General features: G+C 38.5%; 1 protein-coding gene and 1 pseudogene across 2 annotated transcripts; one reads left to right on the top strand and one right to left on the bottom strand.

The window, feature by feature from the left end:
* The first annotated feature begins 52,549 nt into the window (after nt 1-52,549).
* Dnajc5b (DnaJ heat shock protein family (Hsp40) member C5 beta) lies at nt 52,550-142,380 on the top strand. 2 transcript variants are annotated; one of them, XM_074066938.1, is made up of 6 exons: nt 52,550-52,667; nt 75,472-75,591; nt 93,001-93,128; nt 123,650-123,863; nt 127,679-127,850; nt 141,248-142,380. In XM_074066938.1, exons 3-6 carry the CDS (start codon nt 93,010-93,012, stop codon nt 141,340-141,342), a joined length of 600 nt encoding a protein of 199 aa, XP_073923039.1. In that variant the 5' UTR covers nt 52,550-52,667; nt 75,472-75,591; nt 93,001-93,009; the 3' UTR covers nt 141,343-142,380. The 2 variants fall into 2 exon arrangements, with proteins under 2 accessions (XP_073923039.1, XP_020042394.1); XM_020186805.2 differs by lacking the exon at nt 52,550-52,667 and adding an exon at nt 67,713-67,829.
* Nucleotides 137,658-138,131, bottom strand: LOC109701313 (S-phase kinase-associated protein 1 pseudogene; annotated as a pseudogene).
* Nucleotides 142,381-144,179: the final 1,799 nt, after the last annotated feature.

Below are 144,179 nucleotides of genomic sequence, written 5' to 3'. Positions count from 1 at the left end.
GCATTTTTCAAAGACCTACAATGTGCCAAGCACTAAACTAGTAATACTTTTGTGAAAACATGACCCCTGTGTTGAACACCTTCTGTGAGCCATCCCTGGTTCTCTGGGTCCCCCAGGCCTCCTGTCCCTTGCTTCTTCCCAGCAGTCAGCTCTCTCTTAGTCTCATGATCTACTGCCTGAAGCCAGTGTCATCTTCAGCACTTCCCACTACTTCCTCATATGCCCTTGGGTGAAACACTACGTCACAGGTTAGGAAAATGTGGCCTCATATCCTGAAGGGACCTGGAAACGTCACAGTTTAGAGCAAAAATGAAGGAGTGGAGATGGTAGGTTAATTTCTTCTCCGCCTCGCCCTACAATAGACTGCTCTGGAGTTTGAAGTTCCAGTACAGCTTGTCTAGAGATGTCTCTTTATTGAAGAGGCCCTTTAAGTCTCATCCTGAAAGAAGAGACTCTCATCCTTCCAATCTTACTTCCTTTCCCCCTCATTTTTGCTGCTCTATGAGTCCCCTCCCAAGGAAGCATTAGCCATTAATTTCTGCCCTAGACTCCAGTTTCTAGGGAACCTGAGTTTTAAGCCTTGATCATAGACTGTTCCCTCAATAATCCCACTTACCAACCCTTTTGCTCATTGTAGCATGGGTCTGCACCTGCCCCTTTCTTTCCACAAGAGTGACAATGTTACTCAACTCAGAATCACAACTCTCTTGATTACATTTCTGCTTTGGCTCCAAGTATTCCACACCCAGCTTGGTTTATCTTATGTTTGCTCTTCCATGCCACCCATTTCTCTTTCATACCCCTAGACACAGCAATCGATTTGGAGGTAGACATGTGATTGAATCAGTCCAAACAGTCTTGAGATCTCTGTTACATTATTGAGAAATAAAGTCTTTCTCTCTCTTTAAACCTTTATTTAAAAATATTTTCCCATTAGTTTTTTATTAGGATATATTCATTGTACAGGGAGAGTCATTGTGACAATTCCAAATAGGCTTATACTGTACATTGGTTAGATCACCCTCTCCCCCTCAGCCCCTCCCCACCCCACTTAAAACTATTGCAAGAAGTTTCTTTCTTCTGTTTTGTATATGTCTATGAAGTTCAACAACCATATTCCCTCACCTTAATCTTTGTTCATCCTCCCCCTCCCACAAATACCCCCCCATACACTGTATCATTTTTATAGTTCTGTCTTTCATTATTAATATCTAAGTTGATGTTCAAAGGGGTTTCTTGATGTATCCCCACTGTGAGTATACTTTACTTTGGTCTGTTCAATCCCTTTCATTACTTTACTCCTTTACCACCCACCCCCAAGTCTTTCTCTCTTAGAGAAAACAAGTGAACCTGCCTGAGGACAAAGCTAGACCCTGAAGGAGGGAGAAAGGTTAGCCTGGCATGAGGAGGTTTGAGTCACTAAATGCATTCTTACCTTAAGTTTTCTACCCTCAAACTGAAAGGTTTTGAGGGTTTTTTTTTTTTTTGAGTGAATAAATTATATTTTTGGCTTTCTGATCTGTAAAAGAAGATGCACTGATATCTTCCCCCACCTCTGTCCTGGAAATTAATACAAAAACCTTGGTACCCAGTGGGAGCTCCCCAGAGACCTATGATCCCTCTACCTTTCCACCCCAGTGTTCCAGGATGAGTGTCCATGAGTCATTTGATGGAGATGAGGCTTGGGTTGCTGCCCCGAGGGCAGACACTCCACACCTAGTGCTCAAGTAGCCATTGCACAGTCCTGTCTGTCTTGTCACATCTTGCCTCCCTTTTCCTCCTGACCTGCTTCTGTCTGGGTGGATTGCCAACAATTCTGATGCAACTTCTCAAATTCTTCGTACTGCAGAAAATTTTATGGCTATTCGAATACACTCTTCTTAAGCACAGCAGAGCAGATGGAGTTTCTGGCACCCTACCAATTGAAGAGAATGGAGGTCTCAGTTTTGCTGTGGGGTGTGGGGGCAGCTTTCAGAGGGACTTTCCAGTCTGACCACCCTACGCCTCCCCAGGTTAGCACTTGCTTATTATTTCTTCTTGACTCATGTTCCCGTCTCTCCCACCTCTCCTTCTATCACAGTTTTACTTCTATATGTTGGCTCCAAACTCTTTTATACTGCCTTGGTAATGTCTCTTCAGTCTCACTTCACCCTTTAGAACCTCCTTCCTTTAAGTTTAACTGTGGCTCACGCCTCTAATCTCAGTTACTTGGGAGGTGGAGACTGAGAGGATCGTAGTTCAAGGCCTGTCAGGGCAACAAATTAGAGAGACCTGTTTCAACTAATTAGCTGGGCCTGATCATCCCAGCTACAAGGGAAGCATAAAATAAGATTATGGTCAAGGCTGATCTAGGCAAAAACATGAGATCCTATTTAAAAAGTAAGTAAAGCAAAATAAAAGTGTAGCTCAACCTAGCAAGCATACCTACCTAGCAAGTATGAGGCCCTGAGTTTAAACCCCCAGCACAACCAAAATAACTACTTACTAACTAATTAACTAACTAAATAAATAAATAAATAGAATGAAAAGGTAGGTCTTACTGGTTCCGTTCTAACCTGATACATGGACTTGGACACTGGTGAGGTCTAATTACAGTACTGCATCACTGAACAACAGGAGACATCTCCAATAACCACACAGTTAGGCAACTGTCATTGTGTGAACTCACAGAGTGTAATGACACAGACCTGGAGGGTTTAGGTCAATCACTCCCTGTGGTGTCTTTTTTTTTTTTTTTTGTGGTACTTGTGTTTGAACTCAGGGCCTCACACTTGCTAGACAGGTACTCTACTACTTGAGCCACTCCACCAGCCTCCTGTGGTTCTTGATGCAAACAAGAGACACTGAAACATAAGATGTGTGGGGCTGCTGCTGGCAGAACATGGCATACTAGTTTACAGTAAACTTTTTTTGTTTTGGTGGTCCTGGGGTTTGAATTCAGAACCTTGCACTTGCTGGACAAATGCTCTGCCACTTGAGCCATGCCCCCAGCCCTTTTTGCTTTAGTTTCTTTTCAGATAGGGTTTCACACTTTTCTCCAGGCTAGCCTCAGACTGAGACCCTCCTATTTCCAGCTTCTGCATAGTTTGGGTTACAGGGGGCATCACCATGCCAAACCTGTGAACTTTTTTCTATGTGAGTAGAAGCACACTCTAAAATAATGATTAAAAAGTATAGTGCAGTAAATACACAAATTAGTGACGGTAACCACCAGGCATAGTAGTTCACACCTATAATCCCAGTTCTCAGAAGGCTGAGGCAGGAGGATTATGAGTTTGAGGTTAGCCTGGGCTGTATAGTAAAACTCTGTCTCAAAACAAACAACCAAGAAAATATAAAATTAAAATGTTATTGCAAGTTGTGAAATGTGCTTTGAACAAAATGAGCAAGAGGCAAACAGAAAATGGGAGGAGTGACTATTGAGGAAGGACTCTCTAAGGAGGTGATATAAGGTAGAAAAAAAAAAAGAGTGAGAAGGTTATGACCATGCAAGAAGTTAGAGGAAGAAAGAGTGTTACAGCAAGAAGGAACTGCATGTGTAAACTCCATGAGGTAGGTATCTTACAGAAATGAAAAGAGAATCAGTGGAGCTGGAGGGTAGAATGTAAAAGGGAGAATGATACAACATAAGACTTGAGGCAAGATCATTGCTGGATGGAGGGCCTTGGAAAGGGTGGATAGAACTTTCGATGAAAAATGAAACCACTGAACTGAAAGAACAACATGAAATAATTGAAATCCCAAGGTCACTGTTACTTCAAAGTGTATGAAGCATAGGTTGAGCAAGGCAGAAAAGGAAGCAGGGGAAGCAGGAAGGAGGCTGCAGCATGTGTGCAGAGGCCATGGGGAGGGCCAGAGGGTTTCTCAACCCATGTGGAGTTTCAATCAATATGACTTCCTATTGGATTTGACGTGACTGTGAGAAAAAGAGGAAGCATTAAGTAAGACCAGAGACTCTGAAAGGAGAATATATTTGTAAGAGTTGGTGGGAATCAGTTCACTTTTGAAATTAAGTTTCAGATGTTTGTGGGGCAGTCAAATGGAGACATCAAGTGGAAAGCTAGAATGTGTACCTGGAATCTGGGGGAGGTGGGACGAATCTAGAAGCAGGGATTGGGGAATCATCAGCCTAGAATGGCATTTAAAGCCATGAAATGGACAAGGTCCCCAGGAGAGTGAGAGGAAAATGGGAGAGCAGAAGACCCTTTTCTCCAGCCCCTCCTCTCAAGTTGGCTCCATTGGTCCTACTCTTTCCTTCTTGAGGCTACATGTGCACAAAATTTCCCGTCTTTCTCTCACACCGCTTGGTGGCCCTTGGGCAAGTGGGCCAGCTCTGGTCATCTGTTTATGAAGCCTGTCCCTGTGATTCTGCCCTATCCTTTTTGATGAGTTTGCCTCCCCCATCTCCAAGGTCAACAAATGATCTTTATGTTAAGATAAAAGGAAGAACCCCTAACAATGCTACCACCACCACCCCTATCCCAACCATGCAACAAAACCAACAGGCCAGAGTGTGGTGAGCTCTCAGAAAGGTCACCCACTTGCCCAAGTCTAGCGGGTAAATAGGCTGTCCTACCAGGAGCCTTTGGGATGAATCATGCTTCTGTCTGTTATGCATTGGCTCAGCAGTCAGTTTGTCAGTGTGCAGAACAACTCTCAAGGAAAGAGGAAGCAAGATAGTTTCTATGGATCTGGGCCAACCACGGCCACAACTAGATGAGCATATGCTCATTGAAAATGGGTCATGAGGCCAATGTGCACCTGTAAAGGCACCATGTATCTTTTGATATGGAGTATGAACCTTAAAGAGTCCGTTGTGTAATTATCTGTTTTTTAAAAAATGTTAAACTGTCAGGGTCTTCTCATCTCTCTGTGAATACTCCCTACTACCTGCTCCCACCTATAGCTCCCAGACTAAGCCAGGAGCCATTCCTGTAGCAGAGAAAAGCAAACAGGAAGTGCCTTCATTACGGCTGTAGGTTACCCACAACACTGAGGTTTCCTTCTGGTGTTTTGCACCTCTGCTTCTGTTCGTTTTGCCCTGCCCCTTTCCTTCCTGTGCAATGTCAGACCATTTGCTGGTCGTCCTTTGCAATACTTAAGTTCATTTTGTTTTTCATCTTTCTACTACTTTCCCTGACTAGACAGTGCTGTGCTGACTAGACAGGTGGTCTGATCTATAACTTGGCCCTGATGCTTGATTTGTTGGTGCATCTGGGCTCTTGGTTCCTTATCAAGTTGCAGACCTGCTGTGCATCCAAAATCTGTAACTTCTGCATGCTCTTTGCTCTCCCAGTCCCAGCTTCCTCTTGTCTGTATGCTGGGCCACCACCCCCACAGTTCCTCTGCTGACATATGATGTTCACACACACAAAAAATGCTTCTTGTTGCAGGACTGTTTTAAAGGCTTGTTTCTGTGGTTGTACCTCCTTATTTATATATTTTGTGACATTTTGGCTGAACTATGACTGCTCCATATCTATTTGCTCCCCACCAAGAAGATCTAGCTATTGCAGCTTTTCCCCAGTGGTCAGCATTTATGCAAGTCACCACTCCTAAGCAGGATCGCCTTTGGTTCTTAAAAGTGTTTTTTTTTTGTTGTTGTTGTAGGAATGTCTCCTTCAGCTTAGCTTATCACAGAACTGCTTGGGAGGTCTGCATCCAGCCATCTTGTGCAAAGGGAAAGACAAGGGTAAGAAATGATAAGTTGATGGGGGTCCAGCCTTTACTGATGTTTAATATTGTGTGTCTCATCCTTGGCATTAATAAAACTGTTTAAGGAAAGGACTGTGGTCGTTATTAGTGTTGTAAACTACAAGTATACAAGATCTTCTAGGTGTAGGGTTCAATTACACTTCCTTTCTCTAAAAAATTTAGGCATAACCATGTGACTTGTTTTAGACAAAGAAACATGAGCAGAACTGATGAATGTTACCACCAAGTGGAAACTTCAAGAAACATTGTGTAAAAATTAGAGATAAGGGCAAAATAGTTTCTGCAGGGTATTGAGGGGGTAGGGGGGAGAGGGAGTGGGCGGAGTGGGTGGTAAGGGAGGGGGTGGGGGCAGGGGGGAGAAATGACCCAAGCCTTGTATGCACATATGAATAATAAAACAATAAAAATTAAAAAAAAAAAGAACCATTGTGTACTTTGGCACACTTCCTTTTTATATTTTCTACCAAGGCTAGCACCATCCAATAATGATGTAATGCAAGGCACATATGTAATTTAAATTTTTTTAGTAGTCACATTTGAAAAGTAAAAAGAAAAAGGTAAAATTGAGTTTAATTAAAATATTTTACTTAGGCTAATTTTAATAACTAATTAATAAGTTGCTTGTGAGATTTTTTTTAAATTTTATTTTGTGTTAAATCGTTGAAATCTGGTGTGCATTTTACATCTTCCTTCCTTCCTTCCTTCCTTCCTTCCTTCCTTCTTTCTTTCCTTCCTTCCTGCTGGGGATCAAACAGGGCCTTGCATGCACACACTGGGAAAGTGCTCTACCACTGAGTTACACCCTCAGCATTTGATAAGTATCTTAAAATACATCTAAAGTAGCCACATTTGAAGAACTTAATAGCTGGATTTGGCCAGTAACTACAGTTGCCCCTGAGAAGTCACAGGTAATTGGTGTTGGGAGATGTTTAAATCAATGGATTCTCAAGTCCCTTACACAAGGTGGTACAGTGCTTGCATGTAACCTATGCCCATCCACCCTCCTGTATATTTTAAGCCATCTCCAGATTACTTATGACAATAATATATAAATGCTGCATAACTAGTTATGATATTGTATGTTTTGTGTTTCTTTTATTGTTGGAATTTTTCTGACTATTTTGAATCCGTAGTTCAATGACTCTACAGATGCAGACTGTTCATGTGCAGGGCTAGTGATACTCTACCAGGAGTGTAGATCTCAACATCATGGAAGCAGAGGTGGTGTCTACCTCTACCTAGCTCCTTAGGTTGGGTGACATAGAGCAAAGACTGCATTGATCTGTAGTGGCTGTGTAGGCAAGAGAGAGAAGTGGGTTTTTACTGTAGTCAGTCACAGACTTTGGGGTTATCTGTTGATGCAGCATAATTTAGCTAATAGAGAAAGTGATACAAGGGAAAATACTGATGTAACATTAAGCTGAAATATGTGGTACGGGTTGAATATTCATAATGTTAGCTTTTCTGTTGCTGTGATAAACACCTGAGAAAGACAACTTAAGGAAGGAAAGATTTATTTGTTTAACAGTTTCAGAGCTTTTAGTCCATCATGGTGGGGAGGGTACAGCAGAGCAGAGCAGCTCACATCATGGAGGCCAGGAAGAAGAGAGAGAGAATGCTTGTGCTGGCCATCTTCTTCTTTCTTCCCCTTTTATTCCATCTAGACCCTAGTCTATGGGATGGTGCCAACCACATTCAGGGTAGATCTTCCCGTTAGTTAATCTTCTCTGGAATGTCCTCATCAGAGGTGTGCTTTATTGATCTCTATGGTGCTTCTCAATTCATTCAAGTTAACAGTCAAGATTAATCATCTAAACTAATCTGAAAATCTGAAATCTGAAGTTCAATTCAGAGCACTTTGGATTTCATATTATTAGATTAGGGATACTCAACCAGTAAAATATATGCAAATATTTCGAATCTGAAAAACTCCGACATCTGAAACACTTCTGATCCTAAGCACTTTTGATAAGGGATGCTCAATTTGTATTGGCTGAGGGCTAATGAGCAAGGAAGTTCTTATCACCCAGAAGGATAGTAATGCACACGATGCAGTGACAGATACAGAGAGCGGCAAATCTCTCATTTCTGAAAATTTTTAAGGTTGTGTAGTGCACTTGTAGTTCTAGGGGAAATGGATAGATGACGAAATGTGTTGGTTGCTGTTTCTGCATTTTCAAAGAATTATTTAAAAATCAGTGTAGAAGAGAATTGTGTTTTTGAAAGTAAAATTATAAAGAAACAGAGATTGTCCTAAAGTTTTGGAACTCATGGCAAAGGCTTATTTTATAACACTCAAGCAGTAAAAGCTAAAATAAGGAAATGCTTTTGAGGGGCAAAGAAGATGCAAACACAGCCTTACTACAAATACCAAATGCTGGTACAAACAAGGAAACCTCTATGATGGGCTTGGTGAGTCACACCTGTAATCCTAGCATTGGAAAGGCAGAGAGGTAGGAGGATGGAGAGTCCAAGGCTAGCTTGAACTACAGAGTGAGACCCTGTCTCAAAACAATAATAACAAACAAATAAACAAAAAATAAGGAAACTTATAAATGGATTCAATAAAAGAGTCTGTGGAAAAGACACTAAAAGCATGGTTTGGTTCTCCCATCAGACTATTAAACTCAAAGAATGCCCAATTTTATATGTATGTATACAAAATACAATATGCACACACACGTCTGTCTATATATACATATTAATAAAATTGACTTTTAAATTTTACAACGAATTTTACCACCCAAAAACCATGAGCAGAACTGTAAAAGTCTGTGGCTTTCTTCTCCCAGACACTTCTCAATCTATCAACAAATGTCTAGAGAGAATGAAAGAAGTCACCCTCTCTACCTGGCGCGCTACGCATCCTACCACCGTAACCACCCTTCCCTCCGTGGGCTAATTAGACAGTTCTTTTCACGGGTTATGTTGATCATATGGGAAGGCCCAAATGCTATGGTCTAAATATTTGTGTTTTCTTCAAATTCAGATGTTGACATTCTAACACCCAAGGTAATGGTATTAGAAAGAGTTGATGCTGGGAGGTGATTAGGGTATGTGGCAGAAGCCCTCATGGATGAGATTCATTCCCTTTAAAAGATGCCCTTGTCCCTTCCACCATGTGAGATTAGAGTGAGAAGATGGCTGCCTGTGCAGCAGTGAGAACTCACCAGACACTAAATCTGCTGGTGCCTTGATTTTGGATTTTCCAGCCTCTAGAACCATGAAAAATATTTGCAAGAAACCTAGATTATGATATTTGGTTAAGCAGCCCAAACGGATTGAGACCAAGTTATCTCATCTTCTGCACATTACAGTCCATATGGAAGCCAGGTATGGAATGCTTATAATCCCAGCAACTTGGGAGGCTTGAGTGGGAGGATCTTGAGTACTAGGACAGCTTAGAGTATATAGCGAGTCTCTGAAACAAGTAAATAAACAAATAAATAAGTAAACAAACACAGTCCATATGGCCCTTATGGAAAACAAAACAAAGCTATAGCAACAGAAAAACACTTCTTCCCTGAGGACCTTGATTTCTCTGCAGAAGTAACTGCATAGTTCTGTCTCAGCTCTCAGGCCTCAACAAGAGTCTGTAGGCCTCTGGAGGACTCTATAGTCCATGGAGGACACAATTCTCATTGATCGTTACCTACAGTTGTCCCCCTTTATCCCTAAAAGCCTCTCAGTTTCTAATCTCGTATCAAGTTAGAGCACTGAATGCACTTCATTGTTGCTATCACACACATGTCTGTAGGTGGAATCCTGATTTCTCAATGACTTTGCCCTCTCACTCACCAACACCATATTTAAATTCTTCATTTCCAATTATCCTGGCCTCTCATCCCTTGAACTTATTTTCCCCATCCATTTGGTCTCTCTATCTCATCTATTCATTCCCATAAAAAAATCTTGACCAGGCCATTAGTAAGAACTCTAAACACTCCACAAAAAATCTCATTTCCAAATATCCCAAACTCTGAGCATCACAGAACAGTGCATTTTTGCTAGAACTCAAACAATTCTTTACCTGGATGACCTCCATGCCATGAATTTTACCTTTTAAACTGCCTTTTTCTCTTGATAGATTTTTCTCCTTTCATATCAAACTTAAATTATATGATGTTGAGGGATGAATTGTGTCCTCCTCCCAAATTCATATAATGAAGCCCTAAGTCCCAGTACTTTAGAATGTGACCTTTAAATAGATGATTAAAAGTAAATAAGGTCACAGGTAGAACTCAACTCAATCTGACTATTGCCCTCATTCAAAGAGGAAGTGCAGACAACATAGTGATATCAGGGATGTGTGTGCACACAGCAAAGATCATAAGAGGACACAGCACGAAGGTGCCCATATATAAGTCAAGGAGAAATCACAGAATTCAAAATGACTAAGTGAGTTTATCACACTTTCCCAGATTTTAGTGAGGAGATGATATTAAGGCATGAAGAGAAATCATTGGGCAGCTAAAGAATGGTAGAGATGTTGACAAGAGGAATGAGAAGTTATAGATAAGCATTTAAATTCAATTTGGAATTATTTAAGGAATAAAGATTGAAATTAGTCTTAGCTATGCTGGCTAAGTCTATATATAGTCTGTTTCCCAGACCATAACTCCTTTGAGGTACCACCCTCAACAGAGCCATTACGCTATGTCAATTATAGGAAAACAAATCAGACCTAGGGCACTAGTACCTCCATATCTCTCCTCCATGTATCAAGAGGGCCGATCTTCATAAATGTAAATCAGACCATGTTGTTCTCTGTTGAAATTCTTCAATGGTCCCCATTCCCTCTAAGCAACTTTAACATGGTATACAAGGGTCCCCATGATATGACTTCTGTTTTATTCTGTAGCCTCATTTCTTGCCACTTACTTTCTTGTCTTCTATTCTTCTGGAACATCCAAGTATATTGAGTTTCTTGCTCATAGCATGATGCTTCTTTTAATCAGGCATTCCTTGAAAACTCTCCTCCTTCCTTTTTGTCTAACTTCTACTAAATATTTAAGACATAACTCAAGTATTCTCTCAAAGATGTCTGTGCAGACAGCTAGGATGACTAGTTGTTCTTATTTGATCCACCCCAAGTCCTTACACATCTACCACTGAATTTATCACTCTGCATTAAAATTAGCATTGATGTGTTATCTTCTTGTTGGGTGCTTTGCAGATACGCAATAACTGTTTCTTGAGTATATGTTCCCGGAAGACAGAGCCAGTGACCACAGAGAATGGAGGAGGTAACTCTTCCTAGAGAATAGGCTCAACAAATATTTCTTGAACAAGTGGCAGCTGAACAGGTTGTTGCTGAAATATCATAATCTGACTCTAATTTGCAGTCCATACTCCTGAGCATAGCAGGTGTATTTCTGTAGCAATAACGGATCATAATTTCCAGAATCTCTTATTTATTTTACCTGATAGGCCACTGAAATTCTGATAGCATAAGTTTATCAGCTTTCCCTTGCCAGCGTATCAAAGAAGAGTTCCACCTGCCTGATCTTTTACCATAGCTTGCCAACACTTTTGTCCTAGAGTCAGACACATTAGAAGCCAAGGCAATAGTTCCTGTGGAGGAGGGAGCTGATTATGTGGTAATTGTGATAATGTTTTGTCTGATTATGTAACCATGGCAAAGGCCTTAATGGTCCTTGACATAGCTAGGAAACTTTTTGTGCATTTTTGGATTAAAATGTGAAACAGCAGACATTTGTTAAGTAACTCTTTATCAAATGCCAAGGTTATTGAAATTTGTGGAACTTTCTTCCCAAGATACCATCCCACAATTTTTTCTCCTCTTGTAACTTGATTGTTTCTTCCTTGTGACCCCTATTGTGCCTTTACATGACCCATTGGCCAGAGTGGATTGGTTAATGAGTGGAAATATGAACCTAGTTGAACCAATCATAAAACTCCTCAACTCCAAATCATACTTAATTAGTACAGAGATTGTCACCTGACCCAATGTTAACAAAACACAAGATTGTTTGTCTTTGTTAAAGAAGGTTTAGAAGTACATTTACCATCCCTGGCCATAAAGGAAATGTAAATCAAAACCACACTAAGATTCCACCTCACTCCTGTTAGAATAGCTAGCATAAAAAATACCACCAACAACAAAAGTTGGCGAGGATGCAGAGGAAAAAGGAACCCTCATACACTGCTGGTTGGAATGCAAGTTAGTACAACCACTTTGGAAAACAATATGGAGGCTTCTTAAAAAACTAAAGATAAATCTGCCATATGATCCAGCAAGACCACTCCCAGGGATATACCCGAAGGAAAGCGACTCAGGTTATCACAAAAGCACCTGCACACCCATGTTTTTTGCAGGACTATTCATACTAACCGAGCTATAGAAACAGCAGAGATGCCCCACTACCGACGAGTAGATTAAGAAAATGTGCATTTATACACAATGGAATTTTATTCAGCCACAAAGAAGAATGAAATTTTGTCATTGACAAGTAAATAGATGGAACTGGAGAACATCATCTTAAGCAAAGTTAGCCAGGTTCAGAAGGCCAAAAAATCGTATGTTCTCCCTCAAATGTGGATTATAGACCTAAAACAAATGCAATAGTATTATTGGACATGGGTCACACACTAGGGGGAGAACGTGTACAGGAGGAATAGGGAAAGGGAAGGAAACCTAAAACTTCAAAGTGGTTGATGTGCCCACCGTAGAAGAGTGAATACAGTAATTTTAAACTGGCAGAGGCCACTATGGGAAGGGAACTAGGAAGTAGTGAAGACGTCTGGTAGAGATGAACCAATGCAGGTTGTAGTACATATGTGCATGGAAGCAATACTAAGAATCTCTCTGTACAGCTATCTTTATCTCAAACTAGCAAAAATGCAATTTCTTTCGTATTACCTCTTATGTTTCTCTTTAAGAAAATTTGAGAAGAGGGCAGAACAGGTTCTGCCTGGAAGCAAGGGGAGGAGAGAGGGAGCAAGGGGGAGAAGTGACCCAAACAATGTATATACATATGAATAAATGTATAAACAATAAAAAAAAGAAATTGCAAAAAAAGTGTTAGAAGTTATAAGATGCAAAATTTAGAAGACTTTTTGGAGAAATACAGATAGCTGTGAGAGAGAATATAACCAAACTTGTGAAAAGAAAGGAAATGATGTGTGCATAGATGATGATAAATTGGCTAGGCATAGTAGCCTCCAGAAAAGCATGATTTAAATGGATACCTCAGCCAAATGATAGATTATTTCATGTCATAGATCTTCAGAATGATTCTAGTATAAATATTACCATGAATCTTAGTTTACAGAATATCATGGTTCATTGTATTTACAGATAAGAAAACGAGATCAGAGAAGGAACGTGACACAAAGATAATAGATACCTCAGTGAAAGATGCTAGGCATAGACTTCAAATTATATTAGCAGGTCTTCTGATTCTAAATGCCTAGATCTGCTAGAGTGCAGAGAACAATAGATTCACCTCCCACATTAAAAACATACTGGACGGTGGGATTGCTGATTGATATCTAATTGCAATTTTACAATGGAAAAACACTGTGACCTTGACCTTATGAAAAGTTGGGAAACCTTTCCCGAGGCATAAAATGGATGTATTCAATTCTACTTTCTTCTAGATTTTCTTCTTTCGGTGTTTAACTCTTCAAGTTATGTGAATTAATGTTTATGATGGCATTTAGGTCTAAATTGTTTTCCCAATTGCTAGCCAATTATCTCATTTTGTTGAATATCTATAATATTGTATACTCTAGGCACAATTCTTACATCAGAATTCATGATATAAAAAAAATCACAAGCAAAATAAACTGGTCGTTGTGAGCCACTAAATTTGGATTGGTTTATTATATTGCTGAATACATAAACACAACAATTTCTACTTTGAATTAACTAATCAGAAGCACCTGCCCTTCCCTTGGTGGAAATCGTTAGTCACATAAAATTTGAATCTGCGTGACCTTTTGACTTCTGACCAATAGAATGCAGTAGAAGTGACGATGTCTCAGCTTTGAGCCTCGGCCTCAAGAGGCTGGTGTGCTTCTGAAGACATGAGTCATCCCTGCTGGCCCTACAGCTGACCACAGACTTGTGAGCAAACCCAGCTAAGATCAGCCAAGCCCAGGCCCGTCAGAAGACCACACCCTACTGGACCTGGCCTGTTGCCAACCCTCAGAATCATGAACTAGAACATGGTCATTGCACATTTTGAAGTGGCTTGTTAAATAGCCATGGTTAATGGATACAGCGGCCCTCTATCTGACTTTCGGCCAACCAAAAACAGAATGGAGAAATATTGGCCATTTTGTACAGTTTCAGAAACTGTGTTTACTCTCTGTCCTTTCTAAATTTGAGGATGAAACCAAAAAAATAACTTTTAGTATCTTCCTGTGACGGATCACACTGAGATCACACACACTTCTATGACATTCCTGCCTAAAATTCAAATCCTGAATGCAGTCATAAGAAGACATCAGACAAATCCAAACTGAAAGACATTCTTTAAAAGTGTCCATGTCGCAAAAGACAAGGGAATATTAAGAAACCGTTTTAATTTGAGGAAAATTAAAGAGCTATGATGACAAAGTGTACCCCATGGTTCTGGACTGGATCCTTTATTACGAGCAACATTTTTAGGACACTGGACAAAACTTGGGTAGAGTTCATGGATTAGATGGAGTGCACCAGTGTTAACTTACCAATTTGGCTGGTTGTACTGTGGTTATGTAAGAAATGACCTTGTCTGTGGGAATTGTGTATTAAGATGTTTGGGGATTTATGGTATCATGTAGTCAACCTATTCTCAATGGTTTGGTTAAGAAAAATTAAAAAGAAAAAGAATAATATAGAAAAAATATTAGTGATAGGGTAGTCTGGTCCCACAAAATAATAGAAAGCAGGTTCTTCCCACTTAAGTCAATAATTTATTCTTGTTCATTGGACTTACGGGCCCAAAAAGCTGTCTGGGAACCTATTTGCAATTTTTTCTTAATTAATTTAAATAAGAAAAATTTGGTTTAATGTTTGTCCCATCAAACCAAAGCACTTAAACAATTTCTTGAACCTGGAACTAAGGACAGTAAAAAGGCTATTTATCAGAAACATCTCGTTAGTATGTAAAATGTTTCAAATATCACTCTTATGGTTGCTAACAGTCACTTTGCATGCAACTGTTCCAGACAGAATTCCATTTCCCATCAGCTGGTGTGTTTTTCAAGTTGGTCTACACATTACAATATGCTATGATGATGACATTCTACCATTTTATTTGACTTGAGACTTACTCCTCATTCTTTACAACCCAAACCTTAATCTAGCCATAATTGTGTTAAGAATATAGTATAAAATGTTCCTATATGAGAATTGGTAAAAAAAAATTACACTGAAAAGACTAAGTATGTTTAATGAAATTGATGAGGTAAAATCTAAGAGGGATTTTAATGGAAAAAGGTTAACTGGGAGGCCATAGGGATTATCCCTGTCTATCACAAAGCTACACAAAGCTATAATCATTTCAGCTGTTAGGCCTTAAAGCTAAATAGCTTAGGGAGACAGAACAGATCATCCTACAGGTGTAAGAATTGCATCTGTGCCATATAATATTATAAATACCTAACAAATGAATGAGATTATTGGCTCTAGCAATTGGGAAAGCAGGTTAGCTCTTTATGTCATTATGAACATTAATTTCAGATGACTTACAGAGTTAAACATTTAGAAAATCTAGAAGACAGAGGGATTTAATATGATCATCTAATTTATGGAGAAGAGTTTCCTAAGGGTAAGAACAAAGGAAAAACATACAGATTTTGCTTTGAAATTTTGTGGGGGGCAGTACTGGGGATTGAATTCGGGGCCTCCTCCTTGCTAGGCAGGTGCTTTACCACATACACAATGCCCCAACCATTTTAGGGGGTAGTTATTTTTCAAGTAAGGTCTCACACTTTTTTGGGGGGAAGCAGCTTCAAACCACAATTCTCCTATCCTCCTACATAGCTGGGAATGATAAGTGTGTACCACCACATTTGGTTTGGTGACTGAGATGGGGTCTCATTACCTTTTTGCCCAGGCTGGCCTCTAACCAAGATCCTCCTGATCTCTGCCTCCTAAGGAACTGGGATTACTGATGTGAGCCCCGCCCAACCTGGATTATTTTAAAATCCTGTGTGTGAGTTTAAAAAAAAAACAAATAGACCAAATATGAGACCAAAGTATTAAAAACTAAGAATTCACACAAATCAATATGACAAAAATTAAGACTTACAGATAATGTGAGTTTTTAAGAGAAGAAATACCAATAGTGACCCAAATTTTGGAAAAAAAACTTTTCTAGTGTCCAAAGAGATGAAAATCTTAACTCTGAGAGCCATCTATTAAATTAGAGAAGTCACTAAAACTATCACAATACGTAATGGCCATGAAAGCTGTAGAAAACTAGCTAGGAATGCTGCACATAATTATAGACTATATGAAATAGCAGAAATAATTTGGCATGCTGATCCATAAATTTAATATGTTTGACACATAGTTTTGGAATTCAGTAGTCTTTTTTACACAAAGATGGTCATCACAAAATTGTTTATAATAGCAAAAGAAAGTATGTTTGGGTTAGGGGGGACTAAATACTGCAGCAAATGGTTAAGCAAGCTATGCACTAACACATGCTGAAATAGTATTCAGACACTAAAATAAGTTTAAAAATAAAGGTGATGATGCAACACTGAACAAAAGTAGAACACAAAATTGTGTACATTGCATAATTAACAATGTCACAGAAAAACAAATGCAAGTGCTGAGATTATACACCAGGGTATTAAAGCAGAAGTAAGTGATGAGATGAAAAGATTCTTTTTTTTTAAAAAGGCTTTTTTTTTCTATTTTTCCGGATTCAAAAAATAATTTATGCACGGCCAGGTGCAGTGACTGTAATCCTAGCTGCAATCCTAGCTACTTTGGAGGCAGAGTTTCTAGGCCAGCCATGGCAAAAAGTTCAAAAGACCCCCATCTCAACCAATGGCTGGGCATAGTGGTACCTGCCTGTTATCCCAGCTATGTGAAGAAGCACAAATAGGAGGATGCCTGTTTGTGTCCAGAACCTAAAGTAAGACAGTATCTTAAAAATAACCAACATAAAAAGGGTGGAGGAGTGACTCAAGTGGTTGTCTAGTGAGCAGGAGGCCCTGAGTTCAGCTCCCAGTACTGGCAAAATAAATAATACTAATATAAGCTGCCCTTACAGTTAAAAAACAGAAGAGAAGAGATGATCTGCGGTGCTTGCAATCAACTGACAATTTTTTCCTATACAACTGTCTAGAAAGCATCACCAAAAGTACGTGAAACAATCATCCAGATGCTGATGACTGTGCTCTGGAAAGCACAACTAGAAGATTGTAGACCATGATGAAAAGCCAGTATCCCACTAGGAGCTCAAGGCAACTCTACATGAGACTGAAGTCATGCACCAACCTGTCCAAGGAACTTTCCATGCAGTCAGAGCTGCTCTAACACTTCACAAGTCTCCATAAACACATCACATGCTCACTGGCCAGGAAATAAGCCTGGTAGTTAGATATTTTTATTTATGTTCAACATAAAGTGTATCTCTGTTTTTCAGCTCTTCATAAGGTTAAGTTCACAGTATTTTTTCATTACAACATTGCTCATGGAAAGAAAAGGAAAACTCAGCAGCCCCACCACTCAGTATATTTTTAATGTAGGAGTAATGAGTAGAAGTAGGATCCATTTTTTTTCCTCTAAAGGTTATTTTGAAAGTTCACGTTGAATTTATGCTGGTAGTATTTTAAATCAAGGAAATACGTTGGTGATATCATTTTACCTATAGTCTTGCTGGCGGATGTTTAAAGTGAATGTAATACAGTAAGGGGTAATCTTCCATTTAGCCTTATAATTCCTTCAGCAAAATGCCAAGGGAGAAGGAATATCATGTTCTCTTTGAATTGTGTTTTTGCAACCTGAGATTCAAGTTCAGGTTTCTTGACGCACCTCTGGGCATTGAATCTGAATTAATTATTGTGTTCAATTTCCTCCACCTAGCTCCTAAGACAAGTGCAAACAAGCCAGCAATGGTTATCTCATGGCCAGTAGAGATGATATCAAAGGAAAGCCCAGAGCAGTGCAACACTCTACTGGTAGGAATCCATCCATTGAGAAGGGCTGAATGGAGAGTCAGGTTGGCACAAATTGGAAGCTATTGGCTACACTTAATATCTTCTAGTTTACTTCATACCTTCCAGGTATGGATTAAATCACATCAAGAAAAGCTTTACTCCAATGACTATAGGAGGTGGTTTCTTTTTTCCTTCCTTTTATCTTCTCCCTTCCTTTCTTCTTTTTACTCTAAGATCAGCTAGCTGAGCATTATCTATAATGGGGAAGGGAAGCCTCATGCCAGGGCACATGCGCGCTGATTGGGTTGCCACCTATTCTTTTGGGTAAATCAGTTTGTTGTGGCCAGTTTGAGTCTCTCTTTTGAGTCATCACAACACATCTAGAACTTTTTAAAGCTCCTTCCTCTCCAAAGGATTTTTTAAAAAACCCTCAAAATGTTTTATTTCCTGTGATATTATAAAGTTCCCAATGTGTAATGTTTAGATTAATGAAGGTAATTCATTATTTTGTTCTCTAAAAAGTATGTGGTTGTTTTTTTTTCTTTTTTTTTCAGATTGTCTGTTTGTCTGGGCTGTAATTATCCATAAAATATCTGAAGCACTCCAAAGCCTGGGCCAAAGGAGAGAGAAACAGAATAACTTTTGTTATTCTCTCTATTGGAGACAAAAGTGAAGAATTCTTTCCTTTTTTAAAAAAAAATTTTTGTGGTACTGGGATTTGAACTTGGGTCCTCATACTTGCTAGGCAGGTACTGTACCACTTGAGCCACTCCATCAGCCCTTTTTTGTATTGGTTTTTTTTGAGACAGGATCTCACAAACTATTTGTCCAGGCTGGTGTTTAATTAAGATGCTCCTCATCTCTGCCTCCTGGGTAGCTGGGGTTACAGGCTCACGCCTGAGCACGGGAACTGGCTGAATGCTCTCCTTTTAATGCAAGTTTTGGGGGCAGATTATTTTTATAGGTAAGGCTTAATTTGAAAATTATCTAATATATTTTACAAAGCAATCATAAAGGTAAAGCTTAAACCCATTAGACTTTACATCACAGTGATTTTAGATTAAGTGGAGCAAGCATTTAAAATATTTCTTGGAATAGTAGAAATAAGAGAACTTTGGAGTCAGATACATAGGCTTTATCTATTTTATTTTATTTTATTTTTGGGGGACAGGGTCTAACTATGTTGCCTAGGCCAGGCTGGAACTTGCAATGTAGACCAGGGTTGAACTTGCAATCCTCCTGCCCCAACCTTGGGAGTTTTGGAGCTGAATTTTCAAGAGTGACTTATAAATCACTTATGATGCTTAATTCTGTACAAAGAGTATCTTTAAAATAAAATAATAAATATAATAATAAGTAATAATAATTAATAATAATAATGATACTTTTTCATCAACAATAATGAAAGCTACTACATAGAATGTACAATGTCATGGTAGGACATGGATGACAGTCAGACAGACCTAGTTTGGAATCCTAAGCAGTAATTGTTAAGACTAGCATTTTATTACCTTTCTAGAAGCCATTATTATTGGTGGGTGGTTTGTTATTTCCTGTATGGGTGAAATGAATATGTAAGTGAGGAGGAAGGAAAAAATGCTAAGAGGTAGAGATGGAGAAGTAGCTGGAGTCAGATCATGAAAGGCCTTGTTTCTGAGTTTAGCGTGAATCCTAGGGGTGAAAATCACAAAAAAATATGTGAATTGGAAAATGACATGTGTTTTATGACTGCATGATGGAGAATGGGTGGCCAGGGACAAGATTGGAAGCAATACCTGTTAGGGTGATACAGACCCAGTGGATGGTTACGGTGGCCTGGGCTAGGTTATAGACAGTAGGAAAGGGAAAATTGGACAAAGTCTGAATCTGTTTAGAAGTTAGAATCCATGAGGCACGGGGATTGGTTGACAATGCCAAGATCAGCTTTTTGTCTTGTTTTTTGGCAGAGCTTTTGTTTACTCAGCAGCTACTCTTCCATTTGAGACACTCCATGATCTTACTCAGCGTTTTTTTGTCACTGAAACAAAATACTTGAGAAAATCAACTTAAAGGGGGAAAGATTTCTTTTGGCTTGTGGTTTCCTAGGTTTCAATCCATGGTCACTTGGCTCCATTGCTTTGGGCCTGTGGTAGCATAATGTACCATGGAAGGAGTGTGTGGCAGAGGAGGCCTGTTCATCACATGGTGGCCAGGAAGCAAAGAAAGTTGGAGGGGCTGGGATCACAAAGTCCCTTTAAAGGTCATGTTCCTGATGACTTGACTTCCTCCTTCCATGCCGTGCCCTGCATCTTAAAGTTTCTACCATGCCTCTCTAGTGCCATAGGCTGGGGACCAAGACTTTAACACAAAAGTCCTTGGGAGATACTTATCTAAACCAAAGAAGATTTCAAAAGACTGTTAACATGTGTGTATTGTGTGTTACCAGGGACCATCTGAAACACATGGTAATTTGATCCAAAAGAATAATAAATCTATATAATTTTGTGCAGGCTTTTTGGACGAGATCCCTTTTAGCACCTGATTGATTGTTCAGCTCATTGCCTGACAGGGTTGACCATCAGAATACATTCAGAGGGCCCAAACTTTTTATAAGTTTTGGACTTCTAATTAAGAAAAATCTAGGGCCTGGCAGAGTGGCTCAAGGGACGGAGTGCTTGCCTAGCAAGCATGAGGCCCTGAGTTCAAACCCCAGTTCTGCCAAAACCAAAAATAACTAAATCCTTCATGCTACTTTTTAAAGTACATTATTCATTTTTATTTATTAAAAATGATATTTAAATTTTTATTAAAATCTGTATTTATGTAAAGAAGGAAAAATTAATTTTTGTTTAGAAGTCTTTAAAAGTATTTTTTATTAAGACAGATTTTTTTATTCATTAATTTTTTTATTAGGATATATTTGTTGTGCTGGGGGGTTCATTGTGACAATTTCAAAAAGGCTTATATTATATATTGGTTAGATCACCCCCATTATCTCTTCCTTTCAACCCCCTCCCTGCCTCACTTAATGCAATTGCAAGAGGTTTCTTTGTTATTTTTTTTATAAGTGTGTGAAGCCCACCAACCATATTCCCTCACTTTCATCTCCTTCAAAGACAGATGTTTTATTAAAACATCCAGATAAGTTATCACAGTTTTCAATTTACTAAATTTTAAGTGATCGTATGACTTATTTGTAGTTTTTCCTTGGCATGCTCCTTCTGAGGTATAAGTCAATGTTGAAAGAAAAAGCAGATGTTGAAACATCTGGTAGCTATAGAATTCAGATTATTAATAAGAGTATGAAAATCAGCAGACTGTGATTGGATAGTATTTTATTGAATAAAAAAAATCAGAATCCACTCTAATGTTAGTTAATTTTTATGAACAATATGTCTTTTAAAAATCAACTTGTTTTCTCCAGGAGATTGAATTTATTTTCCTTTAATTTACCTTAATTTTTACACTGAGGAGCAGTTTGTTAGAGCTGGGAAATAAGATGCCACTTGAAGACTTGATGGTGCTTTAATTTATTATATTACTTTACTGTTCAATGACAGTAAAATAATCCTAGTCTTTTTTAAAAATAAAATATTTATTATATATTTCTGTTTCTAACTTGGTCACATCTGCCTTCCACAGTTTTGAGCCAGCACTGTGTATACTGGCTTACTTGTGTCATTATTGAGTTTATGACGCTCAATAAGCAGTTAATGTTAATGATGATAACCACTTGCCTTTGTACAACGCTGTAGCTTACTGAGTACTTTTATTTCTTTCTATCTTATTTATCATCTCAACATAAACAAGCTAGATATTTATGCTTCTTTTGAAGCATGACAAAACAGAAATTGAGGGATCAAGTACCTTTCTCAGAAGCCAGCTGCTGGGGCCCAGGGAAATCAGCCTTGAAAACAAGCCTCCGAGTAGCACCTTTTTCCTGTCACACTCATTGTGCCTCTCAGTTGTAAGTTAGTTAACTGAAGATATTTTCTTCGAAGTATCTGACCCAAGCCTGGCTTTCTCATTGATTCATGACTCCTCTCCACGCAAAATGTGTTCTGAGAAGGTAATCTCTTTACTCTTCCTTGAGAACAACTCATGTGACCATGTCCAGCTCATTTCTTCTCTGTCATCCTCCACCTGTCTCCACTCTAGAAACTGTTCAAGGCCCCGCTCAAGCCTCACCATTTCCATCAGAACATTCCTGTTCCCACTGGGGGAAGGAATCTTCCTGTCTTTGTTCTTCTGCTACATGTCAGACAGCTGCTTAAATACTGTCAAGGCTGGTTTTTCATCAGAACTCTTGATCTACATCACCCTCACTCACAAGACCATGAGACCCTGAAGGGAAAGTGTCATGCATTCTGGGTACACAACCCCACACACATGCCTATACCCAAACCCACTTTTGTGCCTGGGGCTGGTCCTGTGTGGCTTTGAATTGAGCTGAGGAAGGAGTGAGGATTTGACTCCTATTTTATTCCCTTCCTTCCTACTTCACACACCCTCACTTGTTTTCTCCTTCTCTCCATTCCTCCTTTCTGCTCTTCTTCACTGTTGGTTAAAAATTTGGTCACTCTTCTTGTTGTGACACAGTTAAAATTGGATTCTGGCTTTTAAAAGCAGTGAGTTGACGGCAATCACATAGCTAACCCTGTGATGAGTGTTGTAAAGTAAATGTGACTGTATTTCCTTTTAGAAACTGATGTTCCTCCTAAGTGCCAGAACTGAAATTTTTCAGGGAAGAATATTGTCATGAGAACTTTTAGAAAAGCATTGATTATGAGGCCGAATTGCTCAAATGTGCAAAGGCATCAAACATCATTTACCCATCCAAAGGCAGAGCTTGTGCTGACCTGGATAGTCACTGTCACGCGATAGTTTTCTTTTGTTCGGAGACACTTTACTTTGAAGTTGGTTTGCACTTCATTGTTTAGAAGCAGAAGTAAAACTGTCAAGGAGTGGATTGAGGGTCAACAGGCTTTCCTTCTTTCTTTTTTGGTGTCAACCACAGATGTCTTTAACTGAACGTGGCCTTTCTAAATGACCTTTTCAGTTTCTATAGCTACTACTCTGTGGACTAAAGTCAATAGTTTGTGGGTTGGACAGTTTGACTTGTTAACCCTCTAAGCACATTCTAGAAAAGAACGATTTAATATCTCTGTGAAGAGATCTGCTGAAACTCGGGTAAACAAGAAATCCAGAGTTGTATTACTACTAGTAAATAGCACATTAGTGCCAGGGCATAGTAATCAACTAAAATGTAGCTTGTAGTTATTAAGCAAAGTCAGCCTCCTTATTTACCAGAAGAGGTAAAAGAAAGAACTTAACTCTTTCTGTTACTTCTAGAACATCAAATTCCACCACCATCTTTTTTCTCCATAAAACTAAGAAAGATAGGCATGGAGGGAGGGAAGGAAGATGGGAGGCAGAGAGAAACCCAGACATTTTTAACAATCAAATAAGGGAATATTTAACAACTTTTCAAGAGTAGATGCTATGCTTCTTAGACAATAATCTTTAATTTAGCTGAGTAAGCCAGAAAGCATAATGCTACCCCTCTAAGCCAATAAATGACATTTTATTAAATTTGCATTTCTACAGCAATTACTATAATTTTTCTATAAGCAAAATGGAATAGCAGAACAACAGAGGTAAGAACATTCTAAGTATTAAACTAAAACACATGGCTGACCCAAGTTGCAAGAGCAATTGAAAATGAGTATATTTGGTGTTTTCAACTTTTTCAGTAGAAGATAACAAGAGAAAAAAAGGAGGTTAGGGGATAACCACTGGGTTAGCCAACTAGGTGAAAGAAATGGCTCAGACACAGGTAAGGGGGTGGAATGCACAAGACAGAATGTGGGACAGGCAAGTAGATAGCATCTCACTGTAGCTGAGGGTAGGTAAGAATTAAGAGATAAGATTAGAGAGATAGCTTGGCATCAGTACCTTACCTGTCAAGTGAAGGAGCTTGGAATTTATCCTTCTAGTTATGGGACCCACTGGAAATTTGTGAGAAGAATAACATGATTAAAGCAGTCTCTGAGGACGAATAATGTAACCAAAGAGCATAGAAAGTGTTGAAAGAGGGGGCAAAGTGACCATCCCAGTTGTACCACCATAAAGTAATAGGACATGAATTGGAATGGGGACAGTGGTACAGAATTAAAAAAGATGACTATGAAAGAGATTATAAAGGATGAATGGTCAGGTCTTATCAACTGATAGAAGAACAAAAAGAAGGAACATCAATGATGGCTTTGAAACCTTGAGCCCAGATGGCTAGGAAAATATATAACAGAAGTCAGAAAACAAGGCAGGGACTAATTTTATGGTGCAGTTGATTAATTCAAGTCTAGACATTGAGGCAGAGGTAAAGGCAGCAAGATGTCCAACAGAAGCATATACTGGCAGATGCCATCATAAAGAATAATACTGGGGCTGGAGGATGGCTCAAGTGGTAGAGTGCCTGCTTAGCAAGCGCAGACCCTTAGTTCAATCCCCAGTATCCCACCAAAAAAGACAGAAAAAGTATAACCCCCTGCCATGATGTTCGAGGGATACATTTGGCACAAGAAGCACTATGGTCTTTCTTAAAGGAGAGTTCATAGTGTTTCAGAGAAGTCAGTAATTCTATTTATACAGTCTGTACTTGTAATAAGTGAAGCTTGAAAAAATTTTAAAGAATTTTTTCAAGTTACTTTCTGTTTTATTAGCATAAAATAGTTGTAGAGGGGGATATACTGTGACATTTACATATACCTTAATTAAATTCACCACCAGCCTGCATCCCTCCTCTTAGAACAATTTCAACAGGTGTCATTGTTCTATTTTCATACATAAATACAAAATTTATCTACCATATTCACCTTCCTTCACCTTTTTCTTATGCCCCCCCTCCTCTCACTGGTATTCACCCCCAAGCAGGACCTGTTTTATTTTCTCATCCTTCATTTTTAAAATAAACATGATAGTTATGTAGGTTCACTGTGACATTTCCATATCTACATGCATTATACCTTGAATTGGTTCATTCCTTCATTATTTTCTCTCCTACAGCATTCCCCTTCTTAAGGTGACTTTGACAGTTTTCAAGTTCCATATTCATACTTATGTAGAAAGTACATCAACCATATTCACTCTCCTTTACTCTCTTAATTTATCTTCCCTCTCCCACTAAGTGCCCTTTCCTTAACATGATCTGTTTTACATTCCTGTCCTTCATTGTTTAGGTGTCTGTTCATTGTTCAGTGGGGATTTTGTCTTGGTATTTTACCTGTAAATACATTGTGCTTAAATCAGTCTAATTTCCTCTACAACTCTTCCTCATCCTTTTCCCCCTACCCTGTGTTGTTCAACTGTGTTTCTCTGGTTGTTCACTGTGTTTCTCTGTGTCTTGTTCCTACACAGATGTGATATATTTCATCATGTTCATTATCATTCCTTTCTTCTTTTCTCCTTCACTTAGTCTCCTCTAAGAGTCCCACTTTTGGAAACATGTTCTGTACATATTTATATCTATTTACGATAATGCTTGTATTTATATTGGCTCTATCTTCCACAAATGAGAGAACACATACAATCTTTGCCTTTCTGAACCTGGCTAACATCACTGTAGATGATGTTCTCCAGTTCAATCCATTTACCTGTAAATAACAAAATTTCATTCTTCTTTATGGCTGAACAAAATTCCATTGTATATAAATACCACATTTTCTTAATCCATTCATCAGTTGTAAGGACATCTGGATATTTCCATAGTTTGGCTATTGTGAATAATATCACAATAAACAGGGGTGTGCAAGTGTCTTTCTTATAACCTGACATATTCCTTCCAGTATATCTCTAGGAGTAGTATTGCTGGATCATATGGCAGTTCTATTTTTAGTTTTTTGAGGCATCTCTATACTGTTTTCCATAGCAGTTGCACTAATTTATAGTCCCACCAAAAGTGTATGAGGGATCCTTTTTCCCTGCATGCTCACTAACATCTGTTGTTGTTCTTAATGATTGTCATTCTGATTGAAAATATCTTGAGACTGGTAATAATGACCTCCCAAAGAAAATGTGACCATTCCATGGCAGGAGGATGAAATATCCAGAAACATATCCCAAAACCTGAATGATGAGAATCCAGGCTGAATACTAGTTGAGAAAATTTCCATGACCACATTAAGTGTTGCCAGCAGCTTCTGAATAAGAAAGAACCAGAGTTTCCAGACTCACCTATACATTTATAGCCAAGTTACTTTTTTAGTAACTAGATGTAGTTCTCGTTCTAAAGGGTACTCTCATTTCCTGCAAATCCTTTGCCAGGTCTCTAAATTAATGAACCTCCAAAATCATGATAGCTAACTACCTAATCTGGTTAAACAGGAACTAACTAATACAGTCAAGATGCTATGCCAGCACCGACAAACCAACAAAGACATTTCAAAAGCCTTCATTTAAAAAGACCTATTCTGGAATGTTCATGCCTGTCACTGCAGAGCTGGTCTGTCTGCAGCTTGTGTTGAACTAAGGGTGAGCCCCAAGCATGTGATCGTTCAGCTTGGGTTGTGAGGATGTTACTTTTAAGAGGTAAAGGGAGAATCTGTGCTTATCAAAATTTTTTTCATGGAATAGTATTATTTTTTTACCAAAGGAGAAAGTTCTTAACAAGAAAAAATCCTGATCCCAGAAAATATTCTTAAATTTAAGGGGGCTGCTTGAAGGACATAGAGCAAGGCTAATGCAATCCTCCTTTAAATAGTATAATTCTGTGAAGTCAGTGTAAGCCTCTAATCTTCTTTCCAGGGTTTTCATCATCTCACAGAGTTTATCTATACACTGTATTGCCAAGAAAGCGAAGAAATATGCAGTAGGACTCAAATACCTGAACTAATTTTATGAATGCCAGTGACCAGATTTCTTTTATTGTGTGCTGCATGTAGCCCAGAGCCCAGAATTCACATTGTTGTGGCTTACATGTTGAATGCTGTTTTCATTTTATAGATAAGGAAGGTTTTGAAGGTATATTACATATGATCACATAAGTAGTAACATGATCCACTGTTAATGTAAAAGATGTAGGGTATATTTATCCATGTATGGGGAAGAAAGTGTAAGTGTAAATGTTGGGGAAATAGCTACTGAAGAAAATAAATCCCAAAGAACAAACAGTAATAACCAAGCTTGGAATTTCCAGATTTGCATTAAAATTAAAGGCTGCATTTTTCTGGATTTTTTTTAGGCACTTTCCTATAAGGACAGACAAGTAAAATCATTCAATGATATCAGAAATTTGTTGAATACACCATTGTTTTGTGCTCTGACACTTTCTACAGGAAAGTACTTGTCAGTCAAGGACCAGGGAGTGGAGATAGTTGGAAAGAGGGTGCAGAGTGAGCAACAACTAGCATTGCAGACCAGGGTTGACTGTAGCTGGGAGACCTCTAGAGGTCAGGAGGACACAGTGCTGAAAAGAAAATTCAGGTACTCAGTTTGGAACCAGGCAATTCAACTCAATAAACATGCACCAACTCAAGTTCTGTGGTAAGCAATGTAATTAAATCCCTATCTCACCATTTCAATTTGTGGCCTGGGCACAACAGAAAAGCTGAGATCTGGTGTGACCCTGACAAAAATGCTTGAAGACTCTCCACATCAGACATTGGGTCCTGTTAGCAGAGACACGGGCTGCTTCAACTCTGCTGAACAGGATTCTCCTGCCTGTTACTCAGAGCTGGCAGCTGGCTGAGAATGACTGCTAGGATTCCTGCCTCCTGGGTCTCTGACTGGCCCTCCAGCTTCCTCCCTGGACTCCTCTCTTTCCCATCAGAGTCTGGATGTGTCAGCCCACAGGGCTCTCTGCTCCTCCATAGCCTCTGGCCTTGTGCTCAGTGTTCCCAGTCCCTCTTTCTGGTTGAGTTCTCAATCCTGGCCCCAAAATCTACCCATAGTGAATAATGAAAATGGAGATCGTGAGGTATTACAAATTCCTCAACAACCCTTGGAGGTAGGAAAGTGACGTTAATGAACATCATATGTAGGATATGCTTCTCCAGCACATAGCAGTGTCCATGCATCCCTGGCCCAGCATACACAGAGAGAAGAAAAATAATAAAATAAGTTATTGGGTAATTCCTGCTAGTAGGAAACAAAAGAATTTTTAATATGGATTGAAACAAAAAGGTGTTTCTGCTTAATGAAAAAAATTTAAAAAAAAGAAAAAGTTTGTGTATTAATGGTTGAGATTTAAATCCCAGAAATCTCTCTTAAACATGTCAAGCAGCCTAACACAGCAGAGCCTGGCTTAGTCTGGCCTGTTACTATAACAGAATACTGCAAACTGGGTAAGTTATAAAGAAAAGAAATTTATTACTGTTCTGAGGCTAGGAAGTCCAACAGCGTGGTGTCTGTATATGGTGAGGGCCCTTGTGTTGTACTGTCTCGTGGTGGAAGATGGCAAGTGCGCAGGACAGATAGCATAGAAGTTGAACTCACCTCTTCATTAGGAGGAAAATTCCTCAGTAAAAACCTCACCCCATGCATGAGGATGGAGCTCATCTGACTTAATTACCTCTTAAACATCCTTCCTCTTAATATAATCAGTGACAATTTGATTTCAAAATAAATTTTGCAGGACCTTTGTATTTGCTATTCCTTTTACATTGAATGTCCTTTCCTCAGTTCTTCCACTCGTGTGTTCTGGAATGTTCTTTCTTCGGTTCCCTTCAGGTCTCAGCTCAAATGTCACTACAGCAGCAAGGCCTTCTCCCATGCCTAAGTCTGATGCTTAAAACCACATTCTTGTTTGGCATTTCAGCTCAACTGAATAATCATTATCATTGGGTCACATAAAAATATGAAAGAGTAGTCTACTATATTTAATTTTACCGTATTTAAATACAAGCTAACATTATGTTTATAGACACTATAACATGGAGAAGTATATTTTCTTCATGTTTGGTTACATTTTTGATCCTCATTAACCTCTTCTGAGCTATGTTGCTGTTTACTTAGTACTATTTTATCTGTAGTCCAAATAGAACATCTGCCTCCAAGATACATAGACTGGATCATAAAAGTGCATACCAGGCAGAGCAAAAGCAGGGTGCCTCAAATACATTCATGTTCAATCTTTAAATTAATCTTCTGATGGGGCTTTTGAAAATCTGACAACCAAAGTGCACTTATGAGTTAATGATTTTAAAGCTAACCACTAGTTATTCATGGATAATTCTACCAATTTTTTTCTCACAGCTGATAGGAAGTCTCAAGTATACACTCTGGAAAAGCATACATCAAATGTGGGCATTGTCATGATAGCCTAACCTTTGACTTTCCTGCTAAGCCAGATCACAGTATACATACCCTTATCATTACTGGGAGGTTTGATGATCAAAATAGATATAAAATAATTATAAGCAAAGACCAGCTAATCAGTGTGGGAGTCGTGAGGGGGCAGGATAGAGAGATTGGCTATCATGATCCAGAATGTCCAAGGAAAAGGGTGTGAGTCCTTGAACAGTGATTGTGTCCACAGATTTAATTCTCCCAAGCAAGATTTAAACATTTATCTTTAGTTATTGAAGCCTAAGGTGCAATCTCCTGCTGATTTTTCTCAAAAAGACCTGTCACTAACACTTCCACAGAGAAGGCTAAGACCTCTCCCTCTCTTACAGGAACTAGGTATAACAAGTAAGAACCCTTGCCTACAGTTAGAAAAGCACTACCTTGGCTTTAGGAAGGTTATTCAATGCCTTTGATTCTCAGCTTCCTAACCTGGCAAATAGAGGTAATGTATATCAAAGTTTGTCACAAATATTAAAGGAGATAATATATACAAAGCGCTAAACTTGGGACACATGATTTAGTAAGCACTCAATACATTAATATGAATGATTACTTGTTCCACTTCCTATCTACTCTATACACTCTTTCTCTGCTTCCCTTCCCTTTGCCTTTTTCCCTGGCCACAAAATCCCATTGTAATAATTATTTGTAAGTGTTTATTGAGCACCAATCTGTTATCACTAAATAATAGCTCAGGAGAGTCAATATGAATGTGAGGATTTACTAAGCAATTATCAGAAGCAGTGGACTGAGAGATACAGGTCAGAGGCTGTGTGCCTTGGCCCTGCCCAGTGGGTACACAACCACACAGTGATGCAATGCCAGCTGTTATTACATAGCTTAGGGCAACATTGGATTGCCCCTGATGGCTGGTCTGGATGGAAAGAGAAGAAAGGCCTGCAGTGTTTGCATGCTCAGGAAAGCCTGTTCAAGTTCAAAACATGTCCAGGGGATCATAGAGGCCCCTGCGTGTGTTCTTTCTGGAGGAAAAAGCAGGAGAAGGTTGGTTGCCCTGCCTCTGAGTCCCTGAGCAATGATTCTCTCAGGGTAGTCTGAGAGGAGGACATACCTAGAAAATGGTGACATGATCCCAGAAGCATTTGAATCCAATCTCAGAAAGGAGGGGGATATTTTTAGGTATTCCTCTGCTGTTTCCCTACTCAGACTTTTGTCCTACCTGGTGTGCTCTCTACCCCTTACCGTGACTTCTCAGGAGGACTGCTTCCTGCCTCCAAGTTTCTACTCCAGTTGTACTGAAATCCTTCCAGTTTCCTAAAGAAGGTTGTCTTCACTCCGTTATTTATTAAAGAGCTGTCTCCTCTGTCTTTAATACTCTTCATGTACTATCTTGTACTTGTCTGCAAGACCCATGCCAGGAGCCACCTCTGGGGAGACCTCCTTCAATCCCACTCCTACTGCAAGGTACCCCACCTTACTGAGCTCCTGTGGCCATTCTGGCCCTCAACAGGCTATGATGTGCAACTGCAACCCCTTCCCTCCCACTCCTTTGTAAGGTTTTTGAGAATGGAGATCATATTTGTTTGTGTAATTTCTGTGTCCCTAGCAGGGCCTGATGCATAGAAAGTGCTTAGTGGGGAGGGCAGCAGAGACAGGAAGACTGCAAGTTTGAGGCCAACCTGAGATACAGAGGAAAATCCTGTCTCAAAAAACAAAAAAAAAGGAAGTGCTTAGTAAATGTTGGCGTAACAGCTTAATAAGAATATCCCATTCCTCCTAACGTACGCCATCTGCAAGTGGGTTGCTGACTGCTCTCTCCAGTTAAATAAAATTAGATTGAAAAGAGGTATACTTTCACCTTTCTCCTTGGATGTCAGAAATATGAATGTTTATTTGTCAATGAAGGTTTTTTAAGGAAACTTAAGCTCCTTGGAGGAAAAGAGCCAAATGCATATTTTAGAATATAAGAATGACTCACATCTGTGCATTGCTGCATCTCTTCTTGTAATTTGTTCATAGAGAACAGAGGTGTCCTTCACTACTTAGGAAAGTGGTATAATTTTTTAAATGACTAAAAATGGCTATATGTTTATTATACCACATTCTTTATTACCATGGTACCACACACACAAAACAGTATGAGCTACTAAATATTTCTTTTTTCTTTCCTGACATTAATATGTATAGACATCACATAGTATGTCACTCTATGTAAAAATATCAGAAAAGGAGAAGGTTTCCTAACATCTGTAAGGCCTTGGGTCAATCACCAATCTTACCAAAAAGAAAGCAAGAAAGAAATGAATAGGATACAGGTTCAGAAATGAATCAAAAATATTCACCAAACACCAGTGGCTGCTGTACTTAACTTCTGAGAAATCCACAGATAGGTACTTGCTGAGTAATTGTGAGGGCTGAACACAAAACACTGTTTTCCAAATAACTCGCTCTGCTGTGTGCCTTAATTTTCTTCAAAATAAACTTTGTCTACCTTGGCTCCAGGGTGCCCCTTGATATTGAAGACTAGCCTTCCGTGAACCAAAATGGGTAGAGCTGAAGGATCCCAACAATTCTATAATCTAAGGTTTATAAAATAAATTATGAAAAAAAGATATAAGAAGTAAAAAAAAAGGGAAAACTACAAAGATGAGCAGAAAGATAAGCACTGAGTACAGACTTGTTAAAGTGCTTCTTGCATCCTTGAGATGCCTCCAAGGAAATGTCCTAAAAATGTCACCATAGAGATAGCATTATCACTGTCAGCAAAGAAAGGTTCAATATAAACTTCTAAAGTACAAGAAGAGCTTTGACTAGGAGGCAGTGCAATTACTGTGAATAAAAATGATATGGGCCTTGTAGTTATAGACCATGTTCAAATCCTGTTTCCTCACTAAGTAGTTATGTGACTTTAGACAAATTACTTAACTTCATGAAGCCTATGTTTTCTATATTTAAATTTGGGCTCCTAACTCCCCATTTTGTCCATTTATTTAATGATTAATAAGTGTTTATTTATTGAGCAATTATTAGAAACCAGACAGCTTGCTGGGTAATAGAGATTCAAAAATAGATACAACAGTCTCCCTGAAGGATTTCATTGTCTAGAAGCAGTGCCTGTTGAATACATAAGATAATCGCAGGCACATTGTGAAACTATCTTGATACTGGCACGTTCAACAAGGTACAAAGGAGAAAATGATCAGCTCCACTTGGGAAAGTCAAAAAAGGCTTTGGGGAAGAGAAGTTTAAGTATCACGTAATGGTTAGCAGATGAGCAGAAGTGGAAATGAAAAAACATTGAGTGAACAAGCAGCAGAATGCTCTGTGGCACAATATTGTGCACAAATTCAAAACTTCAAGGGTTCACAAACCATCAAGTTGTTCAGTATCTCTGTATTTTTAAGAATTAGGAAAATCCTGGTGACCATGTGCATGAGGCTTAGCAAAGGGAAGATGATGCTCAATTTTCTGCATTGAGTGACTCAACTGAGAGTGATATGCTTTACTGAGGGACATAAAAGGAGGAAATGATGATCGTAAAGAGATAAAATTAGACAAATTGAATGTGAGGGTTCTTTGAAAGTTCTAGATGAAACGTCTTATAAGTAGTGCAGTGCATTGTTCTAGAGCTGAGGCGAGAGAACTGACCTGGACATTTGAGTTGAGAACTCACAGCCTTATTTGTGGGGCCATCAAAGTCCCTAGACCTTCTCTCACACACAGATCTTAGGGAACTATTAGGAAGGCAGGGTTCCAGGGTTGACATCCAACAGGGAATCCATGGTTCAGAGTCTTAGAAAGAAGAGTGGTAAGCTTGAGAAACCTTGTGGTTCATTGTCAGAGCAGAACTGCCATCAAGAAATGCTTATAAAGACAAAAGTATTGTTAACATAATTCAAGGTATTTATTTGCATGCATTTCTTTAACATTTTCTTTTTTTTCTGTTTTCAGAATTTTATTCTCAAGATAGAGAAAAGTCTCTCTGAAAGTATTTTTTAAAATTTTTAATTCATTTATTCACATGTGCATACATTGTTTAACATTTTCAATACACAGGCCATAGCAACACTTCTAAAAAACCCTCTTTCCCATTCACTTGCTTCTCATCACATACTGTTCCTCTATCATCCCTTCATGTTCTGAAAATCCTTTCTCTAGTCCTAGTCCCTACATCCTCATCCCATTTCTCTCCAGCTTTCTCCCTTATGAAATTTACATGGAATGAGTCTGATGAGACAGGATGAGGTATCTCTGGAGGGTAAATGAGGAGAAGAAATGAAGTCAACAAGTAAGTCAGAATTCTCTTAGGGACCAAAAGGATAGGAAAGGTTAAGAGGACTCATGCATTAATGATTTTGTTCCAGTTAACAGTAGAATCAAAAGTCAGGCTGATCCTCTAAATAAGTCATGCATGCAAAGAGGCTTAGCAGAAACCAAGGATCCAGGTTCCAGGAAGTGGCAACCAAATGAAAGGCTCTAAGCAGGGGGTCAAAGGTGCTTCCTGGAGAAGCTCTCTGTGCCATAGGGAATGGTGGTGGCAGCTTGTACAACATCTAGTGGTATGCAGCATGAGGGTGGGGGGAGGGGGAAGGAGACATAACAAGTGGTGGTAAGGCCTGGATATCAGAACGAGAAGAAAACAAGAGTTAAGAAGAAGTTTAGGGAGCAGGTTGAAGGTGACAGTCAATGGAAGATTTGAGGTGAGACCATCAGAGAGATAGAAGAAAACTAGGAGGGTGCGGTGTCCTGGAAGTTAGGTAAATTTTTTAAAGAGATATCGTCACATGTCTCAATGGATAAGTTTGACAAGGACAGGAAAGTATTCATTGTTCTTGGCTATTGGGAGCTCACTGGTAGCTTTAGAAAAGGCATCTTTAGTGGAATGGAGGGAACACAATGTCAATTGCAGTGGTTAACAGAGAGTAAAAGATGGGAAACTCTAGACACAAGGGCAACTGTACTGAGAAACCTGTCTGGGGAGAAGAATGACACAAGACAATGGTAAAGTTGCTTGTTCACTCTTTCCTCCTTTCTTCCTTCCCTCCTTCCTTCCTGACGGGCAAAATGTGAATTTCTTTAAAAGCTGTTGAGTAAGATCTTATGGTGAGGGGACTGAAAGTCTGGAATAGAAACGGCATAGATGAAAGGATTGACCTTGAATGAGAGAAGTAATATCTGTTGTGCTGACAGTAGAGGGAATGGAGCAAAGGGAATGGCCGACAATAAGAAGTTTTGATAGGAAAGAAGGAGACCATCTACCAGAAATCAGAGGAGATTTCTGTCTTCTAACTTACAAGTTCTTTGCACAGAGTCAGGCAAGGTCATCTGTTGCGAGTGAGGTGAGGAGGTAGGGATTGGTTTGAGGGACACAGAAAAAGGCCTGAAATAATGACAGTAGAAAATGAGAAAGTGGTTAAGCTGTGTGGTGAATAGATGGCTCTTTAATATATTGTTATCATTTTTAATGTCCAAAATATTCCATTAAATTTTTTAATTTTTATTAAAAAAAAAAAGAAAATGGGTAAGTGGCACAAGGTAAATGGCCCAGGTGGCTCATGCTTGTGGGATATGTTTGAGATACCAAGTACATTTCTTCAGCTACATCAGGCTCGGGTGTGGAGATGCTATTATGAGACAAACTTTGGAATGACAGGTAGAAACAGGTGAGACATTCAGCAAAATCCATTCCCCCACTAGGAAGTAAAGGTTGATAGTGTAGAAAATATGTAGTCATGAATTTTCAGTACAAAGAAATGTTTTCATCTGATGAAGTTAATGTCAAAGCCATGAAGATCTAAAATTTCTGATTTTGCATTTGGACAGATAAACTGCAGAGCACTAGATTGTACCATTTCCGTAGGACTTGGAGTTGTGACTTCCCTTAGAAAAGGCATCTTTAGTGGAATGGTGGGAACATAAGGCTGATCACAGCGTGTTCACAGAGAATAAGGATGACAAACTGTCAACTCTTCTGAGAGTTCTCTCTTGAGAACCCAAGTCCAGAAAGACAAAAGAATTCCAAACATATCTAGTCCTCTTGCCCTTATAAAACAGCTTTCAATATTCCAAAAAGTAGTAGGCTAGTGAATTATGGGAACAGGCTCATGAAATGTCCAAAACAGATCATTTCTTACACTAGTGCATGAAGGCAGAACTACTCTTTTCATAGAAAAGAGATCTGAATTCAGGTAAGGCACAAGCAAGGATCAGAGAGCAAGAGCCAGAATAAACTCATTTTCCCTGAACTCATTTGTCCTTTTACATGGTTAAGAAAGCAAGTCAAATTTCTGACAGACAAGAGTGCAGGCAAGAAAGGGATGTGGAAAGGCAGGAAAGGAAGGTTGGCCAAGTATATGTAGAGAAGGATAAGGGTGTGCTACTCCTTGAAGTTGTAATGTTTGTATAAGATTTCCAGAAACAAACCTATATGTCAACTCATCTGGTTGGATTAATTTTAATTTGAACCAGAAGCACAGATCCCATGTGGGTAAGTGTGAATGTGTGATGTAGCACAAAGGGGAAGGAAAGGAAACCAGCATTTGTTGAGTCCTTACTATGTATTAATAGCTCACTCACTTATTCTTATTCAATTCATATCAACATAGTGTCTTAAATATTATTGTCTTTATTTCATGGAGGAAAGAATCTAGGGCTCAGAGCAATGTAAGAACTTTCCTACGTTTGCATAGTGTGTGGCTCTGACGTGGACTTGTGGAGGCAAGCAAAGCAGGTCTAGGGTCCAAGTCTGCCACTTACCAGTCTGGGATTTGGAGAACTACTTCAGAATAATAGTACCCGTGATGGGCACTTTTATTTGTCAACTTGACTAGACTATTATCTCTAGTTGTTCAACCAGACACTATTCTTGGTATTGTAAACATGTTTTGTAGATGTGATTAAAGTCTATAATCAGTTGACTTTAAGTAAAAGAGACTAGCCTAGATAATTTGGAGTTCAATCAGTTGAAAGCACCTAAAAACAGGCCTGAAGTTTGACTGAAGAAGAAAATCTACCTGGACAGAAACTTCACCCAGAACCCCAAACCCTAGCCTGCCATGCCCGATGGCCTGTTCTATGGATTTCAGACTTTTCCAGCTAATCCCTACAATCACATAAACCAACTACTACTTACTGGTATCTGGAGAGCTAGTAAAGAGTAACAGTACCTGTGATGGCCAGTTTTATGCATTGCCTTGGCTAAGCTATTATCGACAGTTATTCAGGCACTGTTCTCCATGTCTTATATTATATTCTGTTTCTTAGGTAGAATTTTAACTGATACTCTATCTCCCTGGTAGGCACTGTGGGAATAGATTGACACAGTGTCAGGAACATTAAAAAGCATTTGAAAAATGGTGATTGTTACTATGAGGACCTGGGAAACACAAGGTTGAGCCTACATCTAGCTGGCTCCCAGGCTTAACTACCCAACAGAGACTTGGTCAATAATTATAGCTCCTAGTCTGTGCTGTACCACTAATTCAATGTGATCTGGAGCAAGCTGTGACCTCTATGCACTGGGCAAATGAGGGGGTTGAATACCAAATAATTTTTGTATAAACTTTTTCAGCTCTGATGTATTCTAGATCCATTTTGATATAACTTATCAGATTTTAAGTAGATCTTGTCTACTTCTTCCAGCCATCAGACAAGATCTATTCCATTACTGGTACATTCAGGGCTGCTCTTACTAAATGGCCCTCTAATTACTGAGTGGTTTATGGCTAGAGAATGCAAACTAAGTTTAATATTAACCTGGGCAAAGCAATCGTGCCAATTTAGTCAGTGGTTATAGAGCTCCTGTCTGCCCCAGACGATGGGGCAGGGGGCATATAAACAAACATTTAATGTGGTCCCTGCTCTCAGGAGAATAAGGAGACATCTAAAAATTTGACATTAGCATGAGGGAACACTACTATGAGCTAAGTTCAAGCATTATAAGAGTTGAGAGTGAGGAGAGAATGAAACCATTCTGAGATGGAATGACCAGAAAGGCTTAATAGGAGATTCAAGAATTTAGACAAGGGGAATGCTTATTTGAGAGGTGAAAATGGAGTGGAATCTGCTCTTAATTTGCATTACATATTCCAAAAGCCAATGGGTGAAATTTGGGAAGTTCTTTACATTGCTGATTGCCTTTGCTGGCACAGATGATTAAGTGGATGCCTCATAATTGCAGGCTTTCTTTCCTATTCTTACTGAAGTACTCACGAACTGTCATTGTTTTATGCATAGTGAGTTTACTACAGCACATGCATTCACACACGCACATCTGAGATCCCACGGCAGTACCTTTAGGGACCTCCATGGTAGAGTAATTTCCATTAAGGCAGAGTCCTCCATATTTCTCTTACCCACTGCATATGTAGTCTTTCATAAAGAAAGCCTTCAATAAGTATTTATGGGATAAAGTCATGAAAGTATCAGCACTTTCCAGAATGTGGGCAACTTATAGAAAAATTTTCAATGGTATTAAAACCCTAATAATGGTTTTATTTTGGATATTCATTGACTTTTAATGTCAGTTCAATCCAGCTCCCTGCTCCCATTCTCTGAAAAAAGTGTTGCTTAAGTCCTACTGGCAGAGCTTCTCATTCAGAGCCATTGATAGAACCACTGCCAAAAACTTTCTGGAGCGAACAAAAAACCAGTGGGTGTGGGTAGAAGAAAAGTTATGCTTGAATGACAAGCAAACATCAGAAGGATTAATTTTACAAGCTCACCTTTGAGATCAGATAAAGGTAGTTTGACTTTTTAAAGACAATATTCATTTTTATCGGTTTAATAAACAACCCTCAGCAACATTGATAGTCAACTTTAATGGACAGAAACAAAGAAGCCTTATTAACAGCTAAATTTAAATTGTTCACTAATCTTACTTTAGTTTATTGCCTCTTTCACCATGATCTTTTGCTAAATGAGTCTAAAAAAATATTTGGTGATGTATGCAAACAAGCCAGAAATGCTCAAGACTGTGGTCTAATGAAAGCAAATAAACAGGGTTTACAAAATAATTCAGAGCTCTGAAAGAGGCAGTGTTTGGGGTGTAAATGTAGATTCTTATAAACAAGAACTTAATAATCATAAGTCAACATTCATAAGGATCACTGTAAAGATTGGAAGTAGAAAAAGTATCCTCTGGATTCAGAAAAGTCTGCTCGTCAATTGCAAATAATTCTAAAAGTTCCAATGTGATGATTTCTGACTTTTATATTCCAATAAATGTCTACAAACACTTATTGAGCACCAACAATGTGCAAGGAATAGTTCTCAAAACACATGGCCTCTAATCAGAGCAGTTTGTCAGTGCTATTACCAAGGCTGTACTGTGAGCAGTCTGTAATGTAATGTATACTGTTTTTGCCTATCCAGCCTCTATGTGTTTCCCCTTCTTCTGGTAACAATTCCTGACTTTTCCTTTGGGTTGCCACTCTTTCAAAGTCCACATGCTATGTTCTGTGGGATTGACCCCACACAGCTAGCTTCAGGGGTATTCAGATGATCATGACCTGTTCAGTCATTCTTTGGCAGCAGTGATTGTTTTAGAGGTGGACATAAATACAGATTGAAATAGAGATGGATTGGGTGATGAAATCCAGGCCAAGGAGATTAACTTCTAGGTTTTTGTTGGAAAGCCTTGGACAAGAGGAGCTCTCTTCCCATATATTGCAAGCTGTACGGGTGACAAGCTGAGTTCCTGATTAGGAAGAGGGTGGAGAGCAGAAGAACAAGTCTTCCTGATGCTAGAGGGAATTTTCTACCTGCTCCAAGTCTTGGCCTTGTCTCTCTTCTATTGGCTAACTAAGGGAGTCTACCTACCTCCTTCTCTACTGGCTTCCAGGTGGGAGTAAGGTCAGTAGAGGAGAAGAAAATGGGGTTCTTTGTTTTCCTCTCTGTGGCATCTCCTCAGGCTGGCTGTGTCTCTCTACTGAGAGCTCCAGCTCCTATTAGAGGACCTTCTCCATGGACTCTTGGCTTTCAGGTTCCAATAATCACAGTGGCTTTGCTCCTTTAGTCCTCAAGAATAATGTCCCAGTATTTCTTGCTCTGATGCTTCATATAAACCCTTCCCTCATCTTCATAAGAAGTCCTTTTTTAAAAACCCATTTGGATGGAGCCATCTATTTCCTAGCAGACCCTGACAGATACAATACCAGAATTTGAGTTTTGGATCCAGACATACAAAGATGATACTATTAGACCTTTTAGTTACTTGAGCCAGTAAATTCCCTTTTCTTTAAGGCTGTTTGAATTCTTTTTTTTTCCCTTATATTGCTTACAACAGGGAGTCCTGATACAGTTTGCTTTTGATTGCACAGACTCACACAAAACACTTTTAAAAAGGAAGGGGCACTGTTGTGCCAATTTCATATGGGTTAGTCCTAACCCCTGTGCTTCAGAATGTGATTGTATTTGGAGATAGGGCCTTCAAAGAGGCAATGAAGTTAAAATGAGGCCATTAGGGTGGGTCCAATATTACTAATCAAATATCACTGGTGCCCTTGAAAAAAAGAAAAGTAGATTAAGACTCAGACCTGTACAGAAGGATAAACCATGTGAAGACACAGAGAAAAGATAGCTATCTATGTGCCAAGGAGACAGGCCTTAGAAGAAATCAACCCTGCCAAACATCTTGATCTTAAACTTCTAGCCTCCAGAACCCTGAGAAAGTAAGTTTCTATTGTTTAAGCCACCTGATCTGTGGTCCTTTGCTATAGCAGCCCTGGAAGACTCATATGGGCATGTATGGACTAGAGTTAGAGAAGATGCTTTTGGAGATCACCTGCTGTCTCCGTTTGTCAGGACCAGCATGGTCTCTTTGCTACTGCTTATGTGTTTTTCTGTTGGCTTACCCTTAATACTTTTTACCCTTAATACTTTCTGGCTCATTCTTCCACATTTTCCAATCCAAGGGAACCTAACCTAATTGGTGTGGCTAACTCCCATGGATACTATTGGGGTGACACCTTTATACTGATGTATCTTACAGAGATAAGCTGCTTTTGGGTCATATGCCCATGTCTGCTTCCACCGATGACCACCATGTGCAAGAAACAATTCCATGTGGGTTCCTTTTGTAGGAGCTGAGGGGCAAGAACTCAGTTTAAGTGTGAAAAAACATGAAGAACACAGCTGACATTTGGCAAGCCCAGCACTTGATCTCATGGGCAAGTGGCATTAATAATTACACGAAAGCATCAATACTGCACAGATTTGGCTATTATTTTTATTGTAGCAGGATTGTGGTTCAAAGCCAGCCTAGGCAAACAGTTCATGAGACACTATCTTGAAAAAAAACCCATCACAAAAAAAGGGTGGGTGCAGTAGCTCAAGGTGTAGGCTCTGAGTTCAAGCCCCAGTACAGCAAAAAAAAAAAAAAAAAAAAGTTTTGATTAAAGTAGTTTAAAAAGAGAATAAAAAATTTGTTCAGGGAAGAAGGATTTATTTATGAGTAAATGTGATTTTAATGGCTTATTCCTGATAGTGACACAAATTGTGACCATGCTCAGGTCGTCATGTACAATACATGAAATGGGAGAAATAAAAGGCAATGTCTTTTATACCTTCCCCCAATGTAGCTAGAGAACTTTAAGAAGGTGTTTCATGAAGTTATCTACGCCTGTCTCAGACAGGAATTGTTTTCTTCTAGTTTTTTGCCAACCCCCAATATAGAATCACTTCTGCATTTATTTTTTTACTGCTTTGCTGATTTTACAGTAGCTCTTTTTTTTACTCACTTCCTGACACCACATAGGTAAAGGGTTAAGTGAGTCCAGGACCCAAGTCTCAAGAGTTTGTGGAGGTAATTCCTGGCTTTCAACAATTCATTCACTTCTGACAGTGACCATTTTCACTTTTGGAGAGTTAAGGGTGGTGAATTAAGGTGGGTTGAGATGAAGGGGAAGCTTGGAGGGAGATTTGGGCTTTCAGGCACCCTCTTCTGCTCAATCAAATGCTTGCCCAGTGGGATTTCAGAATTGTTACAAGCCAGTTACTGCTTTCTTTTTTGGAACAGCTGTTATTTTTGTAATCTTCTCTCTGTTCCATTAGTGTGTGTTGAGTGGGGACACTATTCAGTAAAAACACATTTCTGTCTCTCCTTCCTTACCTATCCTGTGCCTCTCCACTGACCAGATATGTGCTTTTAGCCAATGAATGTGAGCAGACGTTTTGAATGTGTTTACAACATTGGGTTTGACCTCTTGGCCTTTGGAGCTCCCACTATTAAGGAGAGTTGGCCCCAGGTAGCCACTGTTACTTCAGCTTAGGTCTTAAGGATGAGAAACTCACAGAACAGACCCCATCCTGTCTTACAGAACAGAGCAGGACTGCTGAAGCTGACCAACTAGCCTGTGAGTAAATGTCGTTATTGTCAATCATTGAGAATTTGTGACATAGATTATCATAGCAAGAACTGATTAATATGTTTGGCAAAGTTTCCCAAAAAAACCAAGAAAGGAGGTCTCCATGGGATCTAAAGTTAAAGGAGTACATGGGGGAGCAAGCTGAGGGGCTTCTCTAGATACTGATCAGTGTTATGTAAAATTCAGGCTAAAGTATTCCAAACATCATGCCAAGGTGAGATCCTAGAAATGTTTCCAAATGACTAGACTCTAATAAAGTATTCTTTATGTATGTTATATATCAAACCTTCATATTTAGTGGTCCTATTAAAACCCATTATATATTGAGATATATAATGCTAATGAATATCAGAAACTTCTTATGTTCTAGAGTAATGTATGTTGGATCTTTTTTTATGGTGATTATACAAATCTTAATGATATACTCTCAACTGTGTTTTTCTTTTCTTTTTTTACTTTATAGTATCACTTTTATGCGGAATCTTTAAAAAGTTAAATTCATAGGAACAGAATTCAATGGTGGTTTCCAGGAACTGTGGTGTGTGAGGCAAATGGAAGATTCAACTGTATTTTTCTGACAAACACCTTGAAGGCAATGATTAAAATAGACATCTGAGACAAAAACTGACTTTCTTTTTCCACTCTACCACTTGAGCCACACCTCCAGCCTTAGCTTCTATATTTATAGAAGATTGAAAAGTTACTTGTTCGGTATTTTTTGTTGTTGTTTTGTTTTTTTGGTCTTTCTTGGCAGTACTGGGATTGGAACTCAGGGCTTCATGCTTGCTAGGCAGGTGCTCTGCCACTTGAGGCACACCTCCAGCCCTTTTTGCTCTGGTTATTTTTGCCTTTTGCTCATGCTGGCCTGGACCACAATCCTTTGATTTTAAGCTTCTGAGCTGTCGCTGGGATGACAGGCATAAGTTACCAAACACAGCTTTTTTCCATTGAAATGGAATCTTGTCAGCTTTTTTGCCTGGGCTGGCCCAGAGCCACAATCATCCTAATTTCAGCCTCCCATGTTGCTAGGATTACAGACATCAGCCACTGGTGTCCAGCTTTGCATTCATTTTTGAACCTTCAGCTTGTACCTAGTAAGACAAATTTAGAGTTAAAACTGTTTTTATAAGAAAATTATTTGAGTCCACCAATAATGGCTTAATTAATAGTAATATTGATATTTATTTGACTCAGACATAAGCTATCTATTTAAACCCATGCTAAGAAATATTTGATACAATAAAACGCCAACATGACTAAATAATTCAGACTTATCCATGGAGTTCGATTTAAGGGGACTTGATCTATGTTCAATGACTGCAAACCACTTTAATGGGTTTTACTTGTTTATCTAAGAGACATTTTTTAAAAAAAGACATTTACTTTTCATTTTCTCCTGGCACAAACTGGGGACAGGAGAAATTCTACTTTACAAAACTACAAGGAAGAAATACTCAATTTGATGTTTGTGTGCAATATAATTACCCACTTTTCTTCCTTTACAACATGTACTGCAGAGACAGGATGACAGGCCAAGAAATACATAATACACTGCCTGTCATTAATAACAAGAACATGCTTTTGAAATTATTTCATAATCATACTTATTCAAGATATCATTTATTTGCTTTTTTGACTATTTTATGAACATTACAGTACCTTTGTTAATGTTGCCTATTTCATAACAAAGATGCAAATAGGAATTTATTAAATAAATGAATTCACAGGTACAATCACAAATATGTATTATTAATTTTAGCATATACAAAGTTTCATCACTGCTCTTGATTCTTGAGGTGGTCCCACTGGAGGCTCAGTATCATCCTAGGCCAGCATTGTAGAGAAAGTTGGTCTTCCATCTTTCCTAATGAAGCATCACTCATCCTTCAAAGCTCTCACAAAGGCTGCCCACTGAATGAAATCTTTCTTGAGTCTCCCAAGCAAAATGATCCCTTCCTTCTTTCAATTCATAGTATCTATGGTTTGTATCTCAATAATATAATAAAGCTAACAGTAATAAAAATTGCACTGATTTATCAATGAGAATTTCCACTGTTCTTCAATCTTGCTAAACCCTACATTCAACACCTTGGGTTTTGTTGTTGTTTGCAGCATCCTTGATGGATATTTCCACTTTATAAATGAAGACACAAGGCAAAGATTTGAACTCAGGATTTAACTCCAAAACATGGCAGTCTTTTTTTATTATTGTTGTACTGGGGGTGTACCATTTGCAAAAGTTCTTGCAATATATTGCAGTTGAATTCACTGCCAACTTGGCAGTCTTAACAACACAGTTTTAGCATTTGATCTGCCTTTGAATGGAGTTTGATTTTTGTCTTCCTGCTCACCTTGAGAGTTCCTTCTGGCAGGTACCTTTATGTAGCCATGTCTGTACCCCTTTGTATTCTGTTACAGTGAGTTGCACAGTAAGTAGTCAATATGTGCTACATTTCCTAGGGTCCAAAAACAGGAGCCTTTTTCACTTTTAAGTGCCTTTAAGGTTGAAACATGATTTACATGGTAGTCTTTTTTTTTTCTCACTTTCCTAAAAAAACTGGTATTAGCCCCCAGATGTCTTAACCAACTCAGTCTTAGAATCAAAGAGTTATATAAACAAACTTGGGTAGAATTCACTCCAACAGATCAGATCTCTATAGAAGTAGATTCCTATAGACTCTTTAAGGCTACCAAAACATTAAGTTGAAGAGGAATTCAGAAAGGAATCCACTGAATGTAAAAGAGGATGTGATCAGAGGTAGCTTAGTAGAAATAAAAGAAGCAAGGCTAGTGATTTCAAGGCAGTCGTATCTCTGGGTGGGAGTAGGACATGTAAAATTGCTTACATCTTTGTGATCCCAACACTGAAGTGAGCAGAAAGGTGGACTACCAGGAGGAATTCTGGGTTCTTCTGACCATGAGCTGCACATACAATTCCCACTCTATGTCCTGGAAACAGCATTATATTGAGATAAATCACATTAAAATTCCTTGAAAAAAATTCAAAATTTGTCATGAAGGAAGATATTTAAGTATAAAATGATTCTCTAACTTATATACCCCTGTATCCTCTTCATCTTGTTTGGACACTGGCATTGTAGCTTGAAAGGAAATGCAATAAATTATTCTTTCCATTAGGTTGACTTAGACAAGGAGAGAAAACTGAAAGTAGCCATTTGGAGAGAGAGATTTGGGGTTAATAAAGTTTGGATATAGAGAAGACACATGAGAATGTTTTTATGCTGAGAAAAGAGCCAGTGGAGAGTGGCAGATATTAGCCAAAGGAGATAACTGAGGGAGGTAGCATCTCAGAGTAGCAGCATTAAAGGAGACTCATGAGGAAAGGTGTCTGGAAGGATCCTTTAGCACCGAGCTGAAGGAAGCAGGAAGAGGAGGTGCAGATGCATATGTATTCAGAGCGGTGTGGGGTTGGTGTTGAGAGAGAGACTACTTAATGGCTCTGAGTTCTGTGTAGAGAAGATAGATAGGTCTCATTGCTAAGAATGAGGGGGGAACAGAAAGAGAGAGGCTTCAGGAGATTAGAGAAGGTTTACACTGACTGTGCAGTGGACAATGGAAGAGCCACATTGTGCTGAGGGTATAATTGAAGTTGGAGATTGTCTTGGTCTGTTTGTGCTGCTATCACAAAATTCCTAAGACTAGATAAGTTGTAAATAATAGAAATCTATTTTTTAAGTTCTAGAGGGTAGGAAGCTCAAGATAAAGGTGCCAGCAGGTTTGATGTCTGGTGAGGGCTGCTCTGTGCTTCCAAGATGGCAGCTTGCTACAATATTCCCCACAGGGGTCAGATACTGCCTACTCCCATGATGGAAAAGCAGAAGAGAAAAGAGGCTGCAACTAGTTTCCTCAGCCCTTTTAAAAGGCACCAGTCCATTCATGAGTTACTTGTTTCTCTGAAGGCCTCACCTCTTAATACCACCACAATGGGATGAAGTTTCAACACACAGATTTGGGGGTACAGTCAGATCATAGCAGAGATCTGACTTGCTGTGGGATCCCACTTGTAGTGGGAGTGGTCCACATAGTGTTATGAGTTCCTTTAGCCGTGATGACTGTCTGGGGTAAAGAAAGAAAGGAAGATTTCTGTTATGGGTACAAGAAATAGAAACAAAACAAAACAAAACATTTCTGAGATGATGGCTTAGTGGGAGAGTTAGATCAATATCGGCTCCAGTTTGGGGAAATGTAGGTTTTCACAGTGTGTCTTATGTTTGGTTTAAAGCATTTCCAAAAGACTAGGCGGTCCTGTCCAAATGGAATCACCCAAATGTAACACAAAGCCAGATATAAATATATTTTCCGGTTCCTAAAATGTTGAGTTTTTTATCCTCTTAAAACTTTCTGTTCTTCAGAGAAGAGCCACACAGCAAGGATGGGTACTGGTCCTAAAGGGATAACCTTACAGAAGCTAAACTGAGGCGTCCCTATATAGTTCACTGACAATACAGCATAAAATAACTTGTGCATTGTAGTTCTTGGATCTGTGATCACTTATTTTAACCTTTCAAAGCCAATAATTTTAAAGCATTTAACTCAAAGTACTTTTATTGGCCTAGAAACGTTTTATTTTAGCTTGGCTGACACTTTCTTTTAATAATGTCACTATCACTATTTAAAAGTGAATTCTGTTGGGGTATACAGTACTGCTATTATTTTGAGGAAACAGTATGATTTTTTTTGAGTATCTGAGGTAGATCTCATGGGAACAAACATTAGCAATGTTTTTCTGATTCTACAGAAAGCTCTTTCATGTTTTTACAGACATGCTTAATAGAAATATCTATTAAGCATAGTAGTTTGATTTGGAAAAAAGCCTGGATTTAGATGTACTTTTCTGGATAATGTGGAATCCTCATAACATCTTTTTTTTTTTTTTTTTCTCTTTTAATGCAGACCTCCATAAGAAGTTTTTTTTTTTTTTTCATTTTTCTTTTATTATTCATATGTGCATACAAGGCTTGGTTTATTTCTCCCCCTGCCCCCACCCCCTCCCTTACCACCCACTCCACCCCCTCCCGCTCCCCCCCTCAATACCCAGCAGAAACTATTTTGCCCTTATCTCTAATTTTGTTGTAGAGAGAGTATAAGCAATAATAGGAAGGAACAAGGGGTTTTGCTGGTTGAGGTAAGGATAGCTATACAGGGCATTGACTCACATTGATTTCCTGTGCGTGGGTGTTACCTTCTAGGTTAATTCTTTTTAATCTAACCTTTTCTCTAGTTCCTGGTCCCCTTTTCCTATTGGCCTCAGTTGCTTTAAGGTATCTGCTTTAGTTTCTCTGCATTAAGGGCAACAAATGCTAGCTAGTTTTTTAGGTGTCTTACCTATCCTCACCCCTCCCTTGTGTGCTCTAGCTTTTATCATGTGCTCATTGTCCAATCCCCTTGTTGTGTTTGCCCTTGGTCTAATGTCCACATATGAGGGAGAACATACGATTTTTGGTCTTTTGAGCCAGGCTAACCTCACTCAGAATGATGTTCTCCAATTCCATCCATTTACCAGCGAATGATAACATTTCGTTCTTCTTCATGGCTGCATAAAATTCCATTGTGTATAGATACCACATTTTCTTAATCCATTCGTCTGTGCTGGGGCATCTTGGCTGTTTCCATAACTTGGCTATTGTGAATAGTGCCGCAATAAACATGGATGTGCAGGTGCCTCTGGAGTAACACTCATAACATCTTTTAAAAGAGTCCAGCTTTGGAGTGACTAAGGCATAATTAAAACCTCTACAACATAGTTTGTTCGTATCCCTTACTTGGTAGGTTGAACCCTGGTAACCATTGCTACACAAACACTGGTATTCAGTGGATTATTGAAATCAAGTTAATGTAAGCATCTGAAAAGTCTGGTATCAGTTGTGTTCATTCACTAAATTCTCACATTTTAAAGGATACGAATTAAAGGAAAAGTGATTCTGTTTAACCTTGGAGAATCTTGAATGGATGGACATAGACTGCAAGCATTTTGGTAGGAAAATAAAAATAATTTGTAAGAAAAATCTTAATTAAAAATTAAAAACAAAATTCCTTAATAGACAAACTCTTTTAGGAGTCCTTAGGTAGAGATTCAGCATCCCACACTGCATTTCCTAGGCCTTTGGAAACGTGTGGGTTCAATCATCAGCCCTGGGGTTTTGTTAAAAGTCTTGTCTTGGGTTGCAGGCATGGCTTAAGTGGTAGAGCACCTGCCTAGCAAGTGTGAGGCCCTGAGTTCAAACTCCAGTACTATTTCCTCCACCGCCCCCTCCAAAAAAAGTCCCATCTTGGGCCTCATTCCTCTAAAATCAGAAAACTGATAGATGGGAACAGCAATCTGGTATGGGTGAGTGTGTGTGTGTGTGTGTGTGTGTGTGTGTGTGTATTATTGCTGTTTGTTGGTTTTGTTGGTACTGGAGTTTGAACTGAGAGCCGAGACAATTGCTGTACCACTTGAGCCATGCCCCCACTCCTTTTGCTTTTAATATATTTTTCAGTTAGCTTCTTGAGCTTTTGGCTGAGCAGGCTTTCTACCTTGATTCTCCTAACTCCATCTCCTGAGTAACTGGAATTACAGGCATGAGTCACTATGTCTGGCTTGTTTTTGAGACAGAGTCTTACTCAGTTTTGCCTGGGCTGGTCTCCAACCACAATCCTCCTATCTCCACCTCCCAAGTAGCTGGGATTACAGGCATGTACCACCATGCCTGGCTGGTAATCTGTTTTAACAAGTACTCTAGGCACTCTTGCTGTTCTGCTCTGATGTTTGGGAACTTCTGGCCTAGAGTGATTTTTCTCAAGCATTTGTGAGAATCAGAATCCTCTGGAGGCTTGCCTAAATAAATGTGGGTCCCCCACTCCACCCTGGAAATTTGAAGGTGATAATCCAGGGAGCTGTGTGTAAGTGTGTGTTGTGTGTGTCATGTCTGCATGGAATTGGTTCTAGAATCCCCCTTGGATACCTAAATCCTCAAAGTCCCTTATTTGTCTGTAATTTCATACATCCTTCTCTATGCTTTAATCATTTCTAGAACAGTTACAATATTTAGATTATACTCAGATGATGTAAATATCATGTAAATAGTTGTTACACTGTATTTTTATGGAGTGGTAACAAGAAAAAAAATCTGTACATGCTCAGTACACAGTTTTTTTCAGGTATTTTCTATCTGCAGTTGTGTTTGAACCCATGGATGTGAAGCTCATGGATATAGAGGGCCCACTGTGTGGATATGCACACATGCACACACACTGATGCATATGTCACTCTAGTGTAGGTGATCTGTAGGCCACCATGTGAGAAATTTCCTCATAAAGTAGAATTTAAGTGTTGACAAAATTAGTATTTTTTCACACAAAATCCCCCTGCATAACCGAGCAAAACCTTTTGAACTCTGACTTACCAATATGTCTCATTTTCTCGCTTTCATTTTTATTAGCATATATTCATTCTACAGGAGGGGTTCATTGTGACAATTCTGAATAAGTTTACATTCTACATTGGTTATATCATCCCCACCATCTTCCCCCTCCCCACCCCACTCAAAGCAATTGCAAGAAGTTTCATTGTTTTATTTTGTATATGTATTTGAAGCCCAAGCCCATCAACCCTATTCCTTTATCTTCATCTTCTTCATTCACTCCCTTCCCACCAGTTATCCCCCCCACACTGTACCTATTTTAAAGCCTTGTCTTTCATTATTAATTCCTAAATCAATAGTCAAAGGGGTTTCTCAATGTATCCCAGCTGGGAATATGCTTTGCTTTAGTCAGTTCAACCCCCTCTTTCCCTTATCCTTTCCCTCCCACTCCCTATCATTCAAATTTTCAGTACATATTCTTATGTCTCTACCTGCAATATTGTAGACTCTCTACCATTTCTTTTAGCCTGCATAAGGCCTGCTGATGGAGATGTGCAGGTTTCCCCATCTCACTACTACAGGATTGAAGCCATGTGTGCTCTAGGTGGGAGGCTGTGCCCATATCCGAGAGAGGTGGCACTTGGGTATCATTACAGAGACACATGCTAAAGAGAAGTGGTGTAAACCACACCTCCATAGAATGGAATATACTAAATACATGCTCACCCCAGACAAAACACAAGTGAAGATCTAGTTTCTCTCCCCACACCCTTACCCTAAGACCACTTTGAGAAAGGGACCTTGATTCCTGCAGATCCTGGTATGGGAACCCCTTATTTCAAAGCAAGTTTTGGGGATCATTAACTTAGTATCCAAGGTGTATATATCTATCTGCAATTTGGAATTAGTTACACACTTCATTGTTTTCCCCATTGAACCAGTTATAGATAAGTGATGTAAAAGGATTTTTTTTTAAATGCATGAAGGTGAAGTTTTGATGGAAATAAAGGGTATTAACTGTGATTTTATTAAATCAATTATATGTTTTTGGCAAGGTGTTCAAACCAAATTAATGTATTAAGGACTTTACTTTGTTTTCATTATATTTATATTATTTTTTTGGCACTTAAGATAATTTTTTTTTTGATTGTGATAACATTTAATATGAACTACCCTCTTAGCAAATTTTTAAATGTACAATACTTTATTATTGACTATAGATACAATTGCACACCAGATATCTAGAGTTTATAAATCTTTATTTTATTAGCATATAATAGTTGTACAGGAGAATACATCGTAATGTTTACCATGTCCTTACAATATACCTTAGTTAAATTTACCCCCTCCATCGTTCTCCCTTTTCCGCCCTCCCCCTTTCTTAGAGCAATATCAGCAGGTTTCATTCTTCTATTTTCATATATGGATATAAAATACATCCACAATATTCACCCTCACCCTTCCTTTCCTTGTGCCCACCCACCTCCCATTGGTATTCACCCCCAGAAAAGACCTATTTTTCCCTCCTGCCCTTTATTTTTTTATTTTTTTTCTTTTATTACTCATATGTGCATACAAGGCTTGGTTCATTTCTCCCCCCTGCCCCCACCCCCTCCCTTACCACCCACTCCACCCCCTCCTTCTCCCCCCCACCCCCTCAATACCCAACAGAAACTATTTTGCCCTTATTTCTAATTTTGTTGTAGAGAGAGTATAAGCAATAATAGGAAGGAACAAGGGTTTTTGCTGGTTGAGATAAGGATAGCTATACAGGGCATTGACTCACATTGATTTCCTGTGCGTGGGTGTTACCTTCTAGGTTAATTCTTTTTGATCTAACCTTTTCTCTAGTACCTGTTCCCCTTTTCCTATTGGCCTCAGTTGCTTTTAAGGTATCTGCTTTAGTTTCTCTGCGTTAAGGGCAACAAATGCTAGCTAATTTTTTAGGTGTCTTACCTATCCTCACCCCTCCCTTGTGTGCTCTTGCTTTTATTAAGATAATTGATGCTGTATTTCTACCTATGTTATAAAAATACTTTTAATTATTCTTATCTCAGTAAAATGTACGTGTTGATTTAAAGGAAAGCATGAAGTAAATTTAGTGTTGATAGCAACATTCCAAGGATGACGTAGGAATGATTAAAGTTGGGGAAACTCTGATCCACGACATTGTTTTCATGAGTTCAGCATAATTTTATCACCCTTCTAATGCTGAGCTTTTAATTAATTTTCTATTATAAACAATGCTTAGAAAGAATCTCTTATAGCTAAATATTGTTCATGTCCATAATGGTTCCCTTAGGAGAATTCACAGATGTGGAGTTGAGGGGAAAGGCAATAACTATATTAGTTTAAAGGTTGAAATTAGTGTCCACGAGCCATTTTTTTAAGTTTTTATGAAGACATTTAGGAAGTTGGTAAAATAGTATTTATGACCCATGGGAATAATTACTTCTTCCTTACTCAAAGGGTTGCTTAATACAGTTGCCTTCAAGGGTGTTCTGGGACCAAATGGCAATTGCTCCCACCCTGGGGAAGCCCTGTGGTGGGGAAAATGCTTGACTGAAAGATCTGGCTTGTAGTTAATGTTAACCTTTTACTTAATTAGCTTTGTGATCTTGTGCAAGTCACAACCTCTCTAAGCTATAATTTTCTCATCCATAAAATTGTACTAAAAATAATATGCTGCTTACCTCACAGAGATGTGAAGATTATATGAAATGATATATGTGAAAATGGCTCATAAATGCTGAAGCATGATATAAAATGTTAGTTGTTGGTATTAAAAAAAGTGCAATATATGCTCTCCTCTTGGGAGATTCTGAAAGCATGATTCTCTGACAGACACAAGTCATTTCATGCAATACAGATACTTTTTTAGTACCATATGAGGATAGTATCTAGAAAAAGAAAATGATATGAAAAAGAAAAAAACTAAATTGCAGTGAGAATCTATTTCTTTACTTCCTGTCCCCTACACAGCAAACACTAAAAGCTGATATGGAATTGCATTGAGCACCATTCTTTGGTTTAATTTGAACTTTGTTGCTTATCATCAAATCTCAGTGAAAACATTGGTTACTCAAAAGTCACATTACTTGTTAATCTAGAATTTGTCTTGTGGCTCAGGATTTCTTAGTTCAGGCTGAAACCAGAGCCAGTGATTCCTGGCACCTTTAGGTTTTCAGAAAAACTAATGATTTCTACTGCAACTCTGTTGTCTCCCTGTAATGTACATTATCTGAATGGTCTCTTGTCATGGGTGATTCAGATAAAAAATTGTCTGCTGAGCTGTCTGCCAGAAAACCCTCATGCTGATCAAATCCAAAGTGGAGAGTGGGATATGAATTCAGTGTGATCCAAAGAGCAGGGGATGAACAATGAGGGCCCCTGGGTTGTAGTTAGGTCATCCACCTCATCACATTAAGCTTCAGTGGCCTCGTGTGTAAACTGAATGAGAATCTACACACTAGATAGTCTCCAAGTTCTCTTCCCACAACAAGAAAAATCTCATAATTCTGTGTGGGTCAGTTTATGACCTGCCAGAGTGGTCATCCTTTAGATCCATGATAAGGTTCCAAGTGGCATAGTAAATGGAAATTGAGGAATTATCCTTCCCAGCATCCCCTCATGGGCAGGAGGATCTGTGCTGGGTAGTGGAGAGGAGTGAGGATTCTACTCTGTGACATCACAATATCCTGCCCAGGCTGGAGCTTGGCTTCTGAGAGGAAAAGTAACAGATTCAGTTATTAACAGAGCAGAAGTGGAACACTACCTGAAGGACCTAGATCAGCCAGCCATGCCTCCAATTCAGGTACGTGATGTTTGCTAAGCTCAGAACAGAATTTGCTTGTGTGTAGCAGATAAGAAGGAGAGGCCCACAGGTAAGTGTGTCTCCAGACTTAGGAAGAACAGTGCATTACAGGCCCAGAGCAGATGCCTCAGAAACTGTAGGATAATGTTCCAAGGGGCAGAGGGATGGCCCAAGGTGGTCCCAGTCAAAGCAGGAGTGCATCCTCCCTACAGATAGTCAGGCTTGTCATGAAGCCAGAACACAGGGACACTTCCAAAGCTCTTAGCCCTCCCTGGCTTTTCCCCAACCACTGGAAAAATGCAAAGACACAGATATCTCAGGCAGTTGGGGCAAAATTACTTTCTAAAGTAGTCCACATTTGTGTCAGTGATAGTCTTCTATCTAGGTGTTCTTTTTTTAATAGCTTCTCCCCAGGATGACAGGAAAGAGTAAATTTTTTCAAAAGTGCAAGAAGTATTTTAATAGGACATAATACAAATGTAATAAAAGAAGGAGAAAAATGTATTATGGATTAGCAACATAGATTAACTCCAAAGTCTAGTTTTGCAATTCCAAGACTCCAAAGGCAAAAGGCCACCCCCCAACCCCCAACCGTGAAAGAGAAAGGCCTTGTAAAGTTGAGAAGTTAAGCCCTGAAGTTCAGCTGGAACCATCCACAGCTCCTCCCCACCGAGAGGAGCACAGGCCAGTGAAATCATTGCTGGGGATGTGGACAGTTCTGTTTTCTTTACCTTGCCTTGGGGTTTTGGATTCTAAAGTATTTGTTTATTTCTGGAGTCTTGGGTCCCCGAGAGCCTCCAAGTGACGGCAAATAGCTAGCTGTTCTGTTTACCAGCAGGGTGGAGCACAGGACTGGTGCCAGCCCTGACTCATCTCCACTCAGACTCCCTCTAGTCTTCACACAGCAACCCAGAGTCAGAGCACAGGATTGCTCAGTAAGGTTCAATGAGTATTGCCTGCAGGACAGGAATTTACTGTGACACTCCTTAGTGTCCTGACAGGTAGATCAGTCACCCAAAGGGCAATAGACAAGGGAAGGAGGAGACCCATTATTGATGGGGTATAATTTTAATGCTCTTTGCCCTCCAACACATCATGAATAAATACATCACAGCAGCAAGGCCGATGCTCTCATACTCTATAAAAGTAGCAATAACCCAAAGCGTGTAAAACATTGAGAGATCCACATAAAACACAACGTGCTTGCACGTTAACTTTATACCACACCTTCAACTTCCATCCTGAGACATTATTTTGATTTTCACAGTTAGACTGCATGGCTCAACCACTTAAGACCTTGAAAATTAAAATTTCATTGGTCCAGTTTTTTACATTCATCATTTTATAGTCAATGAAAACTAAGTTTAAGCTTAACCTAAAAGAACATACAGAAAACACAATGTCCTAACTCATCTACTTTACATTTACTGACTATAATGTTCTCTGACTATTGCATAAGTCACATATCACAGAATTTTAGAGTTATAGGGAACAAAGAGATCTTCCATTTTAATAGCTCCATTTTCAGAAGAAGAAATCAGCATAGGGAAGTTAAGTGTCTTGACTAAAAGTGTCCAGTTAGTTAGTGTTAGGGATGGAAACTTTAGTTCTTTCACTGTCAGCCTGGTGCTGCTCCAGTACAGGCTTGCTTTCAATTCATGTTGAAGAATTGGTTCATATTTGAACTAACTTTTTTAATTTCCAAGTTAGAATATTCTAAAATGAGGGATTCTCATTTTATCAATTAGGTATGGTTATTGGCAAATAACCACTATTCTACATGGGTAACGCTATGTAGTCACCTATTTAGGTGACACAGTCTTCCCAGAATCTGTACATCTAGACAAAATGAATGTTAGTCAAGGTCAAGAAGGAGTGCCTAAAACCCTCCAAAAGGCTGAGATAACAATGAAAGTAAATTCAGGGAAAATGACAAGCTGCTGTGCCTTGAAGTTGGATTAGAAGTAGTCCATTTAAAAAAAAATTTACATATCTTACAGCTTTTTGCATTGTAATAAATATCAGTCTTCCTGTTGTCTTGCTTTTTCCAGTTTAGGCAGACATACGGTGTTTATGAGTATGTATGTGTATACTATGAGTGTACCTATGAGTAAACACTTAATCTGGAAGAAGTGGAACCATTACACACATCAGAGGTAACCAACCTCCTCTTATTACCTAACATATCTCCTAGTTGAGCCTTCTCTGACTTATCCTCCATCAATTCAAGGCCGAGTTATCTCAGCCTTGTCCAGGGTTTGTTTTATATAGAACTGCCTATGTCTTGCATCTCCAATTAATTTTAAGTTTGAATCTAGGCACTCCTGTACATGGGTACTTCCAATTGAATTCATTACAAATATATTAATAGCTGTTCAAAGATCCAAATTCTGAAAGAAGATGAAGTGAAATTAAATCGTTTAAGACATAGTTCTAATTTTCATGATTGCTAACTCCATCATTAGCCTTAGAAAGGTCTGATGAATATTTCCTAGGTTATTAGATAGCTTTTTAGTTAACTGAGAAGTTTACTTCATGAAATAATCTTCCATACATTTCTGATTTTTCATGCAGACTGTCTTTAGTAAAAGAGAATTACGAAATGATTACCAACAAGAAAAAAAATCTATGATGATGTAGGGCTTCCATATTAATTTCAAAAGTTGTGCAATGTATTGAGTAATTTTACACATACTACAACATAAAACAACCCAAGAAGGACAAATTGTGAAAAATGGAGGAATAAAAGGAGCTTTAGTTTCAGCTTCTTCATTGTGGTTTTGAAGTCTCAGCTGTCTCCAGTAAACTGAAACACAGATGTAGCCTGACAAGTCTTATTTAAGAGCCTTGGGAGAGGGGGAAAAAAAGTAAAAGAAAGCTTCCTCTCCAGAGATCCTGAGAAATCCACATTCTGTCTCAACTTCCAACACCTGGGCGCCTTGGTATCTGGCCATCCCTGGACCCCTGTCACAGAGCACACCTCCTCATCCCAGCCCAGCCCCCTGCCCCCTTTCCTAAGAATCGAGCAACAAGGCCTTTTGTAACCTGAGGCCTGTGAAGTCTGAAAAGGAATGTGACCCAGAGCCAATGGGCGTTGGTGCCACCAGGGCCATGAAGGAGCTCTCCTGATGTTTACCCAGTGCCTCCTGGGAACCTCAGAAGGAGAAAGGTATGTTCTGAAAGGAGTGGAGGAATCAAGCCCTCAGCAGAACTGTGAGGCAAGCAGGCAGGCAGTGCCTGTCCCTGTCTTTGCTGGTCTCCAGAGGCATGCTGCCTCTGCTTGGCTACTTGCTCAGTAGACCCCACCCACTTTTGAGTCACTCCTTCTATTCCCAATTGTGCCCCAGTTGAAAGCTACAGTTGTAGGTTTCAGAGTTAATTTCAGAGTCCTGCAGAGGGAGAAGAGTGAGCTTCATGGGGAGTCAGTATTAAACAGTGATGTTGATGGGAAAGTGCCAGGCCCTGGAGGCAGGAGCCAGGGAAATCTTGCGGTTAGAAGTTCTCTGGCCTCATCAGCGTACAACACAAACCCAGCTTCCTATGTCCCTTCCTGCTCTTCTCACAGGTATCTTCCTCCATTCTGACGAGCACAGTCTGGACACCACAGAACTTGGGGTTGTCCCATCTCTTCTGCCTGGGGAGTAGTGTCATCATGATCTGAGTCATGGATCCCTTCCTTTAAGATGCCCAACTATCTTCACGACCATGCCAGTAAAACTCCAACAAAAAGGAAGTAAAAGATTTACCCTGAGTCTTGCCATTTGAGAGCTGGAGTATAATTTACTAGAAATGGCAAGTTCTATGTTTTATTTTACTTATATTGTTTATAAACTAAACACGGTCCCAGGAAAGTGAACTTTTTAATTAATTGAAGTTTAATTAATTTTTATAGTGGTTCTGGGGATTGATCCCAGGGGCTTGAGCATGCTAGGTAATAGCTGAGCTATACCTCACTTCCAGCTGGCAATTTAAATACTTGTGTTCTCTTCCTTCTGAGAATAGTTAGAATATGAACGCCTTCTTGCTATGCTATGAAATGGTCCTTTCTGTGTTTAGGACTGATACTGTCTCTCTTCCTTCACTAACATGTCATCTCTTGTCATGCCATGTCCTTTCAGAGTAGGTATTGACCTTTCTCCTTTCTTTCCCCAAAGAATTCAGTGTCAGTTTTAATCAAATTTTTATTTTTTGAAAACTTATTACACACCTGGGACTGTCCATGCACTGAAACAATCTCAAAATGAAATGTTTCGCACAAACTGCACTCTTTAAAAGTTAAGACTTTAGTTAGGAAGACCAGATGTACACCTGCAAAGAGTTCAAAAGCAAGGAAGGAGCTCCATAACTATGTGAAAAATGTGCACACCACAGACTTCAAATTCCCCTCAGGGCTCAGAGAGCAAAGATGAGGTGAAGTTGCCTGACGTGTTTAGGCTACCCGTCACTGAAGCCTTGGGACGTGGGAGGAATCTTGAAGGAAGAAAAACAGAATATGACCGACTGACCTAAGCTTAGGGAAAAAGACATTTCCTAGGGAAACTTTTGACCCTGGCAGGAAAGATCTTCATCCTCACTCACTTACCTTATGGCCACTCTCCCTTTGCTTTTACAACTCTGTGAACATAGCAAACAATTCACATTGTTTCACTGGAATATGAAAACCAAGAGGCATGGAAACACATGGCAGCAGGAAGGATAATGTGGACCTAAGAAGGTGGGTTTTGTGCAAGTTGCTGCATACTGTAGGCAGGGCTTGGTCTGAACTTACTTGTGCACACCACTCCTGAGCACACACCCTAGCACCAGTGTGGTCCAGATCTAATGGATTATCTTCCCCAACCTGCTCTCCTTTTGTGAGTCCATCTCAGCCAATGATCTCCCTGTATACCCAGTTATTCTAGTGAGAATCTGGAGTCCTCTTGATTTCTAGGTCTGTCTCTCTTCCCTGCATTTGATCATCAAGCCTACGTCTCTTCTGAATCTATCACTTCCAGCCAGTTCTGCCTGCCACTGCCTGGTTAGTTCTCATCATCTTCCCTAGGACCACTCATCTCCACACCTGCATTCTTCTGCAGGCCATTGACCACTCCTTTCTCAAATACAGAGACTATTACTCTCTGGATTAAAAGAGTTCACATTTTCCACTGTTTACCAAACAAGGACTAAACTCCTATTGGTCCTTTACTTTCTCCAGCTTTGCTCAACCCCCAAGCCCTGCCCCCCCATTCCTTCCCACCCTTCCTGTGCCACATGGATCTGGCTACTTTCCACTTTCCAGCCTGCCCAGCACTTTCTTGCCTTCATGGTCTTCTTCAGCAATTTCTTTAGCCTCAAACGGGGCAGGAATCTTCTTGCTTTCCTCCTTTTGCTTTCTATCTTCATTATGTATGACATTTTTATTATGTGTGACTCTTTATGTTCAAGGTGAGAACTAGATGGGTTGGAAGACCAGGGCAAAGGGAGTAGAAGAATGCTTGAAGAGAGGGAGTAGTAATGTAGAGGCTCAAGAAAAAGAGATGGTATGTCCAAGGAATTGAACAATGGGCAGTAGTTAGTGGAAACTGAGGCTGAGTGGAGAGAGAATTGGTAACAGTTGATTATGAAGAAAAAGCAGGGGTCAAGTTTGAGGGTTCAGCCCTGCTAAGAGGTTGGATTATTTACTTGCGTTCAATGGCAGCTTTGAAGTTATAAGCAGGGCAATGATAGGGTAATGTGTAGTGCATGAGAAAGAGATGGAAATGGAGAAAGGGTAAACCAAAGACTTGGTCTAGGATAATGACAAGGAAGACAGGCAGTTAATGGACTTCAGAGCACTTTCAAAAGAACTGTGTAGGCCTGGTTGATTGGTCAGGCATGGATCAAATAGAAGGTGAGTGAAGGAAGACTCACAGATTTCTGGTGAAGTCAAGAAATGACCCAAAAATGATACCAAAAATGGTACAATACCACTTCCTGCTAGTGCCCCACTAAGGGGACTGAATTTTATTTTGTAAGAAACAGGAGGCAACAAGAATTTCTTGGCTTAGGCAAACCTACATTTTTGAAAGAGAACACTGGAAGTACTGTGGAGAGCATCCTGAGAAGGTGAGGATTGGTTGCACATGGGTGAGCAGGCAACTACTGCTGAGGTTGTATGCTCAGTGCTGACAGCACATAATTGCTTAAAGCAGTGGATCCATCTCAGCCCTGGGGATCCTACCCTAAACATAGTTTCATGAAAAAGTGAAAGTGTTTTAAACTAAAGGTTATATGTGTACATCGTAAAAAATATTAAGAGGTATTAACTATCACTCTATGGAAAACAATCTCCCTCCTATCTCAGAATCCAATCCTTTCTCCTCCATGGAACTTCACAAGTTTTATTTATGCTCCAGGAATTTTCTATATGTATCTAAATGTTTTTGAGTGTATATTGTGTGTTTTCTCTTTCTCTCCTTCCCTCCTCATTTATGTATGCATGTATACATAAAGATCCATTTTCTTTTTAACATGAGATTACTATAGTACTCTTCTATGCTTTGTTTTTTAAAAACTAACTACATTACATATTTATTTTTTATTGAGGTATAGTTTATATAAAATAAAATACACAAATTTTTATGTATTCTATGTATTTTAATGAATTTATATACCCTGAATAACTGGCATCCTAATTAAGACGTGAAAAATTTTTGTCACCCCAATAATTTGTTCTGTGACTCTTTCTATTCAATTATTTGTACCACATGGGTGGCCACTAATCCTTTTTGCCACTGTTTTTCCTGCTCTAGGAGTTCATATGAATGGAATTGTATAGTATGTAGTCTTGTTTCTTTTTTTCTTTCTTTCTTTTTGAAATCCATCTATGTTGTCTGTATCTCTTGCTTGTTCCCCATTGCTAGGTATTTGCTTGTATGGCAATCATAAGAAATCATTACACTGTGTGACCGTTTGTGTCTAGCTATTCTTTCTACTTTGTAGAGATGAGAAACCAAAAGAATTAGAATTGAAACTTAGAAAACAAACATGGGATTCCAAAATAGGATAGAAGTAGTATGTTAGGATCTTGGCAGCAATCAAAATGGACTATCTTGTGAGCAGCAGAGTGGCTTATGGAGGCCCTAAGATTAAGGCATGTGCCAAGTTGGAATGAGGGTGTCAGACCATCTGTATAAATGGGGCCACAGGACAGGTACCATCAGGGCTCTGAGTGACATGTCCACATTTCTCTGGGAGGACTTATCCTAATTGCTTGTGTTGAACTCCTTGAGTTTTTTTTTTTTTTTTTTTTGGTTTTTTGCTGAATATATTTGCATTGTGCCTTCTTGAGTTTTACTCTGTGGTTCTTCAACCAAACTTGCAGTACTGTTGGATATATGTCCATCTTTGAAGTTATTACTTTTTGATGAAACTGGGAATTGAATTCAGGGCCTTACACTTGCTAGGAAAGTGCTCTCCCACTTAAGCCACACACCTAGTCCTTGAAGTCCTTTCTTTTGAAGACTGAAGACTGGGTTCTTATTATACAAGATACACAAATCTTCCAGTGCCTTTCTCCAGTGCTCAGAGCCTGACATCTTTTGATCTAGATATAGCCCTATGCTCAGGTCCAGAGAGCCCTTGCTTGTTTTTTAAACCATGAAAATGTTTTCTGTTGCATTTTTATGTCAGCTTATATAGAACAGCTTTGTTCCTGATGTCTGCAATGGGCATATCTACATGTGTTTTACCCTGTGAATGAACATTTCAGCTAGGCAAGCATTCTGCCTCTTAAACCACACCCACAGTCCTTTAGTTTTTAGTTTACATTAGCTTTTTCCCAGTCCATCCTCAGACCACAGTCCTCCTATGCCTGAGTAGCTGGAATTTTAGGCATTTGCTACCGTACCTGGCTCTTATAATATGGTCTAAAAGTGTTATTTGTCCTTATCCTTATCTACACTCCTCAGCTCCTGAATGGCTTACTACCTTCAAACCATTTGCAATTTTCACTATGCATAATATTTTCCTTCCACATCTCTCTCTCTCTCTCTCTCTCTCTCTCTCTATTTCTCTCTCTCTTTCTCCATCTTCCAAATCAGAAATAAGAGACCTCTGACTGCAACTACATGAATTTAGCACATCATTCCTCTTTTTTTCCTGGAATCATCTGTAAATGTAGCATCAGTTTGTCTTATCAAATCTATATTTGTTCAGCAAACAGCAGTGTTTTCTTTAAATCTGTGACATATACTTTCTAAGTACCTATAACTTATCAATTATGCCAAGGGTTTAGGTATAAACTAAAAATGTCACAGACCCCCCTGACAACAGTGACTAGTTCTTTGTAAGTCAGAATTAAGCTCAGAGTAACAGGACTTTTCTTCTTTTTTAGACATGAAATTTTCATTGAGGCTGCTCAGGATATCCTGAGACACATTGCTTTTTAGAGCTTCCAGTTGACATGGAGCCCAGATTTCACCCATTTGCTGCTGTCTCCAGGAAACCTGGGTATTCAGCAAACCTTTGTAGATAGACTCCTGCCTATAATTATTGTTTCTGATAGTCTTCTTGCTATTTTTTTCCCTAGGAAATGTTGGCCATTTTATCTACTATTGCCCTTCATAGCATAGATGGTAGTAGCCCTTTCTTCCTCCCTAACTCAGACTTTGGTTGAAAGTTTTCATTAGGAGATGAGTCTTCTGCCACCCCAGTCATCTGATAACCTTTGTAGACAAATTGGTGTTCTCTTCAGTATGTCTGTTGTCTGGGGGCCAAAGTTATCACCAGGAACCAATTGTATCCTTTGACACCAGCTGGAACCAACTGTTCATTTCCTACCTTTTCCTTTCTCTGTCAAAGTTGTGGTCCATACAAGAAACAATAAATACCACCTGGAAACTTACTCCTACCCAGAAATTTAAAGAAATGGTAGGAAACTTTACTCCTACCCAGAAATTTAAAGAAATGAAATATATAGTGTCTTCTGACCCTGATAAAAGGTTTTAAGTTACTCTCATGTTGTCAGGAAGTAGAACACCTCCAGACTGACAGTTCAGGCTGGACTTCCTCTTTCCCTCCCCTGTCAACACTGTCTGGCCCCAACCTGGATGACCCCTGCCAGTGTAAACTGCCTCCTTCTCTTCCTCCTCCTCCTCTTCTGCCCTTTTATGTCAAGTTCTTTTCTCACCAGCTTCTTGAGGCTGCTTATACCTCTTCTCCCTGGACCTGGAATCTTGTTGTGGCATCCTTCTAGCTACATGCTTGTAGAGCCCTTTAACACCTTTGCAAGATTCAGAGAGAGGCAGCTGTCGAGGGCCTTTCTTCACTCTCTTTTGCAGAGTCAGGTTTAAATTTCAGTGATTCCATCGCTGTTAAGGAATTGTACTACCACAGTACAAATAACGTAATTATTAAATTTTCAAGAGTTATGCAAATAAAAAGTAATTACCAATGTAAAACTAAAGTGTTTTTCCCGGAATAACACACACACACACACACACACACACACACACACACACGTTTTGATTTTAGAATAGCACATTATGGACATTTTCTCCTGTTTCTACACAACGTAATTTCAGATGGCTTTACAAACATATACCATTTTTGCTTAGTTTTTAGATAAAAGACAATCTTAAAAAAAAAAAGCACCTGCTGCATTAGTCAGAGTTCCTTAGAGAAACAGAGCCAATAGGCTGTATTTATAAAACAAGGAATTGACTTAATCATTAGTCCTAAAATCCAGAGTGTGTGAGCCTGCAACCAGGGACAGCTGATGCTTCTGCTGGAACTCAAAAGTGGAAAAAATAACAGCCCATCACCAGGTGGTCAGGCAGGAGGAAAGGAGAACTCTCTTTCTTACTTGAGGGATGGTCAGTCTTTAGGTTCTACTCAGACCTTCATTGGATGAGGACCCACTTTAGGGAGGGCATCTGCTTCACTCAACCTACTGATTCAAACTTAATCTCACCCAAAAATGCCCTCATAGGCACAAACATTGGGGTGCCCTGGAGCCTAATTAAGTTGACCCCTGAAATTAACCATCACATCTATTGGTTATCTCATTTAAGTGACAAAAAGACCCCCCGTGGAAAGTAGCCTTATTCTCATTTGCTCAACAGTTTATTTAACAAATTTTGGTACATTATAGAGATGAAGAATCTGAGGTTCAGAGAATTGGAGTAATTCATTTAAGTAGCACAGCCAGGATTCCAACCCAGATCCAAATGGCTCAGTTGTATATTTTTTTCTTTTCTTTTTTTTTTGGCAGTTCTGGGGACTAAATTCAGACCCTTGTTGCTAGGCAAGCACTCTACCATGCCCTTAGACCTTTTCTTCTTAGTTTGTTTTTCAGATCTTGTATTTTTCCTGGGCTCATCTTGAATCATGATCCTCCTAGCCTCCCAGGTAGCTAGAGGCACCAACAGCCCTTGGCTGGATACATTTATCTTTTGCTTTCTTTTTGGCAGTGCTGGGGTTAGAACAAAGAGCCTTGTGATTACTAGGCAGGCACTCTAGTACTTGAGCCATGTCTCCAGTCCTTTCTTTGCTTTAGATATTTTTCAGGTAGGGTCTTCATTTTTCCCTGGAGCTAGTTTCAGACTATACTCCTCCTACCTATGGTCTCCCTTGTACCTGGAACCACAGGTTCATGCCACCATGGCCAGTGTATTTATTGAGATGGGGGTTACACTAATTTTTTGCCTCTGCTGACCTTGAACTGTGTTTTACCAGGTGTGAGCCACAGTGCCTGGTTCAGTTGGGTACCGTCAACCAGTTGTGGTTATAGTCTCCCATCATTGGTGCTGTGTTCCCCAGGCCCTGGGGCTTCCTCTCTGGGTTGGAAGAGAGCTAAAGGCATTAGTCATTGCTCAAAGTTCAGGGTCAACAGTAGAGCAAGAGGGGCTCATTCTTGTCTTCACATGTCTGAACTCATTAGACTCATCTGCAACTTGGAGCTACTAGAGAAGGGTTTACTTTCCTTTCCCTTTGAGGGGCTCCACAGAACAGCAGTGGTTACTGTTTCTTGGAAGCTACATGCTTGTGCTTTGCACAGACACTATTGTTCAGTGTTTACAACTCCACATTCTTCTCATCACCCCACTTTGCCTTGGGAGGGGTAGCATGTCAGGGTCACCAAGGGGCTGCTTCTGGGCAGGGAACATGAGGCGTCTGTTCTAAACTTCTGTCCTCATAGCCACCAAGAGTGTCCTAGTTTGTCTTAAATGTCCTTGTGGGCCAGTCTTATCTTGTTCCACCCCTCCCTCAAATCTGCCCATAAAACTGGCTTAAAATGTGCATGAATCAATAATTCTGCAGGTGTGTGCTGTCTGCTGATTCACCCATGGAGTGGGCTGGGGCTTTCCCTTCAATCTGTTTTCTCCTTGTTCATTGCCTGACATGTTGCCACTCCTCATTTTCCATTTACCCTAGGACTTTAAGAAAGCATTATCCAGAGGTAAACTTTACTACAAGTCTCTAAATTAACCATGGATATAAGAGACGCTTCTACCCTTGTGGCCCCCTCTGGTTGTCTCCAGAGCCTCCTTCATCATGATGATGTAAGCATCATGTTGCTTTGGCCATGGCAAACCTCTTACTTTACTGAGGAGAAATCAGAGGCTTAGGAGGGCGAGTTCCCCAGTTCACATAGTTAAAAGCCAAGTCATCTGTCTCCTGTCCAGAGCTCCTGTTATAACCCATAGATATCAATTCTGATGGAGTTGGGGCTGGGGTATCCTTGTGTTGCAACTCAGTGTGGACAAATCAAAGAGCAATCTATGTCTGAGGCAGCATTTGTGGGAAGGCACACAGGTGGTACCAGCTCACATAGGAGATCAGCACCTATTACAAATGTCCACTTTCATATGCAGAATGGAGGTGCAGCACCAAGAAAGAAAGGCATTGGAAGAGAAGCAAGGATACAGAAGTACATTTTAGTTGACAGAAGTAGATTCTGTCTTGTCTGTGTGCTTCAGTGGAAGGTCCTGGAAAGAGCTGAGAGTCCTACCTGTCTGAAATCGCAGTGCATGACTCAGTTGGGGCCCCATTCCCAGCAGAAATAAATTTGTTTTTAGATTCTTTTTTTTAATTGTTTTATTATTATATGTGCATACAAGGCTTGGGTCATTTCTCCCCTCTGCCCCCACCCCCTCCCTTACCACCCACTCCACCCCCTCCCTCTCCCCCCCACCCCCTCAATATCCAACAGAAACTATTTTGCCTTAATCTCTAATTTTGTTGAAAAGAGAGTATAAGCAATAATAGGAGGGAACAAATGTTTTTGCTGGTTGAGATAAGGATAGCCAAACAGGGATTTGGCTCACATTAATTTCCTGTGCGTGTGTGTTACCTTCTAGGTTAATTCTTTTTGATCTAACCTTTTCTCTAGTTCCTGGTCCCCTTTTCCTATTGGCCTCAGTTGCTTTTAAGGTATCTGCTTTAGTTTCTCTGCGTTAAGGGCAACAAATGCTAGCTAATTTTTTAGGTGTGTTACCTATCCTCACCCCTCCTTTGTGTGCTCTCGCTTTTATCATGTGCTCAAAGTCCAATCCCCTTGTTGTGTTTGCCCTTGATCTAATGTCCGCATATGAGGATTTTTGGTCTTTTGGGCCAGGCTAACCTCATTCAGAATGATGTTCTCCAATTCCATCCATTTACCAGCGAATGATAACATTTCATTCTTCTTCATGGCTGCATAAAATTCCATTGTGTACAGATACCACATTTACAGCAGAAATAAATTTGACTCCTGTCATGTAGTTACAGAAAAATCAGCTCATCTGTAAGTTCACAGCGTTGGAATACCCAGTGGCTTCTCCTCCACGACACCTTTGTAGACCTGTGCATATGCATTTGGGTCCTGTGGGATGATGCCTCCAGATGAGACTTTGGTCTGGCTTTCTGTCTGATATTGTTTCCAAAGCTGTGAACCAGGTTATAGGAAAAGAGGGTGGATAGTCTTGTTTTCAGCCAAGAACTGAAAATACTCTACCAGACAAGCATGTACATAAGGAAACCCAATCTTTGATTCCTTTCAAAAGAAAGAAACATTAAATTCTTGCTTTCAAGACCATTCTATTTTTTCTTTTGAAACATAGGAGTAAATGAACTTCAGGTGCTTTGCCAGCAGTAGAGGCATTGCTGAGAAGGCAGCACATTTTAGAGGTGAATAAGCATTTGCAAGGTGCCCAGTGGTATGGAAACTCACCCTGGCTACCAAGGTCACACTGGTGTCCCAATGTCTCTCCCCCAGCCCCCTGAAATAGGGGACTTGCTGGGGAAAACACTCATGTAAGATCACTTACTTCACACCTAACTAGGATTCTCGGAGTTGAGAGACCCACTCCTATGCAGGCTCTGTTAACACCCATCTGAAGTTTACATGAAAATCCTCTGAGCCAGTTTCTTGGTTCCTAAGATGGGAATACTAACACCTGCTCAGTGTATATGTCCCAAATATGTGGGCATATTGAGTTCATGTGAAAATACCTTTTCAGCAATACAGTGCACTCCCTACTTTTTTTTTTCTGTGAGGAAGGAGGTAATGACTTTCACTAGAAGTGAGGTAGGAGAATTGAGGAAAGTCATGGAGACTGGTGAAAGCTTCCACTTGGATGCCCAGGTGAGTTCTGGGCAGGACTGCAGCAACCCCCCCTGGGAATGGAGACCATGGTTTGTGTGACAAGTTTCATCTGACTGGGAGACATACAATCAAGTGTTGTCTGGGGTAGTGGGAAAAATTAGATGCATTGACAAGGGAAGAGTTAAAATGATGATCTGGGAGTCTTAGCTGAACAAGGAAAGGGTTGAAGAAAGGGGAAGATCTGACAGATTTTAGAGCTCAGAAGTGTTAGTAAGATGTAATACCACGTGCAAAAGAGAGTCAATTAGCAAGATAGGCAAGGGTAGGCAGGGTGACAAGCTGGAGTTTAAAATGTAAGAGATAAAAGATATCTAGGGATCTAAGCATGGCAAAGGGCTGTAGGGAGGATGAGGAGAACGGCTGGGAGGACCACATAGGTGTGGGGTCCTTAGCCTGAGAACTTAGGTGAAGAGAATGAGAGCGGTGTGAAAGGCTTTCCTCAAAGAATATGGGTGAGTTGCCAGATCTGGGGCTGGCCATGGGGAGGATGAAAGCCTGTGGGTGGTAGAGACATGGAAGGACAGGGCAGACTGTCTGGAAAGACTGGAGAAGAAGGCTAAGGCTGATTCAGGGGAAGGATGCCCACAAAATAGATTGGCCTGGATGGTCACTCAGATTTAAAATTTGATACGAAAAATATAAAAACTTGTCGCTTTACATATATGTACAATCACCCTGCTGGCCATGTAAAACGTGGTTTGAGACCTGTTGCTTTGAGAACTCTTCAATGTTTGTGGAATTACCTTAGCCTTGGCATCCCCCAGGAGCTCCAGTAGGCACTTATTCATGGTTTGTGAATAGGCTGATTGTCCTTGAAAGATTCTTGGTCTTTTTGCTGCTGTTTGGTACCTGGATTTATCAGGGATTGTCTGTCTTGATCCAGCTGATCTGTGATTTCAGAAGTTCAACTGTTGTCCCACAGTTTCTCTTCTTTCAGACAGAAGCTTTAAAAACAGGTTTTAAAATATTTTATTAAAAAATTAAAACCTATTTTTAAATTGACACATAAGAACTGTATATGTTCAAGGCTGTACAGGGCAATATTTCAATGCACGTATAGCATAATTATCAAGACCAGATTTTTGAAGGTTATAATTTAATTCCCTCAACTGACTAGCTCTTCCACACCATTGCAAAATTCCAGCTTTAGAAAAATGCAACAAAAGAGTGAGATTCCCTGTGGACATGGAGTGCCCCACTCCGCTGTTTACATGAGTGTTTTCCCCAGCAATTCCCCTATTTCAGGGGGCTGGAGGAGAGACATTGGGATACCAAAAATCAAAGGTGCTTTGGGGTGAGGAATAGTCTCAAGTTGGTAACTCCTGTTTACAGTTGTTCTCTTTTTGAACACCAGAGGGCGACACAGTAATACTGAATAGCAGGTCTGCCTTACTTTGGGACTGAATTGAGCATTTGTTCATTTGAAAATTTTGCTTAGGCTTCTAAGAAAGTTTCAGAGAAGGCTTTTTGGAGCCACTTGCTGGATGTCCAGGCCCACAAACTTGAGACAGAAGAAGTACTTGTCACTCGCCTCCTCCTGAGATGGTCCAGTTCTGGTCAGTTATCTGGGGGTGGGGTGGGGAGAGGGTTGGACTGTGTCCCAGGTAAAAGCTACCTTGGTCAGGGATCCAGTTTCTTACTTACAGGGCCAATCCTTTAAACTCGTTCCACTTCATATCTGAAAAGGACATCTGGCTCTGAGAGAATGGAGAAGGTGCCCAGGAGGAAGGTCAAAGAGTTGCAGAGGTCCTGAGGTTTTTGCCCCAATACCAGTTGAGTTTTAGTGACAGGGGCCACTTGACTAGTCTGTGTATCTGTGGTCTTGGAACTGCTTCCCTCTGATGGCAGAGCATTTATAGTTTCTGGATCAATCCAGAAAACTTTTTAACAGTTTCCCAGAAGGCACAGGAATAGAACTGTTGGGGAGCACGGGAGGCATAACAGGTAGTGAGGGCCCTGTTGAGGGAGCAGTGAGGTTGATTTCCAGAGGATCCCTGAGGCCTATGAGAGGGACCTGCATGGGACAGGTGTCTACCTGATGCAGGTAGCAGGAGAAGAAACCACAGCATTCTAATCTTGTGTTTCTGGAATCTGGAACCCAGGGGAATAGGGATGATTGTGAAAGAACTTCCACCAGATTACACAACTCATTCTGAAGGGGGTCTTTCTACTCCTACCCCCTGAGAAAGACAGCTCAGCTTTAGCCACACAATGACACTCAGCAAGACTGTTCTTAGTAATGGCATGTGCAGAGCAGCACAGAACACTTACCCTGCAGGGTAGAAAGCCTTGCACATAAAATGCTGTGCTAATGGATTGCTTGCAATTTAGTGAGTTCTGACTGTTCATTTGAGAAAGACTATCTGTAAAAGACAGGGCAATGTCACTGCCATTATCTCCATGAACAAGTTGAAAGGCACTACTGTGAAGATCCACTGAGGACACCAGAGATTTGTGCAAGGCCCCGATGTACAGTGGGCACAGGAGGGAGACAGAGAACCATACTGCTTCCCAGACCAGTAAGTACTGGGGGGCGGCAGGTCATGGCCATGGGTACCAATCACATAAGAAGGGATTCCAATTGTCACAATTCTCTTGCTCAATTCAGCCTTTTTTTTTTCAATTTAACAAGATATGGAAGAACAACTTGGTGGCAGAGCACTTGAATTCCAGTTCCAGCTCTTAGCTCCTCATAAATTTTTTTCTTTTGTTCCCATTCAGGGAATCGGTTATCTTAATATCATTTTAAATTTTTTTAGCAAAATAATGGGTTTCATTATGGCATTTCCATACATGTATACAACATACTTTGATCATATTTACCTCATTACCCTTTATGAGCCCCTCTCTCCCCTCCTACTCCCTCTCACACCAAATAGCAAGTAGTCCTCTTTGTACATTCATGTCTTTTTATTTGTTTTTAAGTGTAGATTCTGCATCTGAGGGAAAACATGTGATATTAGTCTTTTTGACTCTGTTTTATCTTGCTTAACATCCATTCCAATTCCATTCTTTTTCCTGCGAATGACTTAATTTCATTCTCCTTTATGGGTGAATACTACACCATTGTGTATATATACCATAATTTCTTTATCCATTTATCCATTGTTAGGCACCTAGGCTGGTTCTGTAACTTGATCAATTTAGATTGTTCACCCTTGGGCTAAGTCACATGCCCACATTTAACTCGTTATCTCTTTCTTAAATGGGCATGAAATATCAAATAATGTATATGACTTATGAAAACACTTAGGAAATTATCAAGTGTGATGTAGTACAGTTTCGATCTCAAGAGGAAATCTTTAGCATTTCCTTCTCTTTTCAATACAGTTCTATTACCTGGGCTGGGTTGAAGCTCCATTTGAAAGGCGACTCATTTAGAGTTAAGATGAAGATATGTCTTCAGGCCAATCTCGTTAATCTACTACCAAAAAAAGATTGAAATTTTTTAGTTTCTGTGTACTCTTCCTTTTGTAGGTCACTTGGGTACAATCGTATGGCGATTTGCAGAATGATCTCTTTGTAATCGAAATCTTATTAAAATAAACTTTTGCCCTGAGCAAGGAGTCTTTTCCTTGTTTTTGTCTTCTATCTTTCTTACTTGACTAACATAAGAGACATCTTGTGCTAGTGTGAACAAGGAACAAACTATTGGCAAAAGCACAGGTCAAGGTTCTGTTTACAGACATTTTGTCAAATAAACACATCTGTTAGACCCAAAGTCGTCTTGGTTTATTACAGCAATTGCTTACTCTAAGTAAGCAACAAGGTGTTTAAATTTCACACATGTGAAATATATATTACGTTTCCTAGCAGGGGACAAAGGTTCAATCAATATTTCTTCAGCAACACAGTTCTCAGATTTAGATATTTACTTAACAAATAGATACTGTCCTTGACACCACTATTGCAAAGACCTCATTAGTGAACATGCTTATTGTTTAAAGCCATTACTCCACGTTTTTGTTGAGCTTTAATTTATATACCACCTGTCTCAGTTACAGATTGGTAAGCAAGGAAATACAGCAGGCAGAAGTGCCCTAGAATTTCTAGAAGCAAAGCTCTGCAAAGAGTTAGAGCTTTAGCTATTGAGTCAGCCAGCCTGCTTTCAAAGCCCAAGTTCATTGTTTACTGGCTAGTGACTTTGGGAAATTCATTTCAACCTCTCCTGTCTTATGTTCTTCATTTATAAAACTAGCATATAAAGTCACCTAATTTATTCTTTCTGTTTTAAAGTAGTATAAACAGGCGTTATTCAGGAACAATTAATTACATAGGGGAAAGGAGACTTCAGTATAGAACTGAGCTCCATTCTGAGTACAGTATGAGTAGAGGTGGGGCCAGCAGATGTAAAATTGCTAAAAAAGGGTAGGGAGGATTCTGGTTAAATAGGCCTAATAGAATTCTTGATGAAGGCAGGTCAGGGTGATTGGATACCAAGGGTGGGAGATGATGAATTTGATGATATGTTGAGGGCATCTGAGATTGAGGCAGGAGATTTTCTCTGAACTGACTTAGCACAACTTGCCTGACAACTGGGTAATGCAGGCCAGACCTAGGGCTATGCCAAGGTGGAGGCCTCAAGGATAAAGCCTGACTTAAGTTCAGTCAAGGAGTCTTTGTCAATAGTATTGTCAAGTAGAATTGTGCTATCATTTTGAGACAAGACAGTTTTAAAAGAGAAATTATATTATTTTACCACTTTATACTTTTGTAGTGCTTAAATGAGATAATCTTGTTAAAAATAATTGTTGCTGTCATCTCTACCACCACTACCACTATCATTGCCGTCATCATCACCGCCACCTCTGAATCCCCACAACACCTAGTATGGTGCCTTGCACTACATGACAATGGGAGCAATGTCCATTTGTATAATTCATTCAAAATAGTAATGAGCTATAGACTTGGGATGAACTCTACCAGGATTTCATATTCAAATTCTAAAGCACTTCCAGCATACTATGTTCTTACTTGGGAGGCAAAGAGAGAATAACTTCTTAACCGGTGCCCAGAGTAACCCTAGAAAACAATCAGTGTTTATGAAAGTTTCTACAACAATTCTCCACACATTGTAGTAGGTATTTTGTGAAAAGTCTGAGAGAAAAAGTTTAGTATTTTGTTACTGTTCTACAAAGGAGATTAAGACTTTCAAAAGGTGAACTAGATAGCATTTGTTGCCCTCAATGCAGAGAAACTAAAGCAGACACTTTAAAACAACTGAGGCCAATAGGAGAAGGGGACCAGGAACTAGAGAAAAAGTTAGTTTGAGAAGAATTAACCTAGAAGATAACACACACGCACAGGAAATCAATGTGAGTCAATGCCCCGTATAGCTATCCTTATCTCAGCCAGCAAAAACCCTTGTTCCTTCCTGTTATTGCTTATACTCTCTCTACAACAAAATTAGAAATAAGGGCAAAATAGTTTCTGCCGGGTAGCGAGGGGGGTGAGGGGGAAAGGGAGGGGGTGGGGGAGAAGGAGGAGGCCTAGGAAGGGGGTAGAAATGACCCCAACATTGTATACACATATGAATAAAAGAAAAAAATAGAATAAAAAACCACAAAAAAAAGGTGTCTTGCTGAAAGTCTAAGAAACAGGAATGTTATTTTTGGATACTCCTTGAGTTAAACTGTGTGCAGTGAAATTTTATTTAGTGTTTAATCACATGGACGCTATTATCTTCAGTAAATGTTTTCTTAGGGAAAATCTGGCAATGGAAAATTCCTCCAGAGAGCTAGCTGGTCAGCAGGTGTTTTCCACATTGCTTAACTGAAGAGCTCTCTGGGTCAGCTCTCTCTGATGTGGGGTGCACAATGGCTCTCAACCTGGGCAGCTCTTTGGAATCACCCAGGGAACTTTAAAAAATATCTGAGCCTAGCCCCACTCTGCAAGAGTTTTCTTGGGATACTCAGGGTGGGCCCCAGCCATTGACATTCTTAAAATCTTCATTCTAGATTCTAGAGTGTTCCAATCTAGTTCTCCCCCATCCCCTTCTGTGGTTTTGTGCTTTCCATATATTTACAGATTTGGCCACATTAAAATTTCATACCCTTTGTAACTTCTCTTTTAAAAGGATATTTTTGACTTCACAAAAATTACAAAACATAATGGAAATTAACCAATTTTCTCCCCTGAAGTATATAAACATTTAATTTTACAGAAGAATTGCCAGAATTGATACACCACAAAGTGGCAGCTGACAGCTTCTTCAGTTTACACAATTAAGGAATAACTTGTCTTTTTCTCTTCAAAAGTCACTTAACACAGTGAATCTTGACCAGATTATTCATCCCTTTGAAGTTTACAAAATGATGACATGGAGCTAGGGATGGAGCGCAGTAGCAGAGCATTAGCCTGGCATGTACGCAGCCCTGGGTTCCATCCCAGCATCACACACACAAAATCACCAAGTGATGACATGGGTTCTGTATATTATAATAACAGAAGCAATTGTGTTAGACTTTTAGTCACTGTAACAAAATACCCAGACAATTTAAGAGAAGAAGGATTTATTTTAGTTTGTAGTTTTGGAGCATTCAGTTCATGGTCACCTGAACAGAACATCATGCAGATTCTTCCCCTCATTACAGCTGGGAAACAGAGAGGAAGGGACAGGAGCCGGGTATAACCCTCAAAGGCACACCCTCCAACTAGGCAGACCTCCTAAAGTTTCTACCACCTCCCAAAATAGTGCCATGAGTGGGAACCAAGCACTTAACACCGAAGACGTTTCATATTCAAACCATAACAATGAGATTGTAGAAGTAACAAAAGTAGTAACAGTAATCACAATAATACCTTAGTCATTGCGTTGGTCAGCTTTTGGATTAGGGAATATATGTTAGAGCTATGTGTCATTACACATCCCATGTTCAAAATAAGTAATGTTTGAGCATTCTGAGATACAAATTTTAAATGAAAGACCATGTGTCATAATCCTCATGTGTTAGGTTGTTTTGGTTGAATATTCAAGCACTTTGATGCCACTGCATCTTCTGTACTGGTGTACTAGTCCTTCTCACCGTAACCTTAACCATGTGTTGTAACTGAGAAGGGTATATAAAAGATTTTTATATGCCCCTAAGAGAGTGATGAAGACCCCATTAAATAGGACACACAAGGAAGATTAGCATTTAAACACTCTCCAAACACCAACATGGCTCTCTTTCCAATTAGCTACCTCACAGAGAGATCCCTTTATTTCAGTCTTGGTGTCCACGCTTCTAAGTTCTCTTCAAAGTTCAGTACTAGAGGTAGTAGGGTGCCTGTGTCCCAGGTGCAAAGCCCTGAGTTCAAATCCCAATACTGCCAAAAAATTTTAGCTGAAATAAAATGTGAACAATTTGTTTCACAATGCTTTTACATTTAGTGCTTTTCACATTAAAGAGTTGCTGCCACCAGTTATTCCCTTTAAGTAATCTCATTTGAAACTCAGTCCATTTGGAAATCTCACCTGCCTAAACAGAATATGATTCTATTGATCTCTGGCTGGATCTTCTGATGATGTATCTATTAGAAGCTCTACAGGCATGCAATAACATCCTATGTATGAGCTCATAGGGAGAATGCCCTTTTTATTTCTCTAATTTAAACACCTAGACTTTTCAGCACTCTCTTCCGACTGCTTGGAATATATCTGCTTTCACCAGCAATTTTTTTCTGGTTCTTTTCAAATATCTGCTCAGTTGTTTCTGTTTAGAGAGGCTGTGTCTGATCTTCCACCCTCTGATTTATATGGTCTCCTTGCATGTCTCCAGTCTCATTTTTATACTTACTTGAGTAACCATTCATGACTCTCTATCTCTTCTGGAAGTTTCTAACTCTGTGGCTCACAAATCCAGGCTCTGTGTCTGCTTTAGTTTATTACTATTATTTCTAGCACTTAGTTCAGTGCCTGGATCCAGTAGATGAATAGTGTGGATGAATATACAAATAAGAAACTGTGCTTTTTCTTTTAAGCAGCTACAGTTCCACTTCTGAGTTTTGCAATACTTGCTTTTTAAAGCTAAAAATTAGTGGCTTAAGAGGAATAATTAGTGATGCAGAAACAATGGGTTTTACTAAAAATATTTGTTCTTAAACTGAATTTGAAACATAAAATGTAATTTTTTTAAAAAGGTACCCAAATTCTCATCTTATTAGCACAACCAACTCAGCTCATGTATACTAATTACTAAACTCCTGTAATCCCAGCACTCAGGAAGCAGAGGTGGGAGGACCTCAAGTTTGAGGCTAGCCTAGGCTACACATTGAGACCATGTTTCAAAAAATAAGGTTTAGGGATATTGCTTATTGGTAGAGCATTTGCCTAGCATGTGCAAGACCCTAGGTTGATCCCCAGCAATGACAAAAAAAGAAAAAGGAAAAAAAGGAACTATGGGAACTATTTTTATTTCATTAAAGGTACTGTCATTAAGTTGAAATGATGTTGGAGCTTGAGTATATGGTTCCTAGGTCTCTTTAGGGTTTTTGTCCCCCTTTCCTCCTGTTTTTTTGCATGATGATGGCTGCTTCCTAAACTCTGGCTAGAAATCAGGATCTGTAAGAAATAGCATTTCTGTCTTTGGTATTTAAAAAACCAATGCCCTCTAGAGGTGAAAGTGTTCTGCAATGTTCACCAACATAGCCTTAGGCTTTGCTACCTGTCCAGCACAGCAACACCCAAACTCCACCTAAAGCCTTAGGGGCCAAATTCAGGAGTAGCTCCCGTCTCACTTACAGCTTTTTCAGTCAATAGGATCCTACTTGAAATGAGAGGAACTGTTTTCTCATGTGAATTTTCTATGCGAGTTTGGCCATTGTTCTTTCTAGAGATTAAACTACTGTGACTGTCTCCTTATGAAGATAAAAAAAAAAGTAGTTTGATTAATGAAGTGAGCTGTTAAAGTTTCCCCCTTATTAGTGCTACATGGGTTTTGTAGTAATTTTAAATCAAGAGTTTAATACTAGCCTTAGACCATAAAGAAATGAAACTAGAAAGAACCCAGTCTGCAGGTCAGGAGATGAGCATATTTTCTTAATGGAAAGACTGCTGGAAGCACTGTGGCAAGTTCCATAGTAGGGTTAGTTGAGCCAAGCACACCAGCTGACAGAGGAGGAAAAGTAGATGTGGCACATATTTTGGTGTCACTGGATGTACTGTAATAGCAAACTGTATAGTCATGCATGTTTTATTCTCTCTGTTATGTTTTCCAGAGGGATAACCAATTGGCTGACAGAGTAACAAATGAAAAGTAATCTAACTCCATTGACCTGCTTAACCTCACAGGGGAATGATGCAAAGGAGCAGCCGTTTGCTTTGAAACAGTGGAACAGGTATGGTATAGTTCCTTTCCTTGTCACCTTCTTCTATTTCTCTGTACATCCATCTTCCAGACCACTTGAAAACAGCAAGTTGTTCCTGTTTAAGAACAGAAGTGGAACCATAGGAACAGGTACTGTGGGTTATTAAGTAACATTCTGAATTGCCCATCTTCAGGCTGCTGTTACTGTAAGTAGTGCACAGTTAAGGGACAACTGCTTTCAAATAGCAAATACTCATGCTAGGAAGAACGATTACTTTAAATATAGGATTAAAAATTTTGGATTTGTGTTTAGCTTTAAGATATTTTATTTGGATTATGGGTACTTTGTGCCTCTAGATTTCTGTGGAGGAATCGGAAGCAATAATAACATGGTGAGGTATGTTGGTTTCCCCAATGGCAGCCACTAAAAGTGTATTTGTTGTGTTTAATGAACTAAGATCCCTGTTCAATTTATTTTCTCAGTCATGAAGGGACCTGCTAAGAAAGGCATAGTTTGATTTGTTTTCTGTTTTCCAAAGTTCACATAATAGATATATGTGAGGCTTCTTTTTCCTTGAAAGGAAAACTTGATTTAAACATGAAAATTGTAAAATAGCATTCCGAGGACCCCTGGAGTGAAAGTTTTAGAATTATTTGTTTGAGTCGATGCCCATCACTACCAGGGTACTGTGCCTTCTTTCAGTTATAGCTATGGTCTAGAAACAGGTGCACAGCGTACATTTGGTGGTGACTATATAGTGCTCAATGCTTTAAGAAATTATGATGGCGATGGTGTGGTGATGCAACTAGAAACTAATTGAAGGTTAAGAATACTAGGTATCATCTACTGGATGATCAAAGTTAAGCTACTTAATTACTTTGCATGGCAGTTTTTCCCATTAGATGACTTGTCGATGAGGGACTGTGAACAGATAATAAAGGCTTACATTTTGTATAGAAATACTAGAATTCAAAAGACTACAGAAAAGAATTCATAATGAATTAAATAAAGTTATGGCTCCATTATTTACTTAAGGTTATTTAGGAAGAGTTTTTAATAGGATGTTTTGACTACTACTCTGTAGGAGTATGTTTCAGGGTATAATAACTATTTTCATAAAAGGCTTCTATGTATCGCTCTATTGAATTTGAGACTAAATGTCATCTCAATCAATAACATACAGAGTCTGGTTCCTATCTCTGCAAGGAGACAGAAGTATGTTGCTGCTGCCGATGCACAAAGCAAACCTGCAGTCCTTCCCTTCATGTTGTAGAACCAGTCAACCGCTAACCACCCTGGCCAACTATTGGCAAATTATCTTTTCCTTATGTTCTAATAGGATGCACACGAACCTTTAAAAAAGTACCTTAATTCAAGAACATTATTGATCTAAAGAAAAATCTTTGGGCATACAGCAAAGAAGACATGAAACGTAATAAACTATACCTACCCTAAAGCAAAAGTCAACTACTAGATTTCACTTCGCAGAAATAAATTATAACATAATTACATTTCTAAAGAAGCAATGATTTGAAGAAATGTGTAAATCAAAGGAAAAGCTGGTTACTGTGTCTTCGTGAGCATGACTTTCTATGTATGTGAGAAGTGGAATCTGCCTTCCTTTTTTCCATTGGAAAGAAGAACTCATAGGAGCGTGAACCTGGGTCAGTGAAGCATAAATCCTCCTTTATTCCCTGCCCCACTTAAACTAAGTGCAAGAGGTTTCTTTGTTCTACTTCAAATAGGTATATGAAGTCCATCCACTGTACACCCTCACCTTAATCACCTTCATTCACCCTCTCTCCTCCCACAAGCCCCCCCCCCCCACTGTACCTATTTTATAGTCCTGTCTTTCATTATTAATATTGAAGTCAGTGTTCCAAGGATTTCTCAATGTGTCTCTGCTGTGAGCCCACTTTACTTTGCTCTTCTTCCATTGCTCTCCTTTACCCTTTTACCTCCCACCCTCATTTTTCAACAGTTTTCAATACATATTCTTATATCCTCTACCTTCACAGATGTTATGTTTTATGATACTGTTGATGCTCTGTCATTCTCTTTTACCTTCCCTTCTTCCCCAAGTTCCATAGAGTAGTTCCACTGTTACAAACATGTTCTACATATGAGTTTGTATATGATCATGCTTGTTTTTGTGTATATGTTTATCTTTTGCATCTCTCTTCCACATAGGAGAGAAAATATGTGGCCTTTGCCTTTCTGAGCCTGGCTTACTTCACTTAACATGATGCCCTCCAATTGCATCCATATACTTTCCAACCACGTCATTATTCTTTAGGGCTAAGTAAAACTGTTATGTATATGTACCACATTTTCTTGATACATTCATCAGTTAGGACATCAGGGTTGTTTCCATAGCACAGCTATTGTGAATAGTGCTACGATGAACATCAGTGTACAGATATATCTATTGTATCCTAGCATAAGTTCCTTTGGGTATACACCCAGGAGTGGTATCACTGAATTACATGGCAGTTCTGTCTTTAGCCTTTTGAGGAATCTCCATACTGCTTTCCATAATGGTTGTACTAATTTACATTCCCAAAAGCAGTGTATAAGGGTTCCTGTTTCACCACATCCTCGCCAGCATTTATTGTTATTACCATTGATTATGGCCATTCTAACTGGGGTAAGATGAAATCTAAGTGCTGTTTTGATTTGCATCCGTTTTATAACCAGGGAAGTTAAAGACTTCCTCATGTATTTACCGGCCATTTGTACCTCTTTCTTTGAGAATTCCCTGTTTAATTCATTTGCCAATTTCTTCATTGGGATGTTGATTCTTTGGGGTCTGAGTTTTTTGAGTTCCCTGTAGATTCTGGATATTATTGAATAGCTGGCAAAGATTTTCTCCTATTCTGTGGGCTGTTTCATGACTGTAGTGACTATTTCTTTTGCCATGCAGAAGCTTTTTAGTTTGATGCAGTCCCATTTGTTCATTCTTTATCCTAAGTATTAGGCCTTTTGAGTTCTGCTTATGAAGTAGTTCTTTATGCTTATCTATTCCAATGTATTTCCTACTACTTTCTGCAGTTGTTTCAAAGTTTCAGGCCTTATATTAAGGTTTTTGATCCACTTTGCATTGATTTTGGTTCAGAGTGAGAGGCAGGGATCTAGTTTCAGTCTTCTACATGTTGATATCCAGTTTTCCCATCAACATTTGTTGAAGAGGCTGTCTTTTCTCTAGTGTGGTTTTGGGCTCCTTTGTTGAAGATCAGTTGACTGTAGCTGCATGAGTTTATGTCTGGGTCTTCTATTCTAATCCATTGGTCTTTCTGTTTTTGTGCCAATACCATGCTGTTTTTATTGCTATGTCTCTATAGCATAGTTTGAAGTCAGGTATTGTGATACCTCCATCATTGGACTTTTTTTTTCTTTTTTTTTATTTTATTATTCATATGTGCATACAAAGCTTGGGTCATTTCTCCCCCCTGCCCCCACCCCCTCCCTTACCACCCACTCTGCCCCCTCCCTCACCCCTCCCACCCCCTCAATACCCGGCAGAAACTATTTTGCCCTTATTTCTGATTTTGTTGTAGAGAGAGTATAAGCAATAATAGGAAGGAACAAGGGTTTTTGCTGGTTGAGATAAGGATAGCTATACAGGGAGTTGACTCACATTGATTTCCTGTGCGTGGGTGTTACCTTCTAGGTTAATTCTTTTTGATCTCACCTTTTCTCTAGTTCCTGGTCCCCTTTTCCTATTGGCCTCAGTTGCATTTAAAGTATCTGCTTTAGTTTCTCTGCGTTAAGGGCAACAAATGCTAGCTAATTTTTTTAGGTGTCTTACCTATCCTCACCCCTCCCTTGTGTGCTCTCGCTTTTATCATGTGCTCAAAGTCCAATGTCCACATATGAGGGAGAACATACGATTTTTGGTCTTTTGGGCCAGGCTAATGATGTTCTCCATTTCCATCCATTTACCAGCGAATGATAACATTTCGTTCTTCTTCATGGCTGCATAAATTTCCATTGTGTATGGATACCACATTTTCTTAATCCATTCATCGGTGGTGGGGCATCTTGGCTGTTTCCATAACTTGGCTATTGTGAATAGTGCCGCAATAAACATGGGTGTGCAGGTGCCTCTGGAGTAACCTGTGTCACAGTCTTTTGGGTATATCCCCAAGAGTGGTATTGCTGGATCAAGTGGTAGATCAATGTTTAGCTTTTTGAGTAGCCTCCAAATTTTTTTCCAGAGTGGTTGTACTAGTTTACATTCCCACCACCAGTGTAAGAGGGTTCCTTTTTCCCCGCATCCTCGCCAATACCTGTTGTTGGTGGTGTTGCTGATGATGGCTATTCTAACAGGGGTGAGGTGGAATCTTAGTGTGGTTTTAATTTGCATTTCCTTTATTGCTAGAGATGGTGAGCATTTTTTCATGTGTTTTTTGGCCATTTGAATTTCTTCTTTTGAGAAAGTTCTGTTTAGTTCACTTGCCCATTTCTTTATTGGTTCATTAGTTTTGGGAGAATTTAGTTTTTTAAGTTCCCTATATATTCTGGTTATCAGTCCTTTGTGTGATGTGTAGCTGGCAAATATTTTGTCCCACTCTGTGGGTGTTCTCTTCAGTTTAGAGACCATTTCTTTTGATGAACAGAAGCTTTTTAGTTTTATGAGGTCCCATTTATCTATGTTATCTCTTAGTTGCTGTGCTGCTGGGGTTTCACTGAGAAAGTTCTTACCTATACCTACTAACTCCAGAGTATTTCCTACTCTTTCCTGTATCATCTTTAGAGTTTGTGGTCTGATATTTAGATCCTTGATCCATTTTGAGTTAATCTTGGTATAGGGTGATATACATGGATCTAGTTTCAGTTTTTTGCAGACTGCTAACCAGTTTTCCCAGCAGTTTTTGTTGAAGAGGCTGCTATTTCTCCATCGTATATTTTTAGCGCCTTTGTCAAAGACAAGTTGGTTATAGTTGTGTGGCTTCATATCTGGGTCCTCTATTCTGTTCCACTGGTCTTCATGTCTGTTTTTGTGCCAGTACCATGCTGTTTTTATTGTTATTGCTTTGTAATACAGTTTGGGGTCAGGTATCGTGATACCTCCTGCATTGTTCTTTTGACTGAGTATTGCCTTGGCTATTCGTGGCCTCTTGTGTTCCATATAAATTTCATGGTAGATTTTTCAATCTCTTTAATGAATGTCATTGGGATTTTGATGGGAATTACATTAAACATATAGATTACTTTTGGGAGTATAGACATTTTTACTATGTTGATTCTACTAATCCATGAGCATGGGAGATCTCTCCACTTTCTATAGTCTTCCTCAATCTCTTTCTTCAGAAGTTTATAGTTTTCCTTGTAGAGGTCATTCACATCGTTTGTTAGGTTTGCACCTAGGTATTTGATTTTTCTGAGGCTATTGTAAATGGAATTGTTTTCATACATTCTTTTTCAGTTTGCTCATTGTTTGTGTATAGAAATGCTAATGATTTTTCTATGTTGATTTTATATCCTGCTACCTTGCTATAGCTATTGATGATGTCCAGAAGCTTCTGAGATTTTTTTGGGTTTTTAAGGTATAGGATCATGTCATCTGCAAATAGGGATATTTTGACAGTTTCTTTACCTATTTGTATTCCTTTTATTCCTTCTTCTTGCCTAATTGCTCTGGCTAGGAATTCCAGTACTATGTTGAGTAGGAATGGAGATAGTGGGCATCCTTGTCTGGTTCCTGATTTTAGAGGGAATGGTTTCAGTTTTTCTCCATTAAGTACAATGCTGGCTGTAGGTTTGTCATATATAGCTTTTATAATGTTGAGGTACTTTCCTTCTATTCCTAGTTTTCTTAGAGCTTTTATCATGAAATGGTGTTGGATCTTATCAAAGGCTTTTTCTGCATCTATTGAGATGATCAAGTGGTTTTTGTCTTTGCTTCTGTTAATGTGGTTTATTATGTTTATTGATTTTCATATGTTGAACCACCCCTGCATCCCTGGGATGAAGCCTACTTGGTCGAGGTGAATAATCTTTTTGATGTGTTGTTGAATTCAGTTTGCCATTATTTTGTTGAGGATTTTTAAGTCTATGTTCATTCAGGAGATTGGCCTATAGTTCTCCTTTTTGGAGGTGTCTTTGCCTGGTTTTGGAATAAGTGTAATACTGGCTTCATAAAATGTGTTTGGCAGTTTTCCTTCCCTTTCTATTTCATGGAACAGTTTAAGAAGGGTTGGTATCAGTTCTTTAAAGGTCTGATAGAATTCAGCAGAGAATCCATCAGACTTTTCTTTTTGGGGAGACTCTTGATTGCTGCTTTAATTTCATTTTGTGTTCAGGTGATTAATTTCCTCTTGGATCAGTTTTGGATGATCATATGTATCTAGAAATCTGTCCATTTCTTTAGGATTTTCAAATTTATTTTAATATACGTTCTCGAAGTAGTCTCTGATGATTTCCTGGACTTCCATGGTGTTTATTGTTATCTCCCCTTTTGCCTTCCTGATTCTACTAATTTGGGTTTTTTCTCTCCTCATTTTAGTCAGGTTTGCCAGGAGTCTATCAATCTTGTTTATTTTTTCAAAGAACCAACTTTTTGTTTCATTAATAATTTGTATGGTTTTTTTGGTTTCTATTTCGTTGATTTCAGCTCTTACTTTTATTCTTTCTCTCCTACTACTTGTTTTGGGATTTGCTTGTTCTTGTTTTTCTAGGAGTTTGAGATGTATCATTAGGTCATTGATTTGGGATCTTTCAGTCTTTTTAATATATGCACTCATGGCTATAAACTTTCCTCGCAGGACTGCCTTAGCTGTTTCCCATAGGTTCCGGTAGGTTGTGTTTTCATTTTCATTGACTTCCAGGAACTTTTTAATTTCCTCTTTTATTTCATCAATGATCCATTGTTCATTAAGTAATGAGTTATTTAGTTTCCAGCTGTTTGCATGTTTTTTGTCTTTACTTTTGTTGTTGAGTTCTACTTTTACTGCATTGTGATCAGATAGTATGCATGGTATAATTTCTATTTTCTTATATTTGCTGAGGCTTGCTTTGTGTCCTAGGATATGATCTATTTTGGAGAAGGTTCCATGGGCTGCTGAGAAGAATGTATATTGTGTAGAAGTTGGATGAAATGTTCTGTAGACATCAAGTAGGTCCATTTGATCTATTGTATATTTTAGATCTTGGATTTCTTTATTGATTTTTTGTTTGGATGACCTATCTATTGATGATAATGGGGTGTTAAAGTCTCCCACAACCACTGTGTTAGCGTTAATATATGCTTTTAGGCCTTTCAGGGTATGTTTGATGAAATTGGGTGCGTTGACATTGGGTGCGTACAGATTGATGATTATTATTTCCTTTTGGTCTATTTCCCCTTTTATTAGTATGGAATGTCCTTCTTTATCTCGTTTGATCAATGTAGGTTTGAAGTCTACTTTGTCAGAGATAAGTATTGCTACTCCTGCCTGTTTTCCAGGGCCATTGGCTTGGTAAATCTTCTTCCAGCCTTTCATCCTAAGCCTATGCTTATTTCTGTCAGTGAGATGGGTCTCCTGTAAGCAACAAATTGTTGGATCTTCCTTTTTAATCCATTTTGTCAAGTGGTGCCTTTTGATGGGTGAATTAAGTCCGTTAACATTAAGTGTTAGTACTGATAGGTATGTGGTGATTCCTGTCATTTAGTTGTCTTAGTTGTTTGAAGGTTTGATTGTGTGTACCTAAGTTGAGGTTACTCTCTACTGTCTTGCTTTTTCTTTTCCTGTAGTTTGGTGCTGCCTGTCTTCTCATTGTTAAATTGGGTTTCACTTTCTGTGTGCAGAATCCCTTGAAGAATCTTTTGTAATGGTGGCTTTGTGGTCACATATTGTTTTAGTTTCTGCTTATTATGAAAGACTTTTATTGCTCCATCTATTTTGAATGATAGTTTTGCTGGGTAGAGTATCCTGGGGTTGAAGTTATTTTCATTCAGTGCCCGGAAGATCTCAGCCCACGCTCTTCTTGCTTTTAATGTTTCTGTTGAGAAGTCTGCTGTGATTTTGAAGTGTTTACCTTTTTATGTTACTTGTTTTTTCTCTCTTACAGCCTTCAATATTCTTTCCCTAGTTTCTGAACTTGTTGTTTTAATAATGATATGTTGTGGGGTAGTTCTATTTTGATGTGGTCTGTTTGGTGTCCTGGAGGCCTCTTGCATCTTTATGGGAATATCTTTCTCTAGATTTGGGAAATTTTCTGTTATTATTTTATTGAGTATATTATGCATTCCCTTTGCTTGCACCTCTTCTCCTTCTTCGATGCCCATGATTCTCAAGTTTGGTCTTTTGATGGAATCGGTGAGTTCTTGCATTTTCTTTTCACAGGTCTTGAGTTGTTTAATTAATAGTTCTTCAGTTTTTCCTTTAATTACCATTTCATCTTCAAGTTCTGAGATTCTGTCTTCTGTTTGTTCTGTTCTGCTGGATTGGCCTTCCGTTTTGTTTTGCAGTTCTGTTTCATTCTTTTTTCTGAGGTTTCCCATATCCTGCGTGGTTTCCTCTTTAATGTTGTCTATTTTTGTCCTGAGTTCATTTATCTGTTTATTCATCATGTTCTCTCTTTCACTTTGGTGTTTATACAATGCTTCTATGGTTTCCTTTATTTCTTCTTTTGCTTTTTCAAATTCTGTATTTTTGTTGTCTTGGAATTTCTTGAGTGTCTCCTGTACATTTTGGTTGACCCTATCCAGTATCATCTCTATAAAATTCTCATTGAGTACCTGTAGTATGTCATTGGGTCCTTTGGCATAATTTATCTTCATTTTGTTGGAGTCTGGATCTGAGCATCTGTTTTCTTCATTCCCCTCTGGTTCCTGTACTAATTTTTTGCTGTGGGGAAACTGGTTTCCCAGTTTTTTCTGTCTTCCCATCATTGTCTTTGGTGTTGTTACTGTCCCTGTACTGTGTGCAATTAAGTATTTTCTAGCTTGTAATAATAACAATGGTAATATTTAGAATGGAAGAGTGAGCAGAGATGGAAAGCAAGAAGTTAAAGGAAAGGGAAAAGCAAATAAACAGACAAGAAGGAGAAAACAGAACAAGGAATCAGACAAGAAAGTCTCAAAGGTATAAACAGGGAACATTAGTGTACTAATTGGCAGTAAGCTGAACAGACATTAGAGAGACAGAGAGAGGATTGAAAATAAAAAATAAAAAAAAGATAAGAATAAAAATAAAAAAACAGGTAAGTGAAAGAAATATCTATATGTAAAAATAAAATAAAATAAAATGAAATGAAAAATAGAAAATTTAAAAAAAAACCAAAAAACCAAAAAACTTTCAAGTTCAAATGCAATGAAGTTTCCATCTTAATAATTTGAGTGTCCGTCTCAGTCTCCAATCCTAGAGATGGTGCCTCAGATGTTGTTCTGTAGTTGTCTCATCAAAGGGGACGCATGAAGTAGAACAAAACTACACACACACACACACACACACAAAAACCCCACCAAGTGTCCCAAGTTCAAATGCAATACAGTTTTAGTAAGTTTTTCAGCATGCAGGTGGAATTCGGTTGTTCTCTCATCAAAGGTAGGGAGAAAAAGAGAAAAAAAGAAAAAAAAAAACAAAAGTAAAAGAGTCTGGAGACAGTTCTGAGAATGGTATCTGCAGGTGTGGCTTGCCTGCCCACTGCTGTCAGCCTGCTGTTGCTGGAGGCGTTATTTATGCAGATCTCTGGGGTGAGCTTAGCACTCACCTGGCCCTGCAGGCGTTGTTTACTCAGAGTTTTCCTGTGAGCCTCTGCTACAAGCTTTCCCCTTTCCAAGCACTGGGAAAGGTGACACTGCACCCGCGTTCTCAGGCCTGCGTGAGAACAGTTCTTGTGGGAAGTGGGTCTTCCCCCTCTCCTGTGCAGTTTTCCTCCCACTGCCACTTTTACAAGCTTTCCTGCTCCTGATTACTGGGCGGTGCTGCTGCTCCTGCCAGCCACCACGTTTGTTTACAGCTCATGTGGGAAGTGGGTCTTCCCTCCTCTCCTGTGGAGTTTTCCTCCCTCCGCCACTCTCACAAGCTTTCCTGCTCCTGGTTACTGGGCACGCGCCCCCGCTCCCGCCAGAGCCTCTCCGGCCCACCTGGCTTTTTTATTTACAGTCCCAGGAAGGATTCCCTTCCCCCAATCTTCGGCGCTCAGTGTGCCCCACCCTCTTTCCCACGTGTCTTTATTGTTCTTATTGCTTATTACTTAGTTTCTCTTTTTTCCCCGGGTGGGGGTCGGTCTGTCTGGGGGCTATGCTGATCTGGCCCAGGGTTGTCTGTGGGAGTACCGCAGTACCGCCAAGCTCACCTGGTCCATGTGTTCCCAAGCCATCTGGGCACGGGCAACTGGCGGCCCGGGGGCCCTCCTTGTTTCTCCATTTAATGTGAAGTGGAGATTCTCTGCACTGGCTGGAGGTGTGGAGGGGTCAAAGTTTTGCCTCTTCTCAGTGATTTTGCCTGCAAAGTGTGTCTCTAGTGTCTCTCCAAGATTTCACTATAGGAGGGTCGCTTTCTGCTTCCTCCCTCTAGCTGCCATCTTCTGGAAAAGATCCATCATTGGACTTTTTGCTCAGAATTGCTTTGGCTATTTGAGGACTTTTGCGTTTCCATATATATTTTAGGACTGATTTTTCTATTTCTGTGCAGAATGTCATTGGAATTTTGATAGGGATTGCATTGAACATGTAGAGTGTTTTGGTAATATGACTATTTTCACAATGTTGATTCTACCAATCCACAAGCATGGAAGATCTTTCCATCTCCTGATGTCTTCTTTGATTTCTCTGTTCAGTGGTTCATAGTTTTCATTGAAAAGGTCTTTGGTTTCCTTTGTTAGATTTATTCCAAAGTATTTTATTATTTTTGAGGCTATTGTAAATGGGATTGTTTCCCTGATTTCTTTTGCAATCTTTTCATTGTTGGCATAGAGGAAAGCTATTGATTTCTGTATGTTAATTTTGTATCCTACTAATTTGCCAAAAGAGTTTATGATTCCTAATAGTTTTTTGGTAGAGTTTTTAGGGTCTTTTACATATAGGATCATGTCATCCGCAAATAAGGATAGTTTGACTTCTTCCTTCCTTATTTGAATACCTTTTATTTCTTGTTCTTGTCTTATTGCTCTGGCTAGAAATTCCAAAAATATTGAATGGAAGTGGGGAAAGTAGTCATCTCTGATTGTTCCTGACTTTAGTGGGAATGGTTTCAGTTTTTCTCCATTTAGTATAACACTGGCTATAAGTTTGTCATATATAATTCTGGCAGAAGTTCTTAAACACTGTGTAATCCATGCATGCCTCTACTTTCTCCTAAGTCTCCTTCAAGAACTCCTTCTTAGTCTACACACGGGTTCAATGAATGCTCAGAAACTTGCCATTGGATAGCTGGACAAAGTGGTACATGTCTTCATCCAGCTATATGGGAGGCCAAGATTTGGAAGATCATGGTACATGCTAGCCTGGGCAAAATGTGAGGTACTATTTCAAAAATAACCAGAAAAAAAAGACCTGGAGGCATGGCTTAAGAGATAGAGCACATGCCTAGCAAGCATGAAGCCCTGAATTTAAGCTCCAGTATCACAAAAAAAAAAGAAGAAGAAGAAGAAGGAAACTTGCCATCATAGCCATTAGATCCTGTTATATCCTCTTGTGGCCTCTTACGCTAGATGCAGATGCAGAGGCCCCTTGTGATCCATGGAAGTTACCATGGATACCATGGAAGGCTGCATTGTCTCAGTGTTACCATCATCCAGAGTTCTTATAAGGAGGAATTAAATAGTAGTTGTGAACTTTATTTGTGAATTGTGAAGCATCTACAAATATCAAATATTATTCAAGAACAGGCTTTAGGATAAGTTAGATCTGAATTCAAGTCTCACCCATATGGCTCTGAGCAAGTTATTTTACCTGCGTTGGATTAAATTTCCTTGTGTATAAAATGAGATGGCAAACACATAGGGCTATACACTTATCACCACCTGGAGGCTACAAGCTAGTAGTTCTCTTCCAAAAAGCCTCATAAGGTGGCATTAATCATATTACAGACTTACCTGACTAAAACACTGAAAGACTGACTGGGTCCTCAACCTGGTAGACTCAACCAACTGGTTGGGCAGTACCCAGAGAGGAGCTACTGCTGAAGACCAGACTGTCTATAACTACTGTTTTTTCCAGGATAATGCATAAACTCTAGGTGCTTGTCTAGTATTTTATGAAAGGAAAAGGCTAACCTGGAAATCAGAACAATTGTGTCAACATAACCAATCCCTGCCCTCACTGTGGACAGGCCTCAGGGAAAGGTGGGCCAGTGCAAAAAACTGAATCCATGTGACCAGTATATTCTCTTCAAGAAAAACCCATGTAGGATGCTATGTCATAATCAGAAGGCAGTTTGATGAGCATGGGGTTAGATGAGTCAAATGTTTAAGAACATTGGGTTAAGACTGCCAGAAAGGGTTCTCTAAAGCACAAATTCCTGGCCAATAGGACATGAATCTTTCAGTTCTTTCTTGTCAGTAGTACTTGGCTGGCCCAGTCAGCATTTGGCTCCACATTTGCTTTTCTCTGCATATCCATGTCATCACTATTGTGAACAACATAAGAAAAATCTATCAACTGTCAGTTATGTACATGCAGTTATCAGGTTTCATCAGGCCTTGCAGGACTAGGAGACATTTATCTCTTTAAGATGATGTTAAGATAGCTACATCTTGATTCATTATGTCCTGACCTCCTAGTTTAACTCTGAGCTATTGGGGGTCTCTCTCGGAGGCCCCAAAGTATAAATATCAGGATTAAGTGATAGAACACATGTGAAATTGTCCTTCTGGCTCATAGCAGGTGCTCAGTACATGCTAGTTCCTGGTTCTCCTTCCTGTTCATGCAGTAAACAGTTTTAAGACCACTAGAGGCCATAACCAAGTTTATGCCACTGGGATTGCAAACATTAACACAGAGTTCCAGTCCTTAAGGAGCTCAGAGTATGGTGGTGAATAGACACATATGAATGAATAATGTTTTGCTAAGCACAATGATCCTATTGTTCTCAGGCACACAAGCTATGGAGGTAAATGTGGCCTCACTGGCTTTCATTCTGGTAGATCTTACCTATATAACCACACGGTCACACCCCCTGCAAAATCTTCTGGAAGATGGCTGAGGTTAAGGAGACTTGCAGAAAGGGGCTTGAGGACTCACCTTCTCCCCTCCCATCTACTAGCTTTAATCAACAGCACCTGAATTTTTATCTGGGTCATTGATGTTCTCTAAATCCCACCTAAAGTATATGCAGGGCAACGTTAGGCTACTCCCTGCCTCCTATCCTCTCCCTTCCTGCCCCTTGAATTGTGATTCTGAATCTTCCAATGGTCCCAAACATGTTTTCATCAATGACACTTGGCCACCTGAGACACTCTTCTCTCATCAGGCCTGGGGGTGGGGGCAGCAATGTTCTCTGACTGCTCTGTCACATGTTCTGCCTCTGCTTTGTCTGTAGAAAAATACAGGCCTGATCCTGCCCTGATGCCGCCTCTCCTGCAATGTGGCTTCAAGATTCCAGACCTTTTTCCCTTTAGTAGTTAGAGAGGCTTCTTGAAGACATCTCTTCATTTCCTAACCTCTCTCCCCAGTAGATCTCTGGGTGGGGCAGGGGACCAATGTCTAGTCTAGACTCCGCTCATTCTCTCTCTGAGCTAGATCCCACTCTGGGTTAGAGCCTCCTCTTTCAGACTCCAAACCTGAAAGTCCTCCTTTATGATGATTTATGAAAACAGATGATCAAGAGAGTCACTGGTAAACTAGGCTCAGTGGCTAACTACAGTAATCCCAGCTACTAGGGAGATGGAGATCTGGAGGATCATTGTTCAAGGTCAGCCTGCAAAAAATTAGCAAGACCCCATCACAATCAATAATCTGGGCATGGTGGCTCTCACCTGTCATCCTAGTTATGCAGGAGGATTGCAATCTAAGGTCAGCTCTGGGCAAAAACAGCTCTGGGCATTTGAGCCCCTAGAGGCCAGATGGGCTCAAGTCACAAAGCCTTAGTTCACACTAAGGAAAAGGAACCCTGATTCTATCCACTACAACACAACAGATATCCATACTCACTGGCAGCTACTCACTAAATTGTTTCACTTATTCTCATCACTGCTTCACCTTACTACACTCTCCCATCTGTCTGAATTTCCCTATGAGGTAAGCAATTCAAGGCTTGGAGCTATGTCATTCCAATCCTGCAGTTCAGCACTATCTTAGAGCCGCAGCCCTGCTGATTATTCATGCTTGAAGGAAAAGTTGTCTGAGTAACTGAGGCTCTCCTACTTCCTTCCCATTCAGCTCTCTCCTATCACCACTGTTTACAGGTCACTCAGGATCCTGATGCTCTGTCCCATGCATTCACCTATTGGCTCCCAGTTCCAGAAGGAACTGTGACTTTAAAAGTCACAGCGCATGTCATTAATTAGTAGGATTTGGAAAGGAGGGATTTCTGTTTGTATTGTGGACAAGCAAAGGATCAGCGTCATCCCATTTAGTCCCTTTGACTAGGATTCCACGACCTTGCTAGGTGGCAAGATCCCCAGAGTCACTGGTTACTAACACTAAGAACGTGCAAGGAAGTTCTGCTTCTGAGTATATGGCCAAAGGAAGTGAAGTCAGTATGCTGAAAAGGTGCCCGCACTCAAGTTCATTGCATATCACCCACAACATGAAGATGTGGAATGGTCCATCGGTAGATAACTAGATTAAGAAGATGGTGGATATACACACCATGGAATACTATTGAGCATTTTTTAAAAAAAGAAATCTTTTCATTTTCAAAAGCATGGATGAACCTGGAGAACATTACACTAATTAAGCCAGACACAGAAAAACAAGTGTCACATATCAGTTACATGTGGAATCAAAAACTGGACTTAGAGAAGCAAAGAGTAGAATGGAGGTCCTCAGACCTTCAGGACTGCAGGATTTTTGTCTGGTGGTTGACTCCCTTCACAGCTGCCTTACTTTTCTCTAGAGAAACTGAAGGCTCACAAAAAACATTTTGAAGTTCTTTGTGTTGTCCTTCTAAATTGGATTCCTTAGGAACAGCAACCCTTGCCTCTGCCATGTTGGGATCTAAAGGGCCTTAAAGACTACCCTGGGTCCCTGGGTGATAGATAACCTGTGGCGGCCTCTTCCCTTGCCTGGGCTTGTACAGCTGTGAACCTAGTGGGAGCAGAGCTGGGAAGTCTACTCTCACTGTGCCTTCCTGCCAGGCCTTCTTCTGAAGACACCATTGTCACCAGGGATATCACCAAAACCCCGACACCATCTCCTCCTCAGACCTGATATATTCATTCATTCATTCACACCACTTCAGTTCACTGTTATACAAGGCCCTGTGACCAAGTGGATGGGGATTTTCAAGGAACTTTGTCAGAGGAGCTTGCAGTCTGAGTAGTATTTTTTTGTTTACTGTTTTGTGCTCTACCACTTAAGCTCTATCCCCAGCCTTTGTATTTTTTGTTTTGTTTTTTATTTTTCCTTTCTTTCCTTTCCTTTTCTTTTTTTTTTCCGAGTTAGGGTTTCACACTCACTTTGCCAAGGCTCTGACCTCCAATTCATGATCTTCCTGCCTCTGCTTCCTGAGCTGGAAGCACAGGCATGTACCAGCATGTCTGGTTCTGAGTTTTTGTTTATATTATTGCTGTCATTTTGTTTTATGATAAAATACACATAACAAAATTTACCTTTTTAACCTTTTTATAAGGAGAGAGGTTTGAGACACAAGCCCTGGCTGGCCACAATCTCACTATGAAGTCCTGGCACTTTGGTTTTTTTTTAGTGGGACTGGGGTTTGAACTCAGGGCTTTGTGCTTGCAAAGCAGGCACTCTACCACTTAAGCCACACCTCCAGTCCCAGAGCTGGCATTTTTAACCATCTTTAAGGGTATGTTTCAGTGGCATTAAGTACATTTGCAATGTTATCTAATCGTCACTACCATCTATTTTGAGATTTTTCATCATCCTAATCAGAAACTCTGTAAGTAGTAAGCAATAACTCCCATTTCCTACTTCTTCCAACTCTGGTAACCTCTCCTCTACTTTTTGGCCTTATGAATTTTTCTGTCACAGGTACCTCACATAAGTGGAAAACAAAACTACAATAAATAATCACAGCTACTGGTTGTAATTGGTTCTCTACACATACAATATTTATTCTTTACTGACTGGCTTATATCAGTTAGCATATTAATTTTGAGATTCATCCATGTTACAATATTTATCAGAGTTCCATTTCTTTTCATGGCTCAATAATATTCCATTCTATATGTATAACACATTTTGCTCATCCATTTATGTGTTGATGGCCATTTAGGTTGTTTGTAAGTTTTGACTTTTTTACTTAATGCTGCTATGACACTGGTTCTACATTTTTTTTAAAGTGCATTAAATCACTTAATTCTTCCAGTAGTTCCATGAGTTTAAGGCATATTTTTCCCTCCAGTTTATAACTGACCTTCCTCCATGAGGAAGCTCATGGAGCTGGTAATAAAATAGCAAGGCCAGTATTCCAACCTGGAAGTCTTGACTACAACACACTCTGAACAGCACACTGCGCTACCTTGAATAAGAATAAGACTAGTCTCTCTTTTTCTTTGAGATTATTATGTCCTGGATCCAATAGATGCATTATTTCTAAGTCCTTAATGTACCCTTATGAAGGAGGGGGCTTTATTATAGGTGAAAACACTAGCTCAGGGAGATTAAGTGGTGGTTACAGAAACGCCCAGCTATGCTTGTTTCTCTGAGTCCTGCAGAGTCCCAATGCAGCAGGTACATGGCTCCATGGACCTGAGATAGCCCAACTCTTTCTGGATAGACCACAGGGAAAGAAAACATCTCAGGTGCAGAGCCAGGGTCACTGTGGGGTATACGGAGGGAAAAGTCTGGGACCTCACAGCTGTAGAGGAGTTCTAACATACATCCTGGATAAGATCAGAAATTTTTTCTGATGCTGGAAAAAAAGCCATTTAAACTTTCTCTCAATGGCTAGCCCACTAGACATGGAACAAAATGGACCATTCTTTCCATTGCTTGCTAAATCACAAAGATATACAAGATATACAAAAAAGAACTTATGAAAAGTGTACCCAAACAAAGTAAAGCAAAACACCTACGTTTGCCTAACCTATGAGAATTGATTGTCAACACTTCCCAATTAGCTAGGTATTAAGATCACATTTTATTTCTATTTAACTATGTGGACAAAGCCCTATTCCATTTGTGTGGCTGACTATCCTTTGAGAATGTCCTGACTCAAAACTCTACTTTTGACTAATACTTAATACTTTTCTTTCCTCCTTTTGAAGCTAACACACAAATGTACTTCAGATTGTAATTTTACAAAAGGGTAAAAATGACCAGGTCATTTTTATCCAGCATGCATAATCTTGAAGGCTATTTTTCCCTTTTTGGTTTTTCAGCCTGAGAAAATGGCAAGTAACACACCTAATCAAAGACAGCGGACTATGTCAACAACCGGAGAGGCTCTATATGAAATTCTTGGTCTGCAAAAGGGAGCATCAAATGAAGAAATTAAGAAAACCTACAGGTACTAAGGAAGTTCAGTGGACTTTTGCTGCAAAACTAGTGATAGTTATTTTGTGACTGGCAAGTGGCTCCAGTTAAAAACATAAGCTTCTTGCTAAGTCCAAGAAATCAGAACTTTGGATCCCATGTTCCCTGCTCTGCAACAAGGCAGTTAGGGATAGATGGGCATGACAATGATTTTATGAAAGAATCAACTGGTGATGCCAACCAGGCCTTAAAAAGGGGTGGTCAGTATTCTAGACCTACAAGTAAGGCTGGGAGGGAGAAAGGAAAGGAAGGAGGGAGGAAAAAAGGAAGGAGGAAAGAGGAGAGAAAAATCAACTACAACTAACAGCTATAATTTAACCCATGTGCTATAACATCAATGAATTGGTCAGAGGAATTTCTTTTTTTATCACAATTGTCATAATCACTGTGTTTTAAGCTGTACTATCGAGGCCCTTAATTTTTTGTTTTGGAAAGTTAAATTTTTTTTATTATTTTATTATTCATATGTGCATACAAGGCTCGGGTCATTTCTCCCCCCTGCCCCCACCCCCTCCCTTACGACCCACTCCGCCCCCTCCCTCACCCCACCACCCCCTCAATACCCAGCAGGAACTATTTTGCCCTTATCTCTAATTTTGTTGTAGAGAGAGTATAAGCAATAACAGGAAGGAACAAGGGTTTTTGCTGGTTGAGATAAGGATAGCTATACAGGGAGTTGACTCACATTAATTTCCTGTGCGTGGGTGTTACCTTCTAGGTTAATTCTTTTTGATCTCACCTTTTCTCTAGTTCCTGATCCCCTCGAGGCCCTTAATTTTGATCTTCAGACCTGATCTCATTCTAAGCTATTTGGGATAAAAGTGAAATATCCTGTTATTTAAAACTTCAAGGAATAAAAATATGTGCTAAATACAAAATAATTTGCTTATTATAGATAATTTTAAATTACCAAAAATGAAGACATTTATCAATAATTCTACCTTAGAAAGAATTATCATTACTATATTAGTTCCTTTATCTTTTTTCTATCTAGATAAGACATTTAAAAATTAAATAGAATTCAATTATATTCTCTAGCTATCTTTCTTTTTAGTAAATCCTATAATTAAAATATCTTGATATTAAGTATTCTGATTTTAATGGCTACAGTTTATGGTTATTGTCTAATCTAGTTAATCACTTATGAGCTATTAGTTAACATATAAGTTATATTATTTTTTACCTATGCTTAATATCCTTGCATAAATTGTGATGCATATTTCCAATTATTTCCTTATTGATCAATAGAGTTGTGCCTTCTTAGGAAAAAAATGAGTCCTGAGTTCAACCCCAGTCTCACCAAAAGAAAAAGATTCTCTCAAATATAAATTTATAGAAATACTAAGTCTTATCTTAGTACACTTATGATTTTGCTTTTATATGAAATCTTTGATCCACTTGGAGTTTCTTTTGGTATAAGGAATGAGGTAGGATTTCAGGTTTATTTTTTTCTGAATCACTAGCCCACCGATATTTATTGAATTATCCATTTTTATCTTCTAACATAACATTCTTTGGTCTTGTGCTGGGCTTTAGCATGTGGCAAACTATGGAACTGGAACTGCTATTCTGTAAAAATATGGAGTCTGATCAAAGTCAATATCAATCTTCTAGTTCATTTATCCCTCAAGATGTCACACAGAGAAAAGTCTTTGCTGTTTCATTTTGCCCTATAGTTACCTACAGGTAGAATTCCTGGGAGTGACCCAACCCCCTTTGGTGGAAGGCCTGCCTATCTGAAATTCACTGAACTTGACTATTCTGCTTCAGGCTGAGCTATTGTGTTAGGGCTTGGGGATAGGAATCAAAGCATTTGCATCCTAAGCTTAATACCTACAAAAATGCTCCCCAAAATGAGAGAAAAATGTCACACTACTTTGTAGTTCTTAAAACTCACTTTCTTTACAAATGTGACTTTTAATTGCCTTTATTAATTTTGGAAGCTAAAATATCAGGTCATATCCTCATTAAGGCATTAATTGTGCTGAGCTGTTTGCAAGTTTAATAATTACAACATAAGTCTTTTCATGTAACCAGTGTCTTGCTATTAATTTTGTTTTAATGTCATACAAATATTATTTTTTCAGCTGATTAGAGCACTAGTATGCTACCAAAAGCACCCACTTCTATCTAAATTACACATTTGTATTCTGCAAGTTATTCAAAATGTATGAGCAAGCTGCAAGTCCACTGAGAATATTATTCTTACATTCAGAGAACTGGATCAAAGCAGTGACAACATAGTGAAATTAAAATTCAGTGAAATGTAATAAAATTACCAACTGTTGAATCCATGTACTGTTTGACCTCTGTTATAATTTTTGGTTAGCCTCTCAAAAACAAAATTGAGTTAGAAGGCTTCATCTTGCTTACATTTCATTTTTATTTTTGTATAAATAGTATATTCACTTGATTAAAATGAGAACATATAATCAGGTATATGAAAAAAGTCTCCCTCTTACCTCTTATCTCCCAGGTAACCTCCTCAGGGAAAACAATATTATCAATTTCCTTTGTACCTTCTAAAGACATCTTATGCTTACATGAGCATATATAGAGAACCTCTGGTCTGGGCAAGACTTTCCATTCTACATGGTAGACTTTTAACAACATATCTTAGTAATGATCAGGTCACAGAAAGTTTCTTCGGTCTTTTCGTACTGCCATGTAATATACCGTGGCACAGATGTGCCACAGTTTAATCAATTCTGGTTGGTAGACATTTAGGCTGTTTCTCTTCAAGGCTCTTTTTGAACAGAGGGGACCACATTGCCCCAGTAAGATAGAAAGAAGTGGGGAGAGGAAGATAATCTTGGTTCCTATTCACTTTCCAGTTTAGGGTGTGTGTGTGTGTGTGTGTGTGTGTGTGTGTGTGTGTGTTTTGTGTGTGTGTGTTGTGTGCATCCTGATCCAAAGTCCTAGAGCAAGGATCCAAAGGACTAACTGGACCATATGCTCATTCAAGTCTGACTATCTCTGAGGTCTGAAATCACAGCTCCCTATCACCACTGAACAAGGACTTAGGATCCAACTCTGTGGACAGGAAAAAGGATATGTTCTTTAAGAGGGGGATGTAAAGTTGGGAAGGAAATTTTAGTACCTCTAGCCCTTTATTCCTTTAGAGAATTACCATAAATAGCAGATACAAAGGCCTGCCTCAGTCCCTTCTGTGCCTATCATAAAATCTATAAAGTAACTTTTCCCCCACATTTTCTGAAACTCAATCCTACTTTATTAAGTAGATAATATATTGCAGTCCGCTGCTACCTAAAAGAACAGCTGGGAAAGGTGACAAGATGAAGGCTTTTATTGTGTCAGTCTCTCAGATACTGAAGCTATTACCTCATTGAGATTTTGTAACAAGAAATGAGATCTTTTTTCAAAGTATGTAGAACCCTTTGTGGAAAAGCACAATGAAAATACCAGGTGCTATTGTGATTGAACAACTTTCCCCGCCATCCTTATAGGTCTAAAATAGCTTGCCATTTGGTGCTACTATTCAAAAACCATTTATGTAGCAGAAGGTGAATTTGCAGTTCTATCAAAAGTGAAACTCATGGTGGTAAGTCTCATCCAGGACCCTTACTAATGAATAAACCTGCCTTTAGCATTGCAGAATATAATCATTCCACAAAGCTTAAAATCTCCAGCTCATTTAATCAATTTTCTCATTGCTAGGCCAAGTCACTTAATCTCTACCAATGTTTGCATGAGATGAGTAAGAGTTTTCCTTATTCTTCCATCGCCTAGTAGTCTTTGCATCCCCTTACCATGTTGCCTGAAGGGGACCCATTTGAGTTACTCTTTCAAAATTCTGGCAAGCCTAGAATGGTTAAGACTCTATCTTTGTCTTCCACCTAATTTAGACAGTTTCTCTAAGCCAACAAAATTCTTGAGTTAGGAAGCTAACAAAGGAAACTGGTGAATGAAGAGAAACACTAGTGAACAGTGGGTATTTGGACAGTTGGGGAGATGGTAGCCCTGTTGAAATGAGGGACTCAAAGATGGTTCTGCATATGATCCCAATACCCAGGCTCTGGCTTCTTTCAAGTGACTCAAGAACTTGGGCTCCCAACACAATTTCCATCACCTAGTTCCTTCTGGTCCCTCTAACAGCTCCCTAGAGCTGAGGAGCCGGTTCATTCCCATGTGGTGGCACTGTCTGCCAAGCCACATTTCCACCCTACCAATGATATGCTGCCATTCGGTCTGTGGGCATGTCTGTGTCACAGTCCTGGGCTCTGGACTCCACTATTGCAGCTCCACTGCTGCTCAGCAGGGCTCAACTGCTCTGTGGCTATTCCTCCCCACCCTGCCCTACATGGTGGGCATTGCAGATGCTCCCTGCTAACCACCCACCTCCTTCCATTTTTTTCTTTTAGCTCTCTTTTTCTCAAGGACCCAGGCACATGATCAGGAGTGAGTCATCCGCTAGTGTTCTGATGTTATACTCAGAGACTCAATCCTCCCTGATAGCTAAAGCTTTGCTCCCGGGTCAAGATCATCACACTTTGACTTTTTCTTCCCTTAGATGGATTCCTTTCCAAAAGTTTTCACAGTTGCCATCCCATGCTCAGATAGGCTTCTGTCAGGCTACCCCATAGGTTTTGGACTTCCCCAACTGTGGTTGCATTAGCAATGGCTTGGATTCCTTTCTGGAAAGCTGCTTCCACTACCTTTACAAAATGTCCTGATGTACCCAAACTGCCAGCAGTGAATGGATAATAGGCTGTAATGAGTCAAAGATATGGCCCTACTATAGACCCACAACAAGCTACCTGACTCTGTGCTGCCCTTAGTAACTTGAATTAGGTCATTTTATGCCATTTTACTACTATTCAGGAAGCACTTTATGAGTGTGGTCAGATTCCCTCTTTCATTTTTTGATACTGACTAGCACATAAGCATCCTTCACTTCATAGTCAGTATATTGTTGATTCATACCTCATACTGCCACTTATTACAGCAGAAGCCAGGAAGGCTGATCAGATCACACTAGTATGTCTGCAGTTTCTGACAATATCACTAGCTTTGTACCAGCAACCTTTGTCCATTATCCAACAAATATGTATTGATCGCCAGCTACATGTTAGGCACTGTTCTAGGAACTGAGAAAATAGCAGAAAGCAAAATAGAACAAATCCGTGCTTCTTAAAGCCTATATTCAAAACTAAGAGAAGGAGAAGATTAATAATAAACAAGCAAAATATACAATTTGTCTGATGTTGTTAAGTGCTGGAAGTTACACATTTTCTTTGAGTGTTCCACATAGACTTTAACACAAAACCCCTTAACTGCAGCATATTCTAAGTATAAAGTAGCAGATGGGAGGAGTGCAGAGTCTGAAGTCAGAAAGAACAAGATTAAAATCCCTTCTCTCTGCTTCTTTTACTTCACAAGTAACATGTAGATAACAGAACAGACCTCAGAGGCTGCTGAGGATTAAATGAGATGATACATTTCAAGCGCTCAGCCAGTCTGGGATACAGGCACTAGGAAACAGCCTAAGTATAAGAAAGAGTTGGATAAATAGCCCTATAGAACAGCAGTTTTCAAATTTGGATAGGGCATGGGTACCAGGTGACTCCACAGAATGGGTGTGGGGGGGGGGGGAGGGGATGGGGTGTTTAGATCCTGTGACATCCAGATTCTACTGAATACGTTTAAAACGTTGTTACATGGGCTGGAGGTATAGCTCAGTGGTAGAGCACTTTCCTCGTGTGTGCAAGGCCCTGGGTTCAATAAATAAATGTATGTAAATAAATACATACATAAATAAAAGTGTTAGGACTGTTTTATTTTTAGTATAACATGTAACATACCCTTTGTATCCGTTTAATTTTATAAAATTTTTTATAGAGTAAGTTAAAAATGTTGAGTGGATATAGTTTCTTGAAATTATTTTAAGAGGTACCTAAGCAAAAGTTAGAGCCTAATGAGAAATGAGAGAACAGAGAAAGGACACCAAAACCTTATGCCCCAAATGATTAAGAGATATTTTGGGATGGTGACCTGCAGGGACTGTGGCAGAGCTGCTCCTTAGAAGGCAGAGCTTCTATCTGCTCCCTGGTCTGCTGTCCTGTCCCACCAGGGCACCCCTCCTCACAGATAATAATTCCATTTTCCTTCCTGCTTCTCCCGCTTCATCAGTTCCCTAAGGGTAGGTATTGCATAGCTCATTGTACTTTCAGCCCCAGCACCATGCTAATATTTGTCAAATGCAAAAATGAAATGATCAGCAAGGAGATTTTGATTCTGGGTATATGTCTGTTTTCTCCTTGATTATATTCTGGAATATTCAGAACCATTTTTCAAATGATTTGTGTGTTCACTTTGCTGACTGGGGAGAATTCACTGACCCCGTAAACAGAGGAGAGACAGATGGGCAAGGAAAGTTGATAGCTTCTATTTGGGGCACAATGCATTTTGTATGACTCTGGGAAGTGGGTGAAGGAAAGGAAAATGCTGTAAAAAATAGCCAGTTTAGAGAGTAAGAGTCTTGAGTATTCAAAATTCCACATGTAACATAAATGTTGGTTTTTATGTATGCCAATATGCACATTTTAAAGTTAGACAGAAATATGATTAGGAGGCTCAACCATACCTAGTTTCCCTGACATGCCTGGTGCAAGAGCCTGACAAAATGCTGGCCTCCTCAGTAAGAAATCACACAAAGATCTAGCTCTTTCTTGGCTCCTCAGAGAACCACAAAACTGGAAGAAACCAGTTTTATACATCGGTGCGCATCTCTATGTGTCATGTAGGAGCTTAATCTGTCCTTGTTGACAAGATACCAAATATTTTGGTTCACAGAGTGGCAGGAGCCTCAATTGATTCTTCTATTTAATTCAGTGTCACATAGAACTTTCTGGAAATTTTCTTCCAAATTTAAAGAGGTGAGTTGCCTCAGAGAAGACCAAAGTGAGGCAAATTTTGTTTCCACAAGGAGCAGGAAACAGTGTCATTTCTGTGGCAACCCCAATCTGTGATGCTTTTACCCATTTTTATTAGCAATTATAAGTAAAACAAGAGGCTTGCTTATGAATAAAGTGTAAATGTCAGGGGAATGCATAGCTAATAGAAGAGTTGTAAATATTTACAAGGCAGAGTGGTGATTCAAGCTCATAAGATTAATTGAAATTAATCTCTATCAAGCACTAATTTGTTTCCTGAGTTCTAAAACCTTCCACTGAAAAGAAGAGTATATGAGGCCATGTTGGAGTCATCTTTCAGATGGGCTGCATAACTGCCCTCTTCCCATATCAAATCTTCTACCTGATGCTCTTAGGTCTTTATGAATCATCAACCTGTCATCCCTGGGCACTGGAATCTTTACAATTAGCAACTTGTTTTTTACTCACTCAGTATCTAGTTAGTCTTGGATAGTTGTTTATATTATACAAAGAGGTGAATATATACCTATATATTGCACTGCATTCATTAGTATGAACCCTATGCTCAAGTGAATTTTTTCCTCTCACTGCAGTTTCCCTTGTTTTGCTTATGTTTAACAATGTACATAACTAAATTTCACTCTTTATGTAGTAAGCTCTTTAAATGGTAGGAACTACAAACACACACACATACACACACACACAGACACACATGCATACTTAAAGGCAAAACAGGGAAGCTATGATAAGCAGTATAGGTGAACTTGAACACAGAGTTCATATTAATCATTTGAGTAAAAGTATATGCTTCATTATAACATCCACTCCTGTCCCAGACACTGTGGCTATGTGCTAGAGATAAAATGGCAAGGAAATATTGGCCAATGATCTCACATAATTTGATGTCTGGTAGGCAGACAGAACTTAACCAAATGGTCACAAAAATGAGTGTGTAATTAGTAATAAAGTAAGTGCTCCGAAGGAAAGAGCATTATTCCATGAAAGTATATTACAAAGATAGCTTATGTAGATGAGAGATTAGAGAAGGCTTCCCTGAAAGAGTGAATACAGTCTTAAGTTTAATACAATAAATGCCAGTTTATATGGAGGATAACGAGAGAAAGTCAAAAGGACAAGCCAAAGAACCATACTTGGTGTTTAATAGCCATAATATTAAAAATAACCAACACTTATGGAGGACTTATTATTTCTTTTCTTTATTTTAATTTTATACTTGAAGAAACTGAAAGTAGGTTAAGTAGCTGTTCTGTCTCAGCAGTGGAGCTGATACAGCACTTGGGTTGTCTCATTTCCAAGACCACTGCCTTGAAGCACCATGTTCTCTGACTTTAGAACACCTATCATGATTCCAAAGGGCCTTACAGGCTACATTATGCATGATAAGCCATATTGGAGGATTGAGCAAAGGTCAGTGTCTAAGAAGAAAAGCTGGGAATGAAATTCAGGTTTCTTGAACCCAGGTTGAGATTTGAAGACAAAGGGATAAGGATCTAGGGTAAGCCCAGATCCTCAAGTTTAGGAGAATTTGGGAAAATGAGTCCATTATCAGCACAGGATGACTGCACATACCAGCTAATGGAGTCTCTGCTTTTGTACTAGATAGAAGTAGTTTCAGGTATTCATTGGCAAGGTTATGTATATTAGTAGGATTTGAGAGGGAGTCCCTTGCATCTCTTCCTGGAAATACTTAACTAGTAAGCACAACTTCTTCTTAAGTAATATGTTGACAAACTAAAATCATGTCATCATTTGGCATCTGTTACCTGCATGTTCCCAGCATCTATAACTATACCCGATAGACTAGATGCTTGATAAATAATTGATGAGTAAATGCAAGTCTGAAGGCATAAATAAACAAATCAGTGAGAAAAAAGTGATACTGATCTTCTGGGTGCTTTAGCAATGAGCATCTAGTAAAGTAATCTAATGTGGCAATTAAAATCAATTATGTTACCACAAATTTACAAGCAAGAGTACGCAAGTACAGGTGTCTGACCCCACTGAAAATTGTGTAACACTTATTAGGTGTCAAACATTCCCCAAGTCTATTTTATGACATATTTTTAAAAGAAGATTTTTGTTTTATAAATAATAAAAGTATACTTTCAGTGTTAGTTTTCTACAGAGTTTACTATATTTTACTGAAATTTATATGCATAGTAAAGCTATCAATAGGCGGCAATATCTGCAAAAGTGATACAAGTCTTCCTCTTCAAGAAACAAACTAAAAATCTGATAAAATTGTCAGAATCAAGTTTCTTGGAATCTGGAAACTGATACAAAGTTTGCAGTAGCCATGGTGGACTTATTTTATTAAGTTAAAAATCAGTAAGAAAGGCTAACTTCGTAACATTTTACCTTTTCCTAGCCTCAGCCTGCTCCCCAGATCAGCAGTAGCCTTGAAAATAACTGCACACATTCTCAATAATCAATATAGTACTAGTACCAAAGAGATCAGAAAATACTTCATTTTCTTTTTTTTTAATTTTTATTTTATTCATATGTGCATACAATGTTTGGGTCATTTCTCCCCCCTTCCCCTGCCCCTTCCCTTACCTCCCCGCCCGCCACCGGCTCCCTCCCTTACCTTCCTTTACCCCTTGCTACCTGGTAGAAACTATTCTCTAATTTTGTTGAAGAGAGAGTATAAGCCATAATAGGAAGGACCAAGGGTTTTTGCTGGTTGAGATAAGGATAGCTATACAGGGAGTTGACTCACATTGATTTCCTGTGCGTGTGTGTTATCTTCTAAGTTAATTCTTCTCGAACTAACCTAGAAAATACTTCATTTTCAAAGAGTTGTCCTTGGTTGATCTGTCTGGTGGCTCCCTGCAAGACCTGCTCACCAGACCTACCAGAATCTACCCAGCAGACAGGGGTTCTTGAAACATTTATAAGTAAATGGTTTAGTCACTGCTCCCTGAGTCAGTTGATATCAGTTGGAGCGAAAAATGGGCTGACTAAACATTTGGGAGGAAGGACTGAGGAATGATATAGTTTGGGGAACAAGGATTTTGAAAAGCTCTGGCATATTCCTAAGTATCGAAGTCACTCACAGACTTACAGCTATACATATTTTCAGAAAAGACCTAAAAAGGCACTGTTCTCTCACTTCTGATTTTGAAGCTCTTTCAAGTGGGTTAGGAATATGGCCTTGTTGAAAACTCTCTAGGCGAGTGGTGACAGTGTGTCCTGACACACACACCTTTGCTTATCTGTAAAGACAGTGAGATTTTTGTTCCCGGTGTAGAAGGAATTCTTTATCTAATATTTAGCTATTAAGCTAATGAATATATACTTTACAAAATTAGGTCATGAAAGAAATGTTCAACCTCCTTAACCATAAAGGAAATGAAAATCAAAACAGCACTGAAATTCCATCTCACTCTAGTCAGAATGACAGTCATCAAGAAAACCAACAAGTGCTTGCAAGAATGTGGAGGAAAAGGAACCCTCATACACTGCTGGTGGGAGTGTAAATTAGTGCAGCCACTGTGGAAAACAATATAAGTGTTCCTCAAAAAACTAAAAATAGAGTTACCATATGATCCTGCTATATCATTCTAAAGCATATATCCAAAGGAATGTAATTCAGCATACAATAGCGATACCTGCACACTCATGTTTATTGCATGACTATTTACAATAGACAAACTATGGAATCAGTCTAGGTGTTCATAACTGGTGAATGGATAAGGAAAATTTGTATGTACATAATGAGGATGCAATTCAGCCATTAAAAAGAATGAAATAATGTTGGCAGGAAAATGTATGGAACTGGAAATCATCCTGCTAGGCAAAAGAAGCCAGATGAAGACAAATGTCACATGTTTCCTCTTATATGTGGAATCCAGACCTAAAAAAAAGAACATGAGTGTTAACAGGGGACTGTTTATGATGAGAACAATCAGGAGAGGAAGCATGATGGGGTGCTGAATGTGATAAAAAGTACTTCACACACGTACAAAAACAGAATGATGAAATCCATTAAGCTGTTTTAAAAAGGACAGAGAGATAAAAAGTAATAGAGGGGGTTAATTTGATCAAAGGACATTATACACAGATATGTAAATATCACAATGAAACTCCTTTGTAAAATTAATATATGCCAACAAAAATACCTAGAAAAATTAGTTCAGAAAAGTGATTAAACAAATAGCAACTATAATAAGCAGCAACCAGAAACCATGGGGAAAGGAGAGAATATGACATATAGCGTTGCCACAATATAAAATGTCCAGTTTTCAAAATAAATTATGAGGCATGCAAATAAATAAGAAAGCATGCCCATGCACAGGGAGAATATCAATAAAAAGTGACTCTAGCCATAAAAAAGGCATGAAAGTAGAGGGGGGACTATTTGGAGGGAGGAAAGACCTGGGATGAATGAGAGAGGGTAATGGAGAGAGTGAATATAATTGAAGTATATAGTATGCAAATATGAAAATGTCATAATGAAATACATGACTTTATACAATAAAGAGAACATTTTCCCTTAAACATACTAGACAAAGACTTTAAATCAGCTGACTTAAGTATGTTTGAAGACTAAAAGAAATCATAGACAAAGAACTAAAGGAAAGGGTAAGAATATCAACAAAGAAATAGAAATTACCAAAGGAATCAAACAAGAATTCTAGAGTTGAAAATTCAGTGATTAGAGTGAAAAATTCATTAGAGTGGCTCAATCAGAGATATGAGAAGGAAGAATAATTAAGATTTAACATAGGTCATTTAAGACTATTCGGTCTGAATAAGAAAAAAGAATGAGGAAAAATTAAGAGCCTAATAGACCTCTGGTACTCCATCATATGTATCAGTATACAGATGGCAGAAGTGTCAGAGGAGAGGAAAAAGGATATCTGAATAAATATTGGCTGAAATTTTTCCAAATATTAATCTCCAAGAAGTTCCATGAACTCCAAGTAGGATAAAAACAAGTAGGTCTCCACCACAACACATCATAATTGGTGTTCAAAGTCAAAGAATATCTTGAAGAAATGGTGGCATATGGCTGTAATCCCAGCACTTGAGAGACTGAGGCAAGAGGATCGTGTGGGCTACACAGTGAGATCCCCTCTCAAAAACCAAAAGAGATATATTTATATATCACCAAAAGAAGGCAATAATGGAGGAATTTAGGAGCAAAAGAGATAAACTCCATAAGAAGACGAATAGCAAAATGGCAAAGTCCTTTATTTTCAGTAATTTCTTCAAGTATAAGTGGATGAACTCTAACTAAAAGGCAGAGATTGGCAAATGAAATAACAAAAATCAGAATCCACATGTATGTTGTTTATTAAAAACTCACTTTAAGAGCCAGGCATGGTGGGACACACCTATAATCCCAGCACTCAGGAGTCTGAGGCAGGGGGATCTCAAGTTTGAGGCCAGCCTAGACTACATAGCTAGAGCCTGTCACAAAAAATAAGACAAACTCACTTTAGGGGCTGGGGATTGATGTAGCTTAGTGGTAGAGTGCTTGCCTACACAAGACCCTGGGGTCAATCCCCAGCACCACCTTTACTACCACCACAACAAACCACTTTAGATTCAAAGACCAATTAGCTGAAAGCAAAAAGATGGATATAGATACTATATATAAACAGTAACCAAAAGAGAGTCAGGGTGATTATACTAGCATCAGTCAAAATAAGTTTTAAGAAGTTATTTGAGACAATGAAGGACATTCTAGTATGAAAAAAGTCAATCTATCATCAAGATAAACAATTAGAAACACACATGTACTTAACAACAGAGTCCCCAAAATACATGCAGCAAAAGCTGATGAAATTGGGAAGGCAAAATTAGACAATTCAACAATAAAAGTTGGAGATTTCAACGCCTCACTTTCAACAGCATATAGAACTAGGCAGAAGATCATCAAGGAAATAGAAGACTTGAATAATACAATAATCAAGTAGAACTAACAGGCATAGATCTATAGAACACTCTACCTAACAACACAAGGGCACACGGATCATTGTTCACGTGTGACCATATGTTAGGCTGCAAAGCCAGTATCAATGTACTCAGAACATCAGAATCATACCAAATATGCTGTCTGGCCACATGGAATGAAATCTGACATTAAAAAAGAAGAAAATTTAGAAAATTCAGAAACATGAAAATTAAGCAACATTCTCCTAAGTAACCAATAAGTCAAAGAAGAAATCACAAGGAAAATTGGAAAGCGCTTTGATATAAATAAAAACAAAAACGCAACATGCCAAAGTGTAAGATTGAAAACTATAAAACATTAGAGTTAAAATTGCTAAGTCCTTAGAAGGAAACACATTTCCTTCATGAGCTTGGATTAGGCAACAATTTCTTAATTATGACACAGAAAAGCAACAAAAGGAATAACAGATAAATTGGATTTTGTCAAAATTAGAAACATTCACTCATCAAAGGACACTGTAGGGAAGTAAAAAAGACAACCCACAAACTAAGAGAAAATGTTTGCAAATTATATGGTTGATATGTGTCTAGTATCCAGAATATACAAAGAACAACGACGACAAAAGACAAAAATTCAAAAATGGGCAAAACATTTGAAAGAAATTTCCCCAAGGAAATATATAAATGGGCAATAATCATTTGAGAAGCTCACTAGTTATCAGGAAAATGTGCATCAAAACCAGTAAGATAATATTCCATGGCCAATAAGTTGACTACAACAAGAAAACATGAAATAACAAATGTTGGCAAGAATGTGGGAAAAAAATGGACCCTTCATACATTGCTGCTGGGAATGTAAAATTCTACATATCCTTTGAAAAACAGTCTAGCAGTTTCTATAAAATTTAAAGCTAGAATTACCACACAACACAATAATTCCCCTCCTAGTTATATTCCCAAGAAAACTGAAAACATATGTTTACAAAAAATTTGTACATGAGTGTTCATAGAAACATTATTCATTATGCCCCAAAAGCATAAATAATCCAAATGTCCATCAGTTGATGAATGGATAAAAAAATGTGGTATATCCATACAAAAGAATATGACTCAGCCGTAAAAAGAAATGAAGTACTGATACTTGCTATGACTAGATGAACCCTGAAAACATAATTGCTAAGTGAAAAGAACCAGGCACAAAAGGTCAAGGATGTAAATGCTAAAAGTAGACCAGTGACTCTTTCAATCAGGATGTCAAAGAAAGGAGAGTAAGTTCAGGAGAGAGGTGAAAATAGAAATCAGGTTACAGTGGATCAAAGAATAGGCATTGAGGAGATCAACTGTTTGTGTAAACTATAGTTTGAAGAAATGTTATGGTAAAGGCAAGGAAGGACAAATTAATAAAGCTCTCCTTGAGGCAAGGCAAAGAAGTTTTCGTTTTTAAGACATGAACATACCTGCTTACTGAGGCGAAGGGGCTAGGTGGAGACAATAATGAAGACACTGGTTTTAAGGAGTGGGGGTTGATGATGGATCAGGATCCAGGAAAGTGAGCAGATAGACAAGACACATTGGGAGATCAACCTTAAAGAGGGGAGATTGCCTCCAAATAGAAGGGAGGGACTGGTGCAATTTACCCAGAAGTGTAGGGGCAGAAGGGTGTGATGTTGTTTACTTCTAAGTTTTTCATCCTTTTGAAGTAGGAAGTAAGTTTTCCTGTTGAGAGAGGGTAAGGGAATAAGGAAAAAGAATCAAGAGATGGTAGAAGTTTGAACACCTGTTTTAGGACGCATGAAAGGGAACTTACTGAAGTTGAGCAAAAAAGACTGACAAGCCACATGGAAGGCAAGCTGAGGAGGAAAATGATGTATCTTCATTGGCTCCACTTTGCACAGTTGTACAGTCTTGTCTTAGCAATACGGGTCAGCCTGGAGAAGAGAGTGGAATTAGGGGGTGGGAAGAGCCACCTCCTTGCGGGTGTGATAAGAGATCAGAATGTTTAAGGAACTGAATAAGATGGTTTGAGTAGCATTCAAGTGCGTGACCATGAGGTTCGAACTGTAAAGGAAAGGAAATTAAGCCAAGAAGAACAGGTCCTGTTAGGTTTAAGAAGTGAGTTTAGGGGGAAAATACGTTTAAGTGAGAGCTTGACCTAAAGGGATGTCAGAGGATACTGCTACATGTTTTTGCACTGAGAAGCTCTGAAGACCAGAGATGCTGAGAATTCTACGAAGGCTATCAGCCAAGACTGCCACTCAATGTTCCAGGACCTGCCTGGAACTTTGCTGCAGTCCACCATTACTGCAATTTGATCCAGAAGCCAGCAGGGGACAGAGACATAGTGCCTGCTAAGAGTGTTCACTAGAATCAGAGGTGGGAGTTGCAGTTGGAAGTAGGAGATGAGGTATCAGTTTAGAGGTGTGTCTAACCATTTCTCCTACATCCTAGTCTTCTGGGCCTTTGACAGTAAGAGTTCAGTAAAGCATGCTGACCTAAAAAACAAGAATTCAATTTCATTCCCCCCATCCTGCCCACCCACAGGAAACAACAAAGTTAGAGGCCCCAAACTTTTGTTGCAAGATTAAACCAGAAACAGACATTGAACTCTGTATCTGTATGTGTTGCTGCAGCCTTCAGATTGGGGGCAAGCCAAAATTGAGGTACAAAGGGTTATAATACGCCATTCAGAGATCTTAGCGACTGCCTGAATTCATGAGTGACTACTGGTATCAGAACATCAGGTACTCTTTCCCTAAGTAGAACTCCTCTAACTGGCCTACACAAGTACTTATAATATTGGACATGAACTTCATCTGCTGTGTCTTCACAAATATCCCAGTGCATTCCTCCTTATTTGGGAGAATAAAGATCTGCCTCTTAATCAACCATAGAAAAGAAAAGTAAACCAAATATACCATTTGGTATTTGAACTTTTTGAAAGCTTAAATAACTCTTTGTTTTGTTTTGTATTTTGAGATAGGGCCTCCTGTTGTAGCTCAGGCTGGCTTCTAACTTACAATCATCCTGTCTCAGTCTCCTGAGTGTTGGGGTTAAGGTGTGCGCCACCATGTCCAGATGGTCTTCAAGCTGTTATGCTTAAACGAACTCAAGTATAAAGCTTCATAAAGTCTAGTCCATATACGTGCTAGTAAAAATTGGGGATGATATTTGTCAACATTAGATACAGTGGCATCACTATCTCAACTGCCACTAGAGGTCAGCACTTGACTCTTGATGCTTTTCAGTAGGAGAGAAAAGACCAATTTTCTAAAACAGATCATCATCTATGGTTCCTTTTGCCATCTCATGCCATCTGGCTCGAATCACAAATGTGACACTGGATCCCAGAAAACTAGGATCACTCTGACAGTAGTGATATGAGCTATTGAGACATCTCATCTGCAAATGTGGAAATCATAGGACTGTGAAATGTGGCCTTCAGCATGCCTTTGTGGAGTTCTTGTGGTCAAAGCACTTGAATCATACATTACGATAACAGGTGTTTCAGAAATAATCACACAGCAGGAGTGGCTTAGGCATCACTATTTGCAATTTGAAGCCATATGGTGCCCTGACCTTTCTATCCTGTTCTTATTATGGACTCTACGCTAATCTGGCCCAGTGACTCCTGCTTCCCCATGCTCCACTGGCAGTCTGTTCTAGCATTCGCTCAGTAGCACACTGTACAAAAGCTTCTTGTGAGAAGAACAACTGTCTTGGGTACAAATGTATGAGGGGTTTGAGAGCTGATCAAGGGACAAGGTATGATCACAAAAGGCAGTAAGATAGAACAAGCTTTACTGGATGGTGTTTGGACAGGCAGTCATCCAGAGGTTGACAACTAGAGAGGCACCATGCTGAAGAGGAGGGGGACAAAGCAACTCCAAGGGGAGATGAGGTCAGAAAGAGGGCTATGTATCCAGGTGACACCAGTCAGCAGTAGAACAGAGAGTCTCTGGTCAGAAATCTCCAAAGAGCCATTGTAGTTTGGTTGTCTTAAAACTTCAAAGCTCTGTGTTATCAATGGCCAGCAAATGTGGCATGAGATCTTGCAGGGTTGGAGGGAAACAGGAAGCCTCAAAGTAGCTAAAAATCTGCTTGTTTGGGGCTATTTTTAAAATAATTGGATGTGTAAAATTTGACTTTGGCTTTGGCAGGCTTTTGAGATAATGGGTCTCAGCTGCAGTGAAGAAATAACCTGGGGCCAATTCACAGAGGCCATTTGGCTCATTTATATAACAGTGATAGGAAGCCTCTGGAGAGATTAACAGATAGTAGAAAGAACAGAACATAAGCATAAATGATAGTTTTCTGGTCATCAGTGACTAAGTAATTTTTACCAGTTCACCCTCTTGGTAAGAACAGCTTGAAAAACTAAGCATTTGAGAATAAAGAATTATTGCGGTATAGGTCATGATTTGGGAGAAGAGACACTGAAAGGCTGAGCAGAACTTGAAGCAGCTCTACAGGGAAAAAGAGAAAAAACTTGAACAGTAGCCCAACAAGGATGGAGAAGGACGAAGGGTAAACTGGAAGCAAACCATCTCTGGCTGACAATCACATTAGTGGTCCTCAATAAATCTGCCATTCATGTCCCTGTGTAGTCCTTTTGGATCAGAGCTGGCTCTCAGACCTACTTTAATCAATGTGACAGGAGTGATGCTGTGCCTGAATTTCAAAATAGTCTCTGCTTTACAATCTCGTTTAAATTAGCCACCATTTAAGAAATTTGAGTACCCTGAGACTATAACATTTTAAGAATCCTCATTTAGCCACATGGAGAAGCCACATGGAAAGGAACAGAATCCACAGCCAATAGCCCTAAATGAGCTCCCAGTCACAATCAGGGCCATCTCACTGGCATATGAGCAAAGCTGTGTTGGAAGAGGATTCTTCAGTTCCAACTAAACTTTCCCAGCCAGTGAGCCAAGTAGAGCTGAGAAAAATTCTCACCACAAGTCCTACCCAATTACCAAATTGTGAGCAAATAAACAAAATTCCTGTTGTTTTAAGCAATTAAAATGTAAACTACACTGTAGCATGTCATAGAGAAATAGATAATATAACCAGCAGTCACGTATGGATTATAACTGAACTTTGAGTTACCTGGGTAGATAAGAAAATCTTGATTCTTAATATTAGATGATTCCAGGTTTTCTAAAGCTCCCTGACGTCTGAAAGTAGGAAATAAAAATTTTTTCCTTTGTGAGATTACATCTTAGTCCTCAAATTGTGTCTTTAAAGTTTTTAAAACATAGTATCTATCATACAGAATCAATCAGGCATACAAGTCAAGACAATAAGAAAAGAATCAGAAGAAATTAGATGATAGGACCATGGTAACTTCATATGTTAGAATTGTCAGATACAGATTTTAAAATAACTGTGATCAAGATGATAGAAGACAGAATTGAGATTTTTCAGAGAAATCTGAAATTTTGAAATGGAAAATTTCATACTTGAAAAAGAAACATATTCTAAACTAAAAATCAATAATTAAATTCAACCCAAAGGTTGGGCTTGCTAAGTAAACCAAGATAGATCAGAAGATAATTACCAGCAAAAATTACAAAATGGCAGAAAACAAGGTGGAAAAATAAAGGATTCATTAGAAATACCTCTAAAAACACAGTAAAAAGAGAATGAGAATGGGGGAACCATTTGAAAATAATAGGTTCATTTTCCAGCTTCAAGAAAGATATCAATCCACACACACCCAGTAAAAACCAAACAAAGTAAATAAAAAGAACTTTATCTCCAAGCACATTGTAGAGAAACTACTGAAAACCAAAGATGTAAAGCCTTTATGACAACCAAGGAAAAGAATACAGACTACTTTCAAAGATGAGCAATTAGATTGACAGCTGACTTCCAATAGAGATCATGGAAGCCAGAAAAGAATGCATCTTTAATATGATGAAAGAAAATATTCTATATCCATAAAAATATCTTTCCAAATTAAAAGTTAAGTAATTAAGCTTAATATTTGTGAAAATTAACCATTAGCTGATCTGCACTAAATGAAATATTAAAAGGTGCTGATGGGCAGAATAAAAATGACCCCAGATATATGGTCAGAGATGCAGGAAAGAACTAATCATAGGGCTGATAGAGTGGTTTAAGTGGTAGAGTGCCTGACTAGCAATCAGGAGACCCTGAGTTCAAACTCCAGTACCAAAAAAAAAAAAAAGAAGTAATCATAATAAAATGTCAAAAATGTGAGTAAATATACAAAAATATTAATTGAATAAAATATTAAAGACTAAATGTACAAAATAATAATTCTTCAGGACTTAAAAGATTTAGAGAATTAAAGTACATGTTACCAGCATCACATAAGTTGAGTTGGGAAAATGGTGTCATTGTTTAAAATTTTTTGGATATCTTGGAGGAAGACAAAAGTACATTAACACAAGGATTTGATTAGTCAAGGACTTTGTAATCTCTAGAAGAACCCAGTTATGCTTGAATATGAAATGTCCCCTGCAAACTGATGTATTGGGGGCTAGCTGATGGGCTTTTTCTTTTTAAATTATTTTGTGCTGGGTAGGGGTACACTGTGGCATTTACAAAGGTTCTTACAATATATCAAATATATCATACTTGAATTCACCTCCTCCATCATTTTCCTTTATCTCTCCCCATTTCAGGAGATACCTTTCTCCATTTTGTATACAGTTTTTGGACCATATTCACCCTATAAAAAAAAATACCCTTTCCCCACCTCCCCTCCCCTCCCCTCCCACTGATATCAACCCTGCAGGCAGAACCTGTTCCACCCTCCTGTTCTCTGATTTTGCAAAAGAAAGAAAAAAGAAAAGACATTTTTGCTTGTTTAAGATAGCTACACAGGGAGTTTTCTTGTGGCACTTCCATGTATATATGTATTATAGCCCAAATTGGTTCATCTCTATTTTTCTTCTTTCTACTTTAGTCCCTTTCTTATGGTTGTTTCAACCAGTTGCTAATGGGCTTTTGGAAAGTGATTTTGTACACAGTTGTATAAAATCCTGAGGGCTCTGACCTAAACAATGGGTTAATCCTTGATGGGTTTACAATATAATGGCATTATTGGGAAATGTTGAAAAGCAGGAGGCCACACCTTGGATGGCTATATCTTGCCTTGGTCCCTTCCTGTATTCCCTTTTCTCTGCTTCCTGACTGACATGAGTTGAACAGTTCTGCTCTACCATGCTTTATCCACCATGATGGATTTGAATGTTACCATCTAGGGGTATGGGTTCTTTTTGTCCTCTGGATAAAGAATTAAGAGGCAGGAAATATGAGAGAGTTTAGCAAAGTTTAACAGAAAGTGAAAGGATTTTTATTGGAGAAACAGAAAAGTGAAAGTAAAAGCAAGGAACTCCTTCAAAGAGGAGGGGACCCAGAAATTGGTAGTCTGCTGACATCCTTCAGGATTTCCCTTTTTATGATCCTTTCTCTCCCCACCCCACAACCCCCAGGTGGTGTGGGATATACTCTCCATTTCAATTTGCTGAGCTTTGGACCTTTCCCTGTCCCTGCTTGGCTCCCCTGCCTGTGAGCACTGCACGGAAGTGCAGGAAGTCCTCCCAGTCCTAAGGTATGTTGGGAAGAAGAAGCCCTTGCTCACCAGCGCCATACCAAACAAGTGGAGTCTGCCATCTTTCCCTATCTGCCTGTATTCCACTATCTATCCCTTAGAAACTTCTGAAATTGCAAGCTAAAATAAGTCTTTGCCCTCTTAAGTTGTTTGAGTCAAGAAACAACTTTTTGTCACAGTGATGCCAAGTCTATTTCAAGCCTCCAAAAAGAATAATGAAAAAACCATAATTTCCAGGATGATTTAGAAAAAAAAAGCAGAATAATAAAAAAAGAATCAACCCAAAACAAAGCAAGAAAGAAGAAGGAAACATATATTTCAGATGGGACAGATAGAAGTGGCACATTTAACCTGAAAAATACCAGAAGTTGTGTTAAAATAGATAAACTATATGCATTAATTGAAAGAAAAATGTCATTCTGAGTTTAAAAATTGATATAGTGCTTACAAAGACATCTAATATTCAAGTATACAGGAAAATTAAAATATGAAGAGCAAAGATATGTGATATAGCTGTTTACCAAAAGAAAGATGGTCATGGTGGCACATTACCTGCAATTGCAGCATTTAGGAGGCCAAGACAGGAGGATCATGAGTTCAGGGCCAACCTAGACTACTAGTGAGAGACCTTGTTTCAAAAAACAAAAATAAACAAAAAACTCAAAGCAAAAATAAAAATCATTACTAAAAACAAAGAGGAATACTTCTTAATGATAAGAGTTCACCAAGAATGTATAACAGTTATAAATTTATACCTTTCTAAAAACACATGATCTACCAGGTGCAGAAGCTCACACAATGAAATCCTAACTACTTGAGAGCTGGAGATCAGAAGGATCATGGTTTGAAACCAGCCTGGGTATATCCCCAAGAGTGGTATTGCTGGATCAAATGGTAGATCGATGTCCAGCTTTTTAAGTAGCCTCCAAATTTTTTTCCAGAGTGGTTGTACTAGTCTACATTCCCACCAACAGTGTAAGAGGGTTCCTTTTTCCCCGCATCCTCGCCAACACCTGTTGTTGGTGGTGTTGCTGATGATGGCTATTCTAACAGGGGTGAGGTGGAATCTTAGTGTGGTTTTAATTTGCATTTCCTTTATTGCTAGAGATGGTGAGCATTTTTTCATGTGTTTTCTGGCCATTTGAATTTCTTCTTTTGAGAAAGTTCTGTTTAGTTCACTTGCCCATTTCTTTATTGGTTCATTAGTTTTGGGAGAATTTAGTTTTTTAAGTTCCCTGTATATTCTGGTTATCAGTCCTTTGTCTGATGTATAATTGGCAAATATTTTCTCCCACTCTGTGGGTGTTCTCTTCAGTTTAGAGACCATTTCTTTTGATGAACAGAAGCTTTTTAGTTTTATGAGGTCCCATTTATCTATGCTATCTCTTAGTTGCTGTGCTGCTGGGGTTTCATTGAGAAAGTTCTTACCTATACCTACTAACTCCAGAGTATTTCCTACTCTTTCTTGTATCAACTTAAGAGTTTGGGGTCTGATATTAAGATCCTTGATCCATTTTGAGTTAATCTTGGTATAGGGTGATATACTGGGCAAAAAGTTCATGAGACCCCATCTCAGCCACTAGCTGGATACAGTGGTACACACCTGCCATCCCAGCTACATGGAGGAGCACACATAGGAAGATCACATTCCAGGATAGCCTGGGCATAAAGTGAAACCCTATCTCAAAAATAGCCAGCACGACAGAGTGGTAGAGCACTAACTCCTCCAAAATATACAAAAAAAGAATGAATCCCCAGTACCACAAAAAAGAAAAAATGACAGAACTTTAAGGGGAAATATGCAAGTCCATAGTCATAGGCATAGTGAGAGATTTTAACATACCTTACTTGATAGACCAATAAAATGGCTAAGGATATAGAGGATATGAACAAAACAATTAACAAACGAAATTGAAGCTCTTAATATAAAAACAAAGCATCCAACAAGTACAGAATGTATTTTCTTTTTGAGTATAAATGAAACATTTACAAAAGTAATGAACAATAAGGCAAGCTTCAAATTTTAAAGAATTTGAGTCATATAAAATATATTCTCTAATGGCAATGCTATTAAGCTACACAGAAAAAATTAAAAATAACTAGAAAATTTCTCAATATGTGAAAATCTCTAGGTAATCCAAATGAAAATCTACAAAACTCTTTTTATGTAATTTAGAATAATTCATGGGGCTTGGTGTGATGGCATAGAACCATAATCCCAGCACTTGGGATGCTGAGCCAGGAGGACAGTGAGTTCAAGGTTAGCACTGGAAATTTAGAGAGACCTTGTCTCAAAAATATAAAGTAAAATAAAAAGCATGGGTAAAATAAAAAACTGTACTTAAAATTAGAAAAAATCCAGAAAAAAATACAACACATTAAAACATGAAATGCAGTTAAAGTATAATTAGGCTAGATGCATTAAAATATAGACTAAATCCTTTAATTGAACTAAAGGGAAATTGCATTACTTTAATGGAAATTTATAGAGCTAAATGCACAAGTTAAAAAACTGAATCCAGCAATAAATTTTAGAAATACATAATGTCAAAGTTGAGTTTATCCCAGGAACACAAGCTTCATTTAATATTAAAAATCCAATCAATCACATATCAGATTAAAAAGAGACATTATTTTCTCAATAGATGCAAAAAATGCATTGGATAAAAGTCAACATCCAGCTACTCTCAGTAAATTAGGAAGATACTCTCATTTTCCATCATTCTGGAAGTTTTAGCTAGGGCAATAGATTAGGAAAAATGTAAATGACATAAGAATTAGAAAGAAAAAATCCAATAATTATTTGATTATAATAATTGTGCATATTGAAAGTCCAAAAAATCCCTATTATTTAGTAAAATTAAGAAATGAGGACTGGTGGAGTGGTTCAAATGGTAGAGTACCTTCCTAGCAAGTGTAAGGCCCTGAGTTCAAACCCCAGTACTGCCAATTAAAATTTTTTAAAAAGCTCAGGAAGTTTTCAGGGTAAAAAAAATATATCAATCTATAAAATCTTTATATCTTTAGAGGGGGCGCTGTTTTCTCACTCCTTCCCTTGTTAGAGGGAGCTTTCTCTCACTCCTGGTTATTACTGAACCTAACTGGGGCTAACTGGGGGCGAATGGAGATTCAGAAAAGACACAGGATAGACAGACAGAAAGAAAGTGGGGTCAGGTGTGTTGGGTGCTCAGGTGGAGATGCCCAACCTTCATTGATTCTTTTCTTTATCTTTATTCTTTAAGGCCTTGCAGTTTTTTAAAACCTTGCTTCTAAAGTCTTCTTTAAAACCTTGCTTAAAACCTCTTATGTTTGCTCTTAGCTGTTCCTTAGCTTAATCACTCTCAAAGTCTTTTGCTCCCCTGCTTGCACTGTCCCATCTCTCTTTAGCTTTCTTAAAGCCTTGGTGCTCAGACTTGCAAACAGCCATACCTACAAACTGCATATGCATAACTCTTAAAGTCTCAGTCCTTAGATTTGCACTGTAAAGTTCTTTCTTTGGCTTTTCTTTAGCTTAGCTTCTCTAAAAGCTATATATAAAGTTCTTTCTTTGGTTTTCTTTTCTAAGGTCTATGTTAAAGTTCTCAGTGCAGATTTTCTATCAACCCCTCTTTAGCCATTCTTTTCCCTTCAGCAATTTCCCTTTAGAAATTCTTTTCCTTCAGTAATTCTTTTCCCATCCAAAAGCTTCCCACACCAAAAAGCCCAAAGCAAAGCCCAAAGCCACAGCCAAAAGCCAAATCTCCCCAAAAACCCCCTGTCCTCCTTCAGGGTTCTTTTATAAACAGCGGCAAATGGGGTGGAACAGAGGCTCATGGGGAGGGCTGTGACATTGTAGCCCCAAGAAACCAGAGTTCCTGCTTTTCTGAATGCAAGCTTAGGAAACGCAGCTGTTGTGCTTTATTCTGTTTTGTGGCAGGGGCTGTGCCTATCTCGGCCTACAGATAAAAGCAATTAAGCTGCATCTCGCCTTGCTTACGTCCAGTTCTCATAGGTTTTTCATAATCTGCTCTCCACATATCTTCCAATGAATAATTTGAAATTTTTAAATGTTAAGAACACAAAAAATTAAGCTCCTGTGAATAAACCTAGCAAAACATATGTAGGGCCTAAGTGGAGAAGTTATGAAACTTCAGGCTAAATAAAAGGACCTAAATTGATGAACATGTAAAGACACCAATTTCTAAATTTATCTATACACATAGTGCAATTGCAATAAAAATCTCAAGCTGTGATATGTGCGTATAGAGATTGACAAGCTAATTTTGAAGTTTACGTGGAAATGTAGAAGACCCTAGGAACTCTTTTCCTCCTAGGTTCTGAGGGATGAAACCTAGGGCCTCACACTTGCTAGGCAAGCATTCTACCACTGAGTTAAATCCCCAACCCCTAGCCCAAAACTCTTGAAGAACAATGTGACTGAATTTGATTTTTAAGATACTAAGATGTGTTTTAAAGCATCATATTTAAGACTGTTATTATCTAAGAAATAACCAAATGGATCAATAGAGAGTCTAGAAAGCCAGGGGAAATATTTTTTAAATAAATGGTAGTACAGTTATTGAATATCCACATAAAATAAATGAGGTAGGCATCTACTTCTTACCACATTCAAAATTCACCTACAAATGAGGCACAGACTTCTGTGTGAAAGGTGAAACTATAAAGATTTTTTAGAGTTATAAAGCTTATAGAAAATGTCTTCCTAAATTTAGGAAGATTGATTAATTCAAATAAACTAAAATTAAGAACTACTGTTCATCAGAAGATGCCATAAAATACCCAAAAAAAGATGCCACAATGTAACAATGACAAATTATATCGATGTATATTGCGAACTAAAAAATGTTTATGAAAGTGTAACAATGGCAGCAATGTACATGTATGAGTTTTTCTTCTCCCATTCTGGATTCATATGTTATATACTTGAAATATGTATGTTTCAAATAACACAAATTGAGTTTTAAAAGCAAACTAAAATTTTATAAAAGACTGAAATAAAGGATATCCAAATGACATATATAAGCAGTCTTATGTATATGTGATTTGTATATATGCATACAAGCCACCAGACTGACATTGAAATGTCTGTCAATATCAAATGTCAGGGATATGTGCATAGTAAGTCATATATTAGCTTCTTATATTTTCACTTGGCTCTTGTCAGAGACCTTGATGGCACAGAAATTCCATTCAGATCTCCACTGCCATGACATAGTATCAAAGTTCTGTCTCATAGACGCAGCACTTCCCATACACAAAGGGGTTGCTGATATAGGGTTTGTTTTTACCTACAAACTCTGGTTTATGGCAGCTTTTTTGTCTGCACCCAATATCTCCCTCATCATAGACAAATTTCCCTAGAAAGAACACTCTGTATCTAACATGGACTCAGATTTTGTCCTCTATGACAGACTGGGCCTTGTGTTTTGCAGTAGGTGCTGGCTGTGTCGTGAGGGGAGTTTTAAAGGCTCTGGGATGCAAGAGGGAATCAGTGCCTCACACTCTCTCTTCTACCTTTTCCTCTTAAGCTGTAAGTGGCTTTCTTGTGGGAGACTGGGAGGTAATAAGCTTTATAGCTAAATGAGTTTAGCAGAAAGTCAGATAGCAATGGGGAAATCTTTGAAATAGAACCAGCAGAGGGAAATTAGATAAAGAAGCTAAAAATATGTTAACTAGGGAAAGATAGCTACAGACATAGCCATGCCATGGTGGAACGTGGTTTCCTGAAGCTCAGAGACTGGTATTCCCAAATATGTTCTCCTCTGACATTCCCGTACTATGGAGACAAATTTGTCCTAGAACTGGGGGACATGAATCTGGCCCCAAGTCACTCAGAGACTGGTAGAGAGTAGTAGGCAGATCTCATCTGAGAGTATAGGACAAGGGAGAGGAGAGGGCAAAGCATTATCATTCTTAGGAATATTTCACTGTCTTAAAATAGGTAGGTCTTGGGGTTTTCAATAGTTGCAGGTATAAATCCTATGTTTATTCTATTGAATTCACTACACATTTTAGTTGATGGCTGTCATTGGATTTTGAAGTGGAAATGAAGGCATTGAATACTATTTCTAAACTATAGAAATAAGTTATAGCTATACCAGATTAAGAGGTGAATAAAAGTGTAGAGAGATTTGACATTAAACCACATTCTGTTTAAACATAATATTATTTTATTTATTTATTGGTTTGCTTATTTATGCATGTATTTATTTAGGAGACAGGGTCTTACTATGTAACTCAGGCTGGCCTCAAGCTCACAAGTGATCTTTCTGCCTCAGCCTCCCAATCATGTCACTTAAACTAAAATTAGAAATGACAAGAAATAAAGTGAATAAGGTGACTGTTCTAATTAAATGTACTCTAAGCACTTCCTTAAACCCTAAATTCCTTATGTGTTTTCTTGCTCTATAGATAAGCCCCAGGAGAGTGGGACACTGAGTGACTACCTCCTTGAGTAGTTGTGTAATTTTGGCAGCTGCCCCTGGTCACCATCTTTGCCAAGAATTCCTCAGAGCCAAGAGTATTCTGCCAAGAAGAGTCAAAATGCTGCTGACTATCAGGAATTGGATTTGCTACAAATGGAGGTGTTCCAGCCCTCCAAATCCGCCAACTCCATTGTTAGAGGCTTGTGATAAATGGATTGAGTGCATCTGTTCTAGTAGGCTGACAAAGATCCAAACAGCTTTAAAAATGACAGGAAGTCAGGCTCCTCTGGAGTAGTGTATATCAGTCTAGAACTAAACCCTGGAAATAAGGCAATGTATGTAACAAGGAATTTTCCATGGAGTTCGTCCCTTCAGGCAGAAGTAACAACCCTTTCATTTGATTGGCCTAGATATGATATCATCAGAACTATTAAGGAGAAATGCTATAATTAGTGTTCCGGAGCACAAAGTGAGAATTCCAGGACTATTACACCATTAAAATACAAGTGCTTAAAGAATCTCCTGGAGGTTTTTTATTATTATTATTTTTTAATGATGATCACTGTCCTGTACTTTCAGTACTTTTCTTTCTTTAATCCTCCTCTACCCTTCTAATATGGTGATAGGTTATTTAAGAGAATAACTCTGAACTTTCAGCTATTCAAAAAGAAAAGTTGTTACTGGAGTTTTAAAATGCTTAGGACACATAGTAATATGTATAGTTTTCATAACAAGAAAAAAATAAAACAATCACCTAATTCTGATGCGCCATTATAAACAACATTAATTTTGGTCATTTCCTTATTTAAAAAAGAAATGGGGAATTTGGGGGCTTTACTTCTTCCTTTAAAAAGACATATAGGACTGGTGATACAGCTCAGTGCCTGCACTAGTCTAGCATGCACAAGACCCTGGGTTCTGTTGCTAGCACTGCAAAACAAATAAGCAACAAAATAACATTGAATAGTGAACATGATTGCATGTGTGTGTGTGTGTGTGTATGAGGGTCATTAAGGATTTCCAAATGTCTAAATCTAGTGGTTAATTCTCGGTCTTCATCTTATATGACCTGCCAGCAGTATTTGACACAGGTGATTTCCTCTTCTCTTTACAATAGTTTCTTCACTTAAATCCCAAGACCCCATCTTTCCTTCTCCATAATTGGGCTTTTTTATTTTAACGTTTTTGGTTATTTTTTGTCTTGGTTTGTTTTTTTGTGTTTTTGAGTCAGTCTCACTATGTAGTCCAGGCTGGCCTTGAACTTGTGATCCTCCTGCCTCAGCCTCCCAAGTGATGGGATTACAAACTGTGTCACCATGCTCTGCTGGTCTTTCTTAGTCTCCTTTCCTGTTATCCTTTCTCAAAGCTCAGTCATTGGACTCCTTGGCCCACTTTCTTATAACTCTTCCAGTTTCATGGTTTTAAATATCAGCTCTCTGCTAAGAACTCCCAAGTGTACATCTCCTGCAGTAATTTTGACTGAATTTAAGGTTCATATCTCTCTGCTTCCCACTCTACTTGGAAGTCTAATAGGCAACTGAAGGTGTTCAAAACAGAATTCTTAGATCCTAGAAAATCATTCCCCATTATAAGAAAAAGTCCCTTTCCATCTCATAAAACAGAAATTCTCAAACTTCCAATTTCTCAGACCAAACCTTTGCTGTTATCTTTTCTTCTTTTTCTCCCAATCAATCTTCTATCTCTCAAAATATATTGCAGATTCAAACCACTTCTCACTATATCCTCCATTTCCACATTAGTCCAAACCACCATGAACCTTTGGCTGAATTTAGGAGACTTAGGAGAATCTCCTAATAAACCTGTTCTCACTTTTGCCTTTGTCTTCTCCCAGACTAAGAGGTCTAGACTTCTAACATTAAAGTCAGGTATACTGCTCTTCTTAAAATACTCCAATGGCCTTCCATGTCACCCAGACTAAAGCTAAGGTTTACAATGGCCTACGAAACATTCTTGTGTGCTTTACTTTTTGTAATTTAAAAGTATAAATACAGGAGGCAGCATAATAGTGGTTAAAAGCATGTGATCAGAGTCAGATTGCCTGTGTTCAAAGTCGAGCTCTAATTATTAGCTATGAAATACTGGACAAGATTCCTAACCCCTCAGTGCCTAGATAGGGTAAATTATCACGCCTATCTCATAGGGTAATCATGAGTATTAATGAATTAATATTTATGACATGCTTATAGTGATAGAATATAGTGAGCATTGTAAAAATTTTTAAATGACAAAACTGGCATTTGTGCTATTAGCAAGTATTGTGTCATAATATTTGCATGTCAAAAACATTCACCCCATTGGTGAATGAGGTTGGAAGAATTTAAAGATATGCCAAACATCTCTCAGAGCAAAAGATGAAAAATATTTTGGTTAAAGAAATTTTAAAGCCATTGTGGTTTTATTCTTTTTATTTATCTTGATTTCAGAGTTGAATGGTTCGTGCACCATGGTTTATACTTTTAAACATTTGGGTACTTTTCTAAGCATTCTGATAGTAAGTTGCTTAAGAATTCACATACTTCTTAAGCAGTAATACTTTAATTTCCACAACAGGTGTGATTTGTTCACTTTATCACATAGATTATTTTTAAGATATATTTTGCTTTTCTGCCATAATTCTGGACTTTTATTGCTATATTAAAATGAAACATTCTATCTAAACCAATATAATAGACAAAAAGCTTATGATAACTACATCTACCTATAATGGCAAAGTAGGGAGAAAAGAGCCATGTGGAATTTCCAATTGGGAGTCATAAAATGGTCTTTGTAAAGGAAAAACAAAAAACAGCACACACCAATTTTGAACATGGCTTTAATCATTACTTAAACTGTTTCTAGGGTCAAGTAAGAGAAATGGCCACAAGCCAGGAATCTAGCACAACTGATTTCTTACATCCATTATGCAGGTTTCCCTTTTATACCTGAATATAAATGAAGAATAATGAACATCCTAATTCTCCCCTCCAACACATACCTCTCCGGATCTGCTTTATGATCCACAGAGGAGAGAGGATCTTATACTCACAAATAAATGTCTACCTAGTATTGGAAGTGGAAAGATCTATCTTGGAAGAGGTTAGATGTACATTTGAAAACAATGGAAGTCACAGAGTGTGTTTTTTTTAAAACCAAAAGTGAGTTATGACCTGTGGGAGATTTGTGAAAGGGTCATGATGTTTGCTTGAGGAAATATAAATATGAGATGTTTTTTATACTTGGATTTAACTTTTAGAATATGTGACAAAGTTCTGTCATTCTGGAAATCTCTTCTGGTTTGAAATGGAATTTGAATGTAGACTCTACTTGTTGCTAGAACTCTTAAAGGCCTCTCTACGTTGGGTTGGGCTAAAGACAAGCTTTCAGGTAAACATAAACTCCACATTTGTCAATAGTAAAATGTCTAAGACTCAACGGTTATGTTCCTATTGAGAATTCCTTTGAGGATGTGTGGGAAATAATATGATTATTTCTGCATATTAGGAACAAGAGACACCATTTATTGAAAACTTACTTTTTGGTTAAATCACCTCTAGTATAAAACTTGTCATTCCACAGTATTTGCACAAAGGATGTATAAATGAACACCAGCTTTCCAAACTGACTTGTAATTTTTGTCAAATAACACTTTCCTCACTTTTTTTAATTTTAAAAGAAAATTGGCCCTGAAACACCATCCAGACAAGAATCCAGATGATCCAGCTGCTGCTGAAAAGTTTAAAGAAATCAACAATGCCCACACAATACTCACCGACATAACAAAGAGAAATATATATGACAAGTATGGATCGCTGGGTCTCTATGTGGCTGAACAGTTTGGAGATGAACACGTTAATACCTACTTCCTGCTGTCAAGCTGGTGGGCAAAGGTGAATCACAGTACCTTCTCCTCAATAACAGTGTCCTGGAAGATCGTGCTATTGTTGTCTTTTAGACTCCATCTGAAAGAAATACTAACTTTACTCTTATTAAACTCTTGAAAGTAAAGCCAGACAGCACTTTCACCAAAGGCTGTATCTGGGAATCATTTTTGCTTTAACTCATCAATTAATTATAAAATCCAGAATAACTTAAAGTAGTTCTAGACATTAATTATACTTGATCTTGGAGCTTCAGGTTAATTCTGTCCACTCTCTCTTCCTCTTGTACTGACTAATTAAGAACTGATTCATTGCTAGAAACCCAAAATAATTTATTAGTGTGAAAGCTGTTTAATAAATTATTATAGGACAAATTTAGCCATGTACTTCACTATCTATAGTGTAGGCTACATCAGCAAACAAAGCCTTGGGAGAATTAGTGATAATTATGCCATAGACTCACTGGAACCTGTTGTGAGTAGTGGAGATGGAAACAAGGGGAGAAAGATGATAATTAAGCAGTGGAAGACAGGGAGTTGTTTTGGCAGTACTGGGGTTTGAACTCAGGGCCTCCTACTTGGTAGGCAGGTATTCTATCACTTGAGCCATACTTCCAGTCTGAAATTGACTTTTGTATAATAAATTTTGTTTGACTTCCTAGGAATACCTAATATGTGTATCTCTAGTGATAGTTTTATATTTGCTTATGAATTTTAATATCATTACCTTATGATGAAAGTATATTTACATGTAGACCATACCTGTGGTCCATTGTCATATTTTGTGGCCTGTTCACATTTATGTAAGTTGTGATAAATAATAATAATTTTAAAAAACCCCAATCCCCCAAAAGATAGGTTTCATGCTCAGTAATATTCTGATTGCTGTTTTCTTTGACTAAATTTTTACTGCATTAAAAAATCTGAACTTTGTTGTTTCCTTCTTTTTGGTGGTGTTAGAGTTTGAACTCAGGGCCTTGGACTTTCTAGACAGACACTCTACTATTTGCGTCACAACCCCAGCAAAAGGTTTGATATATACAGGAAAAGAGGGACTGTTCTTGCATATAAACATGAAAAGAAAGTCTGCACCTGAAAGCCCCACTTGTCTTCTGCAAATTCCATCCCCAAAAATTACCTTGGGAGATACCTAGAGTCCCATTGAAGTTCTTTTGTCTGTGGAAGACTTAGAGGGGAGACGAGATTCTACTGAGTGGATTTGGAACATGGAATGAGTGCACATACTGACAATGTTATTTATAATGATGGATTAGCATTCATAAAACAATGTGGGCTTTTGTGGACTTGCATGGGAACCTCCCCTCCAGGAAGGGCACTCTTCCCATGGGAAGGAATGTCCGCAGTTCCAGATTATTACACACGAGTGCCCAATTGAATATCGCAACCTGCCTGCATAAAGATAACAACAGGTTTCCCTATCCAGGAAAATCCTGAAATTAATCAAAATTCCTATAGACAAGTAGAGTACTCAGGAGTAAAGAGATGTGGCTCCTTTAAAAACAAGGCTATAGTCAGACATAGTGGAACACACCTGTATTTCAAGCACTCAGGAAACTGAGGCAAGAGGATAGGGAGTTTGAGACCAGCCTGTCCTACATAGTGAGACTCACTCTCAAAAAAAAAAAAAGCTATAAAGAAATGTTCTTTCCTCTCTGCTTGTGCCAAATCCCAGTTGCATGGCACTCATCATACTGGCCCAGAACATAGCAATCATGCATTATAATAATTTGTACCATATGAAAGAAACAATGTGCCATGCATTAAATATGCCATATGAATGAAACAATATACCATCAAATGCATGTTTTTAAAAATATCAGATACCTACTTGTGTCTAGTAGTGTGCTATGCAAGCCTATTTCCCACAAAAGGCAAGCAATCAAGTTGGAATAATTAAGATCTAAACAGTAAATAAATGAAAAGGAGATTTTTCAGAGAAGAGACCAATGTGGGAATTGCATAGTAAAAACCAAAAGGGCAAATGCATGTAAGGGAGGGGGGGATGCTGGGAATGCTCACAGAGGAATCTTGGAGACGGTGAGGAGGAAGGCTTCCTGTTTTGCTTTTAGAGTAATTTATCTAAGACTATGAAAATGTACAGTTTCCATAGCAAAGATTTTGAGGTATTAGGGTGAGACCAAGGCTTCCTTACTGTGAGCCCCCTATCTACCATACACCTAGGGTCGAAGGGGAGGCATGGAATCCTGGGAGAGGAAACAGGTGAGAGTGTCCACATCAGAGTTCTTACCTAAGTTATTGAAGAAGTGTATCTTTGATCGCCCTTGCTCATTAATTAGATAAACTCTGGATTCTAATTAAAGATGTACAAACCACTTTCTTTCTATTTCAAATAGTGTATTTTTAATAAATTGTAAATTGATTTTGCTCAGTTCACAAAAAAATGGGTTCCTTATAATTTCAAGTTGGGGAAGTCATATTCCTTTCTTTCTTTCTCCTTCCTTCCTTCCTTCTTTCTTTCTTTTAGTGAGCAGCCCTTTTATATGCTTGTAGGGAAATCCTGATGCTGTTTCCTAGGAGGAACAAATCACTTTTCATTAATTATCTTTATAGTCATGGATTCAGTAGCTATTAAGAGTCTGCAGCATATCAGGCACTAAGCTATTAGGCACAAGGGGTTTTGAAGGATGACACAGACATCCTAGATACTCACAGCCTAGTATAGTGGGACATATGTATAGGCTAATCAGTGTCCTAAATTGTCAACAGAAAGATCATCAAGATAGATTTTTATATGACATATTTGTGTGGTACACAAATGAGGGAATAATTGTTTTAGGGCAGGCTCAGGAAAAGTATTCTAGAAGTGTTTTGTTGAGATGAGTCTTAGACAGCAGGTGGGTATTTGCTAGGTGTCTGGAAATGGGAATGGGGCATCTAAGCAGTAGAATCTACACAGAGAGCAAAATAGTAGCTCAAGAACAGGGCTGTGTGGATGTAAGGGAGGGATGGCGGGAGCCAGATCACCCCCTCAGAGGCAGGAGAGTGGCTGTGTGGGTTCAGGAGAATATGTATTTCAGAAAGTTCCCTTCAGCAACAATGCACAGGGTGGATTCTGAGGGGGAAAGAGAGGAGGCAGGGAGGCCAGTTTGGAGGCTGCTGCTCTAAAGTCCTAGTGGCTTGGATAGAGACAATGGGCAAGATTGATCCAAGGAATCTTGAGGAGATACTTTACAGGACTAGGTGGCTAATAGTGATGTTTGGGTGGGAGAGAAAGGTACCCCATAGCTCTTTGGTGAGGAATGATTTGGTTCCAAAGGCAGCCTGACCAGCTCATTTGACCTGTGAAAGTTTTATTTCTTGTGTTGCTTAGTCTTTGTTTTGCTTTACTCTGCTCTTAGTAATATCACAATAGCTTAAGAATAAAAAATACCAAGCTTTATTACTTTTGGCTCCAACTTTTAAACTTTATCAGTAAAGTTCTTTTCTTTTCTTTTTTGTGTGTTTTGGTGTACTTGTTTGTTTGTTTGTCTGCTGTGAGACAGCATCTCTCTGTGTACCCCAGTCAGGCCTGGTACTCACTATGTAGCTCAAACTGGCCTCAAACTTGGGATCCTCTTGACCTCAGTCTCCTAAGAGTTGAGAATACAGATGTGTACCACAATTCTGGGCTCAGGAAAGTAATTTTTGAGGAAATGAAAAGGATGAGAGGCTCTGTGGTCTGAGGGGTGCACAGAGATATCTACTAGTCTCTGGGGGTGCATGATTGCAGACGTGGTTTTTGAGACTATCTATTCCTTCTCATCACTTCTCATGCCCATTTTGCTTTGCCTCTGTTTTCCCTAGGCCCTATTCATCATCATTGGCCTCTTGACGGGCTGCTATTTTTGTTGCTGCCTTTGCTGCTGCTGCAACTGTTGTTGTGGACGCTGCCGACCCAAATCACCGATGCCAGAAGAGGACATCTATGTGTCACCGGAGGACCTTGAGGAACAGATCAGGACTGATATGGAAAAAGGTGGGATATGAAATCAAGGGTAGTGGGTGATCCTTCATAGTCCTGATCAGGAACCAGGCCCTACTGACGTGAGTGGATCAAACAACCAAATGAGGAAATCTCACAGACTGTCAGCTTTGATAAGTCTCTTGTGGAAGGTAAATTATCTTTTCCAAGCATAAAGAAAAGCAAATCTGACACCATCAGAAAGAAATCAAGAAATATGCTGATGACAATGCAAAATAAGTTCAATGCAAAAACAATATAAGAGAGTTGGCTCTGGGTTCGAGTTAGTTTGGGTGAGATTTCCAGGTGGGAGAACCATGGCAGAAATTTCTTGCAGGAAAAGACTCAGCCTATTCCTTTGGGATCTCTATCAAAGTAAAAGAGAATGGACCAGTATAGTAGTATATGTCTGTAATCCTACTAACTTGGGAAGTTGAAGCAGGAGGACCAAGAGTTTCAGGCCAGCTTGGGCTCCATTGTGAGTTTTGGGTCAGCTTGGGTTACATAATGAGACCCTGGCTCAAAAGACAAACAAACAAAAATAAAAGGAAATAAACATGCAAAAAAGTCATCAACCCTTTTCTTCATTTGGATGATTCGATAATGATTTTGGGATAGAACTGTAGTAGACTACTCTTCTCTGAAATGTAGTGACTTTCTCAATACACACATTTAGGCCTAACCTCAAAGCAGCATCAAAAATGGGACTATGCTCTGCTAAGCCAAGCTACTGCCACATCTGTCTAAGTACATCCATGACCATGATACTTTGCATGATTATTCAAGTTCATTCTACACAGAAATGAAAAAGAATTTAGCCTTTTACTGGGAACATATGAAAAGAGCAAGCAAGCAAGATTACTAATGAGTGGATTAAGCAGTGATATTTGCACAGAAACTCTTTCTCTTTAAGAAAGGGCTGGTGACTGTGTCACAACTTGCTAATGAATGATGATCCTGGTACATTAATCCCATCTGCTCTTGTGAAGGAGATAAACAGTTATAAGTTCATATCAGGGATTATTGGCCACATTGACCATAGGCTCTCCAGGTAACATCTCTCAATCCATCCCTGGACTTTGTCACTGGCAGAGGGCAGGGAAGGACCTTGAGATAGAAGAGTATTGTGATCATCAGCCACTGTTCTGACCTGTCCTAACTTTTTCTTTATATTGGGGAAATTTAAGTGAAACTTGGTTCAAACTAAGTGAATATTCTGAATGCAGTGTTGCACTGAAAAGCCTCAGACTTTCCTCTTTTAGATGGGATAAAAACACCATTAGGTCAATTCAGTGGTCTTTGTTTGCCAAAGATTTCTCTTCCAGAATAAAATCCAAGCTAGGTGCTAGATTCCCTCCAGGGCTCTTCCCTGCTGGGTTCTTGGTGATAAAGCTGAGTGCCTGTCACTATTTTCAGTTCTGACAGCCTCCAACCACCAATTCCACTGTGGAGGTCAGATTCTAGAATCTCACTTGATTGTTTTTAAGCATCCTTAACCAAAAGAAAAAGCTTTATCTTGTTTCTAAACATTTGTAAACACCTACGCAAGGGTGATCCAGGTGTGTGGGACCTGAAATTCATGCAGTTTGGGCAGTTCTCTTAAAGAAAACACAAAATATGATCTGAAAGTGAATATTTATTTTAAATGAGATAAAGAAATCACAACAAATTGCAAAACTTAAAAGTTAACAAATACCATATGCATCACAAAATCCAGAAAAATAACAATCCTTTAATTAGTCACCTAGCACATCTCTATGATACTTTTCTCTATGGTGCACATTCTTTGCTTCTTCCTATAAATAATTTTGTTACATTATTTTCTACAGGGCAAATAAAGAAAAATAACTCCTTCTGCTAGTGAGTTTGACCAACATTTGTTTTTCATTACTGGTGAATTAGAAAGGGTTCCTTCAGCTTTACAACTCATTATTAATGGTGTCTAAATTTTAGAAATTATCAAATTTTGGAAAGTTATTTAGTCTATTATATATCATTATATATACATATATAAAATGTAAGATTCCGAAGAATTTTCCATTGACCGCCTTTGATGCTGTACACTCTGTATAGTCCCAGGGACAGCGACCATTGGACACATTCATGTTTTATGCCATGACCCCTGACCTGGATCATCATGTCCCCTTTGTAAGGGGAGTTGCATATTGAGCTGTAGGAGTTTTCCTAAAGTTATTCCTACACTCTATGGCTGGCAATAATTAAATGTAAGCCACAAAAACACACCAAAATTACATTCAAACAAAACCAACACCCAATTCTATGTTCCTTTGACCAAAATCCCCCCAAAGCCCTTTGTTACCACTTGTTAAAAGAGAGGAGGGAAAATTAATGTGAAAAGAGACAGTGCTTTTTTCTTATTATGGTTAAAATATCTTTCTTTTTCTAGTCTATAAAAATGGACGCTTAGAAGGGTCTGCGCAGGTGAAGCACCTGAAGTGAAAAGCTCATCCACCTGCAGGAAATCCACTATTGTTCTTCATCTAACATTTCAGAATGAGAATCTGTGCTTTATTTGCAGTTAGCGCATTAGCTAGCTTCACATTAGTACTCCACTCATCAGAGACTGCATGTAGTTTATAGGTAAAGTAAATGCAAGTTAAGGCTGGTAAGGATGAAAAAAGCAGACTCCATTTGATGTCTGTGCTTTCTGAACAAAAATCTGTAGTCTGACAAAAGGACTGTGGTCTATTTGTTCTGTGAAAAAAAAAAAGGGACCCACTTAAGAAGTGCTTTAATAAAATACACTTAACCAGTGTTGGCACATGCCTATAATCCCAGCACCCAGGAAACTGAGGCTTGAGGCCAGCCTGGACTACATAGCAAGACCATATAGGAAGGAAGGAAGGAAAGAAAGAAGGAAGGGAGAGAGGGAGGAAGGGAGGAAGGGAAGAAGGGAGGGAGGGAGGGAAGGAAAATGCACTTGCAAAGAAGCTGCTAGTCACTTGGATATCAAATTACCATACTCGTGATAAACGATAATTATTCCATACCAAGATGATACAAAATATAAATGTAAAGGCACTGAAAAATGGGAAATTAGAGGACAATATAACATTGCGGCTTTGATAGAAATGTTGCTGGAAAAACTGGATGTCTGATAATTTTATTTTAGTGAAACTAAATAAAAATGCAAACATTTTCTCACTCAAGGGATTTTTAATTCTTATGTTGTATTTAATCATAAAATCCTAGGGTTTCAGAATTGGAAGATATCCAAGGGTCCATTCCATTCCAGAGTGTGTGCCTTTTGTTTCTTTTTCTTGCATAATTGCACTGGTTTGTTGCTCTGCTGTCACTATCTTAAAATGCTTATTTTTTGAATAAAGTATAGCCATTTTCATTTTCACTAGGGTTTCCAAATCATCTACCTAGTCTTGAGGATGTTTTCCTGGAAAATAAAGGAGGAAGCTAATTGGGATGAGACAGAGTAGAAAAGGGATAGAATGGGTGGAGCTAGGGATTTCTACCAATTGGCCATCTAAATGCTACACCTCATGTTATACTTTGCTTAGAGATTTAGCAGTATATGAATATTACAATTGGAAATTCACTTTTCACACTGATTTTAATGAATCCTAGCATTTCTTTCTTCTATTATTTCTACTTTTCATCCAGAAATGCTAACATTCAAAATAAATAAAACTAATATGAAGCAATTCTCTCTCCAGAATAAAAGGATTGATTGCTTGATTTCTTAATACTTTGTCCTCTTACACTGATTAAGCTTACCTAGAAGAGGAAAGAACAGGGACTATCCAGAAAAACAAATTTCTGATTTGAATGTAGCAGTCAATCATTTTGAAATTCACTTTAAAGAACATTATAAATATGTCTTAATTTATGAGAATCCAAATTTGAAACACCAAATCCTTTTTTACCCAATGACTTATAAAAAACATTAGAAAAAAATTTTTTTGCCTACCTTGAGATAGTTTAACAAGCCTAATGCTACATCTAAGGCATGTTCTGGCACATTTTTATTATATGCATATTTCAATCATGCCTACTCCTTGACCCTGGCAAAGTCTAATCTACTTTTCGATGATGCAACATAGTACAAGTTCAGGAGTGGTGGTACAGAGTGGGATTTGGTGGCAGAGGGGAGAGATTTGTTTGGGTTATTTTATTTGTTTCAGCTAAGTGAAAGGGTGTAACCCAGCTTCTCCCTTTAAGAAATGAAGGAAGAAAAGTTCAAACCATGGCATCTTCAATATCTATTGGCAACTTAGAGTACTCTTACATGGATTCTTATCTCTTTCTCAAAATAAAAACATACTTCCATTGGGATCCTAGAAACACAGGAAGATTGTTTTTCTTGTAAAACAATCAAAATTAAAGGGAAGAGATAGTGTCTTGGGGGAAGGACTGGCACTCCTTTCACTTTTTGTCTTTGAAGAATTAAAACCTAAAAGTAAGTGGTTACCAGTTTATTTCCTTTGTTTTTACATGTTCGCAAATTAGAACTTTTCCTTTGCAAAACAAGCTCATTTAGATTCTTCTGATAGCTGAAAGCTACAATAAAACCAGACTTCCACTAGCTAAGAGGGAATGTGTGTGTGTGTGTGTGTGTGAGAGAGAGAGAGAGAGAGAGAGAGAGAAGAGAGAATATATGAAAACAAGAGTCTAAATGGTAATCGTTTCTGAACACTTTGGCAAAGCAAACCAAAAATGTAAAGAGCTAAATTCATTTTTTTTTCTAAGCCGAAGTCAATGGAACTAAATCCAACCAATACTAATCTCTAAAAATTTCCTGTACAGTCAATGCTTCCCCCTCCTCTTTTTTTGAAGGAGGGAAAACAAAGTATCTAAAAGAGAAGGACATTTTTATAGTATTGACCTTGGATCTAAAAATGTGTGATTCAGTGCACAGAAAAATCAGTTGATTACTTAACTGTTCTTGCCACTTACCTGGATAAAACCCAAATAAATTCACAACCGCTGAGCAGAAGCCAGATGGCTCTTACTCTTGGCCCAGATATTGAAACATTTATTACACTTGCTGTTCAGCATTTATCACATCTGACTGCGCAGGAATAGGGCACTAAGGAAGAAAGTAAACTTTTCCTTCCTCCTTTTGCCATCCCCTACTCAATATCCTTGCTATCCTCTTCCCTCAGTCAAAAGGAGCCTATTTCTAAAATCAATGCATGGAAAATAATGCTTGAAGCGAGTCCAAAAACCTGTACTACTACTTTATACGAAAATGTCAACCAAGGCCCCAGGCCAGGGCAATAGGATAGAGGAGTCTGTTCAGAATTGTCCCCAACAAAGCAGCTCAAATGGACTTGAGGCTGGGCGTGATGGTACATGTTTGTATTCCCAGCAGCCTGGGATGCTGAGGCAGGAGGATCATGAGTTTACAGCCACTCTGGGCTAAATAATAAGACCCTTTCTCAATGTCCACCCCACCCAAAAAATGAGACCTGAGGTTTTTTTGATTTTTGACTGCCAAGGTTCAGTGAGCAATTTACTATGTAGGTTTATTGAGATGATCTCTCAACAGCACTTATATCTGCCTGGCAGTATGTTAGGTATTGGAGAAGAAAAAAGGCCTGATTCCTGGTATCTAGGGTCTTACAATCTAGCAGAGGAGATTTAGAGGCAAAATACTAAAAGCATAAACATATAGTTAGTTAATTACAGTTACAACGAACCTGCCAAAGTTGAAGCATAGAGGCTGTGAAAGTGAACAGTAGGGAGCCTGACCTGGATACAGGTGAGGACAGCTTCCCCAAGGAAGTGGTGTTTAAAGTGGAAGAGCTAAAAGATGAGAAGGAGATAAGAACTATGGGATTTAGGAGACAATCTGGATACAAGTGAAGTATTTGGCACAGTCTCTCCCTAAATCCTTGTGAATAAGACAGTGAATGGTGCTCCACCAGGCAAAGTAGGTAGAGTCAGTTAAGGCTGTTTATTACTGAAGAATTTTATCGAAGAATTGAATGAAGCAGAAATTGTGCGAAGACTATGTTTACAAAGAACCCCAAATCGAGATATGCTGAGATGAGGGCTCTAACTATCAAATTGAAACATGATCAGTGGGAGCAGCTGGAATCCTGACCCGTTGCTAGAGAAGAGCAAGACCAGTAGACCAATTAGAAAAAGAGAGAAAGAAGTCAAGAGACCCTGTGTAGAACGTGTAAAAGCATAAGGAGGGGTGAAATATCATTTACGGATAAAAAGGAATGGAGTTCTGACACATGCTCTATGAAGTAGAACTTGGAAACCTAAGGTTAAGCACAAAAGGACAAATATTTATGGTTTTATTTACATGAAATATTCAGATTAGTTAAACATAAAGCCGGGGCTTGGGGGAAGGGAACAGGAAGCAACTTCCTAATGGGTACTGGGTTTCCTTTTGGGATGATGAAATTTTATAACTAAGTAAAGGTGATGAATTGTACATTTGTTCTCTACAAAGTCATTTATGGGAAGAAGTGAAGGACCTCATAGTCCTAAGCAAGTATCAATATTCACAAAGCATGGAGTGGGGCAGTTGACTATCAGTCTTTTAAGTCAGCTATGCTGTGTACTGCTAGCTGCTAAGGCAGAGGGTTTGAGATTTTTGATGTAATTCACTTGCCTTTTTTATCTGTTACTGTTTTTATGAAATATTAAATATCCTGACAACTATTCTGACCTGGCTTTCTATCTCAGAAAAAGAATATTACAATTACCTGTAGAATTAGTTCCTTATTCACTTTCCCTCCTCAGAAGTAATCATTTTAAATTGTTATAATTTCTTACTATCCTTTTTTGGTATTATAAATATACCTATATTCCAGTCAGTATATTGCTCAATTTTTGTTTTGTATATTTTAACTTTAAATGAATGGACTTATATGCAATATACCTTGATTCTTTTTCACTGAACTTTTTAGTATTTCTGAGATTTGTTCATATTGTGGATGTCATTCATTTATTTTCACTGATATATAATATTCTGAGAACATATCTCTAATTTATTTATCTGATGGATATTTAAGTAGTTTCCACTTATTTTGCCATTATAAACAGTGCTGCTATGAATGTTCTTGTAGTTATATCCTGGTGTCTGAGTGCTATAGAGTTGTCTGCATATACACATGGGAGTGGAATTCCTTGGTGAAAGGGCATTCACATCTACAATTTATTAGGTAACATCAGTAGTTCTGCAGTTTGTTGCATTAATTCATGTTGCCATTAACAGTTAATGAGAGTTTCTACATCTTTGCTAATATTTGACATCCTAAAACTGTAAATCTGTGCTAATCTGGTGGGTGGAAGATGTTATATTATTGTAGTTTTAATCTTTAGCTCTTTGATTAGTAGTAAAGTTGAACATTTTCCATGTGCTTATTGGTCATTGAGTTTCTCCTTCTTGAAATACTTATTCAAGTCTTTTGCAGTTTTTTTATTAGTATATCATTTACTTTTTCCTTACTGTATTTTTGTTTGATTATATTTTTGGGGTATTAATTTCTCCATTGATTATTTTATTTGAAATATGTTCTCTGACTTTGATGTACATATAATTGATCCATAGTAGTAAAAGTGGAAGAACTGTTCAGGAATAAGTGTAATGAGAGATATATAGGATGTATCTTTAACGAACGCTAATGAAGAAAGATATACCATGCCATGTATTATAAAATTTAAAATCTTAAAAGATGTGATTTCCACCTAGTTGACCTACAGATTCTCTTGATTCTACCATGTTTCCTGAAAGGTTTTGCTTAATGAACTTTTATTAAAGTACTTAACAAAGCAGATTCTGAAATTTATAAAGAAAAGCAAAAGGCCAGGATGTATCCTTCCATTTATATAGTTCTTCATTGGCTTTCATTATAGGTATTTATCTGTGATTATACTTTTTCCTGAATGCGCTATCTACTTTTATACTCTCATCAATCAATTTTTATATATGCACGTGTGTGTAAATATACATATATATGTTTCCTACTTGTTATATAAAAATAAAAATTTTTAAATAATTATTTCAAATCCAGGAAACTAACTAAACTTTCTTACTAATTTGTCTGCAAATTCTGTATGTAATGGTCTCTTCACAATAGTTTATATCGTTTGCAAGTACAGTCTTAATTCTTCCCTTTCATCCCTCATCATTTTTTTCTCTTTCTAGCTTCTCTGAGTTTGCTGACAACACCAGGAAAATATTGAAGATGCTTTCAAAGTTGCATCATAATTATTTGGTTTCCCGTGTTTTTTGATCAGGCTAAGAAAGTTGTCTTCTATTCCTATTTTGTTAGAATTTTTACTTTATCATGAGTGTCAACTTTTATTAACTACTTTGTTCTTCATGAATTGAGATGTTCATGATTTTTCTCCTCTAATCTGTTACTATGGAGAATAATATGAATTGATTTTCCAACATTAAAATAAACTTGCAGATAAGGAAACCCAGTATAATCACTATGCACTACTTTATTCTTTGATGAAATGAATTAAGTAACATTGTGTTTTACATGTTTACATTGATTTTAATATAAGAGTGATCTATGATTTTCCTTTCTTAAATTTGCATCTCAAGGTTCTGTATCAAGAGTATGCCTTCGGAAATAATTAGAAATTATTCCTTCTTACTTTCTACAGGGTTTTCTTTCTACAGGGTTTTGTAGAACTTTCTGGGCTAATGTATAATTGTGCAAATTTTAAACTATTGATTCAATTTATTTAATGTTTGTAGACCATTCAGGTTTCATTTCCTTATTTTAAAAATGAAATTTTCTCTTCAAAATTTGCTCTTGTTTTGTTTCACAAACCTATAGTATCTGTGTCATTGCCCCATTTTTCATTCCTTACATTGTCCATTTTTGCTGTCTTAAAAAAAGCATTCTTGCCAGAAAGTTAACAATTTTGTCAGTCTTCTCAAAGAATTTTTAGTTTTATTGATTCTCTGGTGTTTTGTTTCCACTTAATTGAATTATTTATTCTTTCTCTTAATTCATTCTATTGCTCATTTTCTTTTTCTTTTTTTTTAAAGGTTTAATTACTTTATTACATGCAAGTGGTGTGAATGGTTTTCCCCACATGGGAACACTGATTATAAAAAGATGACATATCACATGAATTGTCTTTTTAAATTGAAAAGCTAACAAATTGTCTACTTACATTTCTCCCAAAAACCCACAAACCGGGTGGTAGCTGATTCTAGACAACATATTCAAAGCTGAGAAAATTAAAAAAAAAAAAAAGTCCTCAAGTCCAATTAAGAGCCCTCCTTCATGTAAGCTAATCAGTATCCGTGGTATGTGCTTGACTCCAGGAGTCTGGAAGACATCCCAATATCCCCACTCAGACCATTAACTTCAAGTAGGCCTTTTCCAGTTTCCAACTCATGAATAAAGATAATAAAACTTTTTGCAAGTTGTTTTATTTACAATGCCAACTTTTAAAAGCTTAACTAGAGTTAACTGGACAATGAACTAGGCAGAAATTGCTTGACAGAAGAGGAAAAGTCCAAAATGCCACTTTCTACAGAGAACCCATAGTTCAGTTTTATTCAGAGTAAAGAGAAAAGCTTTTGCTCATACTAGCAGAAACTCAGCCATAGGTTTGGAGTCTGCACTCAAACTACACAAGCAATAAGGACAATCTTATGCTAATACAATTGATGTGCTACTTCATTTGTCTACTGTTTGTCTAATATTAACAATTAAACCAGAGCAATGCAACTAGTATTTGGGACAATCCTTATAGTGTTACAGTGTCAGGCACAACATTTCACTTTTCTTCACACCACTGGCTCTCTTTGCGTACCCATTCTTTGGGCTTGCTTTTCTGAAATCAAGTATGTGTGGCCTATACAAAAGGTTCAAGGTGCTGGGCTTCCTTCTCTTCAGTAAAGTCGTTTTTGATATTGAAGGTTTTGCGAATCTCCTCAGGAGTTTTCCCCTTAATCATATTGGCAACAGTCTTGCATGTAACATCAAGCAAACCTTTTATGTCTAAGTAGTTTGCAGCCAAAATAAGTTCAAAAAGTGTTCCTTGGTCAACTTTCAGGAATTCTTGGTCCCAAACAGGTATATCGTCTGTTCACTTTTCTTTGTTCTCATCATCTTCAGGAGGAGGGTCATCCTCGTGGTGGGTGCACCACTGAGTGACCTTTTTTAATATTGCTGCATTAACATTTGGTAGAGGAACTGGGTCATCATCTCCTTCATCATCCATTCCCAAATCTTCCAACATGGTCTTGATGGTCACAGATTGTTTGGCAATTTCTACATGGACTTCAAATATCTCTCCATCAGAACTCTGCAACTTAATTGAAGGCATGATGTGGTCTTAAGGAAATGGCGGCAGGAGGCTGACGGAGGCGGCGCAGAGTGCGCGCCAAACAGAGGAGAAAGGCGAGAACAAGGCCACTACCTATTGCTCATTTTCTAACTTCTTAATTTTTATACTCCTTAATTTTCTTCTTTTTTTGTATAAAGCATGTAAGTCTTTATGATTTTCTACAAGCATGTAGCTTCACATATACACACATATTTGAATATTTTTCTGGTGATCTGAGTTCCAAATACTTTCTGATTTCCTTGATGACTTATTTGCTCTATAAGTCAGGCCTATGTGTATCTTAAGTTTTAAACTTGGGTGTTTCCCAGGTTCCTTTTTGTTATTTTCATGTAGCTTAATGGTACTATGATCACAGAATGTTAACAATAGCAGACCAGTTTTTTGAAATGTGCAACACTTTCACAAACATATCTGGAGATTTGCTTTACAGCCCGGAACTTAGTTCATATTTATAAATGTTTCTCATTGCTTCCAAACAATACATGTGCGTTTGTTAGACTAATTGTTCCATATATGCCTATTAAATAAAGCTCATTTATGGTATGTATTAGTTTTCTCAGACTGCCTAAACAAAGTACCAGAGACTGGGTGGTTTAAACAATTTATTCTCTCACAGTCCTGGAGCTGGAAGTTAAACATCAAAGTAGCAGGTTTGGTTTCTTCTGAGACCTTTCTCCCTGCCTGGTAGTTTGTCATCTTCACCCTTGGCCACTGGTGTTCCCTCTGTGTGAAAATCACCATTGTATTGAAGGAGGGCCCACCTTAAATGACCTTAACATAATTAAATTACCTCTTTAAAACTCTATACCCAAAAGTGGTCACATTCTGAGGCACTGGCAGTTAGGATTCATCATATGAATTTTGCAGGGAGACACAATTCACTCCACAACATGGTACTTCTCAAATTTTTCATATGCTTAAAGATTTTTCTTACTGTATCAATCAGTTACTATGAGAATTATTCAAATCTTCCTCTGCAATGATGGATTTTTCTGTAACGTTTCATCCAATTTTGTTTCACATACTTTAGAGATATGTTACTAGCATATATAAATTTAGAATATAATATGTAAGTTTAAATTTATAGGTATGCACAGTAGTACATATCTGTAATCCTAACATTTAAGAGGCTAAGGCAGGAGGATCATCAGTTTGGACCACACAGAGAGACCCTGTCTCAAAAAAAACAAAATAAGTAATTTTTATTGCCACTTGGTGAAGCAAGCATTTTATTATTATGTAGTTGTCCTCTGCCTGTAGCAATGCTTTTTGCTTTATATTTTATTTTGTTAAACTATGGTTATATGAGTTTTCATCAGTCTTTGTGTGGTAAATATTTTTATCTTTTTACTTTCAATGTTTTCTTTTTGATATGTCATTGTCAAAAAAAAAAAACCCACGGAGCTAGAGTTTTTAATTCAGTGTGATAATACTTTTATTTTAAATGGAGTATTAAGTCCATTTGTGTTTATTATATTTCACAATGTGTTTTGACTTTTTTTTTTTACTAATTTCCTTTCTGTGAGAAACAGTGTAGGAATAGTCTTTAAGAAAACAAAATATGAGAAATATTGGTTAGTGGTCAATGCCACTTTGTTCTGTACTGCCTGTGTAGCCTCAAGCTAGTTACATAAACAGTCTGTGCCCCCCACTACCTCATCTGTAAAATGGGTATAATAATAACCCTGCCTCATAATGCTGTTTAACTGTTAAGTGAGTTAATATACAAAGTACTGAGAACAGTGTTGGGCTCATAAGTGCTAGCTAATACTTTCTGTTAATGTTTTTATTATTATTATAATTGTCACTTTTAATTGACATGCTTTCTATGTTTCTCTTTTCTTTCTTTTAGATTAGACCATTTTTCTTATTTTACTTCTTTTAAAATCCTTGTCTTTAGGATTCTTTGTTGTCTTTATGATGTTTAAATATGTGTTTCCTTCATTCATCATGGCTGGTTCTTAGATCTATAGATTCAGATATTACTACTCCTACTTTTTTTCACTTCTTTATGAATTCATATTAGAATAAGTTAGAATTTATAAATCTATCGTTCATATGTTTTAACCTTTTTATATTTTCTGTATTACATTCTGGTTAATCTCTTCAGATCCATCTTACACTTCATTAATTCTCTCTTTAGTTATTAAATACATTCATTAAGTTTTTAAATATATTTTCAGATGTTTTCATCACTAGAAATTCTTTTTTTATTAACTTCAAAATCTACTATATAACTGTAATAACATAATTATTTTATATTTGATGTCTGATCAATACGTATTGAAGTCTTTCTAGGTCTGATTTGGTCTCCTGTAGTTTCTACTGGCTCTCAGTTCATCTCTCTCTCTCTCTCTCTCTCTCTCTCTCTCTCTCTCTCTCTCTCTCTCTCTCTCTCCTCACTTCCTCTCCTCTTTCCTTTCTCTTCTCTCCTATTTCCATACAAGTTTCTTGCAATTTTAAAGGGATTCTTTAGAGCTAGGTTGAATGTGAGGTCATTCACTTCTGCTAGGTACCTAGGAGCACATCTTGCTCTGGACTACTTTAACTAAGTTATCATCTTATGATTTCTTAGAACACACATGAAAATTTGGTCTGCCAACTTGTGTGCTCATTGGTTTGCCATCAAAAATTTTTAGGGAAGCTTCTTCAACTTAGCACAAAACTCAAGACAAACAAATTTCTGTGCAGATTTAAGGAAGAGCATAACAATTTTGGGCACTAGCTTTATGTGGAAAGCTTCCTATTAAGACTCTCTACCTAAGCAAGCCCTAGGTTTTGAATCCTGTTCCAATGAGGGCCACACATGCAGTTATGCACTACAGAGCTCTTAGGGTATCTTTTATATAAACTATATGGAACTGAAGTTCAAGTTCATCAGGTTCAGCAATTACTCTGAAAGTGAAAGCTAGGTTTATTCTTTAAACAATTATAAAATTGGCAGAATTTTTGAAGTCCTGAAAAGAATGGGCAATTTAATATCTTATAAATTGAATTGATTTGTTAATCATTATTTCACTTAAAATGCCTACCCACCACTTGCCCCATTATTAAAAGATAAGAGAGAAATTATTGCTTCTCTATTTTTTTTTCAGATGAGGACTTTCCAGTTATCCTCCAGCCTGCAAGTGCTAATGAGAAAACGCAGCTAATGAGAGAAGGAAGTCGAAGTTATTGCACAGACTCTTGATGCTGAGCCCACTGAGGTCCACAATTTCTCCTCTTGGTTCATGCATGTCTACAGATGGTCTTGGTGGAGAGTGGGGATATGAAATGCTATGAATGTATACACATTTTTATTCTATTTTTAGGTTAGAGAAAGATGATTGCTACATAATTTTCTCAGTATGCATACTTTCTCTTTGATTAGATTCCTAATGAAACACATTCAGTTTTGATGAATAAAGGTCTGAATATGCTACTTGCATGTAGTAAGACAGTGGCATTGGACAGTCTTTATGAGCCTACCCTTAAGGCGAGCCAGCCCACATTCCTTGCAGACCTAAATAGCACTATATCAACAGAGAAAAGACTTTTCATCCACTTAACTAAATGCAATACTTGTAAATCTACCACAAATACCATCAGCAAAATACACAGAAAAATTTAGGAGGAATTTTGTGTGGAGCTCTTTCTCTGATAATATTCCATATGGTTACAGAAATATTTCAAGAGGCAGAAAGAGATAATTTAAAAGACAAATCACATTCTTTTAAAGTATATTTTTTTGATTAAAATTGGCATTCTCTTAAAACTGACAAGTAAAACCAGGAACAACCAGATTTTGTATGTGCTTTTAGATTGCCTCTAAAAACAACAAAACAAAAACAACAAATTTTCAACCTGGTTAATCTTATAAACGATCCAGAAAATCACTGAGCTTGAACCAGCTCTAAACAGTGTGTTGACCATTTCCCAAGTACAACAATTTTTGTATAACTGGCCTAAATTAACCAGAGTAAGGAAAAGAAACACATGGCATAAGAGGTAGAATTATAAACTCTGCAAAGTTAAATGTAATGACATGTCACTCCATTTTTGCTAGAATTCATTACATTGACCAGAAAATGCTCCCCTCTGTGCATGTTGGGTAATTGAAACTCAGAAGTTGTCTCTGCATTTGCTTTTCAGATGCTTAATTCATCATGTAGTATCATGTGCTATTTCTAAAATAGTTCAGCTGCAAACCTGTTTGTTTTTTTTCTGAGTCTTTTTGCTTCTTTATATAATACTGCATTTTCAAGATCTTGTTATATTTTTATATAATATTGCATGAAATGCCATCTTCTTTTTCCTTTGTTTCCTGTTCTCCCTACCACCAAATTATAGTCAAATGCTGCTAAATATATATTGTAAGTGAAAATCAGTGTTATAGCTCTGACAGTTTTGAAGTCATTAAAACTCTACTCAAACTCTTGAGTTACTGCAATTTTTTCCTACATAATGAAGTAAAAGAGCCTTGGTTTTAAAGTTAAGAAAACTGGTTCTAATCTAGATTCTCTCTAACTGGTCCTGGGACCAAGTGAGATGAGAATAACATGACTAATTTCCCCTTGACTCTGATTTCATGTCTGCCCTGATCACCGCGAGTTGCTATGAGACTAGATGAAGTATCTAAAGTGAAAAGACTTCTGGAAAGTCAAGTGTTTAACAAATGTGAGATGGTTTTATATGAATTTGGACCTGCTGAAATAGACAAATGTGATTTCTTATGCATATAAACTCTCTCACCCCAAAAGACCTATGAAGACAATGACCAGCAAGTACTTGGAACTTTGTACTCAACAAACAAATGCTACTTTGCATTTGGAAGAAACAATAGACTAAATAGCCCAATCTGTGGATAATTTGAGCCACTACATTTCCTTCCTGTGTTCTATGCAAAGGTCAGGCTTATTTTGAATAGCAACTTACAAATCACAAAGCTCACCTTCTCTTTCCCTCCTTTTCCTTTCTCACATGAAAATTTCTACTTCCGTTTCCAGCTGTGCAGGGACCTGGTCCAAGAGTGGTTAAGATGAGAACAAGGCATGAATCAGAATCAGAATCAGAATCAGAGAGTAGAATCAAATTTCTAGAGGGCTTCTGGCCAATGTTCTCCATAGAGGGCCAGTTTCTAATTTCAGTGACGTGTGGCAAACACAAGCACGTGAACATCTGAGGACGAGGGAATAAATTCTGCAGAATGCCCCTCAGCTACAAAGAAACAAGGATGGATTTTCACTTGAGGCTGGGCTGCTTAAGCATCTAGTGGAGTGTTACAGGAATCCCATTCACAATCACCTGAATTTATTTTGAATCCACAGCATTTTCACAGAGAAATGTCAAGGAGAGGAGTGATATACTCACCACTCAGCCTTGGCAATAGTCATGCAGTCAAATGCACAGCCCACTTCAGGGGCTCCTACCTAATCTTGGGTCCCATGCTACCAGATAAGTTTTCACAAGTCATCCACTTATTCTTTCCCATCTTATATTACAGCATAATTTTTAAAAAGTAGAGATGCATTTATATTTACCAAAGTACATATTAATTTTTTAGAATAAATGACATTCTACTTCTACATTACAAGTGGTAGGCAGGCTAAAACACATGTGACATAGCGAGACTGGAAACACACCCAATAGTGCCAGCTTGATTCTCTGGTGTGCAGACAGGGTTCCAATTAAAGCTGCATGAATTTGTGCAGGATGTACGTGTCCTGATTCCTGACATCTATGAATATATCACCTTTCATAGCAAAAGGCAAATGAAATTTTATGGACCTCAGGATGGGAAGATTATCTTGCATTATCTGGTCAGGTAATCACAAGAATCCTTAAAAGAATCCTTAAAAGTGAGAACCTTCCCTTATGTTTTTTTCTGGCCATACAGAATAGTCAGAGAGATGTAATCAAACCTCAGAGAATGGTTATAGAGGTGCTTTGAAGAGGGAAGAGGGAAGTATAAGCCAAGAAATACAAGTTGCCTCTAGAAGCTAGAAAACTCAAGGGAATATATTTTCTAATAGAGCCTTCAGAAAGAAA

This window comes from Castor canadensis, chromosome 3 (genome assembly GCF_047511655.1).
Source record: "Castor canadensis chromosome 3, mCasCan1.hap1v2, whole genome shotgun sequence".
NCBI lineage: Eukaryota > Metazoa > Chordata > Mammalia > Rodentia > Castoridae > Castor > Castor canadensis.
The sequence above is the reverse complement of the archived record's forward strand: the minus strand, read 5'-3'. Positions and strand labels throughout refer to the sequence as shown.

Bases quoted from the DNA above. Each gene is read 5' to 3' on its own strand.
- Dnajc5b (XM_074066938.1), top strand. From the start codon at position 93,010: ATGGCAAGTAACACACCTAATCAAAGACAGCGGACTATGTCAACAACC. The intron at 93,129-123,649 runs GTACTAAGGAAG...TAATTTTAAAAG, and splicing joins GAAATTAAGAAAACCTACAG to AAAATTGGCCCTGAAACACC. The intron at 127,851-141,247 runs GTGGGATATGAA...TTTTTTTTTCAG, and splicing joins CAGGACTGATATGGAAAAAG to ATGAGGACTTTCCAGTTATC.